The sequence below is a fragment of the Dreissena polymorpha genome, chromosome 3 (genome assembly GCF_020536995.1).
Source record: "Dreissena polymorpha isolate Duluth1 chromosome 3, UMN_Dpol_1.0, whole genome shotgun sequence".
NCBI lineage: Eukaryota > Metazoa > Mollusca > Bivalvia > Myida > Dreissenidae > Dreissena > Dreissena polymorpha.
Genome location: NC_068357.1, coordinates 22,448,051 through 22,583,891, shown reverse-complemented (window position 1 = coordinate 22,583,891; position 135,841 = coordinate 22,448,051). Strand labels below are relative to the sequence as shown.

Genomic DNA, 135,841 nt, shown 5'->3' with positions numbered 1-135,841 from the left:
AATTGGTCTATTAATGATTTTGATTTATTTACTATTTCGAAGATACAGTCTTGCCAACGTGTTTAGTTAGTCTAAGTTACGTGTTTAGTGATTCTTACAAACAATAGACTGACATGAAAAGTGGCTCCTTTTGAAGCATAAACTGCAACCATGTATATTTACAGCTGGCCCGGTTCGATGGGGCCTGTTTTGATAATAATTAATTACCATTTTTCACTTCCGTGTTATTATGTTTACCAACGCCATGATGGAAAAAAGTCCGTTCCCACAATGCTTAGCGCGCATTCACACAGGTCAGTAAGACCGGTGTGACACAATGGGAATATATGTGTCAGATGTGGTTTTATGATGGTGTATGAAGCTTGATTATTTCAGCTGGTATCTGATCCGGCCCGCTTGATTTTCCGTTGTGTTGTGTTGATAATGCTTGTTGTATTTCATTCTCTGTTATCGGGGAGTCAAGAAAATCATTTGTTTCGCTGTTGCTAGTGTTGTCATGAATATTGTCAATGTTTTCATTGGACAAGTCGTTTATATCATTACTATATAAATTATTGAAATGTTCATACATGTTTTCTATATTGATGTTGTCGGGAATACTCGCGTGTTGTTTATGACATTTTTAATATTTTTCCAAAAAAAATTAGGCTATGTTTTAGCTATATTAGTTAACCGTGCCCCTTCTACGACTCTATAGCGGTGTGTTTGCTTTTCGTCTTACATCGTTATATTTTGTTCTGTGCTGAATAAATTGTGTCTGTTTGCATCAGTTTTACTTTTCTTGAAAGCATTTTTGCGTGTTTGAAATTGTCTTTTACATTTTTACAGGTTGAATCGAACCATTGTGGTTTTTTATGTTGCCTGTTGTGCGAATTTATTTTTATTACTTTGCCGAATATGCATGCACTGTTTTCTTGAAGATATTTAGTCAAAATACTAGTTTTCTCATCTACCGTTTATTTTCATCAAACAATGTATTTAAGTTTGAATTGTAATTTTTTATTAACGTATTTAATTCATTAATTTTAGATTCGTCAAACACTATTTTTTAGTTTCTGTTGTATTAGATTCATTAATATTAATGGTGTCTTTTTGGTGTGATTTTTCATATTTAAACTAAAATATAGAGCTGCATGGTCAGAAAATTCTGTCCAGTCTAGAACTTCAAATTCTTTAACAAAAATTCCGATCGAGCGTAGCCTTTTGCATTAATAAATAATCCGTTTACACTGAGGCCACATGATGAACTGAAAGTGTAATTCCCATGTTTATCTTGCGCTAATCGACCGTTGGCAATAATGTGACTGGTGATTTTGCACATGGAAGATCAAAGCGCGACCTTGAATGTCAATCACGTGATCTTGATTCATGCGTTTAGGAAAACTCGTGGGCGTAAAGTAAGAGTTGTTTGTATTTAAAGTGGTATCGCCATCTAAATGTTTGTCATATTCTAATATGTCTGATAAATTCCCAGTTCTTGAGTTTAAATCTCCAACAATGTATGTAAGGCCTAAATTACAATATTTTTCGATGCCTTTTTCTAATTCCTCAAAAAAAAATCAAAATCTTTGTCTTTTAATACTTTTGAAGTGATAGGTGGAATGTATGTACAACATAAGTATACATTTTTATCAAAATCAAACAGTGATTGATCTAATTTCAACCATACTTTTCCATAATTATCTTTTTCTGCAACAGTTATTTTATTTTTAAATGTTGTTTTATAATAAATTGAAATACCTCCGGCTTGACGACCTTTTTTAATCCCTTATGATTTATGTCCATAAATGTGTTCACTAAGATAGTTTTGAATTTCGATGTTTGTTGATTGCGTTTTGCTTGTCCAAGTTTCACTTAATACCACAAGGTCGTAGTCGCTGATTAATTGTAGAAAGTCACAGTCATTTATTTTTCTATTGAGTCCGTTCACATTCCTCGAGATGATTTTGAACTTCTCAGTGTCCTACATATTAACTTCCCGGAAGTTCCCGTCCGCTCCTCTGGATAGTAGTTTCTGTTTCGCCCATTTTGTTGTTCTAACCGGCTGCTCGTTCCCGGTCTACAAGTGCTGCTTGTTGCGTCTTTCTCCAGGGTCCCCCTCGTTTGTTGGATACCGATGCCTTGATTGAGTGCTTTCAGGTCTTGGCTCCGCTCAATTGCTGTTTTTCGCACGAGCTCTCGATCTTCGTAAAGATGGAATTTTGCTACAATAGGTCTCGTTTTAGATGGTTTACTCTGACCTATTCTGTGTACTCTGTCAAGGATGATATTTTTGCTGATGTGGAGAACTTCTTTAATGAGCGTTTTAATAATTTCGTCACAGTTTCTTGGCTTGACGTTTCCGCAATACCATGAAACAGAAGATTTTCACGTAAGCTATGAAATTCAAGTTGTCGGTAGCTTCATCAATCTGGGTGATTTTTTTGTCATATGTGTGTAGTGTATCTTCGATTTTCGTCACCTTTTCATGAAATCTTTGATTTGGTTTTTTCGACTCCGTTAACGTTTTCTTTGTCATTTCAAATTGTTCGTTAAAGAAATTTAGACTTGTTTCAATGGAATTTACTTTTTCTTCGAGAAATTAAACTCTTTTGATCATTTTGTTCATGCACTCTTCAATTTTATCGATTTTTGATACTTCCGTTTTGATCTTTTCCACGTCCTCGATCATTTCGGATGCCCACATCGGAGGTACCTGACTGCCTTGACTGAAAGTCCCGAATTGATTGCAGGGAGGGGATGCGATTCCAAACTGCGTTCCGTATTGTGGTGCTCCCGGAAAATTCATATTCCAATTATATTCAGGGATATGATATTGCGAACTGTTAATTGTGCTACCAAATGTAAAATGCGTTGGCCGTAGTTGACCTGTTTACACGTTTCGCTTCGTCGTCGTTGTTTACACTCGAGTTTGAACCTGTTTGACATAACAGGTTTTAATGTGCGGGAATCCCGTGCTCGCTTGTTCAGTTTCAATAGGTGATATTGTTTTTCGTTTAGAACTTAAATTTTCCTTTTTACCTTCTTTTGAGTTTTTACTTTTCTTTGGAGACATTTAGCATGGATGTTGCGCTTCATATTAGTCCAAATTTTACTCACTTTATTGCATTAAATCCATTTAAATTTTAACATTTTGTCACAGCTACAAATTTCACGTCTACACACACGCGCATGCGCATAATTGGCATAACACATGTATACAAATAACAAATTGTGTGTCTATTAACAACCAAAAAGCGTTAAACGCTACACAAAACATTTACAGAAGTTATCAAAGTAGATTATTGAGAAGAAAACCGTGAAAATGGATAGACTAGTATGTGTGATATATGTCCGTTCATTGGCAAGTATTACGTCCGAAAAAGCAAAACTCCCAATTCGCTCTATAACCTTACAGTTTGACCAGAACCTATGAACTACATACAATGTTCGTGATAACTGTCGTTCTGGAAATATTTTAGCAAATTAACTTAAAATAATTCCAATCTAAGACCCCTCCATCCAAAAAGACTGGCGGACATGATGAACAACGAAGCGTCAACATAAAACCCCAATACCGCCTCCCTTTCGAATGGTAAATGATATATGTACCAAAAAGCTCCGTGCTTTTATCTGTCAAATATCAACAACGTGAAACAGCATCTTCACGTCCCATCTGGGTCTACGCTGTTTGCCAAGGCCTTTTTTAGACGCTAGGCATAAATGGGTTAATATATCCTCAACCGGCGTTCAAAACGAACGGTAGTAACTCATTGGTTCATGAAATACTTAATTGACTTGTATACCTCACGGAGATCTCTAAAGGAAATTTTAGATATTTAGGGAAGACATGTCTGAACCTTTAATTTGCGTTATCACTAGTTTACAATTAACATATTTCGCAGTAATCTCTTGTTTACAATTAACATATTTCGAAGGCAGTAGTTTATTTAAATATAGCCTGCTTATGAGTGGAACTAATAACGTCTAAAACACTTCATTTAGTATGTTATATGTGGAAATAGCCTATACATTCTAAAATGGAATATCCTGATCAGTCGATGGACCGTTTATCAGTCTGCGTAAAAATAAACTGATATCGATATTTTAATATATAATGAATCAAATTAACGTATCGGAGTTAAATAAACTTGTTTTTAAAAAATATTAAAAAGTAAGAAAAAACATATTTGTTTAAAAAGATGTAAGGTGTCGAAATTGATTTATATAATCAGTTATATCGATGAGATAACAACATATCGCGGTTGTTTTTGTATTTTATCAGTTCTTGGGTACACCACACCCAGAGCAATTACGTTTTTTGCAATGTTTTGTTAATTTCTTACGGTCAGATACTGTTGATAATGTATCTAATACACAGACAAAAACAGGAATACATTTTTTGGGAAATTACGAAAAGGTAATCGGCCAAACGCGTATCAGTCATGCCTATTTTTAATATTTATCCGCACGTTCATCGAACAGATAAGCTTAAGTGCTCGGCTATGTAAATTGTTATTTATAGTATCGTTAATCTCCGCGATCATGCTTAATTTATGGGACAAGTTGGCGGAATTATTCTTTTTAATTCGTATTCCATATTAACACTGCTGTAAACAACTACATACCTACATAAAAAACTTTATTTATTTTCATAAAAAGGTGAATTAAAAGTTCAATATTATAGTTTATTTTAATTATACTGACCAAATCAACATAATTGTGTAGTTAATCGTTTTTAACATATTCTAATATATTCACCAGTAATATCCAGCATTAAAAAAATAGTATTCAATTTAAATATCATTTGAACTAATAAACTATATGTAAGTTCGACGAAACCACCACTACTTTCATAAACAAAAAATAAGCATGACGAACTTGAGTGGGACAAAACCTCTATAACCCGTAAAATTAAAGGTATTTCTTAGCCAGATACGCTAGCATTATTTTGATTAAAACGCAAATGAAGTGGTTCGTTCCTTCGTGCTAATCAAAATTGATACAATATATATTTAACATGTTAATGTATACCCTTATTGAACACATTTGTTGCTGGCGACGTATTTTCGAAGATTGCGTCAACAAACTTACCATCCATCTACTTAAAAAAATAAGCTCGAATAGAAACGAATTCATTTGAATTTAATTACAGTTTAGCTATCTTTGAAGATTCATTACCACCTCATCGTCTCCTGTGGTTCTGTCAGGGGCATAGGCCGCAAATCATCGTTCTCCATGCGTGTTGGTTCTAGGCGTGTCTCTCTAGCTGTCCCAACGTCTTGCCAATCTGCTTGGCATTTGCATCCAGATCTCGGCATAAGGTGATTCTTGGCCGCCTTCTCGTCCTCTTCCCTTTTGGTCTCCATGAGAGAGATTGCCTTGTCGCATGGGATGCAGGCTTGATTAGGGTATATAGAATCCACCGCCACCGCCTTTGGAGGATGTCTTCTTCAACGGACTGCTGCTTTGTTATGTTTCTCCATAAGTCTTTGAGGGTGAATTTGTCTGTACAAAGGAGGTTTTTTTCTGAGTAATCAAGACAACACATGTCCATGTGGTTCTATGGCCAGCAGGAAAAGCAAAGGTGGGAGTAATTACCTTGTCTCACTATGGTTCATAATTCTTAGGCGTCGGTGAGCCGTGAACTACTATTAAGGACATTCATAAAACTTCCTGATTTTGATGGTTATCTTTCCGGGAACAACATAGAGTCTCAGAAGTCTTCAGAGGGTCTGCTGGTCAACGACTTCGAACATCTTCTCATACTTGATGAAGATCTGTACTTTCGGAAGCCGGTTTCTTGGTCACGGAGATGATATTCATTCTCTTTAGCGGGATGCGATTTAACATCTTTACATGAACCCTTTACTGTTAATGTACAGTAGCGTTATCCCGTGATGGTTGGAGCAGAAACTGAGGTCGTCTTTCTAGGGGAGCTTCCACTAGGTTCGTATTTCTTCTTCATATAGCTTTGTGAAGAGCAGGTAGGGTAGCTTCACACTGGTATCTACATCAACATTCAGCACTTCTGTCGGTATGCTGTCTGGTCCTATAGATTTGCCGTTCTACAATAGTTTGATGCCGCTTCGGATCTCTTTCTTCGTGGGTGCACAGCACTTGATTGGCACATCGCTTCTAGCTTACGGAATCCCCAGTTGGTTAGAAGGAGCTGGCTTGTCGAGTAGCTCCTTTTTCTCTCTGTCCACTGCAATCACTCGTGCATTTTATTCCCTTACTGGACTCAGTGGCTTGGCAAATGTGTGATGCTGATGCTCTTTCTTTTACTGTTGGTGCCCCTAGGTAGTTCCACTTGTCGGTTCTTATACTTTGCTTGACGTTCCTTTTTGCTTTTGTGTACTTCTCTTGTTTTTCTGCTTTTTCTGATCTTGTTATGTCTTTGTTGGAGGAGACGACTTCCAATTGACTCTTGATTTCACCGTCCGACGTCGTACGTTCTCTAGCTGGAGGTCCATCTTGCCACAGGTCTGCTATGTCCGTTGTTAGGCAGTTCGGGGTTTCAGTCGCTAGCAGGCTTTTTACAGTGTATGGTAGCTTGCTCTACGTCAACCCCCATTCCTTTTTCAATCGGGCTTCGGACCGTCCTTGGTGTAGTTATTATTGCATTAAGGGCTTGAAAAATCTAGATGATACAGCAAATAATTTCTCATACTGTCTGATGCGTTTATATAAATGTAGAACCCAACGCACAGTGTGACAGTTTATTATAATATTGTAAATTGCCATAGATGGAACAATCCTTTCACAGCAAAATTTATAAAGAGCATACAAATAGAACATAAGGGAAATGATGGCCTAATGCGCTCACCCAAGACATCATTTGTTGAAGATTTGACCTTATAAAATGCACCAACTTAAAGAATGATATGATTAACCTAATTCAACAATAAATGTGTCCACGGAGTACTGACACCCAATCATTCAACTTAAGTCTCATAACTCTGCTTATGTCAAATACAAGCTGTTTATGGCCAAATTAGACTTTTAACCTTTAAGTATGTCCTTTACCTTTGAGATGATGGGACAGGTGATACATGACACACACAGTCTCTTCATGGTAGTCAGTTGTGCTTGGTTGTGTGAATGAAACATAACAGCTTAGACAAGCTATTTTATTGCCAAATTTGACTGTTGACCTCTATGTTTTACCCTGATCTCTGATGTAGGGAGACAAGTTTTACACAAATCCGGCATCCTCATGGTTGTCATCATGAATGACACTCCCATTAGCTTTTTCACAGCCAATGTTGATCTTTGAAGTGGGACCTTGACTTTTAAGGTACAAAAAGGGTTGTTTCACATTATATGCCGCCTCATCATGGTTGTCTTTGTGGCAAGTTATCTTAAAATAGCATAATAAATGACAAAATTACAGTCCCAACAAATGTTATAGCCTAATGTTTTCTTTGAAACCTTAAGCAGAACCTTGACATGTGAGGTAGTTTTACCTGACTTAAGTTATTAAGTTGCCAAGTTATTTAAAAATCCATCAGTATATGGCAAAGTTATGGTGGAGAAAGGAATGTTTTATCTGTATATATAATGTCCAAATTTTACTTTGACCAGTACATGTGACCCAAGGTAGGGAGGAAGTTTTAAACGGGACATGTCACCTAATGATGTTTTACATTTTTGCCCGGTAATTTCAAAATCCCTAAATATTTTGCAGACAGCCACTAAGGTTTACTTTCACCTTTGTTGTAGAAAGATGGGTGCTGCAGCGCCACATTGTCTCATGATGGAGGACACTTGCAAAAATTCCATCAATAAAATGCAGCATTATGGCTGAGACTGGAAATTTAGCACAGTTGTACAGTGCAACTGCAATATGCAGCCTTCTTCAAAAGGGGGGCATGCAAAGAAATTGAACTTCAAATAACAATCACACATAAATGATACACACAAGTTAACTGCACAATTCCGATAACACTGTCACAAAGGGGAGTAAGTAAGTCAAATATATATATTCAACATCAATAAGAGTTATCTCTTAATAAGTTATAAATGCTTAATTAATGACTAAAGTGGTGACAGGGTTTTTCTAATATTTGATTCAGTTACCTAGTTTTGAGCTAACACAACCCAGATTCAATCTTGGCCAAGACTAAAAATGGCACGGCCGCAGCCGACGCATATCCCCATGCCGCAGCTTTTGACACAGGGGTCAGATAAAAATTCCAAATAGTGCAATGTCGCACATATGCTCATAGCTACAATGTGTTTAAGTTTCAGGTTCTAGTGCTTATAGTGTAGGAGGAGATAGTGGCCAGGACAGACGGACGGACAGACGGCGGAGATAACCACATAATAATAAACTTTCTGACTTTATTTCTTGAATATTGAGTTGTAATTATGACCTCTAGAGTGGTATCGAATTTATAAGATTTGGCCAGGTGACCCTTTTTTCAATACAGAAAATGTCAAAATAATAATTCAGAGCATGTTTAATCAAGATTGAATCATAAATGTGGCCTCTAGAGGGGTACCTAGGTTTGCCCATTATTAAACCTCGTGATTTTTGGACTCATGTGACTCAGATTCTTTCTCTGCCTAGCAATTATCAAGCTTAAACATTGAGCCCAGGTTTCAGCAAGATGGATGAAAAAGTGGCCTCAAATGGTAACAAGCTTTAACTTTACAACCCACACCACACACAGCACAAAGACAGATGCTTCGACCTAGGAATTTCTCACTAGCACCTTGAGCACTTTGTGTAAGAGTTAAAAACAAGGCATATGTGTAGTAAATTTCAGTGTTTTATTGTTACATAATAAAACATGACTTGTAAAAGTCTAAAGCACAATTAAGCTGACTGTTCAACATGTTAACCAAAAAAAAAATAAACTAACAACCAAAACATGTTCAGACAAAATATCAGAATAAAACATGGCTCAAATAAAAAGAAAGAATAATGGCATATTCTAACAAATAAATGTAACAAGTATTATGAACAAGTAATATAATGAAGTAATCGTATATATCCTAACATAATGAACAGAATCAGTGTAAGAGAATTATGTATATAATGAAGGCCAACTACTTAAAATAATCAAGTGCAAGTATGCAACAGACATTTTCTTAAGAACCGATATAGCACTTAACACAGCTTTACAAATTCATAAAATTTCTGATATCTTCGGTTTGGGGGTACATTTTGTTTGCTTGGAGTTTCATATCAGGTATATAATCAACAATGTTACAGTTACATGCAAGAACTGGTAAAAAATTGTCCCATACAATGCATAATGTACTAGATTGTGATATGAAGACTACATGCTGAGCAAGAAATAAACATATAGAAAGCAACAAGAGATCAGACATCAGCTGTTGTACATTATGCTTAATGCAAAATAAATAGACAAGAGCACCGCATAACGGGTGCCACGCTCGGCTGCGAAAGCTTGTCAGAATTTGTTTTTTGTTTTTTGTTCTTTTATAGGTCACAGTGACCTTGACCTTTGACCTAGTGACCCAAAAATGGGTGTGGCGTGTAGAACTCATCAAGGTGCATCTACATATGAAGTTTCAAAGTTGTAGGTGGAAGGACTTTGATTTTAGAGCCAGTGTTCAAAACCTTTACAAACCTTGACACGGACGGCGGACACGGCGAGCTGGCTATGACAATACCTCGGATTTTCTCCGAAAACAGCCGAGCTAAAAATTGGTTCTGCACGATAATTACTTAGTATGTACATTCAATGGGGTGGGAAAAATGCTGACGATGCAAACACGATATTGTTAATATGAAATATGTTATTATTATTATTTAACAATAAATGTTTGAGAAGTATGGATGTATATTGAGTATTTAATGCTATTTACTATGATGCAGTTATTTATTATGTTATTTTTACTATAGATAAGACTGGCAACAGAATTCCTAACTGATACATGATCATGAATGCCTCTGCTCTTGTTCAGTGTTTGAACAAAGTTGACTGATACTATTTTCAGTGTTTATAGATGACATTTTCTTGTTACCCATGAAAATAAATAGTAAAATCAAATGGATATGGTACCTTCTGCACACTAATGTGAACAATGTAACTGATGTATGAAGTATTGAACACTGCAGTATTCATGTTTGCTAACTGATCAAGACGATGACAAGACAACAACAATCTCAAAACTATCAAGTAGAAGACTTGTCAAGAATTTTAATATTTGAGCCATGCACTGGGAAAACAGGGCTTAATACATATGCATAAAGTATCGTCCCAGATTAGCCTGCAAAGTCTGCCTAGACTAAGTTTTTCATCAGGAAAGAAAGACCATGTATTCGTAATTATTTGCTCAATCTTCAAAAATTCCATTCAAGCGGACAGTGTTGTCCCTAATTAGCCTATTATGACTGCACACGCTGTGGACTGCACAGGCTTATCTGAGAGACTTTACCTCAAAGCATTAAGCCCAGTTTTCCACTGGCTTATTTAATATAATCAAAATCAAACAATAGTTTTATGTCAGATTAATAATTATTTTTGTTATGATGATACTTGCTACACATTTTAATAACTTTTTAAAGCGAGATTATACGATTTTTATATGTGTTCAATTGTAATATATTGATCAAAATATGTTACAATAACACAAAATAGGCAAGAAAAATTATACATTGAAGACGAATTTCATCAAATGCAGCAAAGACAAATTAGTGCCCCGAGCCGATTTAGACGAAGATATTTCGTACATATTTTCCTACAAAAACCGAAGCATTTGTCCTTTTATTAGGATCGGAGTTAGTGTTTGTGTGTCGTATGAATAGATATCGTTGCAGGAAACTAAAATGATCCGCAAAACTAAATTTAGATTCACATCGTGCATGCATGATAAACATGCTGGCGAATTCGACTGTACAGACATTTTCGATTTCAGAATTAAATATCTGGCTTATTTCGCAATTTTTCGACATCTGTTCTTCTTAACCCTTATTTTAATTTATATTGAAATGTATGTATAATAAGCTTTTTACACGTTCTATATAAATTTATAAATATTTGACAAAATCGTATAATCTCGCTTTAAGTAATGTCAACGCCCCTAAGATAAAAATTTTGGCAGAATAAATCATGACCAGATACAATATGCATATAATATTTTAATTTGTTGAACAATTCGTTTAATCCTTAACATTTTCCCTGTCATGTTTCCTGGCCAAATATGTTGATACCTCCTTAATTATTTTCGCAAAAATTGATCAAACAATATTTGGGAATATCTAAGTGAGCAATGCAGGTACTTGAATGTTGAAATACTTAATGATTTTAATTTAATAAATTATTCGAACATCCTAAAATAACATGCTAACATGTTAACGTATTGCTGTCAATCACTGGAACTGAACATTTTGAAATTTGACAAATGTGTAAGAAAAATTATTTTGTGACACCCTATAAACATGTTTAAATGCGTCTTTAACTGCCATATTCAACACTTATTTTTTTACCTCAAAAAGAGGTTGTCAAAAGCAAAAAATGGAACAATAATGACTGTGACATGAAAACAACCATAATTACTGACTTATAGAACATTACTGCATTCTCAATTTACATTTAGTAACGATTCAAACACATGAATACTGTTCTTTCATTTTACTTTTAATTTGCAGTGTCTTGCCTTCACAATCAGCTTCTCATGTGGTCTTACGTTGTATTTATATATATATTGTTTTTCTTATAATGCAAAGAAAATGTATGTGGCTCTTAAAAATTCGTTCATTTGTTTTTAAATGAAAGGTGAATATTACATCACGGCAAAATAAAAATAACTTATCGCAATGTAACAGCAATTTCTTTAAATGCAATGTAACAGCAATTTCTTTAAATAATCAAATGATTGAATAATTTAAAAGCCATGACACAAATTTTACATCGATTAATACATGCTTAACAAGACTGGTATAAGTTGCATGAACATGTATGTACGACAAATGTAAGACATACAAAAGATTTGCACAGTTCACCATAGTGTAACAATACACAGTGGCAGCAGAAGAATCACATTCTCTTTAGTAATGCGTAATGTGTAATACTTCCCAATGAAATTCAGTAACTCACACATGACCAGGCCTATTGTCAACAATAATCTCATCTGTATCGAACAGTGCAAGAAGCCCTATTAAAGTACTAAATGAGAGTGCATTTAAAAATACAAATGAAAAGGGGGTCTAATGTATGTGAGTAAAGTGAGGGGGTCTAATGTATGTGAGTAAAGTGTCGTCATAGATTAGCCTAAGGCTAATTAGGGATGACACTTTCCGCTTTTATGGTACATCTGTATTTTTTGTTTAAAGAAAGTCTCTTCTTAGCGAAAATCCAGTTTAGGCAGAAACTGTTCCCTGATTAGCCAATGAAGACTGCAAAGGCTAATCTGGGACGACATTTTACACACAGTGAACCCTTTTTTCAGAGCACTGCCCAAAAAGTTATGTAATTTTAATTCATAATTTTTCAAACCTGATTGGTCCCTCTTTTACAAAATGTATTACTTAACGATGTTTACATTCGATAATTTCAAAAACATTGCACATATCACATGAGCTATCAATTACAAATAAAATTCAGTACTAAAAGTGTAAATATGATGTAGGAGTACCTTGACAAACTCTTGCTAGGTCCAACAACTGTTAACGTTCATTTCATGTATTTGTCATCTTTAATATAAGACCATCATCATACTAAAATAGTGAGATACTTGACTACATTTTGGAATAATTATGCAAGGTTTTATGTTGCTTTTTTATATTGTAGCTATAAATAATTTCCTACATATATCGTTTGCATGATTCATAATTATTTGCTCAATCTTCTCTCTAAAATAAACTTATGAAATGGTTTATACATTTTTGTTTAAATAATAAATATACTGGTGCGTACAGTGTACCTACTGTATTCATTATATATGAGCCGCGCTCTGTGAAAAGGGGGTTTAATGCATATGCGTAAAGTGTCCCAGTATAGCCTGTGCAGTAAGCACCGGCTAATCAGGGACGACATTTTCCGCCTTAACCGGATTTTTGCTCATTAGAGACTTTCTTAAAATAAAAAATATTATAAGCGTAGTGTCTTCTCTGATTAGCCTGTGCAGACTGCACAGGCTAATCTGGGATGACACCATACGCTCATGCATAATCCCCATTTTCACAGAGCACAGCCCAAATGCACAACCACCAACGCTGGTCAGAGATATTGCTCCAATAAGGAGTCATATATTCTAAATAAAAAAGGCATTAATTTAATTAAAAATAAGGTCAAGTTTGTTTGTAACACCTCTTAAATCTATGTTAAATTATGTTAATGCCATAATTGACACAAAGTTACTTTAAAACACATTAATTAACTTTGCATATATAATTTTCCACAGGCACAAAAGATGACCCGAATAATTTTAAGTGCATAAATGCCAGAAGTTGCTCACTACCCCATGTTTGGTTTATTTTGACCTATTCTTTATTTTGAATACCTTCAATACAGTTAAGAATAAATATGAGCATTACTATATATTTACCTGAAAGGGTCCTTCAGCTAAGACAAATTGACCTGTCACAGAATTTTTTACATAAATAATTTTAGAAATTGATTATGAAAAATAAACCACGCTCTGGCAAAAACCAGACCTAGTGACCTGAAAATCAATAGGGTTCATTTGCCAGTCATGATCAATGTACCTATGAAGTTTCATGATCCTAGGCCTCATTATTCTTAAGTTTTCATCCTGAAACCATTTTACTGTTTTGAGTCACTGTGACCTTGACCTTTGACTTAGTGACCTAAAAATCGATAGGGGACATCATTTGGTCCATGTTCATTTATTATGTTGGGTACAATTGTGTGGGTATTTGCGAAATTAGGTCACATGCTGAATTTTAAAATGATTTTTAAATGATTCTTCCAACATAACATATGAATGTTATGTCTTTTTTCATATTATGCAGATTGATAAAGACATATATCAGTGTTCTCCAGAAAAAAATTGAGAAGCCAGTTACATTTTCAAAGTAGCCGGCAACTAAGCAATGAAACTGGCAAATTTCAATTGATAACTTGGAGAAAAGTAGCCGACATCTAGCTTGAATTTAACCGATGAAATCGCCGGCTGCTGGTGCTGCCGGAGAACACTGCACACATGTTAAGCAGTTTGTCTCAAGTATTGAGTGATAAGCATGGAAAACTTGTTATAGTGATAATGGAAAAAGATGGAGGATACAATTTTTTTTTCTTGTTTAACCCTTAAAACGATAATTATCAATCTATCAATAGCTGAATTTTTTAAGAGCTCAGCTAAAATGACCACAGGTAAAGTATGAACGACAGCTTTCAAACGTTAAATTTTAAGACTGATTGGCATTGTTTGAAATTAGAACTTAGTTTTTCAACTTGTATTTATATTTTTTTCTGATAAATATATATATATATATATATATATATATATATATATATATATATATATATATATATATCAAATACTTGTCTACATGCTACAAAATGTATATTCAAAATGATAAACATCCTGTTAAAAAAATACATTGATGAATTTCAAAACAGCCAAAACCCAAACAAAAAAATCTTTAGCAAATTGTACCAAAATTGTCAATAAATTGGTAATAAATCTGAGAAATACAATTCATTAGCCCTCTTTATTGACAATTCATTTAACGAATAAGCAATAAATTGGTGTCTTCAGTGAAAGACCTAACCCTATTTGTTGTCAACTCATTATTAAGGCCCGATTTCTATACAATTTATTTGAGAAAGAAAATACATAGAGTACTCTTTATTGCCAATCCATTGTAACAGAAAAATGTTTAGAACTATTTATTGCCAATTCACTATAGATAGAAATAAGACGAGCACTATTTATTGCCAATTCATTATAGATAATAAGAAATAGAGCATTATTTATTGCCAATTCATTATAAATAGAAATAAATCAAACACTATTTATTGCCTATTCATTATAGATAGAAAAAATGAGCAATATTTATTGCCTATTCTTTATACTTAAATATATGTCATGTACATATTTAATTCATGATCATTATATTTGCGCAATGAAAATCGTTTCCTGCTAATTTCAAACATTATTTGTAAGTAGCGATAAATTGGTAGATTTTATTTAAAATTAAAAAGCCATAAAAAGCTGGTTTCTGTCAATTTTAACATGATTAATTTATACAATAAGCCTGATTACAATTCTTGTTTATCAGAAGACCAGCCATCTTTATAAATACTGAATTCAATACTAATTTAACTATATAATTTTTGGCAAAAAAACTGATGAATATCAAAGATATTTGCAGCTATGTCTTCCATAAATTAAGGTCATGGACGCTATACCTTGCTCAGTGCAGACGACCCTGCGAACACGAAAGCAAAATTTGTTTTTCTATGTAAATGAACATTTCTTTGTTTGTTTTTTATCCTTTTAAAAATGTTTTGTCAAACAACAAAACACAGTCAATGAGAAACAAACACATTATTCTAGCAATTTGTATACATTTTTAACAAAACCTGTGCGCTGGCTATATCGATTATATGTAACCGTATAATATTGCGCTGCTTACTTCCCTTGGGTATATCAGTGTTTGTTCACCTACGAATGTTTGAAGAGTTTGCCACCATTGCTATTTCGGCATTTTCTTAAGACGTTTATAACGGTTTATAGCCCCGAATGGTGTAAGTTTCCACATGTTATCAATACTATATAACTTGTATTTTGTTAAGGCAGTAATTATTTTTGAGGTATATTCATTCATTCAGGGTTTTCCAGTAAATGCTATTCGTACCCAAATTACGTCGTACCTACCATTTCGACCCAGTTGAGGCTATATGTCCTAAATGTTAGGGTAACTTCCAAAGCTTTTCTTTCGTAACTGTGTCATTGTTTATTAATTAGGTAAAGGCTATATGTTTTACCTTTTTTCAGTCATTTTAAGTATTTTTTTTATTACAATACACCATTTTCTTTGTATCACTGATACTTAATTTACTGCAGAACTGAACGTCTTATATTTTGTTTTGCAGCAATTAACCACATACGTCGAGTTGAATCTAAGAATAAAAACTGAATACCACCACATACAGTATTCTTTTTCGACACGATTGGTTCACTATCTGTTTCCAGAACAGAAAAGTAAATTGACCTACACTTTGCTAGTAACAGATGGAGATGACGGGTACTGGACATCAAACTAAATACACGTTCAAAATGGTCACACTCAAGTCTCATCTGTATTTAAACCGGCTTTAGAAAGTTTATTGTATGTCAACACAGCCTGAACGTCTGTTATCTGTATAAGGAATGGCTCTTTATGAAGAGAGAATTGATGACTTTAGGAAGCGCTGTTCTGCTTCATGGCGCAAAGTGGCTGAAAGTTTGGACAAATTAAGTAAAAAGTTTAACTTATGAGAGTTATGTTGGTGAAATTAACCTGATTGTACAGCAATTACAAGAAACCTATGCAGGGAATTATCTAGAATTTACTATCTATGGGTCCTGAACTCGCAGATTTTAGACCAATGAGTCCCAGGCCAAAATTAATGAGTCCACTTTGAAAACGAATGGGTCCCAAATTTTGAAAGATACCAAGTAGTGAAGAAAATATGTCTAAATCACACTAGCTCAATAACTATACTTGCAATAAACTTGTAATAATCTCACAAATTTGTTGAAACCAAAAAAAACAAATTCAGAGTTATCACTATCTTGTTTGCCTTCACATAGGCTATAACATTATCTGTTACATGAATGTAACCTGTTATAACATTTCAACTTGATTCAAATCGATGATAATATTATTGTTAACATCCGAATTGCGAGCTTGATAATATTATTGTTTACGTCCGAATTGCGAGCCGTTGACCTACCATTATTAAAGTTTAGATTTGTTTGTTTTGGATTAGCTTCAACACCTTATTTCGGAGGCATTTTTTCTGTATTATTTATGACTAAGTTACACAAAGTTAAAGCAGGTTTTCACCCGGGGACTCGAGAAAATATCATAGCACATTCTATTCAAAAGGTCGATTCTAATTGGTTCGTATTATACAGCAGCGGCTCGACTAGAGCCAATGAAAAGACTTGCTTGAGTCTTCAGGCCTCTTTCGGTTAAACTCATTGCTACACTTTTGACTCGTACACAAGATAGTTCGTACTTATCGTGATTAGCGTATGCGTTAACGGATACAGTTCCGCAATGCGTCCGAGGGGACGCACATATTTCAAAACGATGCGTCTATTTCGATATTTGTGCGTCATAGACGTGGAACGCACATGTAGATTATTCCCTGCCTATGAAAGTTACGTAAAAGTAAAAGACGCATTTGAAGTGTACTTAAAAAATGTGTAAAGTGAAGCAAGTCTTAAAGAATTATTGGCTCTCACTATACAGACCCGTTGCTACAGGAAAAAGCAAAGTTACACGCGCTGGAAAAGATTGACCAAATTAAACAATAAATACTAAGAAAAAAGTCATGTTAAGCATGAAGCAAAACTCTGTTTATGGTGGTGTGAATTAAGACACATAGTTCGAGATACTAGCCGTTGGAGTGAAGTTCAGTGAACTCATCGCATTGAAACAAGCAGAAGCCGAATCTGCAAAGATAAAACAGAAATATACTTAACAGGAAGCAGCTCTTTTGAAACAAAAGGCAGAATCAGAAGCGAATTTTCGAGTTCTTTCTAAGCAAAAAGCTTTTGAAGCCGCGGCTGCAGAAATAAAGGTACTACAAGAGCATGATGAGCATGAGGCTCTGATGGGTCGGTAAGTCATGTTGCACCAGACATTCAATTCAAATTGCAAACTTTGCCTGTTGTAAAACCTGACAATCTAGTTAAGATTACATCAAGAAATCCACAAAAAATCCAACAGTATCTGACACTAATATTGGAGAAAATCTGTGCAAATTCCTCCTTAAAAAAGACTTGGCTCTCTCGCGACTGACTATATTTAGTGACAAGGCGGAAAACGAATTTCAAGAACGTGATGTTCGAGATGGATACAAGCGCTTCTGAGGAAATGGATTTGGCTGTGAAGTGGCCAAGTTCTCGCCAGCACGCAGTTCAGGGCTCGATTTTAACTTTTTTTTCTACTTGCAAAACATTGCGAGCAGCTTTAATACCAACTCGCAGAATCAAAAACATTCTCGAAAATTTTGCTGGAAACATATTTTAACTTCGGTTTTTTTACTCAACGGTTAACTTTGCTTTATCTTTCGTATTGTTATTTACGCCTGTGGGCAAAAAGAAACTAGTTATTTTTCGCTTTGACGCCATGTCTGTTCAAGTTCAATGAACACGTGTGAATTAGTAGACTGTTTAACAATTCTCTGTACCAATACAATCCTCGTTTCTGTACTATAAGTATACCAGTCTACATACAAGGTGTGGGCTTCCGCATACGGGTATATGGACGTTCTATGACCTACGGTTTAGCGTTCAGAACGTCGAGCACATTACATGTAGCAATATTACTTTTTTTTCACTATTTCTTTACTCGCTAAAAATTAGAGAATATAAGGCTCTAAAGTATTCACTTCAGTCCAGATATCACAAAATGATGACTAAATACGATACCAAGTATCTAAGAACCGACATTGGAAGCCTTTAGGAGCCTGATGGTCAATCATTTAAAGTCCAAGGGAGATAAATCTGATTTGCTCTAAGCCCAGTCATGTGACCTCAAAACAGCAACAACAACAACAACAATAATCTACACCAAAATGGGAACCAAATTTTACACTTTTACAATATGAAGGACAATATATAAACAATGCCAGATATATAAGTGCTCTTTTGAAAAACAAGTATTAGAACAAGAGTGCCAAGATGGCCCAAGATCGCTCTTTAAAAAAAGTTATTTACTAAAAAGTCCATGTTATAAATCAGGTTACCGATGGGGCGTGGCAAGTTTTTAACCCAGGCATGTGATTTGAACAAACCTAGTAGATGACCCACATACAATATTACCCACAAAATATTTTAATCCAGATCCTTGCAGTCTCAGAGAATTATTTTTTATTTTATAACTAAAAAAGTCTATATAAATCTTGTGTCAACATAGGCCTGGCCAGTTTTGACACCAGGAGAATGATTATGACAATATTTGTACAACACCTGTATCTACTGTTTTATTCAAACTGCTGTGAAATGTAGTATCAGACATGAAGACTTACTTAAAGTCTATATAAATCATCTGGCCATTTTTACCCCAGAGGCATGATTATAACAAACTAATTAGAGGAACACAAGACAATGTCACAAATCAAACGATTAAACCCCTGATCCTTGCAGTTTCAGAGAAGATGATTAAAGAAATATTTACTAAATAAGTCTAAATAAATCTTGTGACCTCTGGGGTGTGAACAGTTTTGACCATACATGTAGGGGCATGATTTTTAATCATCTTTGTAAGAGGATCACTACATGATGTTCCACACCAAATAATAAACCTCTGAGCGTAGTGGTTTCAGAATTTTTTTTTAAATTATGTATTTATGAGTCTATATAATCATGTGACCCCTGAGGCGTGGCCAGTTTTGACACCAGGGGCATGGTATGAACAAACTTAGTCAAGTACCAATAGAGGATGTTACACACCAAATATGAAACCCTGATCCTTGCGGTTTCATACAAAATAGAGCTTTGTCACAGACGTTAGGAATACCCCCACATGCCGCATTGACCCAGAATATTTTGCATGTTTTCTACACACAAAAACAGCGGACACCATGCTCAATGTTTAAAACACACTTAGTGACCCCGTGACCTAGTGTTTGACCCGTCATGGCCCATGTTCGAACTTGAACTACACATCATCTAGATACAACCTCTGACCAAGTGTGGTGAAGATAGAATGAAAACTACTTGAATTAGAGAGCGGACACCATGCTGAATGTGTAAAAAAGTGTACCCGTGACTTAGTTTTGGGTCCGGCATGGCCCATGTTCAAACTTAAAGTAGAGATCATCTAGATAAAACTTCTGACCGAGTTTGATGAAGATCGGATAAAATCTACTTGAGCGGACAGCATGCTCAATCTTTAAAACGCACTTAGTGACTCCGTGACCTAGTTTTTGACCTGCCATTCCCCATGTTCAAACTTGGCCTAGACATCAACTAGATACAACTTCTGACCAAGTTTGGTGAATCTCGGATTAAAAATGCTTGAATTAGAGAGCGGACACCATGCTCAATGTTTAAAACGCACTAAGTGACCCCGTGACCTAGTTTTTGACCAGGTATAATCCCATATTCGAACTTGACCCAGACATCATCTAGATACAACATCTGACCAAGTTTGGTGAAGATCGGATGAAAACAACTTTAATAAGAGAGCGGACACTTAATACGGACCGACAGACAGACAGACAAATTCACTCCTATATACCCCTCTAAACTTCGTTTGTGAGGGTATAAAGATTATGAAAATTATTTGCAAGCAGCAATACAAGTTTTTGTAAATCATGAGAGCAGTGTGGGGTGGCTAGTTTTGACCTAAAGTGAATGATTTAAACAATCTTTGTTTGTTTTTTTCGTTAACAGAGTCTCTTCTTAGCAAAAATCCAGTTTAGGCGGAAAGTGTCGTCCCTGATTAGCCTGTGTGGACTGCACAGGCTAATCTGGGACGACACTTTACACACATGCATTAAGCCATCTTTTCACAGAGCATGGCTCAAATCTATTTTAAGCTCTAGATGATCTACATATTCAGCGGACGTACAACACAGTACCCCGATGGTCACCAATCATAATAGGTTACCATGACAATGTCTTGTTCAAGTGATCTAAAATTTCCAAATATGTAATTAAAGGGCACAAATTACAATAATGCCTCTGCAGAAATTTTCTTATTTTCAACTCTGAACCATTGACTACTTATGTCCATGAATATGTCTTAAGCCTACTTCCTGCTTTTTCATAGTGTTTTTTCCCTTTTTAAACTGTTGCATTTAACATAATTACTTACATTTAATATCACCATAATAATTTTCTGTCAATCTTTCATGAAATAACACAAGTGCATTGAGGAAATATCAGAAAAATACATGCTTATTTAAATGCTAGAAAATCCTTCCAAATTCATGCAAAATATTGTTTAGCTCCTAAACAATGACTAATAACACTTTAATAAACTTGTCACACTTCGTTTTTCTATTTTGTAAACAGTCTAGACATAGTCTAGATATGTGACATCGATCTTTACTAACTTGGCTCCAAAGTTAATCAAAAGCTAGGTTTAAATGTAATTAACAAACACACAAGAAATGTCATTACAGTTATTCCATCCAAATTCAAGTTCCTACGCAGACTTTTTTTCCTATTTTTTGAAACAGTGACCTTGACCTTAACCCAACTGGCCTCAAAAGAACTCCCATGCTAGGTCTGCATATAAGTACCATACAAACACAATTCCAATACATCCATCCAAACTAAAGTTAATCCCCCAAAACCAATGTTCTATTTAAGAGACAAGTGACCTTGACCTTTTCCATACAATCCAAAGCTAGGTCTAAAAACGCTTGCTATGTCCAAAGTTTCATCAAGATTGCCCGAGACAAACTAAACAAGAGCTTTGTCACAGACGTGACATATACATCCACATGCTGCATCGACATAGAATATTTTACATACTGTCTTCACAAAACAAGAGAAGCTTATTTATGGCGATTTTTAAGAATTATTATGTCATTATCATTTATGGTCATTTTAACCTTTGAACTCTTTAATTATTTCGCATAACAGGCCGTCCAATGACTGTGAACAAACTTAATGTACAGTCATTTTAATTCACTCAATGAATGACATAGTTATGGTCCGGACAAGCTCATTTATGGCCATTTTTGACTTTTGAACTCCAAGTGTGACCTTGACCTTTGAGATATAGACGTAATTCTTTCGCATGACACACAGTCCAATGATTGTGAACAAGTGTACCGCGTAATTTTAAATATCGCAATGAATGGCATAGTTGTGGTCCGGACAAGCTCATGTATGGCCATGTTTGACCTTTGAACTTGAATTAACCCTTTTAAAGGAAGCATAATTATTCCTTTGAGGGTTTGTGGACTCGTGGTAATGGTATCCTGACGTTACCCTTGTCTCAATCAGCATGAACTTGAATTTACCCTTTTAAAGGAAGCATAATTATTCCTTGGGGGTTTGTGGACTCGTGGTAATGGTATCCTGACGTTACCCTTGTCTCTGTCTCTTTTTTGTCTCTGTTTTGTCTTGCCGATCTTTCAAATCTATGGTTACTGTGCATGTTTTTTGTTGTTTGACGTAGTACTTATTATTAAAGTTTTAGATTTTATCGTTTCATTAATTGTCTTATAGCTATACACATAGGATAGTTTTATAGTGCCTTGTTGATCTTTCTAATCTAGGGTTATTGTGCATGTTTTTACGTAGTACTAAGAGTATAATAGAGTAGTTTTATAGTATAATTGAGTAGTTTTGATCGATTTCTTTTGAAACAGTGTTGCAAAATGTATTCGTATCTGCGATACGTCAAATGATCTTATGTAAAGCGCCTTTGAACGTGCACTCTTGCATGAAAAGGGCGCTATATAAGTCCGGTATAATAATAATAATAATAATAATAACTCAAGTGTGACCTTGAGATATTGACAATTCTTTTGCATGACACACAGTCCAATGATTGTGAACAAATGTACGGAGTAATTTTAAAATCTCACAATGAATGACTTAGCTATGGTCGGACAAGATCATTTATGGCCATTTTTAGCCTTTGAACTCAAAGTGTGACCTTGACGTTGCAGATATCGAAGTTATTCTTTCGCATGACACACCATTCAATGACGGTGAACAAATTTGCCAAATTATTGAAAAATCTCGCAATGAACGACATATTTATGGCCCGGACAATCTCATTAATGACCATTTTTGACCTTTGAACTCAAAGTGTGATCTTGACCTCTATATATCTATGTAATTCTTTTGCATGACACACCATCCAATGAGGGTGAACAAATGTGCCAAATGATTTTAAAGTCTCACAAAAAATGACAAAGTTATGGCCCGGACAAGCTCATTTATGGGCAACTCCAAGTGTGACCTTGACCTTGGAGATACGGACGTACTTCTTTTGCATGACACACCGTCCCATGATGGTGAACAAATGTACCAAGTCATTTTAAAATCCACCAATAAATGACATAGTTATGGTCCGGACAAACTTTCGGTTTAAAAGACACTAAGTGACCCCGTGACCTAGTTTTTGACCCGGCATGTCCCATATTCAAACTTGACCTAGACATCATCTAGATACAACTTCTGACCAAGTTTGGTGAAGATCGGACGAAATTTTCGGGACAGACAAACCAACTGACAGACCGACAAAGTGACTCCTATATAGCCCCCATTACCAATGGTAATGGGGGTATATTTAGTGATTGACATTGACCAATCTCTATCCACGTCACCAACCTATTATTCTCTATATATCACACCATAAATAACCCGCATAGTGAACATTAGAAGATCCAACCGACCATAAGCGAATATTCCTTATGAAATACTCGGTAGGTGATATATTTTAATTGGTGAAATACATGTAGTGGCAACACTTAATATATCTTTTAGTGTATGCATTGAAGATACATTTGTATTAATAGCTACAATATTTTACGTTTAGAACACCTAATTTCAATAAAGTGTACGATAATATATACGTAGATCTACTCGTTTGCTTTACTTCGTCGAGTTCCGGGGCACATGCGGCCCCTACATTTGCTGGGTAGCGAAGAATCTTTCGTTCTCTCGACATCTGGCCGAAACCAAACGGTCCACTCCATTGCGTCCATTCTGATACCAAACAGGTCTTTTTAAACAGGAAACCGTTTGTCCCTACGAAACAACAAATCACAACCGCAAGTGCTGAAAATATCGTAAACAATGCCGCCATTTTCAGTGTTTGTCCTCGAAAAAAATGCTCAAGGTATCACTTTCAAATTAAACAGACAATTTAAATGCTGTATTAATGGTCAATTTTGCCTTTATATTTTGATTTTCAAAAGTATTGTTGTTCAGATCAATGCAAGTGGTGTGTATGAATTGATAATGTTAATAGGATTGTTATATAATGAAACTATACCGGACGTTGATAGAAACGAACAGTCATTTGTTGCCCACATCCGCGTAGGAATGCAATTCTTAGCCAATAAAAATTGAAAGTGGTAAATGCATGCGTGAATATAAGGGGAAAATATTTAAAAAAAACAACAGAATACAAGGTAGCCATAAGCGGATCGAAGGGGAGGGGGGCGGACGCGGCGTACGCTCCCCCCCCCCACCCTAAAATCGCCAAAGTAAAGTCAATTCATTTGATGGTTCACACTTAACTAGATCTTAATCACCTATTTAAACTCATTTGTCTTCTTTTTCGTATACAACATTTCCCACTGATCACAGACAATCACTAAATGTTTTAACTTTAGACTCTCTGTCGCCCGGTTTTTCAAGTCGAACTTTGCGATTCTGATGTATCCCTCTTTTTGCACATTGATTCTCTTTTCTCTGCATTTAATGTCAACAAAAATGGATGCGTCAACGCCAAAACGAGCGAAAATACAGAAGACTTTGACAAGCTTTTATTCCAAAGCTGTGGGAAGACGGTAAAACTTGCCATATTGTATTCTTTTTTATTAATGCTCCCACTTACCTGAAGAAATCACCATTATCTCTTGTTATCATGAATTGCCTGTCAAAAGTTTTAACACATAATGCGTGACATGCTCGAGAAGTGGTTGTCAAAGCCTTCAAAATCACTAAAATCGTGGAGCTTCTGGGGTCTTCGCCCCCCTGAACCCCCTAGCAGAGCTTTGCTGGACCCCAGCAAATCTTTCAATATCCTCCCCTAACCAGAAATCCTGGATCCGCCCTCGGAAGCTGTTTACAACGTATTTACATTTTAATTGATGTGCATCAATCAATTCTGATGTCCGATCAATACTGAGAAAATGACGTGATCGCGGTTACTGAGGCAGAATAAGTATTTTCCTTATTGACGAGCTATATCTCGAAATTAACCATTTAAATGTTTTAACACTCTGTCAAATACTACACGCAGACCGTTTCGAGAATAAACAGCGTTTCAATGGCTCGATGGTTAAGTATTGGGGAGTGTTGTTTTTGGTACAATAATAGTTGTTGGCGTCGCACTGGAGTGCGGCGACTATATATGTAATGCCAATCTCTTGCACGACGGTCACATTACATTCACCTCTGTGTTGGGCTCAGAACGGACTATTGTTATGAAAGCGTCTCATTCATGTCATGATCATTCCAAGCGTTCATCAGTGAGGTTACAGTATACTAAACAATCTCTTGCACGACGGTTACATTGCATTAACTGCATTAAAGAAACCCATCTCATACCATGATATCTTATATCAGTCTTAATTCATTATTACAAAATTGATATGTTTTTTTATGTTTAGAAACCGACATACATAAATACGTCGAAGCAATGCCTAACGTCACTCAATAAAAAATATGTACAATTGTTTACATTTGTGAAGTGCGTGGAATGATTACATCTGTGTAAATGGGCAATAAAATAGTTCCAAAGAGTTGCATTAAAACTCACAAGTTTTTGCACGATTTATCGTACATTTAAAAGTCATATTTCTTAATTAAATGCATGCAATCTTAAATATCCACTCAAATATACATTGTATGCGTTTGTTCGGTTTTAGCTATTTGGTAGACAAAATGGCGTGCTGAGCCTTATGCAGAGTTGTATGTGAGAGCAAGGAACGACAACTCTGCGTGGAGATTGATGTAATGCATTTTTGTTTCGCTTATGGGAGGGGAGTTATTTTACGGATCAATGTTTATATTTTTGTTTTAAGAATATTTTGCATACTGGTGATTTTTTGTGTAAATTAGTGTAAATAAGTACTGCATTTGTGCCTAATACATTTATTACAACATTTATTGCCAATAATGCAAAGCTAATTGTTTTAATTAATAACTGATCCACAACTGATCACAGGGGAAAGATCACAGGGACTGGGCAAATACGCGAAACTTTCTGGTTTTGTATAAAAACAAATGATGTTTTATATAAAAACAGAACATAATCAAAATATATTTATTTTGTGTTTTTTTCTAATTTGCTTATTTAGTGGAGAATCAATGTAGTACGATATTTGACGACCTATCGCGCAAACAAGTTTATTGGAAGGCGTAGTGGTACGAAAACGTACAATGTATTAGTTTATTAATAGACATATAACAAGAAATATCTTTAAAAAAGATATACGGCGTTGATTGTGGTTGCAGTTAATGAAAGGTAAAGACTTCAATAAATGAGATCAAAGATAGCGAATGTCTTTTTCTGTGCAGTTCTTAGCTGCAGCAAACGCAGTACGGGATGATACGCGGAGTTTTCGCGGCTTATTTTACATTATTACATATTGCTGGTCATAAACGTATAGATACAAAACAGAAAACCAAAAGAAGAATGGAAGTGAAATTTAAACATATGAGTCAACCGGCCACACGCGAAGTATCCGTATATATTTTAAATATTTATACGCGCGTTCTTCGAACAAACCTGTTTTAGTGGTTTTTCTGGCGTTGCTATTTGATTCGATTTTTAACAGTATCGAGAATCATTGCGCTCATGCTTAATTCATTACTGACATTAGTCAATATGATGGCATAATTCTTGTTAAATTAATTAAAAAAAATATTGATCATGGTATTGTTGTAAAACACATTAAGAATCTATTATTGACATACCAAATGATATCGCTGGATATCTTCATTTAACATCTGTCTGGTCTAAAGAAAATTCCAGTTCACCTAGTTCACGCTATAGCGTCTTTATTATGTAACGATTATTTTCCTGGCCGCGAACTCCGATCAGCACATAGGGAAGAGACGCAGCGATGACCTGTATGTAAACTCTGACATTCACACACAGTGGCCGCAAATTGACCCGATATACCTCGCGAGTTGAAATGCATTGCATTAAAGTGAGTCTTCGCTTCCACTGCTCTCTATACTTTAACATGTTAATATGTTGACAGGAATATGGAAAGTTGGTACTAAATATGAGAAAATAGCCTTTAAGTGCAAACGTTCTCGCGCTGAAAATCTTCTGAAAATAAAAGGTGGACGCACAAACTGTATTGATGTCGAGATTGAGTGTAAAACTGTTCTATCTATTAAGTCTTTTCAATAGATATAAAATTGTTTCATGCTGAACACGCAGTAAAACAGTGTTACAAAGACGCGGACATGTTTCCAATGTTTTGGTCGTATTCTCAAATCAGCCAATGCAGTCAATGAAGTGTATTCATCTGTACTTGGCCGCGGGAAGTTTTATTTGATTTCTATTAGACGTTAACAAAGGTCAGGCTAAGGTGAAAAGCTGGCTTAATGCAGCTTACGCCGAATAACGATCGCTATACACAACTTCACCAAATAGCAGTACATTAATAAATGTCAGCCGGAATAGCTCAGTTGGGAGAGCGTTAGAATGAAGTTGTTTACGCAACAGTCATCTGAAGGCCCCCGGTTCAATCCCGGGTTCCGGCACGAAAGGAACAGTTCGGCGGCTGACAATTTTTTCAGTCAGGTTAATAAATATAATAAAGCTTTATTTTATGTAGACATTTTAAAATCCATTTTACTACAATTGGACATTTTTACTAGTATTAATGGATGCAACGTGGTGACAACGTTAATTAAAATTTCTTACATCACTTAAATAAAAAATACACGTGTTGTTATATTAACAAATAAATGCAAACAACACATCTAATATCCATGTATTTTTATGGTTGTCTAAGTACAATCCCTACCACATATAGAGCGCGAAGCGCGACACGTATTATTGATTGTAACAATGAGTTGCGATAAAGGAAGCAGCCTCTTATCAAGAAGGAGCTGTGTCCCAGCAACCCGTTTCCCTAGAGTCAAGCACTCCTCGGAGGTTTTTTTAAGAACCACATATAGAGCGCGAAGCGCGACACGTATTACTATCCAGGTTGTATGGGCCCTTTAGCATTATCCGACCATTACGTCCATAGTTATCTTCCTTAGAATTTGAGAAAAATTGAAATCCTTGTTCGAAGTCAAAAATTTTCATCCGATCGTTCCCAAACTTGCACAGGTTTTTTTTATCAATGAGGACCCAACCCAAACTCTTTATGAGCAATATCGGACCATAAGTCCAGAATTATGTCTCTTTGAATTTAAAAATAAAAGTGAAAAACTGCTTGGTTAGGTGATTATGTCAACATTTGTCATCAGATTCTTTCCAAACTTACAGTGTCTTCATATCAATGCGCATTTTTACCTCATTTAAAATGAGAAACATCGGGAAAATAAGTCCAGAATTTTTTTCTATTAAATTTGACAAACAATTTTCACTTGTTTAAAAGATTTCACAACTTTCGTCTGAATCTTTCCAAACTTGTTAAGTGTTTTAAGTGTATTACTCGAACCCAATTGAAAATGATGAATATCGGAGCAATAAATCTATTATGATCTTTTACTGCATTTCAAAGTATTGTGAAATGCAGCTTCTTTATGCAATTTACAGTTTTCATTCATTTTTTTTTCAAACGTTTACAGTGTTTTCATATCAATGAGTACTCAACCCCTATCGTAAATGAGCAACGTAAAAATAAGTTCAGAATCATCTCCCCTTGAAGTTGAGAAAAATATGAAATAACGCTTACAAGATGAAGCAGATTATTTAAAACCTACACAGTTCTGTTCCATTAATGAAAACTGCACACGGATGCCAGTAAAAATAGGAAACCAATGTAAATAAAATGAACTATGAACAATTTGGGGATTACAACACAAAATCATAGATAATGGTTATTTGGGGTTTATAACACAACATCATAAAGAATGGTTATTTGGGGGTTTAACACAAAATCATAGATAATGGTTATACCAGTATCTTTTTCTATTTTGTGTAAAATAATCGGCCAATATATTAATATTTACAGTAGAAAAAAAAAGTTCCATGTAACTTGAGTGCCTTTTACACTGAATTCCCCGACGCCCTTTGATGCTTTGCATCAATACTTATCTTGTTAAATATTGCTTCACGTGTACGTGTTGTAATGTGTTGATGCTGTTTAAGAGTATTGACAAGTGTTATATGTTAGTGCATGCGTAATTGTTGTTTAGCTCTATGGGCGCGGATTTTGACTTCAAGTATTAAATCGAATGGAAAGGCGCAACAAGTTTTATTTTTTGTTCCGTTTGTAAACGCGATATTTAATTCCCTTGACAGCATTATCATGTATTGTCCGTATTCAAATTGTTTGTTTGCTCAACCAGATTATCACAGCATAGAAAGTTAATACTTACAACCAGTTGCGAATATAAGACAACGATTCTACAAGCATTTACATTTGATACTTCTGCATACATTCAAACAACACCTATCATTGCATAAACGCATATACTTGTCTATATTAAGAAACAACTCGTAGACATGAGTCAATATTTAACAATTATTCTTGCACCAAGAAAAATTCTGCCATACATGACATCTAGAAATCATCCATACAACAAACATTTATGTAAACAACTTTTTATACATTGACATGCTACACATATCATTCACCAAAACATTATATAACATTGGATTAACATACAATGTATATAACATTTTCATACATCTTAACAGTTCTTAGCCATGCATTGACGTATAAATAACTTCCGTTCAACAAAACAATACTTAGCCATTAATTAAGTTATATTCTAACACGACTTGCGACTTGTTTTTATAGACAAAAAAGGAAATAAAGAGTGGGTTATTCTTCAATAATTATGGGCGGAGCTTAATGTTTCGAAAATAGTTCCGAACAATTCAATGACATATTGCAATTAAATGCACGTGCTAAAACCCGCTATAACCGAAATTTAATAAATGTGGCATGTTTATAAATGTAACGAAACTACAAATTGTATATATTTTGGTGATAAGTGGCATAACCACACCTACAAAGAATGTTATTTGTTAGAAAACGTTATTAAGAAACCATTCATAGCATATCAGCTTTTCAGCTGCATCAATAAGCATGACGCCATATAGTTTCTTAGATTTTTGTTATCAATGAAAGTGACGTCATTTGCAAAATATTTATGAATGAAAACGATGCCATATGTTTGTAACGATTCAATGACGTCACTAAATAGTGAACTTTGCAGTAAGAAGGGTGGAGTATGGCAAGCGGTTCGACGCATTATCCCAAGAAACTAGGTTTCTCATGAGAACCTAGGTTCTCAGAATGAGAACCTATGTTCTTATGAGAACCTAGGTTTTCAAATGAGAATCTAGGTTCTCATGAGAACCTAGGTTTTCAAATGAGAACCTAGGTTCTTGTGAAAACCTAGGATACCAAACGAGAAATTAAGTTCTCAGAATGAGAACCTAGGTTCTCATGAGAACCTAGGTTCTCATGAGAACCTAAGTTCTATGTGTATATGAGAACCTAGGTTCTCATGTAAAACCTAGTTTGTCATGAGAACCTAGGTTCTCAAGCGTAAACCAAGGTTTTCAAATGAGAACCTAGGTTCTCATGAGAACCTAGGTTCTCATGAGAAACCTGGTTTCTTGGGATTTCATAAACCTTGGTTCCCGTGAGAACCTAGGTTCTCGTGAGAAACCTGGTTTCTTGGGATTTCATAAACCTAGGTTCTCATGAGAACCTAGGTTCTCATGAGAAACCTAGTTTCTTGGGATTATGCGTCGAACCGCTTGCCATAATTAACCTCCAGTTGTCTCCCATTGCTTGGTACACGCTGGCGGCATATGTGTAAAATGAATAGAAATAGGCGTGAAACCGTGAATGTTTCTCCCCAAGAGCATTTTCTGAACAAAGTTCAGACAATGCTCAGTAATATTCTACGAAACGTGGATAGCGGAATGGGCGAGGACGACAAAGTTTTGAGACTAAAAATTCAGATCAATCGTTACATAATACATTGTTACAGCATTAAATGAGTTTCAAATATTCAGTTCCCTTGTTCGGGCCTCAAACGACTGTACGGTACAGTTTCTATTTTAAGAATGTCTGTGACCTACATGTAGGAAGCAATCATTATGGTATAAAATACATGTTTTATCTCTATTGATTATGTGTAATAATGTATTATTCAATCGTAAGATATCGGCAACACTGCAAGAAAAACTTATGCGCTAAAGACTTTGCAAACATATTTCAATAACTTGAGATATCTGGAAAAAAAAAGTTTTTAACGGCGTGTTTTCATTCTGTCCAGCCCGTGTGTAATCATATGTGAACCCCATTGATCCTGCGCCCTGAATGATATGTGTCCCGTATTCCAAACAAGCAAGTTTACGCCGTCCGACGCGTAATTCTGAAAACCTAGGTTCTCTGAAAACCTAGGTTCTCAGAGAACCTAGGTTCTCATGGAACCTAGGTTCTCATGGAACCTAGCTTTTCAGAGAACCTAGGTTTTCAGAGAACCTATGGTTCCCAAATGAAAACCACGGATATGGCAAGCAGTTCGACGCATAATCCCAAGAAACTAGGTTTTTCATGAGAACCTAGGTTCTCATTCTGAGAACCTAGTTTCTCATGAAAACCAAGGTTTTCAAATGAGAACCTAGGTTCTCATGAAAACCTAGGTTTTCAAATGAGAACATAGGTTCTCATGAAAACCTAGGTTCTCATTTGAAAACTTGGGTTCTTGAAGCCATGTGCAATCTACAAGCGAGAACCTAGGTTCTCATTCTGAGAACCTAGGTTCTCATGAGAAACCTAGTTTCTTGGGATTATGCGTCGAACCGCTTGCCATAGTGGAGTATTGAAAAATATAGTTCACGTCGAGCTTCGAGCAAATCAATCAGAATCGTGTTAGAATCGAAATTATATTTTTCTATGATGTTTTGTTGTCGAAAAACCCACGATGAGGAGTATAGATACGTGTTATCAAATCACTCGTGCTTCGCACTCGTGATTTAATTCCTTCGCATCTATACTCCTTACTGTGGGTTATTTGACCGCAAACCATGATAGAAAAATATTATTTCTTAAGCACAATACCATACACCAAAACATTACATAGCCATGAATTAACATAATTATAACACCTTTCCATAAACCAAAACAATGCTAAGCCACGCATTAACATATGACATATAATCGTGGACGAAAACAATGCTTAGATACTATACTTGTATATGCATTGACAAATGGCATACTATCATACATCAAAACAATACTTATCCTTTCATGGACATATTTTCATTCAACAGAATAATACGTATTACATACCCACTCATCGGCAGTTATTCATTCACCAAAACAGTAGGCCTACGTAGCTGTGCACTGTAAAGGAAAAAGGCGGATAAGAAAACTACATTTATTACTAGACGTGTCTATACAAATGTTAAGCATGTATTATATGTGGTTAATTAAAAAGACATATACTCATGTTATGAGTCGGGCGTTAAAATGCATCTTAAGTAATTACCAGAATTGCGTATTGCACACCAGTTACATTACATTCACATTGTATGGTGAGGGACGCACGACAACTCTGCCATTTCGCCTGTTACGGATGACAATCGGCGTAAAAGTAAAGTGTTTAGACGTTGACCATCAACTTCTGTATGTAAAATGACCCCGTTCTACGGTGGCCTAAAGGTGACATGCACGCCTCTTTTTTTTAATTGCACTCCTCTTTTTTTCAAATGCACTCCTTTTTTCTATCTCGTTCCCACGACATACTTACTCGAGGGAACGACTTACGGACGGGTGGGAACGAGTTAGCTAAGACGAGGGAACGAGATAGAAAAATATCTCCTCTTTTACTTAATGCGACCCTTCTTTATTTACAGCACCGCTCACTTTTTTCATTACACTCCTCTTTATTTATTTTTGCACTTCTCTCTTTTCAATCTCAATCCTCGAGGTTATATACCACCAATTCCAATTTCCATAGGGTCCCATTATAAAACAGCAAAGGCTTTTTTCAAGCATTTTTGTTATTTTGGATTATGCAAATATGTATCGGTTTAAAGATCATTCTCTCCACTGTCGACAATTGCAATAAAAATGATATGTTATCTTACTTCTAAGAACATGCATCTCCCTTCAATACGGGCACCAGTGAAAGACTGACGTTCGACATTCATATTTCGACAAAAGCCCCCATTCTCAGAAAACACACACTTAAAAGAAACATTTCAAGTTTGTCGCTCAGAATATGCACCAAAAATTGCATATAGACGTAGGATCTGAGAAAAAACCCATCAAAACTATATCTAACGCTAATTAATGGTCTAAATACCGGCAGAGAAAGGGCACTCTTTGGTAAATATGGACTACTTTCGAATGGACCACGGGGGGATACACATCGAGATAGTGGTATCTAAACTCGACTTAGCTTACTCGTTCCCACGCGTTAGTAAGTCGTTTCCTCGCGTTAGTATGTGGAGGTGTGCATTTAAAAAAAGAGGCGTGCAATTTAAAAAAAGAGGAGTGCATTTCACCTCTATGCCGTCGTACCGTTCACTTAAGTGTGGAAGGAGCTCATGAACACTGATATACACGTATTGTAGCATGACCGAGTTAAAAAAAATAACTTATGATTTAGACATGCAGGAAGTCAGGTAAAGCGATCAACAAGGAGACAGAAATATATTGCTCGAATGTTTGTTAATCTATGTTTGTATGACAAAGAGAACTGTTTGAGAGTTTGCAACCATTCGATTCTGTTTACCACTCAACTAAATATCTTATTGGTTAACTTAATTCTCGATTGAAATCCTCAATTGGTCATTTGTTAAGTATTCACTTTATCATAAATAGAACAAACACTGCAAAGATCTTTCATAGAACAACACTCCCCAACGCATTATGTGCCTAGCATTAATAATATAAAGAGAAATCGAAGAAAAAAGTCTGAAAATCCATGTTTAAACACACACACAAACCAGGAAAATACTTTTTTTTTAGAACAAATAGTTATAAAAATGACAAAGACTTATGTGGAAGGGAAAACCAACGGAGAATTCAAAACGTGACAATCCGATTTCAACCAAATACACACATTGTAAAAACAGTTATCACCGATTTGAAATCAGTTTCATGGAAAGTTGGATAATGAAAGGGGCATATCGACGGCTATAACGGTATTTTATTTTCTGAAATCAATGCATGCATTAAAAACTTATTACAAATATTGTTGTTTAAATTATTCTGCAAAATATGTATTTTAAAACTTGAAACATGATAAAAAGTTGTCCCCAAGACACTTTTCGCAGGCTTCGGAATGAAATGTTAAGAAGCATCTCGTTATTCGCGTGCTCATTGACGATAAAATAATTGTAACGATGATGAAGGTGAAAATATTTATTGAGGCTGGTGAGTTTTTAAGGGCGCGGCTTCGAACCGTAATGGGACCGTGTTGGAAATGATATATTATGGCGGTTTAACTTTTTTCGGCGTAGCTCTCTTACATCACATTTTACCTTTCTTAACCTTCTGACAATTTGAATGTTGAGGACATCACGCCAGTAGATCCGAATGAATAAAATCAAATATTGCATTGGCTAATTCACAATTAAACATCGAGCATATATCTTTGCAAAATAAACAGGATTCGTGGAACGTACTCACAATTTCCAACAGCTCTGTTTGCAAAGACATGTTGCTCGGCCTTGTAAGATCAATAATTAGGTAATCACCTGCTACAGATCTATAAATAGGAAAGCATAATCTAGTCATTGTGAGTATGAAAACGTTATAATTACATTAGTAAATCAAAATGAAACATTATCATATTTGATCAATAAACATGCGTAAATATTCTTAAAATACCAACGGGGAAAATAATTTGTTCATGCTTAAGGGCACGTATAATCACATGCGTATACATTATATTAAGAACGTTGAACTATAAAATATAATGTATAGTATGGTATTATATATGACCCCGTCATGTTTTGCATATCATTTTCTGGAACGTAAAATAACCCTCACAATGTTATTTATAACAGAAAGTGTTTACGATAAGTGGTACATAAAGTTACACGCCGGTTATCTTTTTAAAGATTGTTTTTGTTTTTTAATGATTTCACCATTATTTTTACTAAAGATTTTACGTCCATAACATGGATTTTGTTCTATTTATGAATATTTGCCTTGATATAGAAAAATACCGTCGATATACCCTTTTAATGTTAAGGGCAATTGAAATGGAAAATGAAAATGAGTGCCCGTCTTGACACTTTATTTCGTTGTCGTATGCTTAAACTGTTATTCGTTTAAACATATCGTATTCATTGAAAGTTACCATTAATACATTGTTGTATCTTGACTCAATTGATTCATTTGATCGAATAGTTTAATATTCGATTAAGTTACCATAAATTAAGTGTATCATGGCGCGATTGATACGTTTGACGAATTTTTTTTCAGATTTATCACAAAAACGGCATATGTGATATTCAAAATAGAATGCATTTTATTTCGCATATAGTTGATAATTCGAAGTTCAAAACAGCCTTTCATGCAACGTTACTTTGCATGCTAAGAAAACTTTATAATATATATGGCCAAATAATGCACATACAGTGGACGCGTTACTCGAAAACAATGAGTCACTTGCGTAAACAAATAACATCTACACGCTTAATACGGAGGTAACATGAATAACAGTAGATCATCATCCGCATAAAGATAATAAGTATTAGAAATGTACGAACCTTGAACACCGGTTAGTATTTGTCTCGCTTACGCCGTACCAGGGTGCCATTTTACTAAGCTACTTACGCAATACCTAGAATAACATTATATTTACATAAAATAAATAAATAAAAATAATAATGATACTACTACTACTGCTACTACTGCTACCGCTGCTGCTGCTACTGCATACATAACATCGTCGTTCTTTACACCTGTCGTTGCCATCACGCCGTCCATATCTACGTTCATCATCACCATTACCGTCCATTACTACAGTACTGTCGTCATCATAATCATTCTTCACCATCACTCGCCTTAACTACTGTCTTCCTTAACATTATTCCCCGTAACTACTATCAAGCGTTTTTTTTCTTCGTTTTTTGGGGGGAAAGTACAAGCTGCCGAACAAATTGGGGATTTTTGCGCGTAAATTCTGTCAGTTGGGAATATTCGTGTGTTGATCTAGAAATTTGAAAAAAAAAAAATATATAAAATAAATTCCTTAGTATTCTTTAAAAGTAATTAATATAAGCTCTTGTGTAACATGAATAATTGCAATTCTTGAGAAAGCAGACACAATGTTCACACTTGCCTATGTTCCACATCATATTTAAGACCATTTTGTAGCTAGCATACATCAAGAAATGTTCGAATTGAGGGCTATTAACGGCGCAAGTTTCCTCATTTCTGGAATTTGTCAGTTAGGAATCGGGGGCAATTTGTCGCTTTTTGTGATTTGGGAGGTGCCTTATATAGGTACTTAATTAATATGGAAAAACAATCGCTAGTGCTGTCGTCACCAAGCAAGGCCGTCAATTACATTTACCAACATCACCCTCAATTTTATTTGCCGTCGCCATAATCACCCTCAATGTCACCTGCCGTCGTCAACATCACCCTCAATTTCATTTGCAGTCGTCAACATCACCCTCAATTTCATTTGCCGTCGTCAACATCACCCTCAATTTCATTTGCCGTCGTCAACCTTGTCCTCTATTATATTTACCATCGCTTGCATCACCCTCAATTACATTAAAAACCAGCATCATCAAACATACTATCGTCACAACACCACCTTCAATAACTACTGTCGTCTCCAAAATCACCCTAAATAACTACCATCATACTCATCACATCATCACTTTCAATAACTAATATCGTCACCAACACTACTCTTAATTATTATATCAGTCTGTCACCATCACTTACAATTACAATTAAATTTACGATTCCCTACATCACCTTACATTACATTAAACATCACCAGCATCACTCATCAAAATCACCTCCGTCACCATCACCCTCAATAACTTTTATCGTCACCAACATCCCCTCAGTAATTAAGTCTGTCACCAGCATTACACTCTGTAAATACTATCATCACAAACACCACTCGTAAAACATCAGCCATAATATCTGCTATCGCCATCAACATAACCAAAATTATTATCGTCACAAACATCACTCTCAATAAATTATATTATTGTTTTATGTAGAACCGTTGTAAGTTGCTGACAAAAGATAATGATTTTGAACTAGTTATCCAATTAGACCTAACATTCAGTACTAAGTTATCGACCACGGTAACTGTGACTGAAAATATTAATAATGTTGGTAACAACATGAATAAAACAACATACACGCATAGTTTTATTTTACTAATAAAACAGAAAAAATACAGTTTAAACATATGTGTTTGTATAAAACATGCAAGAGGATCAGAACTTAAGTTTTTACAACATTATCTTGTTCCTCTCCCAATTAACATTTTATATGATCTATGTCTATATCTGAAACCGGTAAATTGCTCTATGTCCCAAAAATGCAGGTCGGCATTAACGAAACTGCTCTATCCCCTAACGCAAAATTGTATATAAAAATGTACATTTATTAATTTAAGCAAGATATTTGAGTATAATTATTCATATACTTCGTTCTCTGGTGAAAACTGTGGTATAATTTTGTTGACATATATTCATAAATAAGTGAGAAAATATATTAAAAAGCGTTTTCCCCCAAAAGTAAAAATGGTAGTAAAAGTACTATAGCAACCAATCGACGAAATTTGTTTTTAGTTAGACGAAAAACAGAACATAGCTCCAACTCAAATTAATGCTATGCTATACTGTTATATGTTATGTATATTGTACTGACGTCATATCATATGACTTTATTTCGGGCATTGAATCCTTCATCATAATGTATATATTTTGATATGTTTCTACTTATAGTAGTAGAAACATGTAACGCTAACCATATGCAATTTAAGTTATTAATTTCACAATCTAAACCACAATCAAAGCAGTTGTTTGGGCGTCAATATGTAAACATATGTGCATGAATATCATTTTCTCGAACAGTGAGAAAATCGTTCTGGATTATTAGATGTCAAACGGCACACACGGAACGGCCGCTGACTGCGCTTCGAGTTCTTCCACCAACCCGGAAAGCGTGTTGAAGCCATCAATGCCGAATATGTGACGGTTTGTAGGCATGTTTCCAATTTGGTTAAGCTGTAGGACATCAGACGGTCTCAGAGCACCCACTCCAAGGACATAAACATTGGCCATCTGGTACAGGCGTCTTGTGGCGGCATAGAGGCTGGAACCACAGTTTGATGGGCCAGAGGTTAACAGAAGAACTTCATGTATGACGTTGGGATCAGACCTCATTCCTATACGACATTGAAATATATCTGGATTAGACATCTTTCCTATAAAACATTGAATTAAATATTTCATAAAATCTGCACATGCTATCAAATCCTCAAAACAATAGTTGTTACATAAATTTGCTGTTCGGCAGATTTTTATTAAAAAGTGAATATATTCACGAAATCCTATAATAACCTTATTAAAATACACCGATGTACCCTTTATTTCATGCAAGTTCAGGTAAACCGTGCATACGATCATGACGCCACATAATGATCATACATTTGAACATGTCAGCGACTCAGTCTTTTCTTTCAAGTTTAGGGGCCCGTTTCATTACACATCTTACGATAAACTCAGAATACGACGCATATTTAAAAAAAAACTAAAAAAAACATTAAGACATTGCACAACAGCATCTTTAACATATGTTCCGTATATTCATGCAGGTCATTGTTTTCTCACATACGTATCATAACTTGAGTGCATATTGCTCAACAGCTTTTTTTCAGTTTTCAAAATTCCGCAAAAACAAGTAAACCTTTGGCTGCTGTGAACATGCCACGTGCATACTCTAAGGCGTTGCCTATACATCTGTCTCCACCCATGTGCGACATCGATTGTATGCCCTGGCGCACGAGATCTGTGCTGGGTTTGTCATTAAAATCGAAGACCACTCTCACTGTGTTAGAAAACTGTAGAAGGGCCATTCGATGATATCTCTAAATATGGAAACATTAATAGAGTAGTTTAGAGCCGTAAAATTTATATACATCTACGTAAAATCAAAGGTCACAAAGGTAGTAGCAAGTAAATTTATGTTCAAATTATTTTTACATTTAAATGTTAACATGCATGAAAGACAACAAATAAATTTCTAAATTTGGAATAAGTTTAATTGACCGTAAAAAGTGTTCAAAAATAAATTTGATAAGAACTTTTTACACTAGACTTGTATAATGTCTACAAAACAAAAGGCAATATTGAGTCAATGTAATAGTTCATTGTAAATAAATAGGCAATAAAAGGACCACTTCCGAGGCCTTGTGTGTCAAAGGTTTACTTTAAGCAAAACAACGATACAGATAACCACATAACTTAAAACAACCGACAACATTCGGTTTCAAATCGTCTCTTTGTCCGACCGATAATTGCCGAATATATTTTATTTTCTTTGTCATTACATCAAACTGCTATAGTCCATGTAATTGTAACATCAAACACACAAACTCACATCAAATGGGTTTGGAATAAGGCAGAGCATTTTGACCAATCTCGACAGCTGTGTCTTCATGATGCTAAACATACCAGGATGAATGCCGCTAGAGGAGTCCACAACAACCAGGAGGTCACGGACCGTTGCCATGGAGACTCTTCTATTAGTCGCACTGACCGGTTCTGGAAGCGGACCTTGATCACATAAAGAACCATTTTTATTTAGCAGTGTTGTTCACAAACGAAATATTTTCGATATGATTGACTATGTCTTGGTACTTGTTGATAAGACAACTAGATTCCCATGTATAATTGAGATAAATGATCTCCTATATAAAATTTTATTGGCATACAATACAAAAGGACGTACGTCTTGCTAGACAGATAAATAGGCAGACATATCAGAGAGACCGTTACCATTATGACTGTTTCATTTGTAACATAAAAACAATTAATTAATATATTGATATAAAAAATAACGCTCAAGGTGACATATAAACATATAATAAATACGCGTGAAAATATTGTGTTATGTTGAATATAATGCTTAATTTATTTAGACGCCAAAACGCCCCTCTACTCTAAACGTACAATAAAAATACATCACCATTGCAAAAAAACTCACCTGCATCAACGCGTGTATCATTTGGCCCAGGAAAGGAGACTGCCCTTGACAGAAAACTTATGTATAACACAAAAACAAATATTAAAACTGATTTGATCTGCAACGGCATTGTCGACTGTTCACAATTATATGTCCACAATGATGTATTTTAACGTGTCATTCAAACAATTTTGCAATATATGATACGGACACGTCGTTTATATATATGCACACGGACAGTTAAGTATATATAGCAGTATGGATTGGTAAACTGCATTGTCCAATCGCAACGTGTGGAAGTGGTGTGTTCACAAATGCGTGAAAAAATGCGCGTAGGCAACCACAGGTGGTTAGCCTGTGGCTACACAACGTTCAATCGACTAACGCAAAATCGGCTGAGCTAGTAGATACATGTCGGTTAAAAGCAGAGTGTAAGTATTTCCTTATTCTTTATATTTTACGTATTGAATTGAGCAGGTTTGAGTGTGTTCTTTTAGAGCCTAAGTAAGAAGAACTTTGTGAACGTAATCCTCCGAACACCACTCTCTCAGTCAAACTCTAATTACACAGGATTTAGACCAAAGATAAATATGAACAACATTTTATTGAAATCTTTAATCATTTGTCTTCGGTTATTCCAAATTACAGCATCCCACATGAACACATAACATTTTATCAACGTTTAAATTCGAGTGGCGTTTGAAAAGCGGCTCAAGACAACGGTCGTGGCTACTTATTAGATGGTCATGCCAACGGCTACGAAAATAAAATTGTGCTCATGCCATCGGCTGAGGCAATTGAAAATGGCATGATGAGATGTGGACGTTACTCCTTGACCATATTCGATAGAACTATCAGATATATTGATCACAAAAACAGTTTTAAGATTTTCATTCGTATTTTGAAATAAAATGGGATGGGTGAGTGGATTTCTTTTTAAATAATTCATACTTTGACATTATTGAAACAAGTCATTTACACGGTGAGTGCAACTACTGATGGAAAGAATTTGTAACATTTTGTACATGGATGCTGCGAAGAATCGTGGACTTTCACATGTCGGTTCAGTGTATCTGTCCTGGAATATGAACGGTCACAAATTCCACATGTGAAAGGTTCGTCGCCCGGAATTTCGACTTCAACAAAAGAGCCACTCAGAGGTTCTTCCGCTATTGCCGTATCAATAACAGCTTGCTCTTCAGCGTCCATAGCAGCTAGTGAATCTGAAAATATAATCGTATAGCTTGTTGTGAACGCAAATATAATCATATCGTTTGTTGTAAACGGTAATATAATCATACAGCTTGTTGTGAACGGAAAACCCCACTCCAATTTAAACGTTAATAAAAATGTTGTGTGTTCATGTGGGATGCTGTAATTTGGAATAACCGAAGACAAATGAGTAAAGATTTCAATAAAATGTTGTTCATATGTATCTTTGGTCTAAATACTGTGTAAATAGAGTTTGACTGAGAGAGTGGTGAATTTTGTTTGATTTTTGACCACATTCTAACTGATTTCTTTAAAAGTAAGCAGCTAGGAAGGTAGGGATTCAATTCCCAAAGTCCTTCTTACTTACGCTCTCAAAGAACACACTCAAACCTGCTCAATTCGATACGTAAAATATAAAAAATAGGGAAATACTTACACTCCGCTTTTAACCGACATGTATCTACTAGCTCAGCCGATGGATGAACCACAGACGTTGCGTTAGTCGATTGAACGGTGTGGGCTACATTCTATACATAGATGGTGACGCCACTACGTTATTGTCACATATTGTCAGTAAGACCGGTGTGACACAATGGTGTGGGCTATGATATTAATTAGTAAAAATTGACCCAGTATCTGTAGAAATATTTTAAGATATGTACATTTCCAGAAAGGAAATTCATTTCTGCGTTAAATAAGACCGGGTTCATGAAAATCGCTGCACAATTGATGAAGTTATGGCTGTTCAAAGCGATGCACCATGTTTTCGGGTGATTTTTAGTTGGATACCTTGTTATATATATATTTGATAGTGAAAAATTTGTTTTTCAGAAAAGTTGATATTTCGTTATAATTTGATTTTTTGTCATTCAAAATGATGTTTTCACTAATTTATATCATAGCCACACGCTAACCACCTGTGTAGGCAACTAGAGAGGTAATTACGGTCACTACATTGTATTGAAAGTAAGCGAATGAATACATAGTCTGACGTGAGCAACGCAAGAAAACGTGTATGATCACAAAATGATATGAAAATAAATAAGCATTGTAACAAGTTACTTTTTATTCTTTCTATCGTTTAGTTCTACAGAAAACAAGTGCACCTTCTTTCTTTCTATCGTCGATTTTTATAGGAAACCAACACACTGTCTTTCTTTCGATCATTGATTCATATAGAAAAAACAACAACTGCACCATCCTTTTTTCTATTATTGATTTCTATAGAAAAAAACGATGCACCATCTTTCTTTCTATCACTAATTTCTATTGAAAACTTATGCATCATATTTCTTTCTACCATTGATTTCTATATAAGAGCACCCTCTTTCTTTCTATCACTGATTTCTATAGAAAACCAGAGCGCTGTATTTCTTTCTATCATTGATTTATATAAAAAAGAATTATTTCTATTGAAACCTTATGCATCATATTTCTTTCTACCATTGAGTTCTATATAAGAGCACCCTCTTTCTTTCTATCACTGATTTCTATAGAAAACCAGAGCGCTGTATTTCTTTCTATCATTGATTTATATAGAAAAGAATTGCACCATCTTTCTTTCTATCACTTATTTCTATTGAAACCTTATGCACCATATTTCTTTCTATCATTGATTTATATAGAAAACCAGTACACCCTATTTCTTTCTATCGATGATATCTATCGAAAACTAGTGCACCACCTTTCTTCTATTATTGATTTATATAGAAAACAAGTGAACCATCTTTCTTTCTATCATTGATTTCTATCGAAAACCAGAGCACCGTATTTCAATCTATCATTTATTTCTATAGAAAACCAGATCACCATCTTCTTTTCTATCATTGATTTCTATAGAAAACCAGTGCACCATCTCTCTTTCTACTACTGATTTCTATAGAAAACCAGAGCACCATCTTTCTTTCTATCATTGATTTCTATAGAAAACCAGATCACCATCTTTCTTTCTATCATTGATTTCTATAGAAAACCAGAGCACCGTCATTTTTCTATCTTCGATTTCTATAAAAAAAAAAAAGCAGCACACCATCGTTCTTTTCTCATGCTTCCATTAGAAAACCAGCGAACCGTCTATCTTTCTATCATTGATTTCTGTAGAAAAACAGCGCACCGTCATTTCGCTCGGCTATTAGTAGTTATAGAGGATATTTGTTCATGTCAGTGTAAGATCGTTTGTTATTTCACGAGTGATCATAGAAATTATATTTTCACGAGTGGCGCAGCCATGAGTGAAAATATTATTTTTCTATGATCACGAGTAAAATAACAAATGATCTTACACTGACATGAACAAATTTTCTGTTTTTTTTATGCCCGCTTTTCAAAAAAATAATTAACAGCTATTTCCCTTTCGCTGAAAGGTTACCCTTTCTCCCGTGGCGTGCCTCAATACATTTCAATACAAAAAATGACGTCATTTTTTCGACGAAATGACGTCACTATTCTAGCGAAATTCTCCAGTTAAACTCTTTTACAATTTAAATAAACGGTGAAACAAAAGCATAAAAAATGTTGGATTCGGTGGAATACCGATTTTAATTCACTCGTGATCATAAAAATCTTGATATGATAATCTAAAAATATAAAAAGTAGTTTCGAAAATTTGTTATTTTCACCGGTGAAAATAACAATTTGTTTATTTTCACTGCTGTTATTTCACTGCAGAAATGTCATATTTTATCATTAGGTATACAAGAAACAGAGTTCATTTTGTCAATACCATTTATCTACAATGTTTTGACACATTATCATATAGAGAATACGTGATTGGTGCCGGGATGGAGAAAGGTTATCCGGTGAGGCTTAGACAATGAAAAATGGGGGACTTTAGGGGGCCCCATTTGATTTTCGTGCCGAACCGGATTAACTTTCTCCTTCCCGGCACATACAATGCATTCTATTTTTCATTTTTCCCCCAAATTAAATTTGAAAGAACTATTATTTAAATATCGACATAAAATTATTTGTTTCGTGAGGAACATCGGACCAAATTACTTAAATTTAAAATGCATACTACCCGAAAAACAGTCCGTTTCGTTTATTCAAATTAATGAAAGGGCGTATACGATAAACTGAAAATAAATAGAGTATATTTGTTCATGTCAGTGTTAGATCGTTTGTTATTTCACGAGTGATTATAGAAAATATATTTATCATACAGCTAAATGATTTAATAGAACATAATAGGACCCATACAGATAAGGTTTATCCCACACCTATGTTTATCCCACACCTAGTCTTGTGTGGAGGAAGGTCATATTACTCGGAATCAACTATAAAGTATTCATTTTTAGTAAAATCGAATCAGATTCAACAAAACTAACAATTTGATACGAAGATGTAATTTATTTTAAACACAAAATGCAACACAAAAAGCAAAAAACATTTTTTTACAAATATTAAGCGCGCGTGCTCATGACGTCATTATTAACACGTCAAACGACAAAAGTTGTATTATTTCCCGGTAAAACTGCAGCATTTTAGCGATTTTTTCATTATTTCTTTAAAATATGGGCGTCTTCTGTATCCCTTGTAGGATAAATAGAATACTATGTAAGTTTGAGTGTGTACTTAAATTTACCCCACTCGTCTAAGAAAGGCTTACAAGACTCGGCAAGCCTCGCCATGTCTTTCTTCACTAGTGGGATAAACTTAAGTACACAATCACACTAACATAGTATTCTATTTCCTTATGGATATATTTGGCTATAGTAAAACCTTGTTAACATTCTAGAGGCCACATTTATTGTCCGATCTTCATGAAAATTGGTCAAAAGATTCATCTTAATAATATCTTGGACGAGTTCGAAAATGATTTTGGTTGCTTTAAAAACATAGAAATTGTAAACTGCCATATATGCAAAAATCCGTTCACAACAAAATTTATAAGAAGTATACATATAGAACAATAGAGCTTTCAACTTTAGTCTCATAACTCTTCTTATGTCAAATACAAGCTGTTTATAGCCAAATTAGACTTTTGACCTTAAAGTATGTCCTTTACCTTTGAGATGATGGGACAGATGATACAAGCCACACACAGTCTCTTCATGGTATTCATGTGTGGTTGGTTGTGTTAAAATTTAATTATGAATGAAAACATAACAGCTTAGACAAGCTATTATATGGCCAAATTTGACCTTTGACCTCTATGTGTGACCCTGATCTCTGAGGTAGGGTGACAAGTTTAACACAAATGCGGCACCCTCATGGTTGCCATTATGAATGTCACTCCCAATTAGCTGTTTTATAGCCAAAGTTGATCTTTGAAGTGAGACATTGACTTTTGAGGTAGGAAAAGGTTTGTTACACGTGATATGGTTGTCATTTGTGGCAAATCATCTTAAAATAGCTAAATAAACGCCAAAATTACGGTTTTATCTTTATAAAATTTTATCTTTGAAACCTGAAGTGTGACCTTGACATTTGAGGAAGTCATGTTGAACACCTGACTTGTCATTAGTAGGATGGCATTTTTGCTGTTGCTGAGTTATTTCAAAATCCATCAGTATATGGCAAGGTTATGGTGGAGAAAGGAATTTTTTATCAGTATTATATCCAAATTTGACTTTGACCCATACATGTGACCCGAGGTAGGGAGACAGTTTTAAACGGGACATGTAACCTATTATGGCTTACATTTTTGCCGTTATTTCAAAATTCCTCAATATATTGCAGACATGTATTTTCAGCTGTTTTTGGCTTAATTTTACATTAAACCACTAAGTATTACTTTCACCTTTGTGGTAGTAAGATAGGTGCTGCAGCGCCACATTGTCTCATGATGGAGGACACTTGCAAAAAATCCATCAATAAAATGCAGCATTATGGCCGAGACTGGAAATTTAGCGCAGTTGAATAGTGCAACTGCAATATGCAGCCTTCTTCAAAAGGGGGCATGCAAATAATTGAACTTCAAATAACAATCACACATGAATGATACACACAAGTAAACTCCATATCATGAATAATACTCTCACAAAAGGGAGTAACTAAGTCAATCATTTATATTCAATATCAATAAGAGTTGTCCACATGTTATAAATGCTTAATAAACATCTCGAGTGACAGGGTTTTTCTAATATTTTACCTAGTTTTGAGCTCACATGACCCAGATTCAATCTTGGCCAAGATATTGTCAAGACTAAAATTCAGACTTAATTTCTTCAAGATTGAATTGTAATTATGGCGTCTAAATCGGTAACAAATTTATATGATTGGCCAGGTGACCTTTTTGTTCAATACAGAAAATGTCAAAATAAACATTCAGAGCACGTTTCATCACGATTGAGTCATAAATGTGGCCCCTAGACAGGTAACTAAGTTTTCCTATTATTTAACCTGGTGATTTTTGGACTCAGACTTAGATTATAACTCGGCCTAGTTATTTTCAAGCTTAACATTGAGCCCAAGTTTCAGCAAGATGGATGAAAAAGTGGCCTCTAAAGTGGTAACGAGCTTTAAGTTGACAACCCTCACCACACACAGCACAAAGACAGACACTTGACCTAGGAATTTCTCACTAGCACCTTGAGCACTTTGTGAAAGAGTTAAAAACAAGGCATATGTGTAGTAAATTTCAGTGTTTTATTGTTACATAATAAAACATGACTTGTAAAAGTCTAAAGCACAATTAAGCTGACTGTTCAACATGTTAACCAAAAAAAACATAAACTAACAACCAAAACATGATCAGAAAAAATATCAGAATAAAACATGGCTCAAATAAAAAAAGAAAGAATAATGGCATATTCTAACAAATAAATGTAACAAGTATTATAAACAAGTAATATAATGAAGTAATTGTATATATCCTAACATAATCAACTGAATCAGTGTAAGAGAATGATGTATATAATGAAGGCCAACTACTTAAAAGAATCAAGTGCAAGTATGCAACATACATTTTCTTTAGAACCGATATAGCACTAAAGACAGCTTTACAAATTCATAAAATTTCTGATATCTTCGGTATGGGGGTACATTTTGTTTGCTTGGAGTTTCATATCAGGTATATAATCAACAATGCTACAGTTACATGCAAGAACTGGTAAAAACTTGTCCCATACAATGCATAATGTACTAGATTATGATATGAAGACTACATGCTGAGCAAGAAATAAACATATAGAAAGCAACAAGAGATCAGACATCAGCTGTGGTACATTATGCTTAATGCAAAATAAATAGAAAAATGGTTCTCCACGATAATAACTTAGTATGTACATTTTATGCGCTGGGAAAATGCTGACGATGCAAACACAATATTGTTAATATGAAATCTGTTATTATTATTATTTGACAATAAATGTATGAGAAATATGAATGTGTATTGAGTATTAAGTGCTATTTACTATGATGCAATTATTATGGTGTCATTTTCTCTATAGATAAGACTGACAGCATTCTTAACTAATACATGATCATGAATGCCTCTGCTTTTGTTCAGTGTTTGAACATAGTTGACTGTTTTCAGTGTTTATAGATGACCTTTTATTGATACCCATGAAAATAAAAAGTAAAATCAAATGGATATGGTATCTTCTGCACACTAATGTGTAAAATGTAACTGATGTATGAAGTATTGAACACTGCTGTATTCGTGTTTGCTAACTGATCAAGACGATGACAAGACAACAACAATCTCAGCACTATCGAGCAGAATACTTGTCATGAGGAACAAGAATTTTAATATTTGAGCATGCACTGGGAAAACCGGGCTTAAAACATGTGCATAAAGTATCGTCCCAGATTAGCCTGCGTAGTCTGCCTAGACTAAGTTTTTGATAAAAAAATACTTGCTTTCAAACATTCCATTAAAGCGGACAGTGTTGTCCCTAATTAACCTATTATGACTGCACAAGCTGTGGACTGCACAGGCTTATCTGGGATACTTTACCAGAAAATCCCTAAGCCTAGTTTTTCTAAATGACTGGCTCATTTAATATACCCGGTAATCAAAATCAAACAAGGTTTAATTTGTCAGATTAAATCATTGTTTTTGTTATGATGATATTTGTTTAGGAGTGCTACACATTTAAATAATTTTTAAAGTAATTTCAACGCCCCTAAGCTTAAAATTTTGGCAGAATAAATCATGACCAGTCACACTATGCATATAATATTTTATTTTGTTGTACAATTTGTTTAATCCTTAGCATTTTCCCTGTAATGTTTCCTGGCCAAATAGGTTGATACCTCCTTAAATTTTTTCGCAAATATTGATCAAACAATATTTGGGAATATCTAAGTGATCAATGCAGGTACCGGTACTTGAATGTTCAAATACTTAACGATTTTAATATAATAAATTATTCAAACATCCTAAAAATAGCATGCTAACATGTTAACTTATTGCTGTCAATCACTGGAACTGAACATTTTGAAATTTGAAAAATTTGTAAGAAAATTTATTTTGTGACACCCTATAAACATGTTTAAATGTGTCTTTGACTGCTATCTATTCAACACTGGCTTTTACCTCAAAAAGAGGTTGTCAAAAGCACAAAATGGAACAATGATGACTGTGACATGAAAACAACCATAATTACTAACTTAAAGAACATTACTGCATTCTCCATTTACATTTAGTAATGATTCAAACACATGAATACTGTTATTTCATTTTTACTTTTAATTTGCAGTGTCTTACCTTCACAATCAGCTTCTCATGTGGTCTTAGATATATATATATTTTTTTTTTTTTTTTTTTGTATTTTTTTTTTCTTATAATGCAAAGAAAATGTATGTGGCTCTTAAAAATTCTTTCATTTGTTTTTAAATGAAAGGTGAATATTAAAACACTGCAAAATAAACATAACTTATGGAAATGTAATAGCAATTTCTTTAAATAATCAAATGATTGAATAATTGAAAAGCCATGACACAAATTTTACATTGATTAATACATTCTTAACAAGACTGGTATAAGTTGCATGAACATGTATGTACGACAAATGTAAGACATACAAAAGATTTGCACAGTTCACCATAGTGTTACAATACACAGTGGCAGCAGAAGAATCACAGTCTCTTTAGTAATGCGTAATGTGTAATACTTGCCAATGAAATTCAGTAACTCACACATGACCAGGCCCATTGTCAACAATAATCTCATCTGTATCGAACAGTGCAAGTACTAAATGAGAGTGCATGTAAAAATACAAATGAAAAGGGGGTCTAATGTATGTGAGTAAAGTGAGGGGGTCTAATGTATGTGAGTAAAGTGAGGGGGTCTAATGTATGTGAGTAAAGTGAGGGGGTCTAATGTATGTGAGTAAAGTGAGGGGGTCTAATGTATGTGAGTAAAGTGAGGGGGTCTAATGTATGTGAGTAAAGTGAGGGGGTCTAATGTATGTGAGTAAAGTGAGGGGGTCTAATGTATGTGAGTAAAGTGTCGTCATAGATTAGCCTATGCAGTTTGCACAAGCTAATTAGGGATGACACTTTCCACTTTTATGGTATTTTTTATTTAAAGCAAGTCTCTTATCCAAAATCAAGTTTAGGCAGAAACAGTTCCCTATTAAGCCAATGCAGACTGCACAGGCTAATCTGGGACAACATTTTACGCACAGTTAACCCTTTTTTCAGAGCACTGCCAATAAAGTTAATGTAATTTTAATTCATTATTTTTCTACAGCTAATATACCAATAAACTCTTTAACAAACCAAAAGTAAAGCCTTGAACCATAACAGGGTAACAGCCCCTAATTGGTCCCTCTTTTACAAAATGTATTACTTAACTATAATGTTTACATGTATGTGTGTTGAAATTCAATGATTTCAAAAACATTGCACATATCACATGAGCTATCAATTACAAATAAAATTCAGTACTAAAAGTGTAAATATGATGCAGGAGTACCTCGGACAAACTCTTGCTAGGTCCAACAATTGTTAACGTTCATTTCATGTATTTGTCATCTTTAATATAAGACCATCATCATACTATAATAGTGAGGTACTTGAACATATTTTGGAATAATTATGCAAGGTTTTATGTAGCTTTTTTTGAATTTGTAGCTTTTAGTAATTTCCTACATATATCCTTTGCCATGTATTCATAATTATTTGCTCAATCTTCTCTCTAAAAAAAACTGCACAGGCTTATCTGGGATGACACTTAACGCTCATGCATTAAACCCCTTTTTCACAGAGCGCGGCTCATATATAACAAATACACAACCACCAACGCTGGTAAGAGATATTGCTCCAATAAGGAGCCATATATTATAAATAAACAAGGGACAAAATTGTCACAAAACCAGGTTTTCATTGTGAAAAAAAAATCTGATAAAGGGAGAAAACTCAAACTGAACTTTTGAAATGAACAAACAAAATTAACCCCCTTTGTAAGTTTGTTTTTGAAAAAAATCTATTTTTAGTTGTGGCGACCTTGACATTGGAGATATTGACGTGATTCTTTCGTGCGACACACCGTCCCATGATGTTGAACAAATGTGCCAAATGATTTTAAAATCTCACATTGAATGACATAGTTATGGCCAGGAAAAGCTCATTTATGGCCATTTTTGACCTTTGAACTCAAAGTGTGACCTTGACCTTGGAGATATCGACGTAATTATTTCGCGCGACACACCGTCCAATGATGGTGAACAAATGTGCCAAATGATTTTAAAATCTGACAATGAACGACATAGTTATGGCCCGGACAAGCTTGTTCCGCCCGCCCGCCAGCCCGCCAGCCAGCCAGCCAGCCAGCCCGCCCGCATTCGCCAATCTAATAACCAGTTTTTTCCTTCGGAAAACCTGGTTAAAAATGCATTCATTTTACAAAAAATAAGGTAATGTTTGTTTGTAACACCTCTTAAATCTAAATTAATATCTGTTAATGCCATAATTTACACAAAGTTACTTTAATACACATTAGTTTACTTTGCATATATAATTTTCCACAGGCACAAAAGATGACCCAAATAATTTTAAGTGCATAAAGGACAGAACTTGCTCACTACCCCATGTTTTGGTTTATTTTGACCTATTCTTTATTTTGAATACCTCAATACAGTTAACAATAAACAAGAGTATTACTATATATTAACCAGAAAGTGTCCTTCAGCTGAGACAAATTCACCTGACACAGAGCTTTTTACATAACTAATTTTAGAAATTGATTATGAAAAATAAACCACGCTCTGGCAAATACCGGGCTTCATGCATTGATTGTCATCAGTGTGCAATAAGTAAACAGGGACCATACTATTCGCTTTTATAAAACTTTTTGTTAAAGAAAAGTCTCTTTAAAAAAATCCATTCAAGGCAGAAAGTGTGTCCCTAATCTAGAAGGACACTTTAAGCAAACGCATGAAGCCCAATATTCCCAGAGAGTAACTCAAATAAACAAGTTCCTCTGCTAGGAAAATCTGTTCTGAAAGTATTACTGTAACAGTATCATTTGTAAGAATACAAAAAAAAATAAGCATTTAGTTAATATCAAAGAATCAGGCACATTTTATTTGCTAAGTCACCTTCTCAAATACACTTTTGACCCTATGTTTTTTCATTTATAAATGAATCTGTTGATGGCAAACTATTACAAATGTGAATTACAACTTTTGCATCATGAACTAACATGAGAGTGTCAAAAAATGTCTGTCAACAGTAATGAAACAATATCAAACAGGCAGAGATACAATCAAGTGACTGGCAATGTGTTTTGTGAGTATTTCAAAGGGGATCCTCGTCAGAATAGTTGTCCTCTTGCTTCTTAGTTGGACTGTCAATGTCGTCGATATCGTCGCAGTGGAAAACATCCAGTTTGGCACTGCGAAGGAATTCACCGGAGAACACATTCAACTGTGGCAGATGCAACCTGTAATACATCATTTGGTCCTTGTTCATTTATTTCGTAGGGTTCATATTGTGTGGGTATTTGTGAAATTAATTCACATGCTGAATTTTAAAATGATTTTGAAATGATTCTTCCAACATACTATCAGAATGTTATGTCTTTGTTCATATTATTGATACAAAGACATACATGTTAAGCAGTTTGGCTCAAGTATTCAGTGATAAGCATGTAAAACTTGTTATAGTGAAAATGGAAAAAGTTGGAGGATACAATTATTTTTTTGTTCAACCCTTAAAATGGTAATTATCAATCTATGGCTGAATTTATTTTAAAAGCTCAGACCACAGGTAAAGAATGAAAGGCAGCTTTCAAACATTAATCTTTAAAACTGATCGGCATTGTTTGATATATATATCAAATACATGTCAACATGCCACAGAATGTACATGTATATTGAAAATGATAATCATTCTGTTAAAAAAATTACATGGAATTTCAAAACATCCAAAAATATCAAAAGCAATACTTAAAGAGAAAAACAAGACAATAATAAAAACTAATATAAGCAAAACAAAATAACACACAAAACACATTACCTTTCAAGCAAAAAAAGAGACAACTCTGGCTGTGGGCGCATGTACATTACAGTTGAAACTTAGAATTGCACTCTACAGATAGGGCTATAAATAGAATGTTTATGGAGGTCATGTGACAATGGACTGATCATGTGACTCATTACTGGCCCTGCGGTGAGGACGGAGAGCGGGGGCTTGAGTTTGCCGACGCCATTTTGTATCGTCGACGCCTGTAAAGAGACAAACAACACCGCTTAGTGAGAATTCTGTCTGCACGGTCAGAAGCGGTACCTTAACATGCCATTTAACTTTTAAGTTGTATGTCAAAATTAGTTAGAAGTACCATTCTATCACTGTTAGTGGGAATTAGTAAGGTATTGTGGACATGTTTTAAAAACATCCCTAAGCTTCAGCTTGTTCACATGTTCATATAGTTTTTATAATAAATAAATTACATACTTTTTTAAGGAACATGAAACCTTTAATGCTATCTTTGGACAAATTAATTCAATTCATTCTTTCTCTAGCGATTGATCTGTTTTTACTTTTTTATTTTTACATGAAAAGGTCTAAAAAAATTAGACTAACAGCCTATAAAACTTAACACTGATTATTAATTCCCAAGAGCAATGATTTAAGTACAGGTAATTTTATGGAAACAAAAGACACTGGTCTGGTCTCCAAGTTATCAAAGCCAGAGGACATTATACTTCAATATTCTTGTGGAAATAAAAGAGAATATAAGGCTCTAAAATATTCACTTTAGTCCAGATATCACAAAATCATGACCTGAATTGATAACAAATATCTTATAACCTACATTGGGAGCCTTAAAGAGCCTAATGGTCAACCATTGAAAGTCACAGGGAGATAAATCTGATTTGCTCTAAGCCCAGTCATGTGACCTCAAAACAGCAACAACAACAATAATAATCTACACCAAAATGGAAACCAAACTTTACACTTTACAATATAAAGGACAATATATAAACAATGCCAGATATATAAGTGCTCTTTTAAAAAATGTGTTGACTATAAAGTCCATATTATAAATCAGGTCACCCATGGGGCGTGGCCAGTTTTAAACCCAGACGTGTGACTTGAACAAACTTTGTAGATACCCATATGAAATATTACCACAAAATATTTAATCACAGATCTTTGCAGCTTCAGAGAATAATTTGTTAGTGGTTTTTTTTACAAAAAAAGTCTATATAAATCCTGTGTCAACATAGGCCCAGCCAATTTTGACCCCCGGAGAATGATTTGGACAATATTTGTATGAGACCTGTATCTAGTGTTTAATTCAAAATGCTGTTAAAATATAGTTTCAGACAAGAAGACTTACTAGAAGTCTAAATAAATCATCTGGCCAGTAATATCCCAGAGGCATGATTATAACAAACTAAGTAGAGGAACACAAGGCAATGCCACAAATCAAATAATTAAACCCCTGATCCTTGCAGTTTCAGAGATTATTAAAGAAATATTTACTTATTAAGTCTAAATAAATCTTGTGACCTCTTGGGGAGTGAACAGTTTTGACCCTAGGGACCTGATTTTAACCATCTTTGCAGTGGATCACTAGATGATGTTACACACCATTTAATAAACGTCAGAACATAGCAGTTTCAGAGAATATTTTTTTTAATTATTTATTCATGAGTCTATATAATCATGTTAACCCTTAGGCATGGCCAGTTTTGACACCAGGGACATTGTTTGAACAAACTTAGTAAAGAACCAATAGATGATGTTACACACCAAATATGAAACCCCTGATCCTTGATGTTTCAGAAAAGAAGATTATGAAAATTATTTGCAATATCAGTTTTTGTAAATAATTAGAACAGTGTGTGGTGGCTAGTTTTGACCCAAAGGGCATGATTAAGACAGTCTTCGTAGAGAAACACTAGATGATGTTACACACCACATATTAAACCTTCAAGTCTTGCGTTTTCAGAGTTTTTTTTTAATTTATGTACTTTATAAGTCTATATAGATCTTGTAACCCTTGGGGCATTGCAAGTTTTGACCCTATGGGCATAATTTGTACAATCTTTGTAAAGGACCAGAAGTAGATGTCACAAATAAAATATTAAACCCCTGATATTTGCAGTTCAAGAGAAAAAATCTTTAAAGTTATTTACTAGTCAATATAAAGTCAATATAAACTAGAAATGGCGCAGCAGAGGCCGACGCGTATCCCACGCTGCATGTTTGACCCAGGGGTGCCCCAGGGTTGGTAATGGGGCCATGCATAGTTGAGATTGACAGTATTGTCAAAAGAAATGTTCAGTATCAATTTGAAGTGAATCTGTGTAGAAATGAAGAAGTTAATGTAAAATAACATAAAAAAGAGATGTGTTTGTCAGAAACACAATGCCCCCTCCTGCGCTGCTTTGATTTATTTAAAAAAAAATCATTTGGCAGGCTCATTACTTACCTCCCTTTAAAGCTTATTTCTTCCCTTGGATTTGTTTTTTGACATTTGACCTTTAAGGATGACCTTGACATTTCACCACTCAAAATGTGCAGCTCCATAAGATACACATACATGCCAAATATCAAGTTGCTATCTTCAATATTTCAAAAGTTATGGCCAATGCACCATACCAGGGGCATAAAAATATGTGAAAATCTCTGACCCAGCCCCACCCCAACAACTTTTGACCCAGGGGTCAGATCAAAATTCCAAATAGTGCAGGATTGCACATATGCTCATAGCTACCATGTGTGTAAGTTTCAAGTTTCTAGTGCTTATAGTGTAGGAGGAGATAGTGGCCAGGACGGACGGAAAAACGTACAGATGGACAGAGGGACGGACTGACGGCAGAGATAACCACAAAAAGCGTGGCGATAATAATGTGACCGAGACATGGCCAGTTTTGACCCCAGGGTCATGATTTGAACAATATTTGTCGAGGACCACTAGACGATGTAACATACCCAATATTGAACCTGTGAACCTTGCTTTGTGAAAAGGGGGCTTAATACATGTGCATACAGTGTCATCCCAGTTAAGCCTGTGAAGTCTGCACAGGCTAATCAGGGATGACACTTTCTGCTTTGATGATATTTTTTGTTTAAAGAAAGTATTTTCTAATAAAAAATCCAGTTTAGGCGGAAAGTGTCTCTCCGGCACAGGCTAATCTAGGAGGACACTTTACGCACATGCATTAAACCCCTTTTCAAATAGCACGGCTAAAATTTATTTTAAGCTCTAGACGATCTACATATTCAGTGGACCAGATTGATTTGAATAACTTTGTAAGAGAGCCACGGTAGGATCATACATGTGAAGTTTTATGAAAATCTGCCTAACGTTTTAGAAGTAGATGATGTTTGAATCAAATTTTTTACCACACAACGTACAACACAGTACGCTGATGGTCACCGATCACAATAGGTTACCATGACAATGTCTTGTTCAAGTGAGCTAAAAATTTACAACTATGTCATTAAAGGGCATAAATTACAACAATGCCTCTGCAGAAATCTTCTTATTTTCAACTCTGAACCATTGACTACTAATGTCCATGAATATGTCTTAACCCTTTGCATGCTGGGTAATTTGTCGTCTGCTAAAATGTCGTCTGCTGAATTTCTAAAATTAGCATTTTCTTAGATTTTTTTTCAAAGAATACTATCAGAATAGCAAACAGTTTGGATCCAGATGAGACGCCACGTTCTGTGGCGTCTCATCTGGATCCAAACTGTTTGCAAAGGCCTTCACAACTCGGTTCCCGCACTGTAAGGGTTAAGCACAGTTCCTGCTTTTTCTTTTTTTTCCCTTTTAAACTGTTGCATTGAACACAATTACTTATATTTAATATCACCATAATTACTTTCTGTCAATCTTGAAGGAAATAACAAATGTGCATTAAGGAAATATCTGCAAACTACATGCTTATTTAAACGCTAGAAAAAATCCTTCGAATTCCATGCAAAAACATTGTTTAGCTCCTAAGCAATGACTAATAGCACTTTATTAAACTTGTCACACTTTTTTAAAATTATAGAATTCTATAAGAATTTCTTTTGTTTAAAATATCAAGAAACATGGCAACACTATAATAGACCAGGTTTTCAAATTTTAAGTAATTAATTTGAATATTTGTGTGATCCCAAGCACAAACTTTTACAACTACATCCTCATGAATCTTCAGCTATAGAACGGAAATGTTTTTATATTTTTAAAACAGTCTAGACATAGTCTAGAAATGTGACCTTGATCTTTACTAAATTGGTCCACATGTGAATCAAAACCTAGGTTTAAATGTAATAAACAAACACACAAAAATTGTCATTACAATTATTCCATACAAATTTAAGTTACTAAGCAGACATTTTTATCCCCACGCTTTTTGAAAAAAAGGTGGGGATATTGTGGTTATCTCCGCCGTCCGTCCGTCCGTCCGTCTGTCTGTCTGTCTGTCTGTCTGTCCGTCCGTCCTGGCCACTATCTCCTCCTACACTAAAAGCACTAGAACCTTGAAACTTACACACATGGTAGCTATGAGCATATGTGCGACCCTGCACTATTTGGAATTTTGATCTAACCCCTGGGTCAAAAGTTATAGCGGTTGGGGTGGGGCCGCGTCAGAAATTATCACTCATTTTTTTAGGTTATTTTACATTTACTTCTTTTTTTCTACACCGATTCACTTCAAATTGATACTGGACCTCTCTTATGACAATACGGTCAATCTCAACCATGCATGGCCCCATTCCCAACCCTGGGGCGCCCCGCCCACATAGACCACACCCACCAAAAATTTCCATTTACTATAATTTTTTCATTTCTACACGGATTCACTTCAAATTGATACTGAACTTTTGTTATGACATTAGGGTCAATCTCAACTATGCATGGCCCCAATCCCAACCCTGGAGCGCCCGCCCACATAGGCCACACCCACCAAAAAATTCCATTTACTATAATTTTTCATTTCTACACGGATTCACTTCAAATTGATACTGAACTTCTCTTATGACATTAGGGTCAATCTCAACTATGCATGGCCCCATTACCAACCCTGGGGCCCCGCCCACATAGACCACACCCACCCAAAATTGCCTTTTACTATAATTTCTTCTTTTCTACACCGATTCACTTCAAATTGATACTGAACTTCTCTTATGACAATATGGTCAATCTCAGCTATGCATGGCCCCATTACCAACCCTGGGGCACACCTAGGTCAAACATTCGGCGTGGGGATACGCGTCGGCCTCTGCCGCGCCATTTCTAGTTTCCTATTATTAGTAACAGTGACCTTGACCTTAACTCAACTGGCCCCAAATGAACTTCCATGCTAGGTGCATATAAGTAACCTACATATACAATTTCAATACATCCATCCACTCTCGAGTTTATCCCCAAAACCAATTTTCTATTTAAAGGACAAGTGACCTTGACCTTTTCCCAACACACAATCCATACAATCCCAAGCTAGGTCTTAAAACAAGCTTGCTATGTCCAAAGTTTCATCAACTGCTCCACACTAACTAAATTATTGATAGGACCACCTGTTTGATGCTGCCTGGCCATCTGCGATACTTCAATCCAGAGCTCCAGATAAGGGCCGTACAGCCGTAAAAACGCCTTTTTCATGAAGATTTACACATTTATTTTTATAAACTGGACGTACAATTACGACATTAATATCCATTTTACGCATTTACGAAAAAAAATCTGGCCGTACCGATACGTCTGCGTCAGCGCGGCGTGATTTGTTGGTCTCTAACCTAACGGCGCTTTTCGTTAATTTAAATTACCAAAAAGTTGTAGACTGGAATCATATATTATTTTCTATTCTGTCGCGTGATTTCCTGTAACTTGTAAATCCGTCAAAAACGATATGTCTGCGCGCAATTGAATGCCGGCTTAACCGGAAACGGCTCAAAACAACACTTTGTTGTCATATAATGACTACATACGGTGTCTTCTAACCATCCTGACATTAAATCTGTTAACCAAGAAAAAGACATTGTCGCCCCGATATTAAACGATTTGATTGCATCGGTGGCGTAAAACGTTAGAAAACACGATGGGAAACGGATGAGACAGTGAAATAAGTGTTCATTTACTTAGCTTAATAGTTGGCTTGTGTTTTCTTGTCAAGAAAAATGAAGAAATAGCATTAGTCATGAGTTTTAATGTGTAGTTGTATTAGCATCATAATTCAGAATGGAAAACCTAATACAGTAACTGTTTAAGAAGCTACATATATTTATTATAATTGCTGCAAATGTTTCTGTAAAGTCAGTTATACACCCTTCAATATCCAAGACCACGGGTAGTACAGTACTACCTGTATTTTTAGATATGGTAGTACAAGTACTAATTGATTTTAAGCGTTACTCCTTTTCTTTCTGTCAGTGGCAGTACCGTTACTAATTTCACAAATCCTTATCTGGAGCTCTGTTCAATCTAATCTAAAACTAACATTTTTAACTTTATCTAAAACCTGGTTAAAAATATATTGTAACCACATGGGTACAGGTATACAGTAGTATTATTATCATGGCTTTAAAACTAACAATATCAAAATAAGTATAATGAATAGTTTAAAATACTATAATGTATATTTTAAAGTACTAACACAGTCAATACAAAAAAACAATCACATTTGATACAACTATAAACAACACAAATATCCGTAAACTGATGAATGCCCTCTGATGATGCCCTTTGTAAACAAATAGTGTGCAAACTTATTTCAGACCCACACAAATTCAATTCCATCAAAGTTTGACTGTGTACAGACAGACAAAACCTCGTTTATGATCCCCATTTTCATGGAGCATAACATCAAAGAAACATAAAACAACAAATCCATGCACATGCAGTGATGAGGACACAACAGAATCTTGAAAGAACACACACACAAAACATCAATATTAAGTCTTTATTGATTTCCCATCAGATGTTAACATTTTAAAAGGGTTAAATTGGAAAATTATGTGGGATTAAAAGTATCATTTTAAAATGAAACAGTGAATTATGTTTTATATGATCGATTTCCTCATTAAACCATTAGAAAGCATTTTTTCCATAAGCACATACCACCTTCTATCATTAAAATTGATTTCCCCAAATGTCTAACATGTGCATTTCACAATAACTTTAACACATACATGAACACCACAACAACATGAAAAAGATTGTTCTTAAAGATCCGCTTACCTTGCAGAGTAGACAAGGCTCTTCTTTGGCGCTGATCCCATTCCTGGGGGCTTTGGGACTTTCTGGTTTAAATCTAGTGGAGGTACAGGGGCATCAAATACTGGCTCAGAATTCTTGTGGTTATCAGTTCTTGGGGCAGAGTTGGAGCGTTTCCTCCGTTTTTCCCGTTTATCTCTTTCTTCAGGTGATTTATCATCCTTAGCTTTTGAAATAATATTCTCTTTGCTTGTATCTTTACTGCTCTGATGAATGCCACTGTCATTGGATAGTGTACCATTCACTTCCACTTTAGGACTTAAAACTGCCTGATTGCCATTATTCTCATTACTTTGTATGGATTTTTCTTCTAAAGGAGAAAATGCAGGAGATGCTTTAGAACGTATGTGTTCATCAATTGTTGTCAATGATTGCCTTCGACGTGACTTGTCCTCTGACCTGGATGAACTTCTACCTCGATCTTTTCCATCGCGACTTCGACTCCTAGACCGCCTGTCTGCACCAGCGATATCACCATCAGATTTTGTCTTCTCCTTTAGAAGCAAGTCAATAGGCTTGAGTAAATGTCTGGATTTGGATGGGGAGGCTCCAGGACTATTTGAATCCGATGTTTTCTTTTCTTTCAGAATCTTATCTAAACTATCCGAGCTACGCTCTTTTTTTAATGAACTAGATATTTTGCCAAATTGTGTTAATTTAAGATTGTTGAGCACAGCTAACTTTTTAACGTCTGATAAACTCTCTTTATCTTTTAATGATGACTTTGAAGGACTAGATGGTATCTTTGATGGAACATTGACTCTATTGCCTAAATCTTTTGCTCGCTTTTCACTAAAATGGTCCCCTAGTCTATCTGAAAGGTTGTTTGGTACACTAAATGCATGAGGTATACTATAATGGGCTGCACTGTAACTGGCGCTTGAATGATCTACTTTATTAGTCCGTGATCTATCGGTACCTACGAATGAAAATGACACATCTTTGCTCTCAAGGCCTTGACTTTTTTCTTCAACCTTTTCCTTAATAAATAAGCCTAACTGCTCTTGCGGACTGTCTTCAATATCATCATCAATGAAAATCAAAGAATTTCGCATGGCTTTGCTTGCATCCTTATCATCAAAATACAAGGAATTTCTTGCTAAACTATCTAGTTTCAAGTCGTCTTCATCAGCAAGCGTGTGCATGAGATTTATCTTAGTCTTTGACTTAGATGAACCTTTATGAACTTTTCCATCTGTATTCATCATCTCATCTGCCTCTTCATCGTTTTCACTATTGTCTGTACTAGAGGCAAACCCAGACACCCCTTGCCATTGACTAGCTTGAGTAAAGGGTGCGGCACGAGTGGCATTCTCATCGACATTGTCATCTGCCATTGTATGAGTTTTATCGTCCGTCTGCATGATTGCAAACGTGAGTTGGGCTCTACTTATTAAATGCTCTGGGTAAGAGTTTTCTACAATATTGCACGAGGGTTCAGACTGCCGACGAGGGACGCCACTTAAAGAAGCATTGCGATCTTGGTCACTCATATTTTCTGGCACACTAATTGCTTTTGGAAGATCTAATATGTGCTCCTTTCCAACTCTCTCAAAGTTCCTTACCAACTGTTTAACACTGTGTGTTTTTGGCTGAGCAATTTCATTTGAAGTAGCTGAAGCTAATATTCCACCAGTAACACCAGAAGCTCTGATTGCTGCTACCTTAGGTTCCACACTGACTTTGTTACTAGCACTTTCTACCAACTCAATCTGTGGCAATGTTCGAGTTGGCTTCGATATAGCACCATTAGGTTTATCGGCACAAGGTTTATCACTAACAGCGACCTTTGGCTCTGGTTTAGCAGGTTCACTGGTCACTACTTGCACAACACTTCCAATATCTGTGTCTTTCAAATTCTGCTTACTTTCACTTGTTTTCAGAATACCTTTCAACTGAGAATCAAGTTTACCCAATTCCTTAGAAACTTCAACTGTTTTCTCCTCCCTGTGAACCACTTTCACTTCAGTTTCCTTTTCCTCATATTTCTCTTTGATTTTCAGCTCAGCTAAATGCTTCTCTTCACCATCATGATGGACTAGTTCTATGTGAGCCTCTTTTTCTTCTCGCAATTTGTTATCCATGTTCTTGTATTTCTCTTCAATGATCTGATCAGCTTCTTTGAGTTTCTTCAAGTTTTCCTCACCATCATTCTCACTGAGATTTTCATCAATGACCTCAGTGGCTCCATGATACTGATTCAAACTGTAATATAATCATGGTATATACACTGTACCATCAATACAAACAAGAGTAGATGTTTCAAACACATAAATAACATATTATCTATAATTCTTTGAATACTGTTGTTCAACATAATACTATTATAATTCTTAAGGAACCTAATCTTGCATAGCCTGTATTGAAACATAAATAATTGAAAGGCAAGACACGAGTATATACCAATTGTGTTATTTGTCTTTTTTGCCCATCCTCATTAGTAATGATAAAATTCTTTTAGTTTGAGGAATGCCCTTAATTTCATGATTTTGAAACATTTGATGAGTTTGAATCATGTAAGCTGTATCCTAGTTATTCCATACCCTATTCCTGGTGACTGTTTCATTCCCAGGGGCGGTGATGTAGTTGTTGTCGTGGTGATGGAGCCATCAGCGTAACCCTTCTCCCAGTCATAGGGGTCGCTATCCCGGACATTCTTACGCCTCATGCACTGCTCAAAAAGGTTCTGAAGAAGAGCGTAATCAGGCTTCTCAAAATAGTCCAGACCATTCAAGTGGTTTAAAAACTCTCGAAACTCAGTCGGCATGTTTTTCAATAGCAGGGCGTGATCGTATTTTTCTTTCATGATCCCAACTTGTTCCTTGTCCTTGATTTTTCTCCATGGCAACTGTCCAGCTAAAAACTCCACCAGCATGTAGAATAGGGACCATAGGTCATCATGACGACCCATCTCCTGCAAAACAGGCCAACAAATATGTGTAGTAGACAACTAGATACCACATTGGTTGAAATTAACATGGTTATGAGCCAAGCTGTGGGAAAATGGGGCTTAATACATGTGCGTAAAGGGTCATCCCAGATTAGCATGTGCAGTCTGCACAGGCTAATCAGACACTTTCCGCTTTAATGGTATTGTAGTTTACAGAAAGACTCTTCTTAGCAAAAATCCAGTTTTGGCGGAAAGTGTTGTCCCTGATTAGTCTATGCAGACTGCACAGGCTAATCTGGGATGACACTTTACGCACATGCATTGAACCCCCTTTTTACAGAGCGCAGCTCATTTCCTTTAAAAAAAATACTTCCCACATGTGCATTAATACTTCCCACATGTGCATTAATACTTCCCACATGTGCATTAATACTTCCCACATGTGCATTAGTACTTCCCACATGTGCATTAATACTTCCCACATGTGCATTTATACTTCCCACATGTGCATTAATACTTTCCACATGTGCATTTATACTTCCCACATGTGCATTAAATACTTCCCACATGTGCATTAAATACTTCCCACATGTGCATTAAATACTTTCCACATGTGCATTAATACTTCCCACATGTGCATTAAATACTTCCCACATGTGCATTAAATACTTCCTACATGTGCATTAAATACTTCCCACATGTGCATTTAATACTTCCCACATGTGCAGTAAATACTTCCCACATGTGCATTAAACCAAGTTTATGCAGAGCTAGGCTCATTATTATGAATAAGTTGGGAAAAAATGGTACGAATATTATCACATGACAATTTGAACATGTCTTCTTCAGTTGGGAAAAAAAACTGCAACTAAATTATGTTCATGAGCTTTTATATTTAGTATAATATAGAAGCATTAGCATTTAAATTATTCCCATTTTGGTAACCATCGATTTATATTATTCACTTCAAAATACTCCTTTGAACTAATCCTTTGCATGGGAATTAACAAAAAAAAGCATTTGATTATCAATAAACAACAATATGGAGTTCCAATGCATACAGACTAATTGACAAAGTGATCTCCAAAGTTTTTTTTATAGCCACACATCAATCTGACAGAAGAGTTGTTTATTGACCAATATATAATAATATAAGAAAATAAGTTCAATTTGTGTAGTATATGTACAAATGAGAATTTTAATAATGCTGATTTCAGGTTGTTGACTTTTTGAATGATTAATAAGACAACATGATATTCAAAGTTGTCTTCAACTCGTGTCGGTATTATAATACATGACAAGGTTTTATTGTCTGACTTCATATAACAAAGCTCTGGGATCTATATCCTATTCAAATTACAGCTACATTCTATATCTGACTTTGTTGCCACGACAACCACATACATTCTCTAATTATTGTAGAACAATAAAAACGCTAACAAGAAATAGCAATGCCACAGGAGCTGCAGACCTCTTATGTCTGTTGTTTGTTGAAGAGTAATTACTTCATTGCTATAAAGATACCATCTATTAATATTGCAGCAAGAGAATTGATTAGAAGGCAGCATCAAAGAAGTGCTGATCTAGACAGACTTAGTCTGCACAATAACCTTTTATCACTTAGATACGTACTTTGACGCATGTGTAGTCCCTTAGAAAGTTATATTTAAGACTTTTCTTTCTAGATTCAAGTTTTTCATGCTTCATTTCCAACCCTTAGATACTGATGAGCAGCAAAAAGCATAAAACCTGAACAGCACATACTGTCCATATCACACACCATTCATATCACACAGTGACCATAGCACACACTGCCCATATCACAAACCATTCATATAACACAGTGACCATAGCACACACTGCCCATATCACACACCATTCATTTCACACAGTGACCATAGCACACACTGCCCATATCACACACCATTCATATCACACAGTGACCATAGCACACACTGCAATATCACACTCTGTCCATTTAACAAAATGCCCATATCACACACTGCCTATATTACATGTTGCCCATTGCACACACTGCCCATATCACACACTGCACATAGCACACACTGCCCATATCACACACCATTCATATCACACAGTGACCATAGCACACACTGCAATATCACACTCAGTCCATTTAAAAAAATGCCCATATCACACACTGCCTATATCACATGTTGCCCATTGCACACACAGTATCCATATCACACACTGCCCAAATCACACTCTGCCCATGTCACACTCTGCCTATATCACACAGTGTCCTTATCACACACAGTTCATATCACACACTGTCCATATCACACACTGCCCACATCACACACTGTCCATATCACACACTGCCCACAGCACACTACCCCTATCACACACTGTCCATTACTCCCTGCCTATATCACACACTGTCCATATCACACACTGCCCATATCACACACTGTTCATAACACAAACTGTCTATATAACACACTGTCCATATCACATACTGTCCACAGCAAACAGTCCATAGCAGCACTTATTAATCATGTGAACACACAAAAATTGACCTATAATAATTTAAAAGATCCCACAATACCTTATTTTTATGTGCGTTCACCGAGGCATATCTGACAGTGCCCCTAAATCCTGCCGCAGTCCTCGGGGGTCGAACCTCTCCCGTGGGTGTGGTGTACTGGCGGGCCAGTCCGTAGTCAAGCATGTACACCTTCTTAGTCTGGTTCTGCAGTCTGCCCATTGCAAAATTGGACTGAAAGCAAACAGAAACTGGATGTTCACACTGTATTATATGATTAAGGACATAATCCGTTTGCTTTGTTGTGTGGGCAGCCAATCAAAACTTGGACTGAAAAGGATGACATAGTTTTAGTATTACATCATCATGGAATGTAGCCCATCTTGGTTTCATTATATAGGCGGTCAATCGCAAAGTTTGAACATATTGCAAATTAATTGAAATAATGCTGTGTTAAGGCACTTATAAATAAACAAACACCTACATAGGATATGAACTTTCAGCTTTTGTGAACCTTTACATGTAAGTCTTTAAAATCATAATTGCCATTTATTAAATCCAATTTTATTCATATTTGGATAACTATCAGAGAGAGTGCAAATTAAATGAAAGCAAACACATATCTGTTTTTAATTTACATTTGCAAGAATTATGTACTCAACCTAACAACAAAATAAATCACTAAACCAGAGCTACATATATATATATATATATATATATATATATATATGCTTAAATAGGATAAATATCGAAGCAAACAAGCATGTAAAGGAGGGCTTCTTTATTCTAGAGCTTTAGTTGAATAGAGGCTTCATTCCTCTAAAAAATTCATTAAATTAATGGATACTCCAAAATGAAACTTAACCCTTTCAGCTACCTATCAACGAAAAATTATCTCCAAATAAGGTTTTAACAATATTGTGCGTTCTCAAAACCCATTTCAATTATTTCACAAACTGTCTGGATTCACATACTGGTTTGATGTCACGGTGCAGAAAGCCCACATCATGGATGGCCTCGATTCCCCGCAGGATCTGTGCTCCAAGCCTCAGCGTTGTGCCAAGCGTGAAACAGCCCTTCGGCTGGCTGCGTCTCAACTCTGCCAGGTTCTTCCCCTGCAGGGTCATCACTACGTAGTTGTAATGCTCATTGCGACCACACCCTATGAACCGACACACGTGGTCACGACCTTAAATAATAGAACTGTTGTTGTTATTTCTTTATGAATTTAAGTTAGAAATTTCACAAAAATTAAATATTCTTATCATGAAAATTCTGTATGTTTAAGCTAGGCATACAATCAAATAATAATAATTTTTACCTTTTGGTTTCATTATTTATGACTTACTTGGGGAGTTGGAGGGGAGTTGGAGGGGAAAGTGTTTTTTTTACAGTTCATGGTGAGGTATTCTTAAAACACGTGTTCTAATACCAACATGCTCCTAATGCTACAATCTTTACTAAAATGACTTTAACGCTGACCCTTCAAGCTTTGAATGTGAAAATACCTGCATTTTAATGTTAAGATGATATAGCAGTCACCAGTCTTCGAAATTAGCTTTGAAAAGTTACATGCCAGTCGGGCCAGTTACTTTAGAATGTTTACATGCCCAACATATTTTTTACATGCCTAAACTTTTTTAACCAAAATTATAACAAATCACAACATTTTAACACTTACATGCTACACATAGTAAAGCAGAACATTTGTTTCAATAGTAGTGAATACAATTACATCTAATCAGTCACAAGAATTAAGACGGTCGATCGTTAAACCAGTGCTCTTGAAAAGAGCGTTCTCTGGTGTCCTCGTACCATTTCTTGGCCTCCTTTTTCTCTCAATCATTGTCAATTTTCTATTTTGGAAGTGCTTTATCGGGCTTAGCCCCATCAACATACCTAAGATACTGCATAGCCTCTATGTTGACAATGACATTTGTTTACATTGACAAAAACGGAAGCGTATTACTTGATTGAAATGATCGATTCAAAAAGCATCTTCTCGATTAATGTCTAGAGAAACCGTCGATAAGAACCGAATGTGACCGAACTGCATCGGTCAAAAACAATAACGATGACGTGTGCAAGCAGGTGCGTGTTGTTAAACCAATCGAATTTCATTGTTTTACAACTTACGGCAAGGTGTTTGTTCGCAAAATTGAAAAACAGATCTGCAAATATCAAGAACCGCTTACGATTTTTTAATAAACTGTCAATTGGCTTCAATAATTTACATGCCCGGCGGGCCACAAACGTGAATTTTTGTATGTGCCCGGCAGTAATTTTACTCGCCACGGGCGATCGGGCGTGTGCTAATTTCGAAGACTGAGTCACTGTTGTTTGTACATATATCATTTAGCAAAATTTACCTTGGAGTTTCTTCAGTACAGCTACCTCCATCTTGAGCACCTGCTTTGGCTGCTTGGCAGACTCGAGCTTGAGAGCAACAGGTTCCTTGGTTACAGTATCCAGGCCCTCATAGATCTCGCCAAAACCTCCCCCACCCACCTTGCGCACCTAGAGCAACACAATGAACATACAGACTGACATAGATCTCAACACTTACTTGTTAGACTCATCATGCTTGTTTACTGATTTAAAGAAAATCAGTTGTATAGGTTATAATGTATTGTTGTTTCTTTGCTTTTTTTTATCTTTACAATAGTATATCAATAATTTAACAGCAGTCAATGAATCTCAATCTTCTGTCCTAATTAGGCTGGTTTACCAGTACATAGTACAGGTTTGTGTAAATATATTAAAAATATGATGACGATAGGTCCTTAATGTTAAGATCATTATCAAGTTACTATGATAAATTCTGACTGGTTATAATAAACATACCACTTTCCATCTGTCTTTCACTACTTGACCGGCCTGCAAAAGATCTTCTGTCGTCATGGTTACTCTTGCAGGTCACGGCCTTCTCAATCAATCAAATCCTCACATAATGTCATGTGAGTCTGTCCTCATCCAATGAAAAAGCTTGTTACAGCAGTATATGTCTCTTTAGTCCACCATTTTGAGTCTAAAAAAGGAAAAAAGGCAAATGTCTTACTTTAGTAGCAAATTAAATAATATATAATTACTTTACTTTAAAACTACCTTAATTGCCAATTTCAAAACAACAGGGTGTCCAGAAGATTGATTTGCAAAAGAACTTGCCTGAAGTAACCATATTTACATGTAGTACAAAGTAGATTGAATGAAGAATATGCAAAATATTCAAAGTTGATGGATGAAAAACTCTGTTTCATGATCTGCCAAAACGTGTGCATCTCACTATGCATAACCAAACATTAATACAACTGCAACTGAAATTATTCAATTGACTAATGAACCTTTCGCATGATTAATTATTAATACCCTGATTATTACCATTCAAAAAAACAGATAAAAAATTAAAAAATCGTGCAAGCCCATCTTCTGATGATTTGCACTTTCGAAGAATAACAACAAGGACATAATGATGACAAGCTGGGTATCAGAATAATAACAAGGATATAATGATGACAAGCTGGGTATCAGAATAACAAGCAAATTCGTTGAATTGATATCCCCCGCCAATATGCTTCTGGACACAAAAGTGTTATATCTGACACTCAAAAAAGCATTTTTTCAAGATACAAAGGGCCATAACTCCTTTATTATCCTATGGTGTACAATGCTATTTGGCGTGCATCATCCTCATTCATATATATACTCATACCAAGTCTCAATGAAATCCGCCAAAGCACTTCCAAGATATGGCTCCGGACACAAAAAAGCATTTTTCCAAGATACAAAGGGCCATAACTCTGATAACTCACAGATGGTGTACAATGCCATTAGGCGTGCATCATCCTCTTATCCCAGAGCTACAGATAAGGATTTGTGAAATCAGTAACAGTACTGCCACTGACAGAAAGAAAAGGAGTAACGCTGAAAATCAATTAGTACATGTACTACCATATCCAAAAATACAGGTAGTACTGTACTACCCGTGTTCTTGGATATTTAAGGATGTATAACTGACTTTAAAGAAACATTTTCAGCAATTATAATAAATATATTTAGCTTCTTAAACAGTCACTTTATTAGGGTTTCCATTCTGAAGTACATGTATGATGCAAATACAACCACACATTATAACTCATGACTAAATACTATTTCTTTATTTTTCTTGACAAAAAAACACAAGCCAACTAGTAAGCTAAGCCTAAGTAAATGAACACTAATGTCACTGTCTCATCTGTTTCCCATCGTGTTTTCTAACGTATTTGGCCACCGATGCAATCAAATCGTTTAATATCTGGGCGACAATGTATTTGTGGGTTACAGATTGAATGTCAGGATGGTTTGACGACCTTATGTGGTCATTATATGACAACAAAGTGTGTTTGTTTTAACCGCTTTCGGTTTACCTGGCCTTCCCTTCGCGCAGACATATTGCTTTTGACGGGTTAACGAGTTACCGGAAATCACATAACAGAATAGACAATAATACCTGAACCAAGTCTACACTTTTTGGTAAATTTAAATTGATGAAAAGCGCCGTAAGGTTAGAGACCAACAAATCACGACGCGCCGACGCGGACGTATTGGTACAGCATGACTTTTTTCGTAAATGCGTAAAAGGGATATTAAAGTCTTAATTGTACGTCCAGTTTATAAAAATAAATGCGTAAACCTTCATGAAAAAGCCGTTTTTACAGCTGTACGGCCCTTATCTGGAGCTCTGTATCCATATATATACTCATATCAAGTTTCATTGAAATCCGCCAAAGCACTTCCAAGATATGGCTCCGGACACAAAAGTGCTGGAAGGACGGACGGATGGACGGACGGCGGACGGACAACGCCAAAACAATATTCCTCCGCCTATGGCAGGGGAAAACAACAAGGACATAATGATGACAAGCTGGGTATCAGAATAATAACAAGGTCATAATGATGACAAGCTGGGTACCAGAATAACAACAAGGACATAATGTTGACAAGATGGGTACCAGAATAACAACAAGGACATAATGATGACAAGCTGGGTATCAGAATAACAAGGACATAATGATGATAAGTTGGGTACCAGAATAACAACAAGGACATAACTAGAAATGGCGCGGCAGAGGCCGACGCGTATCCCCACACTGCATGTTTGACCCAGGGGCGCCCCAGGGTTGGTAATGGGGCCATGCATAGCTGAGATTAACCGTATTGTCATAAGAGAAGTTCAGTATCAATTAGAAGTGAATCGGTGTAGAAATGAAGAAATTATAGTTAAAGGCAATTCTGGGTGGGCGTGGCCTATGTGGGCGGGGCCCCCCAGGGTTGGTAATTGGGCCATGCATAGTTGAGATTGACTGTATTGTAATAAGAGAGGTTCAGTATCAATTTGAAGTGAATCGGTGTAGAAATAAGGAAATTATAGTGATTGGGCAATTTTGGGTGAGCGTGGCCTATGTGGGCGGGGCGCCCCAGGGTTGGTAATGGGGTCATGCATAGTTGAGATTGACCCTATTGTCATAAGAGAGGTTCGGTATCAATTTGAAGATAATCGGTGTAGAAATGAAGAAATTATAGTAAAATAACCTTAAAAAATGAGTAAAAATCTCTGACCCGGCCCACCCCAACCCCCATAACTTTTGACCAAGGGGTCAGATCAAAATTCCAAATAGTGCAGAGTCGCTCATATGCTCATAGCTACCATGTGTGTAAGTTTCAAGGTTCTAGTGCTAATAGTGTAGGAGAAGATAATGGCCAGGACGGACGGATGGACAGACGGACGGCGGAGATAACCACAATATCCCCAAGCTTTTCAAAAAGCGTGGGGATAAAGACAATTTTGGGTGGGTGTGGCCTATTATGGGCTGGGCGCCCCAGGGTTGGTAATGGGGCCATACATAGTTGAGATTGACCATATTGTCATAAGAGATGTTCAGTATCAATTTGAAGTAAATCGGTGTAGAAATGAAGAAATTATAGTAAAAGGCAATTTTGGGTGGGCGTGGCCTATGTGGGCATTGCCTATGTCGGCAGGGTGCCCTAGGGTTGGTAATGGGGCCATGCATAGCTGAGATTGACCGTATTGTCATAAGAGAGGTTCAGCATCAATTTGAAGTGAATCGAGTACAAATGAAGAAATTATAGTAAAAGGCAATTTTAGGTGGGCGTAGCCTATGTGGCCGGGGCGCCCCAGGGTTGGTAATAGGGCCATGCATAGTTGAGATTGACCGTATTGTCATAAGAGAGGCTCAGAATCAATTTGAAGTAAATCGGTGCAGAAATGAAGAAGTTTATGTAAAATAACACAGGTACCAGAATAACAAAAAGGACACAATGATGACAAGCTGAGTATAAGAATAACAAGGACATAATGATGACAAGCTAGGTACCAGGTTAACAACAAGGACATAAAGTTGACAAGCTGGGTACAAGTAATATTATGAATTGATTATCTGAAGACATGCTAAAGCTAAGGCATTATACACAAATACTGCATAAATAAGACAAAGCTGTAATGGTTTCTTGGACAAAGGAATGATTATCAATTACTTTCTGAAAGATGATTGTGTCATTATAATGTTGTTGAAACAGAAATTTTTTACAAATTAACTTTCTTATTAAAATTATACAATTTTCACACAAAAGGTTGAATTGCAAATCTTTAACTATTTTCAAATAGGCAACAATTTTAACGTTCAACAGGCCCATCACAACGGTGGTTTATAGGTAAAGATTGTAATCTGCAAATCACCAAAGACATACAATACCCAAGTTTTAGTCAGTGTCTGTTATTTTACATTATATAGTTTGAAATAGATAAAGAGTTGTAAGATATTTCTTACTCTCTTATAAGCCAAATTCATGAGATATTCCCTAGAAAATTTAAGTTAAGATTCTCTTAATGAGCCATATTACTAGTGGTGCTGTTCCTTATTTTCATTTGTAATTATAGTTTCTGAAGAAACGTTCAGAATGAGTATGTGATGTGAATCATAACATGCAAACTTTGTCATATAAATCATTCATACTGAAGCAGATGTTGATCTGATTTCTTGACAAAGATCAAGCTTATTTTAATATTTACTGGTCTTATGTTGTGAACAGTTTAAATTTTAGAAGAATTGTTCATACCTTTAAGCAAATAAATACAAATCCATTCGATACAGAACAGACCACAACCTAAAACTTTTTAGTTAAGCAAATCACCTTCATACACAAGATAGTAAAAAAAACACCTTTTATGTAGGAAACTTCAAGGAAAAAGAACTTCTCCAATATAGAGCTAAGACATGAAAATAACTGATGATGGATCAATAAAGCACTCGTTCAGTGCCAAACGGATGGTATTGAAAACAAAATATGGCCCAATCAGCCAGTGTATGCATCAGTCACCAATAATCAATGAAGACAAACGAGGGTGATGCCTGGAAAACATGTTGATTTTGTAAATAAGAAAGATTAAAAATGATACAAGTTTGCCTTAACACTACTTGTCAGTCTAAGTATTGGGGTACTAGAAAACTAAAAATGATTCTGACATACTACTCATGACGTATACATGACAATAGCCCCACAGTCCGCTTTTGTTTGAAAGCTCCACTTATGTATAACAAGAGGGACTGAAAGGCCCAAAGTCGCTCACCTGAGATTCAAAGGAACTGACCTGTTCTGTGCAGCCCAAGATGTCATTATAACAAAATGTTCTTACCAACTTTCATGACTAGTGAACACCCTGGCAGCCACGTTTTTCAATATCATTTAAACAAATATACTGACAAAGTTTCATGAAGATTCATAAGTCATATAACGAAAAATGCCCCGCCCACTGGTGGCCATGTTTTTCAAGCAACTGGAACCATTTTCGAACTTGTCCAAAATATCATTGGGACAAATCTTCTGACAAAGTTTCATGATGATCGTACAATAATATGGCTTCTAGACTGTTAACAAGGTTTAACTATAGTTATATAAGGAAAAATGCCACGCCCTCTTGGCGGCCATGTTTTTGCACCAACCGGAACCATTTTCAAACTCATCCAAGATATCATTGGGACAAATCATCTGACCAAGTTTCATGATGATCAGACAATAAATGTGGCTTCTAGAGTGTTAACAAGATTGTACTAAAGCATGATATTTAGCCATATTAGGAAAAATGCCCCACCCCCTGGTGGCCATGTTTTTTAAGCAACCGAAACCATTTTCGAACTCATCCAAGATATCATAAGAACAAATTTTCTGACGAAGTTTCAAGAAGATCAGAAAATAAATGCTGGCCTCTAGAGTGTTAACAAGGTTTTACTATAGCCATATAAGGAAAAATGCCCCACCCCCTGCGGCCATGTTTTTCAACCAACCGACATCATTTTCGAACTCGTCCAAGATATTATTGGGATAAATCTTCTGACCAAGTTTTATGAGGATCGGACAATAAATGTGGCCTCTAGAGTGTTAACAAGATTTTACTATAGCCATATATAGCCATATAAGGAATAATGCCCCGCCCCTTGGCAGCCATGTTTTTCAAGCAAATGTAACCATTGAAACCAATCTTCTGACCAAATTTCATGAAGATTGGACAATAAATGTGGCCTCTAGAGAGTGAACAAGGCAAATGTTGACGTCGCACAACAGACAACGCACGACGGACAAAAGGCGATCACAAAAGCTCACCATGAGCACGTTGTGCTCAGGTGAGCTAAAAAGTTTGACTTTAAGAATAAAAGGGGTCACAACTCTGGTTCTGTTGATAATATCCAAACCAAATGGAGGCACCCCATTTCACAGGCTGGTTTTAATATATTTGAAAAGTTTTAGCCCTTTTGCTGCCATCATTATAATGTGTATATTAACAAGAGCACCTCATAACGGGTGCCACGCTCGGCTATGGGTGCAGATAAATAAAAGCTTGTCAGAATATTTTTTTTAAAGGTCACAGTGACCTTGACCTTTGACCTAGTGACTCAAAAAATGGGTGTAGCATGTAGAACTCATCAAGGTGCATCCACATATGAAGTTTCAAAGTTGTAGGTGGAAGCAATTTGATTTTAGAGCCAATGTTCAAAACCTTAACAAAATGTTAAGGTTTTAGCACGACATGGACGGCGGATGTCGGACGATGAGCTGGCTATGACAATACCTCGGGTTTTCTCCGAAAACGCCGAGCTTAAAACAGTGATTTTGATATAAAACAGGGGCCATTACTCTGATGGGTGAATTTTTTTGCCCAAAATTACCGCCGATATTTGGCTGCTTCCCAATTGCAAAAATCAACTTTTTTTCCAAAAATCTGACCAAAATTTCCCCAAAAATGACTAAATTTTCCCAATAAAGTCAATAAGATTACAATGTCATTTAGCGATAATTTCGTACAACGAGTGCCGATCGAGCTTGTGAGAGTCGTCGCCGAACGATAACTGACCTATGTATTGTTCGCGAATGTAGCCGAATACGATTTCTTGTTGCTTTCCACACAATCCCTCTCTATATTGCGGAGGATACCGACGATAGTCGATGTATCCCGATTGAGCTTGCCTGTTTTTACACACGTCCAAGATGGTGTCAAGCAGACGAGAAATTTGCGATGAGCGGCGAAAATGATAAAAAAGATTCAAATTAACAGCGGATATCATATGGTTATTATGGAATAATGTGTGTCAATTAACGCAAAATACTACGTTTGAGATAAAAAACAACAAATATTTATTAGAAATCTGCACAGTAAATGTGCGTCACAGAAACCAGTGTGGGAAAATTGAAGTTTAGTCTACTCACAAAGTTAAAGAATTTAAGATGAGTATCGTTCGAAAATGGAAAGAGACAAACATGATCTGATTTATATGTTAGTGGATCTGTGTATAATCAGATTCATATGCATATTCTGCTTTATTATCCCCACATTTTTCGGAGAAAAAGTGGGGATATTGTGGTGATGTGCGTCTGTCCGTCCGTCCTGGCCACCTGCTCCTCCTACACTATTAGCACTAGAACCTTGAAACTTACATACATGGTAGCTATGAGCATATGTGCGACGGTGACAGTGACTGAATTTTGATCTGACCCCTGGGTCAAAAGTTAAGGGGGTTGGGGCGGGGCCGGGTCAGAGATTTTCACTCATTTTTTTATATTATTTTACATTAACTTCTTCATTTCTGCACCGATTTACTTCAAATTGATACTGAGCCTCTCTTATGACAATACGGTCAATCTCAACTATGCATGGCCCCATTACCAACCCTGGGGCACCCCGGCCACATAGGCCACACCCACCCAAAATTGCCTTTTACTATAATTTCTTCATTTCTACACCGATTCACTTCAAATTGATACTGAACCCCTCTTATGACAATACAGTCAATCTCAGCTATGCATGGCCCCATTACCAACCCTAGGGAACCACGCCTACATAGGCCACACCCACAAAGGCCACGCCCACCCAAAATTGCCTTTTACTATAATTTCTTCATTTCTAGACGGATTCACTTCAAATTGATACTGAACCTCTCTTATGACAATACGGTCAATCTCAGCTATGCATGGCCCCATTATACCAACCCTGGGGCGCCCATCTTAAATTGCCTTTTACTATAATTTCTTAATTTCTACACCGATTCACTCCAAATTGATACTGAACCTTTCTTATGACAATACAGTTAATCTCAACTATGCATGGCCCCATTACCAACCCTGGGGCGCCCCGGCCACATAGGCCACGCCCACCCAAAATTGCCTTTTACTATAATTTCTTCATTTCTACACCGATTCACTTCAAATTGATACTGAACCTCTTTTATGACAATACAGTCAATCTCAACTATGCATGGCCCCATTACCAACCCTGGGGCGCCCCGGCCACATAGGCCACGCCCACCCAAAATTGCCTTTTACTATAATTTCTTCATTTCTACACCGATTTACTTCAAATTGATACTGAACATCTCTTATGACAATACGGTCAATCTCAGCTATGTATGGCCCCATTACCAACCCTGAGGCGCCCCGCCCACATAGGCCATGCCCACCCAAAATTGCCTTTTACTATAACTTCTTAATTTCTACACCGATTCACTTCAAATTGATACTGAACCTCTCTTATGACAATACCGTTAATCTCAACTATGCATGGCCCCATTACCAACCCTGGGGCGCCCTGCCCACATAGGCCACGCCCACCCAAAATTGCCTTTTACTATAATTTCCTTATTTCTACGCCGATTCACTTCAAACTGATACTGAACCTCTCTTATTTCAATTCAGTCAATCTCAACTATGCATGGCCCCATTACCAACCGTGGGGCGCCCCGCCCACATAGGCCACGCCCACCCAAAATTGCCTTTTACTATAATTTCTTCATATCTACACTGATTCACTTCTAATTGATACTGAACTTCTCCTATGACAATACGGTCAATCTCAACTATGCATGGCCCCATTAAAAACCCTGGGGCGCCCCTGGGTCAAACATGCGGCGTGGGGATACGCGTCGGCCTCTGCTGCGCCATTTCTAGTTATGTTTGTCACGCAGTACAGTTTACTGAAATAGCATTGAACTGAGGATGTAAAATGCAAGATATTGAAAGGTAAACAAATTAAATATATTAGTTTAACTCCATTTAAAAAATCATTCATAACACAGCAGGAACACTAAAGCGTGTTTGTTAATATTTGTTAATGTTTTCACCATATGATATTTAATTTAAAAAAAAATCTGAATTAAATTAATATTCTTGAAGAGGTTATGATTAAATAGTGTATTTAAGAATCTATAGATTATTGCAAGTTTAATATGCATGTGGAAGGATATTTACTATACATGTATGCTGTCTTCATTGTAAGAATACATTAAAGCAGCACTTAATGATATAAAAATGCTGTCAAACATGCACTTAACACTTTTAATTCTTATAATCATATCTATAATGCTTAATGTTTCCCAATTTCATGGTTTATTGCACTATTTTTCCCAACTTCATGGTTTATCATGCTAATTTTCCCAATCAGAATGGCACAGGCTGTAACAAAAAAAAGCAAAAAAAAATCACTGCTGATTTATGTTGAACATATCACAGCCCAAATATTGAGGGGTGCAAGTTTATATGCCCAGTAATATGTTTTAAAGTTTTAGCCCTGTGGCAGCTATACATGTATTTTTATCTAAGCTCAAACATATTGGAAAAAAAATGTTTATATGTAAGATAAGTTTCAGTCCTCTAGCAGCAATACGTTTTGAGCTACACGCAACATAAATTCAAAAATGTCCCTTTAAAAAAAAAGGGGCCATATTTCTTTTACATTTACTTTTATGTCATATGGAAGTAAGCTCAGTTCTCATTTGTGGTTCATATATTTGCATAATTTCAATTCCTAGCATCAAAAGTTTTTAGTTATGCGGGACACAAAATAAGTGGGACAGATGGAAGGATATATGGACAAGGGTGAATCTAAATGCCGCCCCCCCCCTCATAAAGTGGGGGACTAAACAGATTTAAAGACCTTATTCCTCTTTGTCAGTACCAGTTTAAAGACGGCATGTGGAAACTTAAACTTAGAAAATGTTAGTTCAGCAACAATCAAGTACTTCCAAAAATTCCAATAATCAACAACAAACAAAAGTTAAATTTGCACTACCTTACAATTTGAATATTATCCCAGTCTGAAATATAACAATTTTACTTGTTCTGAGTTATGTACAGTACTACTTTTATGACAATTAAAAAATATTGTTAACTTTCGTAAACAAGAACACAAAATCAGCGGTGAAACAAAAAACAACAGATCTCACACTCAGGGCTTACTCTGCCATCCGCCAAATTAGCCAATTGCTACAAATAAAGAAATTTTGCAACAAAAAAAATCCATTTGGCTACTAGGTTTTCTGCATTATCACCCATAAAATATCCAAAATAATAAGAATTAAGACATAAAAAGGTAACTTTGGCTACAAAAACTTTTGAGCCAGAGGGAGCCCTGACACTGTTGCCATAAAAAGGTTTCAAGTCATCATCGGGAGTTAAAAGGCGGATTAATTAAATATCATTTGATAACTACCGAGAGATATTTGACACAGCGTAATGATGCAATTTTCCAAAAGTAGGGAAAAAACGGAGTATGACGTAAATACGTTTGAATCAATATGCATTTCCTAGAAAACAAGCCATTGATTTACTATAAAAGCAGCTTCTGCGGGGACTTGAAGACTGATTCAATTCTCAATGGAAGAAACTTGAAATCTAAAAAGAAACATTGTTATCAAAAAGTAATTACCCTTACATGTTGCCACTGGGAATACCATGAACAATTATATAAATGAGAATTACTGGAACAATGACATGCTTCACTGCACTGAAAATACAGTTTTGCAGGTACATGTACATGTAAGTATGAATTCAGATTCAGTGACATGAGAATTTGTGCATAGGCAAATACACAGCAGCACAGGAATAGCATAATTAATAATAAATATAAACTGCAGAATATATCTATATTTAGCATGAACTGTAGTGGACTGAACAAACAACAGAAATGTTATCAGATTTGATGTTTGTGGATTTACATTTAAGAATGAATGTTCAAATTCAGAATTACATGTAATACTGTAAAACTAACTAGTGTTGACTTGTACCCGTTATAAATGCTATCATAAATGTTCCAAAATAAAAAGCAACTAACCCAAAGTGCAACATACATGTATGATAGTTTTATTAAAGTGAACTAACTTGCAAGAAGGAAAGTTGTAGTACATCAATATCCCATATCTTATGTCACTAGCAAATTTATAACACTAAGTCTTGGTGGAAATAAACAAAATTAAATATAATTATTTATGCAACAACAAATGACATATTAAGTGTGGTCTTTAGGATCTAATCAGAGGGTGTCATTTCAACACCATTGCGCATTTATACAGTAGAACAAGGTATAAATGAAATTTGTCATATGTGTAAATCTATTAATAAAAGACTGTATCAAACCACGTAAACGTATTTTTTTAATTAGGTGTAAAAAATCATTCAGTCATATACCCACTGATATAATGAAATGTTCCTTAGTAAAAGGAAACAGAGACGTAATTATTTTAACACCAGAATTGCACCTACTTTCACATTGTGTTAAATAGGGCATGTAACCTGTTATGACATTTTCAATAACCACTGATTCATAATTAATCATGGGAAGGTATTATGCAGTGCAAACGCCTTTCATTCCTCTTTAATATGCTAGAACCCTCCCTGCCATCATGACCAATAACGTTCCTCAATATTGATTGGAATCTGTCTGGTTAGCCCTTTGCATGCTGGGAAATGTGTCGTTTGCTAAAATGTTGTCTGCTGTATTTCTAAAATTAGCATTTTCTTTGTGTTTTTTTTCAAAGAATACTATCAGAAAAGCAAACAGTTTGGATCCTGATGAGACGCCACGTTCTGTGGCATCTCATCTGGATCCAAACTGTTTGCAAAGGCCTTCAAAATTCGGTTCCATCACTGAAAGAGTTAGTTGTAGGTCTATGCACACATCACTGAATGCCAGAAGAGTTACAGATAGCATGTTAACCCTTTCCAGCTCAGATATTTATTTTCATGCATAAGAAGTCACTTAGAAAGTTGAATTTAATTCAAGACCTTTCTTACTAAATTTAAGTTTTAAAGGCTTCATTTCCAGCCCTTTTACTGGTGAGCAGCAAACAGCATAAAACCTGAACAGACTGTATGTTACTCGCAGGCTGTTCTGGTTTTATGCTGGTTGCACATAGCCATTTTCACTTCGCTTCTTATGGGGGAAAGGGTGAACCCTTTGCAGCTCATATGCGTGTTGAGGCAATTGTAGTCCCTTAGGAAATCAACTTGCTTCAACTTTCTCCTTTGACAGGCATGCCTAGTCTGTGTGAGGATGTACTGGTCAAAGAGTTTGATCATAAGACAACAATTGGCAGTGGGGAACATGAAAACACTTTGCAACCACCAATATCAAAACATGTACAATACTAGAAATGGCGCAGCAGAGGCCGACGTGTATCCCCACGCCGCATGTTTAACCCAGGGGTACCCCAGGGTTGGTAATGGGGCCAAACATAGTTGAGATTGACCGTATTGTCATAAGAGATGTTCAGTATAAATTTGAAGTAATTCGGTGTAGAAATGAAGAAGTTAATGTAAAATAACCTAAACAAGAGTGCCAAACTGTCACAAGATACGCCCGTTTGAAGGTTTTGGACAACTTGATAACTTTACCATGACCCATATTTGAACTTGACCTACATATCATCTAGACACAACTTCTGACCAAATTTGGTGTATATTAGATGAAAACTACTTAAATTAGAGAGCGGACACCATGCTAAATGCTTGAAATGCACTAAGTGACCTCGTGATCTAGTTTTTGACCCGGCATGACCCATATTTGAACTTGACCTAGATACTGTCTAGACACAACTTCTGACCAAATTTGGTGAAGATTGAATGAAAACTACTCCAATTAGAGAGTGAACATCATGCTAAATGCTTGAAATGCACTAAGTGACCCTGTGACCTAGTTTTTGACCCGGCATGACCCATATTCGAACTTGACCTAGATATTGTCTAGATACAACTTCTGACAAAGTATGGTGATTATCGGATGAAAACTACTTCTATTACAGAGTGGACACCATGCTAAATGCTTGAAATGCACTAAGAGACCCTGTGACTTAGATTTTGACCCGGCATAACCCATATTTGAACTTGACCTAGATATTGTCTAGATAAAACTTCTGACCAAGTTTGGTGAAGATCCGATGAAAACTTTTTGAATTAGAGAGCGGAAACTGCTGTGGATGCTGCCCGCCCGCCCGCCTGCCCACCCGCCCGCCGCCAAGGTGAAACTATAATACTTCCCTTTTTTTTTAAACGGGCGAATAAAAATGAGTGAAAATCTATACCCTAATTTCTCCTCCTCATCCTGCTCTCCTAACAAATCTTATACTGAATCAACTTCACTGACGTCCATTATGTACATGTCATCCTCATTAGAATGACTTATGATATGGCTGAACATGCTCTCCTATAGCCAATCTTCTTGCTTCTGGTTTGGAAAAGATATGTTTTGAGGTTAAATGGTTGACTAAATAGTAGCGTCTCAGAAATTTTCTGTCGCAATCTTGTACACAACAATGAAAATGTTGAATTTCATGTCTGTCTTTGATGTGCCTGTTCAAAGTCCATCTTGCTTTAAATTGTTTCTCACATTTTTCCCACTTGAAAATTTTGACAGATTTTCAGTAACGAGTCTAAAAGTTTAATTGAACAAATTGAAAGTTTCAGCCCTTTTACAGATTCTTGAGGCTCTATTCCATGGGTTTCTCATGCTTTTTATGCTTGACTGCATTCTATCTCTTCTCTCATATACAGGTGTCCCTTTGCGCCAATATTTTATAATCCCTTGTATAAACATTAGATGGATGAGCTAAACCATTTCACAGATGAGTTAACACAAACAATTGACTACTAAATACATCTCTGCGCCACTACTGTGTAACTCTATATGTGTTTTCAATACACAAGATTCATTGTTACAAAATTCCTTTGTCCGATGAAAATGCTTGCACTTCTTCTGATTGGGTAGATAACCACATAATAGATTTCGAAATCTAAACGCGGACCCTAAGTTCAAGGTCAAGGTCACAGTGGTAAAAAATTTCATGTGCATGGAAAGGTCTTGTTCAGATACACATGCCTACCAAATATGAAAGCAATATCTGAAGGGACACATCAGGTATGAGGATTTTTCGAATCGCAGTCGCAAATTTCGAAACCTGAACGCTGACCTTAAGTTCAAGGTCAAGGTCACAGAGGTCAAAAATTTATGTGCATGGAAAGGTGTTGTCCAGATACACATGCATACCAAATATGAAAGCAATATCTGAAAGGACACCGAAGTTATGAGCCTTTTTCGAATCGCGGTCGCAGATTTCAAAACCTGAAAACTGGCCCCAAGTTCAAGGTCACAGAGGTAAAAATGTGTATGCCCATAGTGTTGTCCAGATATACATGCATACCAAATATGAAAGCAATATCTGAAGGGACACAGTAGATATGAGCCTTTTTCAAATCGCGGTTGCAGATGTAAAAACCTGAAAACTGACCACAAGTTCAAGGTCAAGGTCATAAGGGTAAAAAATTGTGTGCGCATGGATAGGTGTTGTATGGATACACATGCATACCAAATATGAAAGCAATATCTGAAGGGACACAGTAGTTATGAGCCTTTTTCGAATCGCAGTCGCAGATTTTGAAATCTGAAAACTGACCCAAAGTTCAAGGTCAAGGTCACAGGGGTAAAATATTGTATGCGCATGGAAAGGTGTTGTCCAGATACACATGCATACCAAATATGAAAGCAATATCTGAAGGGACACAGCAGGTATGAGCCTTTTTCGAATCGCGGTCGCAGATTTCGGAACCTGAACGCTGAGCTCAAGTTCAAGGTGATTATGCGCATGGAAAAGTCTTGTCCAGATACACATGCATACCAAATATGAAAGCAATATCTGAAGGGACATAGTAGTTATGAGCCTTTTTTCGAATCGCGGTCGCCGATTTCGAAACCTAAAACTGACCCAACATTCAAGGTTAAGGTCACAGGGGTCAAAAATTGTATGCACATGGATAGGTGTTGTCTAAATACACATGCATACCAAATATGAAAGCAATATCTGAAGGGACACAGTAGTTATGAGCCTTTTTCGAATCGCAGTCGCAGAAACCTGAAAACTGACCCCAAGTTAAAGGTCAAGGTCACAGGGGTCAAAATTTTTGTGCGCATGGAAAGGTGTTGTCCAGATACACATGCATACTAAATATGAAAGCAATATCTGAAGGGACACAGTAGTTCTGAGTCTTTTTCGAATCGCGGTCGCAGATTTCGAAACCTAAAAACTGACCCAAAGTTCAAGGTCAAGGTCACAGTGGTCAAAAATTTTATGCGCATGGATAGATGTTGTCTAGATACACATGCATACAAATATGAAAGCAATATCTGAAGGGACACAGTAGTTATGAGCCTTTTTCGAATCTGGTCGCAGGAAAATCTCTGACCGGGCCCCGCCCCAACCCCCATCACTTTTGACCCAGGGGTCAGATCAAAATTCCGTCACTGTCACCGTCGCATATATGCTCATAGCTACCATGTATGTAAGTTTCAAGGTTTTAGTGCTAATTGTGTAGGAGGAGCAGGTAACCAGGACGGACGGATGGACAGACAGACGGACATCACCACAATATCCCCACTTTTTCTCCGAAAAGCGTGGGGATAATTATGCAGTCACAAAGAGTCTTAAAGAATTATATTTTACAGTAAGATTCAAGAGTGTCTGAATATGATTCAAGAGTGCATGAATATGCTAAATAAATCACACATTTACAAATTAAATGAGTTACCAAAGCAGTATTATTTAATTCCATTATTGTGTGCACTTTACTTGCTGTATAGACATCTTCTAATGTACTGAGCATAGTGATTCATGATGGCAAATGGGAGTGATCAGACAAAAGGCATGGGCTCTATCCAGGACAGGACAAATGCCTCTGAGAGACAAGATCATCACATTAAAATTCTTGTTGAGGACACACAATACACCAATATTTGCATAGTTATGACAGCCAAATGAATAGTCAGGTTATAACAACAGCTTTGTCACAGACAAAAACAGCAGTCCTCTTCTAAGTTAATGTTGTCAGAGTAAGAATAAATCACCAAAAGTTTAATTAAACAGCTTCAGTACCTTTTGAGTTATTGCAAAGTCCACAATTTTATGTTTTATCATGTCTAAAAAAATCTGCAAACATAGCTGCTTTACCAACTACAATTTTTGATGAAGAGCCTGAAATAACATGCATGTTTCCCATACATGTATCGTGGACCTCTATTAACATACAGCCATGTAATAAGTTTTATCAATCTAGCTTGAGAACATTTTGAATTATTGCAGAATCAAGATTTTAGTTTCCTATTATTTTTGTAACTATTCTGTAGCAACCACAATTCATGTCCAATAAACCAACACTCAATAAATATTCTCAATATGGCCCTCTATCCACATACCAAATTTCATCAACCACAGCTTAAGTTCTAGTTCTTTTAATGCAGGATCCAGATTGGAACGGAAACAAGGAAACACCAACACACATACAGACACGGAGATAAACCTGTAGTGCCCTCTGGTTTCATGAGTAGGGAACTAAGGAGGCAAGTAGAAAACAGTAATATAGCAGCCAGAGGGCCAGAAAAGGTTACACTTGATATCTTACCTTCAGAAGGTATTAAGCCCTGATCATCATTTAGCAACAAAGGGTATTGGAGAAACATATTTAAAATGTATTTTAAATAAACTTATAGAGTTATCATGTATTTTACCCCATGATATTTAGTGTACTTGATATAAATATGCATTTAAATATTGTTACAAACTTGTTTTCTTAACAATTTACCACCACTTAAATTTTGCTTTAAGGGTACATGTATTTGCTTTTATTTTATAAAAAATTCCTCTTCTAATCTGGAACTCTCATAAACGCAACATATCAGAAAATACTTACATGTATGTCTTATAAAAGAGAAACAGTATTACTTTCAGAACATGCAAATCTATACTTCTGTTACAATAATTCTCCAGATAAACATAGAAGTGACAGAGTAATAATTATTTCCGAATGCAAAACCAGAGTTATTCAATGAGTATCATGACCCATTTCCATCCAGTGGAATCAAGAATATTCTTCTTCTTATCTATTAATCAACAAAACTTAATGTAGACATCTATTTAAATACACAGAAGTTTCCTTGAACAATGCTCTTACTCTTTGAATAATGCAGGCACAGTTACTACTAAAATGTCAACAATAATGGACATGTTCTTCAGTCTCTCTAATGGAAGTATCTTGTTTTCAGTTCATTTTATTAGAACTGTCAGCCATGAATGATGGCATTCATGCATTCATAAAACTGCCTTATTAGTGTTATTACAATAGTCTTTAAGTGGGTATATATTGTGAGATTTAAAAGTCAACTTTTTTGTGCCTCAAACTTAATTAAAATTATTTAAATTAAACCCTTTGTGCCATAATTCAAATGTTGTTTTTAGTTTACATCATCGCTTCAATTTTATTCCAACGTACACTTTGATTTCTTTTGCGCAGCTTTTCACCTTAACTGATCTTTGTAAGCGTCCAAAAAAAAGAAATTTCCCACCAGTAGGCCAGAAACTTTTCGAATGAGAAAACATGCAATCTACAGTTATCACATTTACATTAATAGGTAATTCAATTCACTTTCTATTTTGTGAAGTATATGGAACAAAAAGGGATACTACAGTGCATTTTGCAATGATGTTAACTACGTGTTCAGCATAAAACAATTTTATCTGTAACTAAAAGGCTGAAAGGATAGAACAGTTTCCCACTCAACTCTCGACAGCAAAACACAGGGGTTCCGCTGTCGATCGCCATTGGCGCCAAATGGCTCTAAATTTTTTAATGTGGCTCCAATTTTTTAAAAGTGGCGAATTTCAAAAAATCGGTAAAATTATATCCGAAAATGTACTGCGAGTCGAAAGCACGCGACCGAGCATTAGCAGCCAGCGTCTGTCAGTTGTAAATATTGATTTACGACGATGTAAGCGACCTACAGTGCAGAGTGCATTAGAAATCACCGAAGCGTGTAAGTGTTGCAAACGGTGTTTTTACTGCTATTGTCAAGTTTTATGGGGGTTATTATCGGATTAACGACTCCTTTATGATATTGAGCAATAAGTTAAGTAACACGGGGACAAACTGTCACGACGATCAATAATTATAATGATTATTAGGGCCGCTATTTCTTTGTTAAAATCAAAACCATGGGGCTGGCAAAAGCATTTAATTTCTCCACATCAACAAATAAAAACTTGTTTCAACAGGTATTTGTGAGCATTTCTGTTTAGTAGATTCATTATTGTAATGTTCTGGGAAGGATATAAATTGATTAAGATAACAACAATTTCTGAATTAAATATAAAACATTCACTCGATGTACTATATTTCGGATATGTTTAATTCGGACATTTAAAGATCGGGTCATTTATGTGTTGGTTTGATGTTGATAGTTTGTAAAAATATGTTTTATGTTATTTCAGGCAACTAGAATGGATTGTGGCAATTATCTGGGCCTTTCTGTCAGGAAAAAGGCGTGAACAACAGTCATTTAATTGAACCTGGAAATCATCCACCACTAACAGAAAACTTGCCAACAACAGAAGCTGATGTATATCATGTCCAAATGACCAAATATAACTGTTAAACAATTTGAAGTGAGATGCTTTATTTTCTGATTCCCTTTCAAATGATGAACATTGGTGTGATTTTATGTTTAAATAATTAATTTCGAAACATTTATGCAGCATACTGTTTAATAGTCATTGATGTTAACATTATTATATTATTTTGGTTATCTGTGTTGTTTATCAAGTTGAAAAAAATGTTATTTATATACAAATAAAGCTTATTAATACTTATGAAGGTATGACTTGTGAAGGTACTTATTGATTTTTTTATGAAATAACATACTTTTTAAAGTGATAATATAGTCAATGACATTAATGTAATAAGGTTTCTTAAAATGATTGTTCTTATTAATAAGGTGGAATAACCGACAGTATTCACGCCGCGAAAAAGTGGCGACAACTTTTTTTGGGCCAGTGGAACCCCTGAAACAGTTTGTGTGAGCCCCTTTATATTTGTCAGAGCATTTGTCAGTATGTGTTTTTTTTTCGTTAACATTCAAGGCCGGTATTCGGCCACAATTTGCAAATGAAAAAAAGTATTTCTTTTTCCCTGATGGGACCTTTAAACATCCAATTAAAGTTTTCCAAACAATCCATGTACACTTTTTCGTTTAGATCTCAACATTTAGTTCAGCTGACATCCCACTTTATAAGTTGAGCCTTAGTTAATATAATATTGAAAACACTTTTATTATCAATTTTGAAGCATTTTTTAGCAAAAAAACAACAAAACGACCACACTTATGTCCCAATTTTGGTCAAAACGCCATGATTTTTTCCAATCCAAAGGAACCCAGCCCATTGCCAAAATGGTGAAACAAGAGGGCCATGATGGCCCTGAATCGCTCACCTGACTAACCAAATACCATCCCAACCCAGATTTCATCAAGATAAACATTGTGACCAAATTTCATAAAGATTGGATGAAAACTGTGACCTCTATTGTCTACACAAGGTTTTTCTATTATTTGACCTAGTGACCTAGTTTTTGACCCCAGGTGACCCAAATACAATCCCAACCCAGATTTCATCAAGATAAACATTCTGATCAAATTTTATTAAGATTGGAGGAAAACTGTGACCTCTATTGTCTATACAAGGTTTTTCTATTATTTGACCTAGTGACCTAGTTTTTGACCCCAGATGACCCAAATACAATCCCAACCCAGATTTCATCAAGATAAACATTCGGACCAAATTTCATAAAGCTTGGATGAAAACTGTGACCTCTATTGTCTATACAAGGTTTTTCTATTAGTTGACCTAGTGACCTAGTTTTTGACCTAGTGACCTAGTTTTTGACCCCAGATGACCCAAATACAATCTCAACCCAGATTTCATCAAGATAAACATTCTGACCAAATTTCATAAAGATTGGATGAAAACTGTGACCTTGACTGTCTACACAAACAAATTGTTGACGGTTTTTCTATTATTTGACCTAGTGACCTAGTTTTTGACCTCAGATGACCCAAATACAATCCCAACCCAGATTTCATCAAGATAAACATTCTGACCAAATTTTATACAAATTGGATGAAATCTGCGACCTCTATTGTCTACACAAGGTTTTTCTATTATTTGACCTAGTTTTTGACTTAGTGACCTAGTTTTTGACCCCAGATGACCCAAATACAATCCCAACTCAGATTTTATCAAGATAAACATTCTGACCAAATTTCATAAAGATTGGATGAAAACTATGACCTCTACTGTCTACACAAGGTTTTTCTACTTTTTGACCTAGTTTTTGACCTAGTGACCTAGTTTTTGACCCCAGATGACCCAAATACAATCCCAGCCCAGATTTCATCAAAATTAACATTCTGACCAAATTTCATAGAGATTGGATGAAAACTGTGACCTCTTCTGTCTACACACTGTTTTTCGATTATTTGACCTCGTTTTTGACCTAGTGACCTAGTTTTTGATCCCAGATGACCCAAATACAATCACAACCCAGATACATCAAGATAAACATTCTGACCAAATTTCATAAAGATTGGATGAAAACTGCGACCTCTATTGTCTACACAAGGTTTTTTTATTATTTGACCTATTATGTGACCTAGTTTTTGACCTAGTGACCTAGTTTTTGACCCCAGATAACCCAAATACATTCCCAACCCAGATTTCATTAAGATAAACATTCTGACCAAATTTCATAAAGATTGGATGAAAACTGTGACCTCTACTGTCTACACAAACAAATTGTTGACGGACACACGCACACACATACGGACGCCGGACATCACACGGTCACATAAGCTCACCATGTCACTTCGTGACAGGTGAGCTAAAAAACAAACTGTTTGTACTTAAAGGCTATGTTCTAATATTTAGTAATTAGGCCAAAACAAAATAATGTTGTGGTTACGGTTCCCCGACTGAGCCTATAATTTTGCAGCCATTTTTACGCGCCCACCATTAGCCTCATCGGCGACGCGCTTTACGTATTAAATGCATAGAGCGTCTGCGACGCAAAGGAGAAATCATCTTCTTTGTCAATTTTATTGTATGTTGAACATATAAAGTGCGACCATGCTCCGGAATTCAGGGCTTTTAAAGCCTTTAGTTTAGGTATAATGACTTTAAAACAGATGTTAGCCTTAGTAATTAAGCCATGTTCTTCAAAGTATTTTCAGGCTTTTATCCATCAAAATTTACAGTATTTTCTGAAGTTTGTTTTTGATAAGGATAAAAAGTAAATGCATGGCTACAGCCAAGTTGAAGCCATGAATTGACCATTCATCCTAATCAGCAGTTTAAATGGTTTTTGTGCTAGACCTACGTATGTATTGGAAAAAAGCCGTTCAACATAATAAAAAATAAACAAGGGACAAAATTGTCACAAAACCAGGTTTTCAATTTGAAAAAAAGTCTGATAAAGGGAGACAACTCAAACTGAACTGATTGTTTATAATTAACCCCCTTTGTTTCAAAATAAATCTATTTTTAGTCATGGTGTAGTGTTTTATACAGGAAGGAAAAAGGGCGTGGTGCAAAATTTCAAAAAAGGGCACTTTAGCGCGTGACATCCATAAAAAGGGCACAAATATATCTGTATAGTGACTTAATAACAAGCTTTTTTACACACAAACATTGTATGTATAGTTTTGAGATTTATTGTTAAATAATTAAACCAACAAAATCCAGAATGTATATTTTATTATGTGTTTTATATTTTCATGTAGTAACAAAAAACAAGATTAAACACCATAGGATATATATCTTATACAAACTATAGCTTTTCAAAGAAGTCTTAGAATACTGTTAAATGAGTTACCCTCTTAAACAATTATTTATATTTAAAACGTTACACACATTGCACAAACAAGTCCTTTATATGCATCTTAAATGGAGATTCACAAACACTAACACTTTGTTGAATAGTCAGAAAGTTCTGCGTAATGACATTGTTTTCATGACCACGTGTTGTATTGTGTACATTTTATTTCGCAAAAAGTGTAACAAGGAACAGCGCCGTACTGTCTTATGTTCATTGTCAATTAATTCAATACACGTTAATTGGTCTCCGATATAATTGTTTTGCTTACAACGCAATTTGCATAAATTTCTAATTTACGTTTCGTCGAAAGTGGAATGCCAAAATCGGAAAGCGTACGTTGCGACATTCTAAACACGAATGATAAGTGGTACAAGTTCAATATTTTTGTAAAATTCATATCTGTGTTTGCCAATTAACATATTTTGAAAAGTTACAAACGGGTCATAATGTTCTTAATTGAACCAATGGTGCAGGCCTACTACTGTTACAACAATTAACAACTTTTGGCCAAACAGGGTCCAAGACGGGGTATCAACTTCTTTGCCGACATTCACACGTTATTGTAATCAAAACATCGTGACAATAAACAAGCACGTGCTCCAATTAAGCGCGGTCTGCCTAACCGTGAACAGCAAACGTGTTAAGATTGTCGTCTGCTACAAGTCATCAACACACATCTACTGTGAGCCTGCGCCAATTGTATTGGATAGGAGGCAGAGCGTTATTTTAATCAACAGCTTTAATATGAGCCTGTGCCAATTGTATTGGATAGGAGGCGGAGCGTTATTTAAATCGACAGCTTTAATATGTCACGGGGTGCTATTTTCGGCGTATGGCCAATTTTCAGGAAGTACAGTGGACGTCATGGGGTTTTGTAATCGGCGTATGGAAACAATTATCGGGCATAATATACGGCCGTACGCCGCTTAGTGCAAGCCCTGTATAAAATTAATTTTTATTAACTTAAAACTGATTTGCATTAAATTGAAATCAAATCAATATTTTACAGATACAACTGGTGTTTTTTTATTAATTTAATTACGCGTAAAAATAAATGTTTTGATATAACTGAATTATGCATGAAATGCACAATTTCCACGTGATAACATCGAGGTTTTCATCAAGTCTCCTAAGTAACTGTTCACGATTGTATACGGACCGATTAGTGTTACAAAGCCACTGAAATTATCGATTGACATTGGCACATGGTTATTCACGCATGACGTATTCACAACCGCGCGAATCTTCTCTGATAATAGTCGGCTTAGAAGCTTGGTTAAGAGGCAATTAAGATGTTATCAATAAGGTCGCACACGGCGGAAAACAGGGCGGCGGCCTTTGAAAAGGGCAGCGTGGCGCTAATTTGCTTTGAAAGGGGCAGCGAGGCGCTTCAAAAAAGCGGCGTGGCGCCGCGCCACGCTAAAACGGCCTGGATAAAACACTTTGGTGACCTTGATCTTGGTGATATTGACATAATTCTTTAGTGCGACACACCGTCCAATGATGGTGAACAAATGTACCAAATGATTTTAAAATCTCACAATGAATGACATAGTTATGGCCCGGACAAGCTCATTTATGGCCATTTTTGACCTTTGAACTCAAAGTGTGAACTTGACCTTGGAGATATCGACGTAATTCTTTCGCGCGACACACCGTCTAATGATGGTGAACAAATGTGCCAAATGATTTTAAAATCTCACAATGAACCACAAAGTTATGGCCCAGACAAGCTTGTTCCGCCCGCCCGCCAGCCCACAAGCCGACATTCACCAATCTAATTACCAGTTTTTTCCTTCAGAAAACCTGGTTAAAAAATAAAATGATTTTCCTACCTACCTACCCTAATTTTTTTGGGCCAGTAGCCTGAACCACAACATTATTTTGTCTTGGCCTTACTACCATAATGCATTCTGTGTACTAGTATATTTAAGATCATAAAAGTATTGTTGTTCCCTATCCTGATATTGATTTGACCACAATAGTTTAAAGTGTTTATGAATTGACCATAAACATGTAAAAGTAATAAGTTTTAAACAAGCCGTTGTTCCAGCAGTGGAATCATGACCTCACTTTAATGCATCGCATTCCAACTGGCAGGGTAGACGGGTCAGTTCACAGTTAGTGAAAGAATCATTTCATATATGCTAGCGCGTTCACTAAGTGATGTTGAAATTTATTTTGACCAGAAATATCTTAAATGAAGATATTCGATGATATAATTATGGTATGTCAATAATAGATCCTTATATAATTAATAAGATTTATTCCACCACATTAATCACTTTATTAAACATGAGGGCGATGATTATTTTTTTCCCATACTTTTAAAATTCAAATCAAATACCAATGTCAGACAATCCACTAAAACAGGTCTGTTCAAAGAACATGCGCATAAATATTTCATGTGTGGCCAGTTAACTTGTATGTTTTCATTTCACGTTCATTCTCCTTTTGTAGTTCGGTTCTGTATTATAAGCCACAAAATATGGCGCAACATCCCGTAATCAATTTACATGTGATGCGGCTAAGAACTGCACAGACAAAGGCATTCGCTTTCTTTCAACTCATTTTTTACTTCTTTATCTTTCACAAACACCAACCGCAATAAATGCCGTTTATCTTTTAAAAGATATTCCTTGTTATTTTATATTGGTAATTGAAGGTGTTGTATATCTATACTCCACACATCCTTCTAAAAAACGTATTGACACAAATGTCTGATCAGTGACATCAATGAGAACAGTAAGACCTCATGTGCATGTTCATGAATAATATTTGAGGGAATCACATCATAGTATTAGAAACTATCAATATTACCAGGGTAGAGGACAAAATTTACACCATTTTTATTAATGCTTATTGTGTCTAAAGTAAAATGCTATCTAAAATCCAATTCAATTGATTTTTTAAATAACGTTTATAACAATAGTGTTCCCATATACCCCCTTAACTAAAGCTTACCAAAATCGATCATTGATAATTGTCACTTTTAAATAATAAGTAAAGCACCATGTTCTTGACAGTAATTCAGAACCTGTTTCCCCCTTATTAAAGTGAAGCCATCTTATTTCTATATGGGAACTGGTTTGATTTGTTTTTGGTACAACATATGTTGAAATATTTTAATCTGATTGCTGAATTAAATTTCATTTTGATACAAAGCTGAATGCAGAAAACTTCGGCTGCTCATTTCCGAGAAGTTAAATGTTAAACTATGCTAAGTTTTACATCAATACAATTACATGCTTATGTATTAACAAATTAACTCATACAAGTCAACCAACCAAACTTCATTTTCGGCAAATTTACTACCCCTCATAATACTACTTAAATACTGTAGCCAATATCGTTGTCTTTTTAACAGAAAAGGGCTTTTGTTAATTCTCATCTTATGCCTTCATTATTTTTATGTTTGCGTGGGTATGTGCACAACATTTTTTATTTGTGCATTTTTTTTTGTATGTGTGATTTACGCACATTTAAGCAAGAATCAAACACATAAAAAAATATAAAAAAATAATTTACTGTGCAATTCCTCACAAATTTCTTCAGAACAGAACTTTTGCAAAATACATGTATAAAGGCTTTGTCTAAAATTAATGCTAAAAAACATACTTTCTATCATTATTTCTGTATCAAAAAAAGCTGTGTGTAAATTTTACAGTAATAATGTAATTTGAATATTCAGGGTTGTCATTATTAACCGATTGCCGATCGAATTCATCGGTTAAAATCGCCAGAAAATCGGTTGTTTTTCCTGAATCTTTAAAATTGCTATCGGAAGTTGTGATCACGCAAACCGACAATAAATGACGAGGAATAACCGTGGTATGGTAGAGCGACGCCCATTCAGTCAGTACATTAACTCCGCCTAAGAACTACTGTTTTCAATGAATTTCTCAGCGAGTGCCAAATATTAATTTTTCCAGCTGTCAATCAAATTCTTCTTGGTAAGCACGTCAACCAATCAGCGCTCAGGCAGCCGAATACACGCCGACCCCACGCGAAATTGTATCAAATAGCTGTACATTTCACAGATTACTAGTATTACTGACCGTATCTCAACGAATGTAGCAATGTAGAGCGTAATTAATTAGTTTTTTTGGTTAGAGAAAAAGTTTCCACATATTAAAAAATGCTCTTCGATTTTCTACCAAAATAAAATATATTAGCGACCTCTGCGTAACGAAGTTGTTATTTAGCATCTAAATATTAAAGGGATCTTTTCACGCTTTGGTAAATTGACAAAATTGAAAAAAGTTGTTTCAGATTCGCAAATTTTCGTTTTAGTTATGATATTTGTGAGGAAACAGTAATACTGAACATTTACGATGGTCTAATATAGCCATTATATGCATCTTTTGACGATTTTAAAACCTAAAAATTATAAAGCGTTGCAACGCGAAACGATTGAATAATTTGGAGAGTTCTGTTTTTGTCGTTAAATTTTGTGAAACTACGAAGATTGCTTATATAAGGTAAAAAATACATCAACTAGTGTAATCGGCGGAATAGCTCAGTAGGCTAAAGCGTTTTTACTTCAGGACTCTGGCAGAACTCCAGGGGTCACTGGTTCGAAACCTGGTCCGTGCAATGTTCTTTTCCTTTTTTTAATTTTATTCTTGATTTTTTACTGGAGCTTTTACGATCCAATGTTTACATTTATCGATATAAAGCATTTAATGAATTAGTTAAAAAATGCCAAAATCTGTGAAAAGGCCCCTTTAAAGTCCATGCTTTCCCCGATGAAGAATGACGTGATGTTATACATGAAGTCTCATTTTGGCATGATTTTCATCTGTGCATGAAAAACACGAGAAATGTGTCTCTGTTGCTAGAATTTTCTTAATTTTCCGTGAATAATGAAATCTGGAAATGATTTCGGATAACACATTTAACTATACGCATTTGAAAATACTTCAATTAAATAATGTATTTTGTTATACAAATGGGCATAACACATAATGTAATAAGTAGGTAAATAACGTGTTTTGAGATTGCCAAACTATGCATATTTATAGGTATACATGCATGAATGACCTGACAAGTTATATCACAATCCGGAATGAAAAGTACTTGGTAAAATTTAAAAGAAGGAGCATCTTTATTCTCAGAATTTCACTTTCGCAAACTTTTCTGAAAGGAGGTACATGTAACAGTTTAGTCGTCGATTTGTCGTAATTACTAAACATAAACGATTTTCAATGCTCTCAAATCGCGTCACGTGATTCACGCATGTTAAATGGGGATTCCCCAATCCCACAATTCAATTTGTATATGCACTTGCGTTAAATGGTGGACGACATTCATCGTCAATATTTGCCGTTATTTGGTTTTGAAAAAAAGAAATCGTAATTATACCGGATTATCGAGTAATGGATAGAATTGGAACATGCAAAGATCTATCAATATAATATGTTTTTACATTGTACAGTTTACTTAACATGTGAAAATCTTAAAATTTTCTATTCTTTTTAGACCTCATTTTAACTTTTTATGCTCTGAGAATAGCAGTATTTTGTCCCTAAAATGTGTCTAGAATTCGTTTTCGGTCGGGGGGCTTTGCCCCCCTGACCCCCTTACCAGGGCCTTACCCTGGACCTACAAGGGGGCCTAGGCCTTGACCCCCAGCCGAATCGGTTACTTTTCCAAAATAATCCTTTGTTTACGATCATAATGACAACCCTGAATATTTATAAACTGTAGGCAGCAATTTATATTATTTAATAAATAATTAATATATTTTATACAAATTTAAAAAAGACAATTTGTAAAAATATATGCAACAGATACAAAAATTGGTATGAAACTACAAATTAGAACCTAAGAGACCACTTCTTGTTCTAAACAATTGACTAAGCAGGCTGTTTTTTTAATCCAGATACTATTCCATGTTTTTATTAATTTGTTCAGCTCATTAATGTTTAATTCCAATAGGACATTATTCTTTACGATACGCAGACTCTTCAATTGTTAATACCATTCCTGTTAAACACATTTGTGGCATTTATGTTGTACTTGTTCTTGGCCTCAACACTCATATAATCAACAAGTATTCAATAGCAGCATTCTTATCATTCTATATCTATTAAATCATTCCATGGTATCTTCAAAACAACGGGTGGCAGACGTTTCCCCCCCAAGACGTTTCCTCCCTAGACGTTTCACCCCCATTTATGTAAATGTATATTAGCAGTAGTTATTTGTAATAAAGTGAAAAAAAATCACTTTATCGATTAGTATTAAAATTGAGTGCATTTTATGTGTCAAAAAAATTGATGTAAGTGCATTCCATTCACAGTTAAACCAAAAAAATGATTTATAAAACCAAAAAAAAATTAAACAAGCTGCTTCATAGATAAAAGACTTCATAAACAAAATAATCATTTTGATAGTAAATCAAGAATATACTTCAACCAAACAATGATAAATTTATTGGGGGGGAAACGTCTGCACTACAACTAAAATGGGGGGGGAAACGTCTGGGGAGGAAACGATGTGGGGGGGAAACGTCTGGGGGAGGAAATGACCTAGGGGGGAAACGTCCGGAAACCAAAACAACGCCACCTGTTCATAATGATAAGAAAAAAACTTTCAAAATGTTATCTTGTTGGTATAAATGAATTGTACCGGTACTTGCACTGCATGTAAATCAGGTGTGTTAAAGCCCCATTAACACTCAAAATTAAAGAATTAGTTTTTCTCAAATCAGTGGACTTTTTTGTGCAAAAGAAATCCCAATCCCAAAAATGCATTTTTTTCCCAAAATGGTCAGAAAAAGGACTGATGTGGGCAAGAACAGTTGGTATCGAGAGTGCTGTGCTAGTGTTAATGCTATTTTGAGTTAGAGCCCAACCCCTCTTCCAAAATTTTCCTCCGTGGTAACTTAATTGTTTTCAGAAGCAAAAAGCATGATTTCCTGAACGTCAGCCGTAATGTCATAAGGTGACTGTTATAAGGTGACTTGCAGTGAGAATTGGCTAGAACCAGTCACCAGTTTAGCTTGTTTGGTAGAAAACCATGCTAGATCTAGTGTTCAGGCTGTTGAGGATTTGTCATCATTTGTGACCTTTACCAAGCACACTTTCCCTCCACGGTTACTTTGAGATGTTAAATTTTAACCAAAAGAGTGCTTATGTTGTGACTCTAAACTCCCACGATATAATCGCCAGCTGTATCCAAAAAAATATGTATGTTGGAAATTTGGTTGCCAATGTAATAAATATTGTAAACATAATAAATTCAATGCAAATTGTCATACATTACCTCATGTAAAACTTATTCAGCTGTTATTTTGGCACAAATTAAGTTGGTTGTAATTGACCGCGTAACGCGAGAATTAAGGAATTCAAAGAAGTTTACAAAACAACACTTTTTCTTAAAATCTTTCTTTTTACTTCGGTATGCGATTAGAACTTCCGCTGCATAGATTATTGACTGGTTGTCAACATATCAGTTTGTTTCACATAACCATCTTCCACTTCAGAAAAACCAATCAACAATTACTCACGTACAAAACTGAGAGTATCCAATTCACAACCGGAACCAGATAATTGAGTAATCGCGGGTAACGTTGTATAATGGGGTTTGACTTTAAAAATGGACGAAGATTACGCGTTGGCACTGCGGCTTCAATCAGAGATATTCTCAGGAGACACAGACAGTCAAATTACAAATTCCGACGGACAATATAGCAAAGAACCCAAGTCGTTGGTGGATCCATTCTGGGAAATGACCGATCCGAATCCGGACATTCGGGCACTGTTCCTTCAGTTTAATGACAGGTTTTTCTGGGGACGGTTGTCGGGAATCGAAGTAAAATGGAGCCCAAGAATGACTTTGTAGGTTTAATGTGATGAAATTGTCATTTGTGATACAACATACAAAAGCATCTAAATTACATATAGTTAAAGTACTTCTTCTCGAACCTCAGCTCTTTTCGAACCCTTCATTTGTTTACATTTCATACGCATGCACGCACAAGCAGTTCATCACCGTTTTTTGTGTAAAAGTAATTTGTTTACGCCAACTTGCAGGTATCAGCAAATCGACGAAAATGTGTCAAAAACCTGTAGAATAAGTAGATTAATCATATAACACGTAAAAATCATAGTATTTCTTAATGCTTTTTACATATGCAATGATTTTCATTAAAAAAAAACTTATAAAAACATGGTCTTATTTTCGTTTGCAACTTTGCATGACAATTTACACAAATCAGCTGCTGTAATAAGTCACGTGACCATGGTCAAATCATGGGGCGAATTAATTTTTAATGGTGTACACTGAAGGGTTAGAAAGCAGATACTCGTTGTTTGGGCGGCATTGAAAGTTTTACATGATATGGTGGTGCTGGAAACTTGAAAAAAATCTGTTATCAAAAGAGGATTAACATAACAATTAAAGTTGCCAGCCATTTAGAAACAAGTTATTTCAAGAGTTCCTATTAATATGTTTCACTATTTTCAATCTTAATCATCACTATATTTGACATGTCAAAAATTAAGAGGTTCGAAAGATGGTTCGTCCATGATACAAGTAAAAGGGTCTCTTTTACTTCTTAAGGTTTTAAACATAATGTCTGAACTGTTCTGCATGTTTTAAGATCCATTAAAATTTGAATATAAATATAGACGCATATTTAACAATGAATGTTCCTACTCTTTATACATTTGTGAGGTAGTATTAATGGGATGATATTAGAAATGACGAAAAATTTCCTTGCACATTTTTTGTGCTATTTGAACAAATTGCACACTTCATTGAGCTTTTAACATTATCGCAGACATCAATGTCCACTGCTCATACTGATATTTGATGTACATTTCATCCCTTAAGATTTTACCTATACTAAGCAATACAACGGATTTTCTCACACCTGTGACCTTCTTAATTATTGACATAATAAATGTTTAAGTAAGTGTATTAAAAAAAAGACTTGAAATTTTTTTCTTAAATAAATACTTCTTAAAAATTAATCTTAAGTGTACTAAAGATTGTATTCAGTATTTAATATAAGCAAAAGCCATACAATTATATAGGTGGGCTTTTGACATATACTTGGTTTTCAGTAACAATGAATAATAGGCCAATTTCAATTACTGGACTCGATATGCCTTACACATGTACATGAATTACGTAGAAATTATACCAATAATAAACCTGTCATCAATTTTGTGCTACTTTTTTCAGATGTGCTGGTCTGTGTTGTTATGAGGGAAGAGGTGGATTGTGTTCGGTGCGACTTAGTGTGCCATTGTTGAAACTGCGACCCAGAAAAGATCTTGTTGAAACACTTCTTGTAAATATTTAATTTGTTTGGTTTTAATAATGCTATATATAAAACATTCAACTGTATTCAGCAATATTCAGCCTCTAGTTATATTTCTTAAGTTTGTGCAAAATCCATGGTAATTATTTTTTATGCCAAAACTAAGTCTGAGGTAGAGCTATTAAGAAATACTCTGGTCTGCATATACGTATGCTTTTACTTTCACAGTTGAATGAGCCTAATTTGTAGCTGATTGTTAAGACAGGAAAATCAGCTGCATCAAGTGTTAACATTATTATGGCCCTTTGTCTGTTTTTTCCATTATAGAATATTAAATTTTTAGCTCGACTATTATATATAAAATATATATAGTGGAGCGATCCTACTCACCCCGGCGTTAGCGTTTGCGTCTGCGTTAGCGTGCAAATGTTAAAGTTTTCATACTACACTAAATATTTTCATTGTGCCTTGACATATTGCTTTCATATTTTGCATACTTGTTTACCAACATGACCCCAACCTATAAACAAGAGCAGACAACTCTATCAAGCATTTTTTGATAATTATGGCCCCTTTTCCACTTAGAATATGCAGCAAATGTTAAAGTTTGCGTACTACCCCAAATATTTTCAATGTCCCTTTACGTATTGCTTTCATATTTTGCATACTTGTTTACCATCATGACCCCAACCTATAAACAAGAGCAGACAACTGTATCAAGTATTTTGACAGAATTATTGCCCCTTTTATACTTAGAACATGCACATTATTGATATATCAATGTTATAGTTTGCGTACTACCCCAAATATTTCCTATATCCTTTGACATATTGCTTTTATATTTTGCATACTTGTTTACCAACATGACCCCAACCTATAAACAAGAGCAGACCACTGTATCAAGCATTTTGACATAGTTATGGCCCCTTTTACGCTTAGATAATTGAACATTTTGCTTAAATTGCCATAACTTCATTTATGATCACATTTTATTATAACTTTGACAAAACAACACTTACCTGAATACCACAATGGATGCCACCCAAACAATACCCCACGCCCCTAACCAGAATCCCCCCCACCCCCCACCCCCCAATTTTTTTATTTAAACATCATCTAATAAATTACCCCACCCCACATTATACCCCTCTCTCACCCCCCCCCCCCCACCCCCCCTACCCTTCCCCTTTTTTTTTTAAACATCATCTAATAAATTACCACACCCCACATTATACCCCCTTCTCACCCCCCCCCCCACCCCCCTACCCCCTCCCCCCCAATTATTTTTTTTTCCTTTTTTTATTTTTGAAAGATCGTCTAATAAATGACCCCATCCCACATTATACCCCCTCACAACCCCCCCCCCCCCAAAAAAAATTTTTTTTTTTCCTTTTTTTATTTTTGAAAGATCGTCTAATAAATTATTGTATATGAATAATTATTTCCCCATGATGGCTTACGTTATACTGTCAAGCACTCGAATAGTCGAGGACGTTGTCCTCTGACAGCTCTTGTTTAAATTCAAATCCTTCTAACTACTGGGTGGATATTGCTTAAACTTTCACAGCTTTATAATGACCGTAATTTGAAGATTACAGTTTAGAAAGGAATTCTTACAGTGACAAGTCAGTAATTAATTAGAGATTTTGTTATCAAATTAATAACTTCTAATAGCTATGGAACCTGCTAAAATAGCTGGCATCACTCGATAAACTTTGATAAGTTTGTAACAATCATTAACATGTTGAACAAAGTGCAGTACTTATGCTTTGCAAACATTAAATAACCAATGTATGATATTTTCCTTTCAGCATGAAATGATCCATGCATACCTGTTTATTACTGATAATAATAAGGTAAGTCAATATGACTTTCTTCTTTTTGTTGTAGGCCAAATATTTGACAAGTTTATCAACTTCAATAAAAATTGTCTCCTAATAATGTGTGTATTGTTTTGCATTAAGTATTGATATTAAAACATTTACTTTATTATAGTATGAGGTAATATAATATGTTTTAAATCAGAAGGGAAAATGCCATAGATATGTGACATTTAATCTAACAGAAAACAACTTGGGAATTTTAAGTGCAAGTATTTTACGGAATTATCTTCCATTCATTAAATTTGATTAAAAAAGGCCCGCTTAAAAAATATTTATATGATCAACCCGCCTACCTGTTTTTCTTATTGCGGGTATTGTAACCTTTTGGCTAGTGCTAAAGTTTATATTCTTAAATATTAGTTCTTGTCTGGTTTTGTAGGATCATGATGGTCATGGGCCCGAGTTCCACAAGCACATGTACCGCATCAATGGAGAGTCAGGAACCAAAATATCAGTGAGTCCGCTTGAAAACATAAGCAGAGAGAAAGCTTACTATCTTTCATGGTGTTAAATAGCCTTGTTGTTGAGCCTCTTATTCTTATATCACCCTTACCTCAAAAATATATTTCATCTCTTTAATATTTGAATTAAAAGCCCATAAACACTCAAAATCAAAGACTATTTCATACAATATTTCAAAAAAATAAAGTCAACACCTGAACAACCAAAGTTTTTTATAGCAATAGCCTAAATTTTAATGTTGGATGTGGTCTGGAACTATATATTTTACGCCATACAATCTGCTAGTTTTTTTGTTTGTTTTTTGTCACAATAAATTTTATGTGAAATTCTGGATACGATGTACAAACATTTACAAGCGAGCGTGAGATTGTCTTCGAGCAGCTTCAGAAGCACAACGTAGTTGTCACGAATACAATGTCCTCCGATGCTGCCAGAAGCCAGTCTTGTGTTTGCTCGTAAATGTTCGGGTATTGTGGCGTGAAATTAATACATATTGTAGCATACAAAATAAAAATGAGCATTTTGTATCTCCTTAAATCAATGTTACCAGACCACATCTAGCGTTAAAATTTCGGCTATTGTTAAAGAGAACACTGTTTTTTTATGTGTGAGCTTTATTTTACTAAATATTTTGCGTAAATGTTTCCTTGATTCTGAGTTAAAATGTTATTTTAAACATTTTCTATATGCAGGTCATTAAGACATTGTTTTGTCTATTCCTACATATCTGCAACCGCCATTACCACTTTTTAAAATCCTTTATGTCTTGTGACCTTTTATCTGTCTGACCTGATCAATATCAGGTTCTAATATGTGTTGGCAATGGAGTATGCCCTCACTTTTTATTTGGGACACTTACTAAAGTGGCTAATCAGGGACAACACTTTCTCATTTTTATGTATTTTTTTAGCTCACCTGCTTGCTCAGGTGAGCTCTTGTGACCGGTCTTTGTCCGTCGTCTGTCCATCTGTCCGTCCGTCCATCCACATTTGTTCGTAAACACTCTAGAGGCCACATTTATTGTCTGATCTTCATGAAACTCGGTCAGAAGCTTTGTCATAATGAAATCTCGGTCGAGTTCGTAACTGGGTCGTGCCGGGTCAAAAACTAGGTCACTAGGTCAAAAAAAAAGAAAAAACTTGTAAACACTGTAGAAGTCACATTTTATGCCCAATCTTCATGTCACTTTGTCAAAATATTTGTCTTAATAATATGTTGGTTGAGTTCAAAATTGGTTCCGGTCCGTTGAAAAACATGACCGCCAGTGGGCGGGGCAGTTTTCCTTATTTGGCTATAGAGAAACCTTGTAAACACTCTAGAAGTCACAATTTTTGCCCAATCATCATGAAAGTTGGTCAAAACATTGGTTTTATTGATATCTGGGATGAGTTAGAAAATGGTCCAGATCTGTGAAAAAACATGGCCGTCAGTGGGTGGGGCATTTTTCTCTATATGTATATAGTGAAAACATGTGAACACTCTAGAAGTCACATTTTTGGCCCAATTTTCATGAAGTTTGGTCAGAACATTTGGTTCCTTGATATGAGAGTTGAGTTTGAAAATGGTTCCGGTCAGTTGAATAACATGGGGGGGGGCTATTTTCTTATATTTATATTGTAAAAATAGCTTGTGAACACCCTAGAAGTCACATTTTTTGCCCAATGATCATGAAACTTGGTGTAAAGATTGGTTTTATATATATCTAAGATGAGTTCGCAAATGGTCCCGATCGGTCAAAAAACATGGCTGCCAGGGAGGGGGCAGTTTTCCTTATGTGACTAGAGAGAAACCGTGTGATCGAACACTATAGAAGTCACATTTTTGGCCCAATCATCGTGAAACTTATAGTCTAGTAGGAACGGAGGTCCATGGTGCATGATTGGAACCTTTTTATGTCCCCCACTATAGTAGTGGGGGACATATTGTTTTTGCCCTGTCTGTTGGTCTGTTGGTTGGTCTGTTGGTTTGCGCCAACTTTAACATTTGCAATAACTTTTGCAATATTGAAGATAGTAACATGATATTTGGCATGCATATGTATCTCATGGAGCTGCACATTTTGAGTGGTGAAAGGTCAAGGTCATCCTTCAAGGTCAAAGGTCAAATATATGGGTCAAAATCGCTCATTTAATGTACACTTTTGCAATATTTCAATATTCAAGATAGCAACTTGATATTTGGCATGCATGTGTATCTCATGGAGCTGCACATTTTGAGTGGTGAAAGGTCAAGGTCATCCTTCAAGGTCAGAGGTCAAATATATGTGGCCAAAATCGCTCATTTTATGAGTACTTTTGCAATATTGAAGATAGCAACTTGATACACTATTTGGCATGCATGTGTATCTCATGGAGCTGCTCATTTTGAGTGGTGAAAGGTCAAGGTCATCCTTCAAGGTCAAATATATGGGTCAAAATTGCTCATGTAATGTCACTTCTGCAATATTGAAGCTAGCAATTTTTATTTGACATGCATGTGTATCTCATGGAGCTGCACATTTTGAGTGGTGAAGGGTCAAGGTCATCCTTCAAGGTCAAACGTCACATACGGGGACATAGTGTTTCACAAACACATCTTGTTTTTTAAATATGCTGATGATGTTCTAAATTGTCTTGGGTAAAAGAAAATTTTTGTTCCCAAGAAAAATTTCATGCCCACGGGGTCTAAATCCAAGATGGCCGCCAAGATGGCCGACCAAAAACATAGGAAATGCCGTTTTTTCGCAAATGACACAAACAACATATATTTTCCATGATTTTGGTAAGCTTTTTAATTTAAGCCATTGAGAACATATTATTCTTATTAAACAAATAAGTTTTTTGGTGAAAAATTAAACATTGTATGAAAAAAATGACTATATCAATGAAAAAAAGGTAAAAAACATGTGTTTTTGTCGTTATAACATGTTTCAATTTGTATCTGAAAAACAGTTTAGATACAATTATTATCCTAAGTACATTTATACACACCTATGGGACTAAGAAATATAAATATATAATATTTCATGTGACTATTATAATATAAATGTGATTTGTAAGACAAGAAAAGTGGGTGGGGTAAATGACAAATATAAAGAAAAATTGCCTTATGTGCATATTGATATATTTTGAGATATATGAGGCTTGTAAACTTGTTATGTTTATGTATTTTGATATTTATGCACATTGTTATGCGCCCGGTAGGGTGGCATATAGCAGTTGAACTGTCCCTCCTTTCGTCTGTCCGTCCGTCCGTCCGAAAACTTTAACATTGGCCATAACTTTTGCAATATTGAAGATAGCAACTTGATATGTGGCATGCATGCGTATCTCAAGGAGCTGCACATTTTGAGTGGTGAAAGGTCAAGGTCATCCTTCAAGGTTAAAGGTAAAAAAAAAAACCAAGGGAAGTAACAAGCTTTAAAGGGAGATAATTTTTATTTATCATTTGGCAGGTACAGATTATTTTCACTCGGGGAAGTAATATTTTTAAAGGGATATAATAATTATTTAAAAAAAGCGGCGATAGAGTGGGGCATTGTGTTTCTGACAAACACATTTCTTGTTTTTAAACATAAATTTCATGTTCTCTTTATTATAATTGTAAAAATAAAGATAAAAATTATTTATAAAAAATGGGTATAAAATCTCTCACAATGAGCTCTAGTAGTATCAGGGGCTCACGCTGCATGATTCTAAGATTTTATTTGAAAATGCTGATGATACTTTACATTTTTTGGGGTAAAACATTATTTTTAGTACCCACGAAACTTATTGATCACATGGTTTTTAAAGCCAAGATGGCTTCCAAGATGGCTGCCCATAAACATATAAAATACTGAGTGTGCACGAATTTCACAAACAACGTCTAATTTTGACCATTTTGGTAAGCTTTTTTATTTAAGGAGTGTATAACATATTATTTAAAAAAAGCTACATCAATTAACTGTTTTTTATGAAATATATCACATGAATATTTTATATGAAAACATGATTAAATACATGTTAAATTGGTACACAAATACCTGTTCAAGTATTACCTAAAAAGCTTTTTGGATGAAATTAACATGTCAACTGCATATATAAACCATAAAGAGACTTAGGAATAAAATGATATATTATTTTATGTCAATATAATCCATGATTATTATATACAAGAAAATAAACATGGATGGGGCAAATGACAATCTGAAGAAAAAATGCCTAATGTGCATGTAGATATATTTTAAGATAATATATAATTATTAAACTTGTTATGTTCACGGATATATGGGTTTATTTTCGTACTGATTAGTGCATGTACATCGCATGTAATTAGAAGCTAATTCCACTTACTCATACAGTATTGTTAATAAAAATAGGATACAAGATCATATAATTGTATGCACATAGCTTACGCATTAAAATCCCTCTAATGAAAAACACTGTTGTAAGATGTCATTTAAATTATCCAATAAAACAAATTGTTTTGAAAAAAAAGATTGTTATTTTTAAACACAAAAAATCTGCTTAAGATGTGTATTTTTTGGGGGGGAGGGGATGAGGGTAAAGTGTCAATGCTGTTTACTTAAACTGAAACACTGCATAATACACAATGGCGAGACAAACTCTTAGTCTTTATTAAATTATGAAGTTGTGCGTATGTGTTTTTTTAATTGTATGAAGTCCTTCCGCGCCTGAGGCTGAATAATGTGTGGACCCGGAGTTGGTTCCATTACTTCTACTAATTTAACTCACTAGACTGTTCATTAAAAATCAAATTGGAAACTAATAATAAATTGCAAATATCCATCAAGAGCTAGATTTATATGTGAAGTTATTGTGTATCTCTCATCTAGAAAATACACAAGTTTTACATTCAAATCCGAAGGAGCATTATAATAATGTTCAGCAAGCGGTTAACACTGTATCTTTTAATGAAGAAAAACACTAAGCGAGAATATATTTAAAGTTTAATTAAAGTTGTGAGACATAAAAATTGCGTTCATTAAAGCGGGTATATACAATCTTGTCAAATATTGATTAATTAATATAAAATGTGTAAAAAACTTATTATACATACATTTCAATATAAACTAAAATAAAAGTTAAGAAGAACATGTGTCGAAAAATGCTAAATAAGCCTGATATTTAATTCTGAAATCCAAAAAGGCTGTACAGTCGAATTCGCCAGCATGTAAATCATGCATGTACGATGTGAATCTAAATTTAGTTTAACGGTTTCATTTGAAATTCCTGCAGCGATATCGATTCATACGACTCACGAACACTTACTAAAAAGAGGAATGCATGGGTTATTGTAGGAAAATATGTACGAATTATCCTTGTCACAATCGGCTCGGGCGCTAATTTGTATTTGCTGCATTTTATGAAATTAGTCTTAAATGTATCAATTTTCTTGCATATTGTGTGTTATTATAACATATTTGTATCAATATATGACAATTCAACACATATAAAAATCGTATAATCTCGCTTTAATCAGTCAGACCTTAAATGTCAATGCGTCGTGAGTGAAAAGCAGTCATTGTGCCAAAATGTTGAAAACATGCTTTTTGCGTCATGCATGCACGGTTCATCGCCCACATTTAAACGTTCCCTTCTTACACAGATGCGACTCTACCACAGGGTCGATTATAGGTCTAAATGGTCGGTCAAAGGCTTCAATCATATTTAAAAAAAACACATGGATATTTTGAAATATTTCTTTAATTTCTGTCTGCAAGACCCATGTTGCATGGTATGGAAGTTGTTGAAAATGTTGCAACCTCTTGAAAGTGATTATGTTGTTTTTATTTTTATAAGATCGTGTGTAAAATTTAAAATTAGGCAATTGAATGCAATTCTACAAATATTTCTGTATACATTAATGTACAAAACCATACAATCACCTTCAATATGGAAATGTGAGCAGTTTTATTTAAGTTATGACCTGGTGTAGTTTTGAACCAAAAAAAATCGCAACCCAGTTGAAAACATGCGGACCTTGATATGTTATGATGAACATCGAAGCAGGGGATCACTTGTTTGCCTATGTGAAGAAAAAAATCCAGCCAATTATATCTGAGAAATGAAATCAAGCAGTTGCTTTCAAGACATTCAAATCGTAAAAGCAACTTAGATATTGGTTTATTACCGACCTAAAAGATATGTTTGCATTTTCCAAAAGAGCGGGAGCCTATTCCAAGGAGGTGACACTAAGAACAGAAAACAAAATAAGTTATTCCATCATTATACAGAACATACATACTTTCCATTAGAATAAGCGAGTTTTAATAAACAATGTCCCCTCTCAGTCAAACCAAGTCAGCATCCTGAATAAAAAAGACTGTTCAATATACAATCAATAACTGAATCACAAATATTTTGAAAATAAGTTATGCATCTGTTCTTTAATAAGACTGTTTATGACAAAAACATGCTACTTCTCTCTGATACGAATAGTTTCATACCTTATTTAAACGGTTATTTTACGAAATGGCACGATTAAGCAAATCATAATTGAGTAATAAGTACAAAACAACATTGCGGAAATAGTTTTACCATAGAGTGCAAACGTCATTCTTCCAATTTAGAACAATATTAAAGCACATTTACCATATATTTCGTGTGTTTTTTTAGTGTGGGGGGATTAGGAGCAGATTTGCCCTATAATTACGTTTAAATTCATGCACAAACCTTGTGATATATATAGTCTATTGTTATAAAGTTGTTGATGATAATGAAAGGTAACACAAAACTAACAATTTACTCGGCCAATGAAATACGCGTTTTCTGGATCATCTTGTACACCGGCATAGATGTGACATAAGCATGTTTTTTGTATTATTAACGTTATAAGAATGTATCAATATATCGTTCTTACGGCTTTTTAACTTGTGAGATCAAGATTTCTTGCTCATGAAAATGAGTTAGTAAGTTGCAGGAACAACAGAGCTAACTCTTGGTAACAGCATTACAATTTGTGAAAAAGAAATAAATTGTTTTATTAAGATATTAATGTGAGACAGCTAGACAATCACAACACTAGTAATTTGTTTAACGTATGTATAAAACGACTTGTACAAGGAAAACTGTCATGACTCTGTTACTGTATGATATGCATGTCTTGTTTATGCATACAATTAAATAAACACCCGTTCGAACGAAGACGCCAGACAGTGTGTAATGTTGTCATTTCTTACCTATTATATAGAATAATGGTATTATCATTCTAGGCATTGTTGGCAAAACACTTTGTTCAGAATACATGTATGCCAAAATCAGCTCAAACATAACAAGTAGAATAAGTAGGATGATGTTAAACATGCAAATGTACCTCAGTTAAATTGGACATGTGTGCCTCCTCAGGTTATAAGGGCCACATCCGTAACACGGGCTAGTCTTTTGGACAAAAAATGCAAACATATCTAGTGGATCGACCAAAAACCACATTATTTTGTTGACGTTACAATTGTATATGCTGATGTAATAAGTGGGTTGCAATTTCATATTTCTGTGCACTTAAAAGATAAATGAATCTTTGCTGAATCGCAAAACATTAACGGATTTACAAATAAGGTGCCATATGTTTAAAAATAAACAAGAACACTCTACTCATCTCATTGATTTCTGAATTATATAAAATTCCCAAACTTAGCGACCCTTGGAAGTATACTTGGCTTGTGTATTTAAACATCAGAAAAGAGAGGCGGCGCCTGTGATCAAAGACTTTCATAGTAATCCGAATTAGTTAATGCACACCATTGTTGTGTGTGATCAGCTGGACAGGCTGGGGTTGTTCAAAACATCTGTTAAGATAAACTTCAGTCCCAACACATAATTATTTTTAAAGCAATGTTTTTAACCAGGTTTTCCGAAGGAAAAAACTGGTTATTAGATTGGCGAATGTGGGCGGGCTGGCTGGCTGGCTGGCTGGCGGGCTGGCGGGCGGGCGGAACAAGCTTGTCCGGGCAGTTTATCTATTTACTCGGCCAATGAAATACGCGTTTTCTGGATCATCTTGTACACCGGCATAGATGTGACATTAGCATGTTTTTTGTATTATTTACGTTATAAGAATGTATCAATATATCATTCTTACGGCTTTTTAACTTGTGAGATTTTAAAATCATTTGGCACATTTGTTAACAATCATTAGACGGTGTGTCGCGCGAAAAAATTACGTCAATATCTCCAAGGTCAAGGTCACACTTTGAGTTCAAAGGTAAAAAATAGCCATAAATGAGCTTGTCTGGGCTATAACTATGTCATTCATTATGAGATTTTAAAATCATTTGGCACATGTGTTCACCATCATGGGACGGTGTGTCGCACGAAAGAATCAGGTCAATATCTCCAATGTCAAGGTCGCCACGACTAAAAATAGATTTATTTTAAAACAAACTTACAAAGGGGGTTAATTTTGTTTGTTCATTTCAAAAGTTCAGTTTGAGTTGTCTCCCTTTATCAGATTTTTTTCACAATGAAAACCTGGTTTTGTGACAATTTTGTCCCTTGTTTTCAAATATTTTCAAATAATTCCAGAAAACAAATTTGCTACAAATTAATATATATATTGAAGGTTAACAAGTTAGTCACATTAATACTTTCATGGAACAATCCATTGCAGTTAATTTGCTTTTTGAGCAACTAGTCCCTGTATAGGAAGCAGAGAAATACGAGATATGGCGACACAAACTACAAGGGAATGGTACCGGTTAATTTGGGTGAAGACAACAGTTTGTTTAAATTTATGGTTGTTTACAATTTATGATTAGTTTCCTATTTGATTTTTAAAGAACAGTCTAGTGAGTTAATTTAGTAGAAGTTATGGCACCAACTCCGGGTCAACACATTATTCAGCCTCAGGCGCGGAAGGACTTCATAAATTAAAAAAAACAACACACGCACAACTGGTTTGGTTGCTCAACTTAATTAGATATAATCTACTTACTTGATTGAATGCAATATGTTTCCTATAATCACATACAAATGTAGAAAGGAAAGTATATGTTACAAGAACAATATAGAAACTTCATAATTTAGTAAAGACTAAGAGTTTGTCTCGAATTTGTGTATTATGCAGTGTTTCAGTGTTAGTAAACTGCATTGACACTTTACCCTCATCCTCTCCCCAAAAATACACATCTTAAGCAGATTTTTTGTGTGTAAAAAATTTCCCTTGTGAAAATAATCTGTACCTGTCAAATGATAAATATAAATTATCTCCCTTTAAAGCTTGTTACTTCCCTTGGTTTTGTTACTTTTAACCTTGAAGGATGACCTTGACCTTTCACCACTCAAAATGTGCAGCTCAATAAGATACACATGCATGCCAAATACCAAGTTGCTATCTTCAATATTGCAAAAGTTATGGCCAATGATAAAGTTTTCGGACAGACGGACAGACGAACGAACGGACTGACGGACAGTTCAACTGCTATATGCCACCCTACCGGGCGCATAACATTGTGCATACTATTAAAAGTATCAAAAAGATCAAAATACATAAACATAACAAGTTAACAAGCCTCATATATCTCAAAATATATCAATATGCACATTAGGCATTTTATCTTTATATTTGTCATTTACCCCACCCACTTTTCTTGTCTTACAAATCACATTTATATTATAATATTCACATGAAATATTATATATTTATATTCCTTAGTCTCATAGGTTTGTATAAATGTACTTAGTATAATAATTGTATCAAAACTGTTTTTCATATACAAATTGAAACATGTTATAACGACAAAAACACATGTTTTTTTTACCTTTTTTCATCAATATAGTCTTTTTTTTCATACAATGTTTAATTTTTCACCAAAAAACTCATTTGTTTAATAACAATAATATGTTCTCAATGGCTTAAATTTAAAAGCTTACCAAAATCATGGAAAATATATGTTGTTTGTGTCATTTGCGAAAACACGGCATTTCCTATGTTTTTGGTTGGCCATCTTGGTGGCCATCTTGGATTTAGACCCTGTGGGCATGAAATTTTTCTTGGGAACAAAATTTTTCTTTTACCCAAGACAATGTAAAACATCATCAGCATATTTAAAAAAAAAGGTTCCAATCATGCACCATGGACCTCCGTTCCTACTAGACTATTAGTCAATACATTGGTTTTATTGATTTCTCGGACAAGTTGGAAAATGGCTCAGATCTGTGAAGCACACTTTTTAGCTCACCTGATTGCTCAGGTGAGGTTTTAGGATTGGTCTTTGTTCGCCGTCGGCCCGTCCACATTTGGTTTTTAAACACTAGCATTCACATTTCTCACGCATTCTTTATCAAAGTTGCTCAAAGATCTCAGTCAAGTTTGATAATGAGCAAAATCACATAATTAAATATTGCCCTTAGATTGTCCAAATTTTCATTATATTATACAAAATCCTTGTAAACACTCTATAGAGGTCACACTTTTGTTTCAGATTTTATGAATCTTGGTCATAATGTTTATTTGTGTAAGCAAAGTTTGATGTTTGGTAACTCAACTCAAAATATAGGTCACCAGGTAAAATCTCACAAAAGCAAAAACACTCCATATGCCAGAGTTTTGGTTCAATAATGATGAAACTTGACCACTAGGATGTTTGTCTGGACAATATCTAGGTCAAATTTGAAGTTTGGTAAAGATTGAATGAACCGACTCCTCTCAGGTGAGCGAACTAGGGCTATCTTGGCCCTCTTGTTTTAAGGAAGTCTCTACTTAGCAGAAATCCAGTTAAGTTTGAAAGTTTTCTCCCAGATTGGCCCATGCAGACTGCTTATCGCACATGCATCAATCCCAGTTTTCCCAGAATTAGGCTCATTTGTACATATTTTCAGGTTTACCACAACTTTCATGACGAGGTAGATGCCTACAGGCAGCACTGGTGGCGCTGCAACGGGCCATGTCAAGCACGCAAACCATACTTTGGATATGTGAAGCGTTCCATGAACCGCCCACCATCAAAGAACGACACTTGGTGGGCAGAGCATCAACGGACATGTGGTGGAACTTACACCAAGGTCAAGGAACCTGAAAGTTATGCGAAAAAGAAAAACAAGGATAGTAAAGGTGGTGGGGAAAAGAAGGAAAAAGAAGAGAAAGGTTTGCTATCTTCTAGTAAATACTCTCATTAAAGGGACCTTTTTATAGATTTTGGCATGTTTAGAAGTTTGTCATTAAATGTTTTAAATTGTGAAATGAAAACATTGTAACTAAAAATCTCCAGTATAAAACAAGAATAAAATTAAAGAAAGAAAAAAAAAATCCAAAACTGGACTCGAACCAATGACCCTTGGAGTAAAAGTCTAGCGCCATCGGTGCTGGTGAAGATTGCAATGTATTTTTTATCCTATTACCAGATGAAAATCGATAGTTTACAACGATCGTATAAACATTAGCTTTATACTATAGCTATTTTTATATCGGATTTGGGTTTTTCCGAAAATTGGAAAATCTGTTTTTGTCAACAACAGAAAAACAAAATCGTCAAAAAATGCGATATTTTATAATTATTAATCGAAAATAGGGAGGAAATAATAGGATAAATAGAATACTATGTGAGTTTGGGATAAAGATCAAGTTTATCATGCTCGGCACGAACCATGATAACGCTCAGCAAGCCTCGCGCTACATGGGTTCTAAGCCTGGCATGATAAACTTGATCTTTATCCCAAACTCACATAACATTCTATATATACCTTATAAAGCAATCCTTGTAATGTCATAAAATATAACAATAACAACAGAACTCATAAAATTATTCAATTGATTCCGTTTGTCACCCTTAATAACTTTTCAGGGTGTTTTTCCATCAAAAGATGCATATAATGGATATTTTAGAACTGGTAAATGTTCAGTATTAATTTACTGTTTACTGTTTAAATTGTGTTTTTAAACTGCTCTTGTAATGAACTGAAAATTTGTTCAGATGGAATTTCTTAAATTGTTTGAATTGTGTCTTTGATATTTCAAGATTAAAACACTAAATTAAGCATAGTTATATTAATTAACCCCCTCCCCTCAGAAGCAAAGTAAAAATGGCTATGTGCAAACAGCATAAAACCAGAACAGCCTGCAAGTAACTCACGGTCTGTTCAGGGTTTATGCAGTTTGCTGCTCATCAGTATCTAAGGGTTGATAAGAAGCCTTTAAAACTTGATTCTAGTAAGAAAGGCCTATATTTATAAATGATTTTCTAAGGGACTTTTAATGCGTCAAAATACGTATCTAAGTGGTAAAGAGTTAACTTAAAAAATAGAAATCAAACAAATCTCGCAACATCAAAACAGTCCTGATTGTGGCATATATCTTATACTTTTGCAGAAAAGCCCAAATCCAAGAATGTAGACATTCGAATATTTGGAGGTACAGGAAAAGTACTTGGCGCTCCAAAGGTGTCCATTCCTGAACCAGCAAATGACGGTTCTACGAGGAACAGTGCCACAATCACAGCAAAAGAACCAAGCACTTCTTCTTTCCATAAAAGTGAAAGTCCAAGTACAAATTACGGCAAAAATTATTTTAGTGACAGTGATGATGGTGATGTGAGTGTTCTGCCTGGTGGGAAAACACCTGTTAAAAAAATAGTGCCAAAAAATAAACCAGTCAGTCAAGGAGGAGATGCTAAATTTATGGGTGGAGCTAAGAAAAAGAAAAAGGTTGTTGAATTTGATTGGTCAGATTCTGAGGAAGATGAGATTTTGTTGAATTATTCAAAATCAATGGACACCAATGTGATCCATGAACCCACTGTACCATCTAAAGTGTTTGATTCAAGTGATGAAGACATTATTGATTCAAACATTTTAGACTGTGATAAGTCAACACAGTCATTAAAAAGTTCAGATGCAACAAATACAAAATTTCATGATAGTAAACACAGCTTATCAAGTACCAGTACTCAATCAGATAGTTTCACATCTGAATCAACTAGTGATATCAGAGCCATGTTACGAAAGGTGTGGGGTGAAAAACGATTTCCTGACAACAGAGGTGGTATTGGTGCAAAAAATAAAATATTCAAAGTTGGCAACCAGTCTGTGCCCATGAAAAGACTATCCAGTGACTCGGATCAGCAAGCTCCTAAGAAACCTCGGACTAATGAGGCAACAGCACAGTCTGCTGGTAAAAAAGCAGAAAAACCCAGTGGAGTGAGTTTAACAGATGCAGTGCGAAATTATTTTGCTGACAATAAATTGAATAAAATGAACTCTAGCAAAGGGGATCATACATCTGATAAACCGCATTTGACATCACCTATTGAAAAGATGTTTAACAAAATTCAGGAAAAACAAACACAGGATTCCAAAGAACATGGACTTAAAGCTAAACCATTACCAGAATCAGGGGAGAAAGTGAGAGAAAGTCAAAGTCAATTGTTGATGGGAGGTGCTTCTAGTGGTAGTGGAAATGAGAGGCTTACAATGTTGACTTGTCCTGTGTGTTGCAAGATAGTGGAAATGTCATTGATAAATGAACATTTAGACATGTGCCTTACTATGCAGGCAATAACGTAATAACTTGTTATAGCAACTGTGTCTGTGATACATTTTAATTGAATCACATATCTATTATTTCGTATACAAGCAGTATAGTTTACAGTTTTCAACTTTTGTATAACTGAATGAAAAAAAACACAGGAAAAAAGATAAATTTTTATTTAAACGCATGTCGTTTTAGTAGTAAATACCTGTTCTATGCTTCCATCCAGAAAAAGGGGGCATTTAGTGGCTGCTTTGTCGATTCATCTGAATTATAATTTTGATGAAATCTACCATAATTTGAAACAAATTTCCTTGATAATTTTATCTTTCATACTAACTTTTGATCCTTTGATCTTTAAATTACTTCTTTTTGTTGTGAATTACAGAACTTATGATCACACTTGATGAAAATGTATTGCCATTTCGCTATAATAAGGATACTTTGTGTCAAGTTCCAACAAATGATCCCCTACCTCCTGTCTGTAAAAGGGATGGCAAAACTGAAGTTCTATAAAATGATCCCCTTCACCCTGTCTGTAAAAGGGGTGCTGAAAATAAAGTTCTGTTAAATGATCCTGTAAACGTTGTCTGTAAAAGGGTTGGCGAAAATAAAGTTCTATAAAATGATCCTCTACACAGTGTCTGTATAAGGGTTGGCGAAAATAAAGTTCTATAAAATGATCTTCTACACGTTTTCTGTAAGGGGGGGGGGCAAAAATAAAGTGCTTTAAAATGATCCTCTTCATCCTGCCTGTAAAAGTGGTGGCGAAAATAAAGTTCTATAAAATGATACTCTACACGTTGTCTGTAATAGGGGTGTTGAAAATAAAGTTCTATAAAATGATCTTCTACACAATATCTGTAAACGGGGTGTTGAAAATAAAGTTCTATAATATCATCGTGTACACGTTGTCTGTAAAAGGGGTGGCGAAAATAAAGTTCTATAAAATGATCCTTTACACCCTTGCTGTAAAAGTGGTGAGAAAATAAATTTCTATAAAATAATCGTCTACACGTCTCTAAAAGGGGTGGCAAAAATAAAGTTCTATAAAATTATTCTCTACACCCTATCTGTAAAAAGGGTGGCGAAAATAAAGTTTTTTAAAGATGGTCCTCTACACGTTGTCTGTAAAAGGGGTGGCGAAAATAAAGTTCTATAAAATGATTCTCTACACCCTATCTGTAAAAGGGTTGGCGAAAATAAAGTGCTTTAAAATGATCCTCTACACGTCTGTAAAAGGGGTGGCGAAAATAAAGTTCTTTAAAATGATCCTCTACACCCTATCTGTAAAAGGGGTGGTGAAAATAAAGTTCTTTAAAATGATCCTCTACATGTTGTTTGTAAAAAAGGTCGTGAAAATAAACTTGTATAAAATTATATTTTACACCCTATCTGTAAAAGGGGTGGTGAAACTTTAGTTTTATCAAATGATCCTCTACACACTATCTGTAAAAGGGATGGCGAAAATAAAGTTCTATAAAATAAAGTTCTATAAAATAATCCTCTCCACATGATCTGTAAAAGGGGTGGTGAAAATAAAGTTCTATCAAATGATCCTCTACACTTTGTAAAAGGGATGGCGAAAATAAAGTTCTATAAAATAAAGTTCTATAAAATAATCCTCTCCACATGATCTGTAAAAGGGGTGGTGAAAATAAATTTCTATCAAATGATCCTCTACACTCTGTAAAAGGGATGGCGAAAATAAAGTTCTATAAAATAATCCTTTACACGTTGTCTGTAAAAGGGTTAGTGAAAATAAAGTTCTATAAAAACGACCCTCTACATTCTATCTGTAAAATGGGTGGTGAAATTTAAGTTCCATCAAATGATCCTCTACACTCTGTAAGAGGGATGGCGAAAATAAAGTTCTATATAATAATCCTTTACACGTTGTCTGTAAAAGGGTTAGTGAAAATAAAGTTCTATAAAAACGACCCTCTACATTCTATCCGTAAAATGGGTGGTGAAAATAAAGTTCCATCAAATGATCCTCTACACTCTTTAAGAGGGATGGCGAAAATAAAGTTCTATAAAATAATCCTTTACACGTTGTGTGTAAAAGGGGTTGTGAAGATAAAGTTCTATAAAAACGACCCTCTTCACCTTATCTGTAAAAGGGGTTGCAAAAATAAAGTTCTAAGAAAATTATCCTCTACACACTGTCTGTAAAAGGGGTGGTGAAAATTAAGTTATATATAATGATCCTCTACAAGTTGTCTGTAAAAGGGATGGTGTAAATAATGTTCTTTAAAATGATCCTCTACACCCTGGATGTAAAAGGGTTGGCAAAAATAAAGTTCTATAAAATGATTCTCTACACGTCTGTAAAAGGGGTGGCTAAAATTAAGTTCTATAAAATGATCCTCTTCACCCTATCTGTAAAAGAGGCGAAAATAAAGTTTTATAAAATGATCCTCTTCACCCTATCTGTAAAAGAGGAGACGAAAATAAAGTTCTATAAAATGATCCTCTTCACCCTGCCTGTAAAAGGGGTGGCGAAAAAAAGCTCTATAAAATGATCCTCTACACATTGTCTGTAAAAGGGGTGGCGAAAAAAAAGTTCTATAAAATGATCATCTTCACCCTGCCTCTAAAAGGGGTGGCGAAAATAAAGTTCTATAAATTGATCTTCTACACCCTGTCTGTAAAAGGGGTGGCGAAAATGAAGTTCTGTAAATGATCCTCTACACGTCTTTTAAAGGGATGGCGAAAATAAAGTTTTATAAAATGATCCTCACCATCGTATACGTAACAGGGGTGGCGAAAATAAAGTTCTATTAAATTATCCTCTTTACCCTATCTGTAAAAGGGTGGTTAAAATAAAGTTCTTTTAAATGATCAGCTACGAACTGTCTGTAATAGGGGTGGCGAAAATAAAAATCTATGAAATGATCCTGTACACCGTATCTGTAAAAGGGTTGGTTTAAGTAAAGTGTCATCAAATTACCCTTTATCTTCTATGAGTGGTAGTGGTGGCGGAAGTAAAGTTCTATCAAATTATCTCTTATTTCCTATCTGTAAATGGGAAATTGTTTATAAAGTTTGTTTCAATAATCAAATATCTCCTATCTCACGTAAAAGTCAAGACGGCGACGCCCATGCTAAGACATGTATATTTCACAGTTTTATACGCTTCATTACTTTTGTCTTAGTTTTATATGCTACTCACTCAAGAAAGTGAGAAGCGTTTATTTCGTATTAATGTTTGCTTAATATCTCGACTTTACTAGCTACGAATTTTATTAGCAAGAGCAGTAATTTTGTGATCTGGCTAAGAAATTTCGTAGCGAGTAAAGTCGAGATATAGAGCGTATATTTATACGAAAAAAAACAGTACTTACTTTCTTGCTGATATGGCTGGAAAGTGAGCAGTATTTTTTAAAAAAGAAATAAAGGGCATAAAAAAACTGCGATAATTCCTGTCTCTGCGTGGAAGTTGCCATCTTGACTATCACGTGATAACCCCAAAATGAATCTGTAATTGGGACGGTGAAAATAAAGTTTCATTAAATTATCATTAGGGATGTGAGCAGTGGACCACAACATAATGTTTCTAAACAAATATAAAACAAACATGGCTTTCCAATTAAAAATGTCAATATTGTAGCTCACCTGAACACAAAATTGTTAAGTCAACCCTATAAGGCAAATGTCATCATGTGGCATCAACTTCTACCTTGTTAAAACACAAGAAGCCATACTTTTCATCCAAACTTTAAGAAACTTGATCAGACTGTATATTTAGATATGATCTATGCCCAATTCCTATCTTGATCATGTTCGCCCAAAAACTAGATCATAAGGTCAAATCTTATAAGTGCCTTGTTACCACTGTTTAGGCCACATTTGTAACTCAATCTTTTTTAAACTATGTTGGAATGTTTATCTTGACTTAATCTGGGTGAATTTCGAATCTGGTTCGTGTGCGTCCAAAAACTGTGACCTGGTAAAATTGAAAAAACAAGAGCTGTCACCATAGAATGACATAATTATGCCCCCTATACACGCTTTGATAGAAGTTATGAGCATTTTTCGAAATCTAAACGCAGATTTCGAAACCTTAACGCGGACCCTAAGGTCAAGGTCACAGGGGTCAATATTTGTGTGAGCATGGAATGCCTTGTCCAAATACACATGCATACCAAATATGAATGTTACATCTGAAGCGACATAGAAGTTATGAGCATTTTTCGAAACCTAAACGCAAAGCGTGACGGACAGACAGACAGACAGTGCGATCACTATATACCCTCCTTCGGGGGCATAAAAACCAATCTTTAAACACTCTAGACGCCACATAAATGACCCAATATTGATGAAATTTGGTCATAATATTTATGTTGACCTTCTTTTAGGATGTGATTTAATCTGAGTCAAATGCTTCAAAAACTAGGTTACCAGGTCAAATCTTAGAAGCTGCTTGTAACAACCTGGAGGCCACATTTAGTATTCAATCTTGATGAAACTTTGTCGGAATGTTTTATTTCTAGGCTGTAATTGAATACGGGTCAAAACCAAGAAAAAGTATGTCGCCAGTTAACTCCGGTGAGAGCGTAAGGGCCAGCATAGCCCTTTTGTTGTAAATAAAAGAACCAATTGCTTCCTATGCTCAAGTGGCACTTATAGTTTTTGACAAATACTCGCCCTCTGAAAATGTATTGCGTGCTCCATTTCCATGATTTCAGAAAGGGCAGAGACATACGGTGTTTTCAATCTGCAAGCAAACATCGAGTTAAAGGGTTCTGTTCACAGTTTTGCAAAATGTCAATGATTTAAAAAAAAATCAAACTTGAAATTTATGCTTAACATTTAAATCATGGGGTCGTTACTTGAGGATCATTAATCGAACTCGGTAAAAATAATAGAGGGGTTTGAAAAATTTTCATTAATACATAACGAATTTTAAATCATTATTTTTTTTAAGCGTAAACGGTCTAATGGAAACATTTTGGATTTTACAACCTGTGGACCAGGGTTCGAATCCTATTCAATGTAAACATCGGTATTCTGTTTATTTTCTCTCCGCTAAGTTGTTGAACTTTTTCCAAATATGTTAGTTCTGTTGGACAGCAGCCGGTGTTTCATTTGACCAGCAATAGTGGTTGCATAATATGGTATTGATGAAACTTCACTTAAGTGAAATTATAGGAAGGGAGGACAATTTCTGGGATCGCGACTGTTTCTGTTAACTGGGGTTTTGAGTTTAAACAGTTTATTGTCCCCTACCGGTTTCACCGGAGGGGACTTATGGTTTGCGCTCTGTCTGTTTTGTCTGTCAGTCACACTTTTCTAGATCCTGCGATAACTTTAAAAGTTCTTAATATTTTTTTCATGAAACTTGAAACATGGATAGGCGGCAATATGGGCATTATGCACGTCATTTCATTGTGTTCCTACATCAAAAATTATGGTTGCTATGGCAACAAATAGAATAGAAATACTTCTGAAAACGGTGGTTTTCTGGATCCTGCGATAACTATAAAAGTTCTTAATATTTTTTCATGAAACTTGAAACATGGATAGATGGCAATATGGACATTATGCACGTCATTTCATTTTGTTCCTACGTCAAAAAATCTGGTTGCTATGGCAACAAATAAAATAAAAAATCTCAATGGTGTAATTTCTGACAATGGTGGAGCCGGTAGGGGACATATATTGTTTGGCAATAGTCTTGTTGTTTTTACAATAGACAATTGTTCATGTGTATACAGCACATAAATGTTATGTATATACATTTGTAACAAACAAGTGGTCAGGTGACCAGCAAAATTACAAAAAAAATATAAATACAAACAAAAAATAATCGATAGTGTTCTAATGTTATTTTATTGTAGTGTAGAGGTTTGTAATACACGTGTATATAAGTCAGATGACAAAATAACAACAAAAGTGTGAGGTTTTATATTTAATAGCATTCTAATGAAGCTTCACTCTACAACTACTAATAATGATGTTACCCCAAGCAATACATAAAAGAGACTGAATGTGCGGGCTGTATTCATCCATGTTATGAGTAACCATTGGGTATGTTTATTAGCTATAGCCTGTATCTATGTATCTGGATCATGGAACAACTCCCTCTTTTTATAAGAAACACATTTTGAAGATGCAAACAACTCTTGAACACATTATGTAAAACATTCGAATAACATATATGTAATAAACAAATACACATATTGATTCCATTAATGATAACACAAATCTACATAGGCTAAACAACATAAACTATCATCAACACACAAGAGCATTCATTCACAACGAAATATAACCAAACATTCTCATAGTAAATTCATTCATCAGCTACAACATCGCATACTGAACAATCAAGTTAATCAGCACTGCCACTTTTCATGTAGATACTGTTCATGGGAAACTCAGGAAAGCTCATTCAAGGTACAACTGTTAGTGTTTCACACAAATAAATCTCAAGTTAATACATTTTTATCTTCACACAATTAATTTCAAGACACAACTTGTATTTTCTTTTTATACCAATTAATGTCTAATAACACATTGTTATCTACATTCAATTAGTTGACCCATTAATCTCCAGAATATAATGTATTAGGCTTGACAAGCCTTCCAGATTTTGTTGTTCTGAATTCACGAATTTTTTGTTCCCATCTGTATTGCTCGTATTAGGTGAATTTAATTGCTGATTATCTGGTGCTTTGCTAGTCTGTGTTGAGTTCCCTTGTTCGAAAGTGACATTTGGGGCGAATTCCTGAATGTCAAATTTCTCATTTGTTTTCATGAGTAAAATGTCGATTTCTGCGGTATATACCTCCATCAGGTGTTTGAATGTTGTATGATCTGTCATTGTGCCTTTGCTGGTAACCATGTTTTACCAATTTGATGCCTAACACACTGATTATGTGCAAGCGGTGTCTGATGTTTTGATGACCTATCATAATATTGTTTGCTTAGATTTCGGCATGTTCATTTTGTGTGTAACAACTGATGTGTTTACTGCCTTTGGCATCAGTTTCTCTCTTTTCACAGGAATAACAGATTGTGTGCGTCGACCTTGCAACAATTGTGCAGGGGAGAATCCTATATCTTGCAATGGAGTATTTATGTATTCAAGAATTGCAATGTATGGATCACTCAGACTTTGTCTCGTTTGCCTTAATTAGCTGTTTTGACCATGACCTCAGCCAAACCATTTAATTGTGCTCTTGTGGATGAACTAGTTTTGCATGTGAAATTCCATTTTTTAGCAAAGTCATGAAATTCTTGTGAAGTATATTGACTTCCGTTGTCAATATAGAAAATATCTGGCACACCAAATCTACTGAAATGACCACGAAGTTTCAGAATGAGAGTTTGCGAGTTTGCGGTAGGTAGCCAGTCTGTCTCAAAATGTCTACAATAGGAGTCAGTTATCAAAAGATAATCTTTCCCATACCATCCCAGGCCGCATCTTTGGCCCTGCTGACTTTTTGTCTACACCCATGTGACCAATATGAACTTTTTCTATTAATTATGCACGTGACTGTTTGGGAATCAAAATTATTTGTCCCCGAAATATCAAACCATCACTTGTTGACAGCTCGTCTCTGTGGTTGAAAAATTCAATTATGGAGTTGTCACAGCCCTGCCTAGTTTCCGGCCAACCTGTTTCTATAGTCTGTTTTAGTGTTTGCATTTGTGATTCACGACTTGTGTCAACTCTCAACTGTTCCAGTCTGCTGTCTTTAAATGTCAAACATTTTAGAACTGTGTGAACATGCAAGTCAAGCCTTTAATATTCATCAAGCGTTTGACTCATTGCCTGTCTAGACAGTAGGTCGCTTATGGGAACGTGTTTCCCAGGCAAATATTTGACCTCAATTTCGTATTTTTGAATCATGAGTAACATTCTCTGCAAACGAGGCGGTGCTGCAGACAGACGTTTTTTCATGATTGGCCTATGGTTAGAAAGATTTATGACCTTACGTCCATACACGTACTGATGAAATCTTTGACAACCTAACACAATTGCCAACATCTCTTGTTCAATGTTTGCATACGAGCTCTGTGTAGGGGTCAATGTCTTGCTTGAAAAAGCAATTGGTTTGCCGTCTTGCAAAATGGTGGCGCCAACACCATGTTTGCTTGCATTGCATTCAAGCGTAACCTGTTTCTTATTGTCGAAGTACGCAAGTACTGGGCTTTGCGTCACTACGTCCTTCATTTTATTGAAAGCGTCAACTTGTGGCTGAATTCCACGTCTTTCTTGAGTAAAGCACGTAAACTGCTTGTAATGTCAGCCAAATGTGGTGAAAACTTGTGCAGGTTATTCACCATGCCAAGAACTGTTTCTAGTTCTGCCTTTGATTTTGGGTACTGCACAGACGTAATTGCTTTAACCTTTTCGCTGTCAACTTTAAGACCAGTGTCTGTTATGACAAGACTAAAGAATGGCAATTCTTTTACGCCAATCAGGGGTTTCTCTGGATTGAAACGTACCCCTTTCTCGCGTGCCCTGTCAAGCAAAGCGAGTAGATTGCCGTCATGTTCCGATTTAGTTCTTCCCCAAATTAAAATGTCGTCAACTACACATGCTACCTCTTTAAGACCTTCAAATGTCTCGTCAATTGTCCTTTGCCAAATGTCTTGACTGCAATTTAGACCAAAGGGCATACGTAAGTACCTATACCGTCCAAACGGTGTACTAAACGTTGTAAGGTAAGAGGACTTCGTGTCCAACTTAATTAACCAATGTGCATGTGTTACGTCTAATACGCTAAAGGCTTTGCGCCATTTAATTTGCTCGTGACGTCATCAGTGGTACGCATTGGATAATGTGGACGTCTTATAGCCTCATTCAGATGTTTAGGGTCAAGACATACCCTCAACTCCCTGTCTTAGGTTTTTCCAACACTACTAAGGAATTTACCCAGTCTCTGTTCATGGACCTTGGTAATGATTTGTTCCTTTTCCATTTTGTCAAGTTTAGTCTGGAGTCGTGTTTTGAGTGCCTCATGGACTCTCCTAGGCGGATTTACCACAGGAACAGCGTCTGGTTTCAAGTACAACTTACATGTTCCAGACATAACCCAAATGCCTTTAAATAGGTCTCCATACTCAGTCAAAACTGTGTCACGGTCAATGTCGTTTTTCTCACCTGAGAATGTCAACTAGTCAAGTCCAAGATCTATGCAAGATTGCATACCTAGCAATGGACGTGGTTTGCTATTCACAATGTAGAAATCAGTTTTAATCACTTTTGATTTATAACTGCATGTGAGGTTAATTTGACCTAATATTGGAAGAGTATTGCCTGTATAGCTTGTGAGAGTGTGAACAGCTGGCTGCAATGGATGAGCTATTTTCATGGTTTTGTATTGTGCAATAGGTAGTATATTCACTACAGATCCTGTGTCAATTTTGAAATTGATTGCTGTTTTAGAAGGACCCACCAAACATACAACTAAAGCTCGATCTGGAGAACTTGTACTCACCATTCCAATTTCATCATTGTAGTCCGTGTCTTCACATTTGGAGGTGCACTTACTGTCACAAACATAGTTTACTGATTTACACTGTGAAGCAAAGTGATTGGGTTTTTTGCACACATGGCATGTTTTCCCATATGCGGGACAGTTCCGTTTCGCGTGAAATCGTCCGCAGTTGTTGTACGATTTGTTTCTTTTATGTGGAATGCCACGGTCATTCTTCTGTAACGGTCGCCTGGCCACCCCAGCATCTTTGACCTGCGTTCTACCAATAGCCCCTTTACTGCCTCCGGTAGCCCCTTTGATGTACTGTTTCCGCCGCCCTGGTTTTGAGACAAATGCGACGTCATTTGATGCCGTCGATTGCATTGATTTTAGTTGATCTCTGCTGTATTCGTACGGTTGCGCAATTTGCAATGTCATATCTAAAGTAAGGGTTTCGCCTTCGTTAATCAGTTTTTCTCTGATTTTTGAAGAATTCGTACCGAAAACAATACGGCCTCTGATCATCTCGTCAGTGTCCTTAAAATTGCATTTCTTTGCGATCAGACGAAGTCAAGTGACGAACTGATCGATGGTGTCGGATTCCTGCTTTTGACTGTAGAATTTGTAACGGCTGAATATTGAGTTTATTTTCGGCTGTAAATGTGAAGTGAACTTTGAAAAATAAGTGTCCAATTTCTTACTGTCTTCTTAACTAAATTGCCAAGTGCTGTGCATGTCCCTGCCTTTTTCTCCAATCCATAACAGCAAATAACTCACTCTTCCTCCGACTTCCCCTTTAACGGACCGGTAAATACGAAATTGACATGACGTTGGAACTTCTTCAAGGCTTCTGAAGGATTTGGATCATCCCATTCATAGTAGGCGGTGAAGTTCCAGCAAGCTCCATGCTTTAATATGTCCGGCAATAATTGACACAAAAAGAATAAATGCCATTAAATCCAGTTAAATCACTTTTATTTTGGCACCATGTTCTAATGTTATCTTATTGTAGTGTAGAGGATTGTAATACAAATGTATATTAGTCAGATGACATAATAACAACAAAAGTGTGAGGTTATATATTTAATAGCATTCTAATGAAGCTTCACTCTACAACTATTAATAATGATGTTACCCCAAGCAATACATACAAGAGACTGAATGTGCGGGCTGTCTGCATCTATGTTATGATCAACCCTTGGGTATGTTAATTAGCTATAGCCTGTATCTATGTATCTGGATCATGGAACAGATTCCCTGCTGTTTTTCACGCGCGGTCTATAACAACAGCTTCGTATCAGGAAAGAAAGCATAATATTATCATTTTTGTGTTTTCATCTGAATACATGTACTTGATTTAACTTGAACTTAGCAAAATATCCGAACAGGAAAAATAAGGCAAAGTAGTGTTATTCTGAGTAGATCTGCCTGATGGGGTTGAAGGCGAAGGCACATAGCAGTTTCGGTCCAAAATTGGCGGGCATTTTTTACAGTAAAAGGCTCAAAAAGTAAACAATAGTTATAAATACAGATGAAATACAGACATGCATAAGGTTAATTATTGAGATTGATGCAAATTAATGTCCAAATGTCGCTGACAAAACAATACCGAGTGTTTGCGTAGTCTTAGAATATGTCGCCGGAACAGGTTTATGTATGATTTTCCAGCATTTACCCCCATTATGACCTCAAGTGCAACAGAACAATTGCAAACAGCCCAAAATTGGGTCAACATGACATATGGCAGTTATGTTTTGCTATACAGAGAGTTTTTGATGGTCAATTGTCAAAATTCTGGCAGACGACTAGCTTGGTCGGCAGTTCTTAAAGGTTACGCATCCCCAATTAATTTCCTTCTTTGTTATATATAGAATTCGCAATCTTTTATCTCAAATTTCAACATGACCGAGCGTATAGACAATACACCACTATACATGACTGGAAATGTGGTTTCATAAGCTTACAAAAAACTGCATTAGAAAAAATCTAGGTGTTGTAACTCAAAATAATTACCTTAGAACATATGCATCGGTTTTGGAATTTGGGGGGGGGGTTTACATGCAGTCAGTTTGCTTATAAGCACATATGATGCAGGTGTTGGTGCATACGTTTTAAACATGCATTTCAAAAGATAATTTTTTGTATCATTTTAAAGGTACATGTGTAAGTCACAGGGCAAAAGGCCTGATTTGTGCAGTTCTTTGTACGTTGGTAGTTACCAGCCTCAATAGTAGGGCATGGTGTTTGCATAAAGATTGCCGTGACGGTGTCTGTCAAAACCGGTGCATATGTTCTAAGGTAATTATTTTGAGTTACAACACCTAGATTTTTTCTAAATTTCAGATCAAAGATTGCAAATTCTATATAAAACAAAGAAGGAAATTAATTGAGGATGCGAAACCATCAGTCCATTACTCCCTGGGATATGTTATGCTTCATCTATCGATGGTTAATGTAACATGTATTTGATTGGCCAAGGAAAGAGAAGCAGCGAATGGAAGCAAATGATACAGAAAGTTGAAGATCTGAAAATTGCTAACGTAAATAATTTGTGAAAAAAACAAGTTATGTTGGAAGCAATTAGACAGGTGATATGAATTATTGGCATTAATATGAACTGGTAAGTTTCTTTTTCTAAATCAAAGGCCCATAATTTCGCAAAAAATCAATGGACCGGAACGAAAGTCAAACTTCAGCCGTAAGTCATGTAGGTAGACTCACACACCAAATATAAGGTCATTATATCTTAAATCGTTTCGAAAAAAAGTTTGGAAAATGAAATGCCGGCCGGACGGACGGTGCTATATGCCACTCTACCGGGGGAATAATAATCAGCTAAATTTTAGAAAGAGTTCGAAAACAAACAAGTCAGGAGAACGGTTTAAATAGAGTTTTTCTCTTTTTTATGCACCCGGGAGGGTGGCATATAGCAGTTGAACTGTCCGTCAGTGTGTCAGTCAGTCTGTCCATCCGTCCGAAAACTTTAAAATTGGCCAAACTTTTGCAATATTGAAGATAGCAACTTGATATTTGGCATGCATGTGTATCTCATGAAGCTGCACATTTTGAGTGTTTAAAGGTCAAGGTCAAAGGTCAAAAAACAAAATCCAATGGAAGTAACAAGCTTTTCATTTGGCAGGTACAGATCATTTTCACAATGGAAGGAATATTTTTTTAAAGGATATAATCTGAAACACATTTTAAGGTCAATGTCATCCTTCACGGTCAAAAGTCAAAAAACAAAATCCAAGGGAAGTAAAAAGCTATAAAAGAGAGATAATTTCTAAACCTGCCAAATGATATATTGAAAGTTTATTTCAAAGCAGCGCAAAAGGAGGCATTGTGTTTCCGACAAACACATCTCTTGTTTTAAATACATTTTTTTGTAAGTCCAATGCCCATAACTTCGCCAAATATCCATGGTCCGGAACGAATTTCATACTTCATCTGAAGGTCATGAAGGTAGACTCACATACCAAAAATCAGCTCAATATCTTAAATATTTCCGTCAAAAATTTACGGAAAACGGTTATAATAAAATACATTTCAAGGACCAATCTAATGTCGCAGTTGTAGACGATTTTGATGGTTTATCCGTGTTGATGATTGGGAAAGTAAAACTGTGTAATAGATTAAAAACATTTTATGAGGAATTTACTTTAAAATTTTAGAGGAGGTTTGAATTCAACGAGAAAATAGTATACTGGTTATATGTCAGTCATACTTTATGATACATTTCTTAATAAAGGTTTTTTATTTTAAAAGTTTGCTTTCTTTCTTCATCAAACATCTTGCATTTCTGAAATTTTGAGCTTTAAACATTGGTGTGAATTTCACACTAATGTTTAAAGCTTTTTACTTCAGAAAGGTGCTGATTTACTTGTTAGATTCCATTAATTTATATTTCAAAATTAGTTTTTAAGCATTATATTCACCATGAATAGTGCCAAATTAAAAAAATGACCCCTCCCGCACCCTCCCCGGTTGAGCCCCCCGCCCAACCCCAGTCAAACATTCCTGCGTACGGCCCTGTTATACTCGTTGCCGTGAAGTGACGATCCGAAATCATGGTAAGATTTGTTAAGACGAAGTTACCAAAGACCTGGGCGAATTGCCTTCGCTGTCCGTGAGCGAACAAATCACTGTGGAAAACCAACTTACTGTCGTTTTGCTTCACTGTGAACACGTATTGCCACGTAATATTCCTTTTTACCGCGTATATCTAAAGTTCAATAGAAAACATACAAGGCATAGGTAAACCACGAGGAGAAAGGTCAAGCTCTATCATCTATCGTGTATTACCCGGACAAGGAGAGAGTTCGAAAGGAGTCAAAGCAGCTTAAAGGTACCCCTTTCGGAATATCCGAACAATATCCAAAGGAGGTAATGGATATTCGTTAAAGGCTGATACCAATTATGAGAAAGGCACGAGCGGAAGGCAAGGAGACGTTCCTTAAAATTGACCAACTATGCATTAAAAAACAATTGTATGACATGCGCCTTTTCCTTATATTTAAGTACGAAATTGGATTTTCCATTTTATTCAATTATAATTTCATCGTATTGTGAATACCGGGATCTTCATGAATAGTCGTATGACAAATTAATTAAATTCTTACTAATTAATAGCTCTGTCCATCCTTCGAATGACTGTCTTAATATCATATTCCTTAAATTACAAATACTATTTCTATAATTTTTCTAGTTCAATGAGCGTTAAGAGCTAATACTCTCTGGTGCATGAGGGACGTAAATAACTAAGTCGTTGTAAAACAGCCTACTTTTTTCTCTGAAACAATATCAGAACACGCGCTGTATATCAAAACAATTAAACATATATATTTGCATGCACAAATATTATTTGTGGAATAAAAGTATATATTTGCGACGATGTTGATAATAAATTAATAAATCATACCAAATAATATTCTTATTTTTCAAGCATTAACATTTTTCAAACATAAACATTGTTCTATCAAATCATAAACGAAGAAATTATTAATTCATGAGAAAACTGTACTTTTATTTTTGCTGGTATAATACTCATAAACTAGCGACAGTTATAAATACAGAATCCCTATATTTATCCGGACATTGTGCAGTTAAATAATTTTCCTAAATATCATATATTGAACTTATTAAAAATGAATGAAAGTAGCGAACAATAGTATGAAAATATTCATTTGCAGCAAACAATAATTTAAGTGTGAAAGTAAGTAAAATAGTAACTAACAAATCTTACCTGAAACAATATCAGAACACGCACTGGCCGGTCTGCCCGCGTGCGGTTCTTAAATATCATTTCAGGGTCGATTTCTAGGAATTGCAATCAGGCATTTCCAAATTCATATATTACGTGATCCCACGTGATTGTTTACGTGATACGTTTACTCACTAACTTATTCATATTTATTCGGGTCAATACCGTTGACCCTAAGTCACGGAATTTTCCGATTCTCCGGACTACCTTCGGACGTTCTCAATATGGGAATACAATTTGGACAGGAATGTGCTACTCATTTCTGGTTCCTTTGTACCCGGCTTATGTTTTTTCCTTTGATTCATTCATAGTTTAAGTGCACAAGGTGAAACTCCGGGTCGAAGTGTTATTTATCTACCTGGATAGTCCACGCGGGCGATAAAGTCCGAAAGAGAAATATTTGTTCGCTGTTTTTTTTCATTCATCTATTAGTCCATTTGTGTATTGATTCTATTTTCTATTTATTCCCTGTTTATTCATTTACCTTGTCATAACCTTGTCGTCGCTGGCCGTTGGTGAGATAACTCATGGTTGGCCCAATTTAAATCTATTGACAATTGAAATTTGTTTACAATGACTTAGAATCCGACTTAATATGTCCAGCAAGTTCTTTTTCAAGAATGAGCTTCGCATCTCTACATAACTTTGTAGCTGCATTACGCTTTTCAGCATACTGTTGAAAATTACTCTTTGTTTTGCACATAAGATATTTTTTCCAAGCTTTCTTTTCATTTTCAATAGCTATAAAAGCTTGTTTGTTCAGCCATGGCTTTTTCTTTGCTTTATTTGATAGTTTTATCGTTAGGTACATGTTTTTCTATCGAAGAGTTTATAACATTAAGAAAACTATCCCAAAATTCCTGTATGTTTTCACTTTCAATTTCACACCAGTCAGTTGACTGTAAAGAGTCTCTTATAGTAGTATAGTTTCCTTTATAACAGTTTGGACGTGGAACATCACATAGCTTGATATCCGTATAACACATACAACGAAAAGAAAGACATGAATGGTCACTCGCACCTAAAGGCGGTAGTATATCTAGATCGTTCAACATACCATCCTCGGTAGTAAAAAGTAAATCTAACCGCGAATGTGATTGTCCAATACGATGTCTTGTCTCTCCACCCACATGCTGATACAGAAATAAGTCTTTAATGGTTTCCATGAAAATTTATGAGCAATGATCTAAACTGTCATGTGATTAATATAATTCCCAGTTCAAACTCCCGTAATCGAAATCGCCTGCAACCAGTATATGTGTATCTTTCATCTCAACAGCCTTTCTTAGAAGTAAGTTCAAGTTAAAGTTATTTTCTTTAGATGACTGCGGACTTCGATAAACGTTGCCTATCAGTAAACTGTCTGATCCTTGAAGTTTCACGCGGATCCAGATAGATTCTACAAAATTACATTTGTTCAAAATATCTACAGGCTGAACAGATAAAAATGGTTTAAAATATATAATCACTCCTCGTCCTTCTATCAATGAACGTACTATATAATCATAGCCTTCAATGTTAAAGTCCTAATTAGAAAGTTTCTTTTTCTTTCCTTTTTTGGGGGAAGGATTTCATTTAACAATATAATATCAGGGTTTCTTCATTAATCAAAACCGACAGTTCATCCCGCTTGTTTATTAAGCCACTATCCACATTTGCATAAACAATATTTAAAAAAGAGGAATTCTCTTCTCTATTTACATGTCTAAAACATTTTGCTTAGTCTTTTTATTCATGAAATGAATGGTTCGGTGAGCTAGAAGTGATCACCTCGCCAAAACGTTTTTCAACATCCTCGCCATCTTCCTCGAGCTTCTTTTTCTCCATGTAGGTATTCTTGTTTGCTTTACGCTGTTCGCTGGTTAGATCACGTAAAACAATAACTTCTTTAGAATCATCATTAAGATTCTTGGTTTCTTTGGAATTTAATAGGAGTTGTCTACGTTGTTCCTTGGAGCGGGGGCAATGCAAACTTCCAGAGGGGGTGCTTCTCCTCGAGGTTGACCCTTCTTCACAAGTCTAAAACAAGCTTTTACATTTCAGTTTCCCTTGCCCGGACAGAGCGACGTGTACAGCTTTTGTACGAGATCCATATCATGAGTTTTGCGCACTTCCACATCCAGTGAGTCAGAGGCTTTCAGTTTGAAGATCAATAGAATGTTCGACCTGTTCCTACGATCATCAACTTCTCGAATTCGTATTCCAACGACAGATTCAATAGATTCTGCTAGATCTCTTTTTAACGACTTAACAAGGTCCTTTTTCAGTGTTTCAGAGATGCTAGATTTCACATGTTCAACCTCTTAACGGACAGTGACCTTCACTGAGCTTTCAAGTTTGAAAAGTCTATCTTCAACATTGGTCAAACGTGCATAACTAGACTTTTTTAAATCGTTTAAGGTAGTTCTAATTAAATTCAAATTACTCTTAAAAGATTTACATACCCTGCATTTCCAATCAATTTCATTTTGATCATCTTCCAGTTTCACAAGTTCCTGGTAAAAAGATAGGGGTAATTTGGCACAATCAAGGCATACCCAATTTTTGCAAACATCGCAACGTTAATCCGGGGAATCCTCATCAATTTGGGTGATACTACATAGAATACATAAAGCTTTATCTGTCCTACCAGCCACTTTAAATTTACTTCCTGCTCGAGTTTTTCCTCGGTCGGCCATGACAGTTCCTGTTGTCGTGAAATCCCGCGTTCACAGAAATGACGACACGATGATATATTTTCACAAAAATATTCCAAATTGTTAATTCTGCTCAGTACTGGCAGAAATCATAATCCAAATTAGTCTACAAGAGCTCACTTGTCGAATATAACTGAAGCGCTCAATTGGTGGTATTGCTATTTATATTAAAGATTCTGTTCGTAACGGTGTCATATTAGTAAAAAATGATATTGATTGCATTGGATGGCTTAAATTAGATAAGCTGTTTTTTGTACTGAATATGATATATATCTATATGTTGTATATATTGAACTTGAAAATTCCACTTTTCATTCTTTGTATACCTATGATATTTTTCAAACTACTAAATGTGATATTAATTTTTATCAAACTAAAGGGAAAGTAATTTTAACGGAAGATACAAACTCGCGAACGGGACACAAAGCAGATTAAATCGAAAATGATAGGTATATAAGCGATATTGATTTTGTTTCTGGCCCAGATATTGAAACCCTAATCCCACGTTCAAATTGTTACCCAGTTACGAATCGCTTTGGCGACTACTTGTTAGATATATGAAAAGCAACCAATATTCGTATCGTGAATGGACGGTTACATAACAACTACAATTTAGGTAATATAACGTGCTGTACACATAATGGTGATAAGCGCAGTAGATTATTTTTTAACTGTGCGTACCAATTTCAGTGATATTTTAGATTTTACCGTTAACAAGTTCACGGAAGTCTCCAATCATGCGCCTCTAACATGTATTCTCCGCACGAATAACGCGGTTTAAACAAGTAATATTAATCCGATTGTTTATTTTAAATGGAAACCAGAGAACAAATGAGACATTGCACGTGATGTATCGTGCGATGTACAGAATCTGGAACAAACGCTATTATCGCTATTATATGTATCCCGGAAAAGCAACTTTTTGGAAAAACCCACTAATCTGCTGGTACAAATAAACATGACCCATTTATAATCCTTTCAAAATCAAACACCGTATCAACCGTTATTATTTAAAGGAAGCTATCATTGGTTGATATAATGGACCAGCGTTGTTTGTACCGGGTGATTAGTGGGTTTTTCTAAACTCGTGCTTTTTCCGGATCAGTCTATTGATTCAAACTCTGACCCTGATATTTTCGTAGGAAAATTCTCAAGAACTTTATACGTGTACAATCTAAATAAAAACGGACCTACGCGAGAACAACTGATTTCTATGAAGAAGGATTACAAAAATAAAGTAGGAAAACGAAATGTAAGTAGAACAATGACCAACTCAAACGATTGAATAATATGAGACGGAAATCACCTCGTGACTTTTGGAAACTATTCAAACGGAAGCTTCATCACAAATCTCAGACACGATGACATTAAACGAATTTCATGATTATTTCAGTAGTTTAGCCGACGAAGGCAGTGTAAATTTTATTTTGTTTGACGCCAAAACTTTCTTAAAGCCACACACTTTGCCTCTGACCTTGCAATGAAATACATGTTAATCAATACATAAAGATGCAATTTGAAAGTGTGCAAAATTGTCATAAAATCTATAGCCTAGTTTGCAAGTGATTTATTATTTTTCAAACGGGTCCGCATTTAAAACCGAAAGTAGGATTTCTAGACGTATTTGTCCATTTCTACAAACGCGATTATTTTTAAGTTTTAAAGCACAAAAAGACGGATTTCTACCTTGTAACCACCATATATACTCTAATTGGCATTGATAACATTAAATCTATAGCCGAGTTAGCATTAATTTATTATTTTTCAAACGGTAACGCTGTTAAAACCGAAAGTAGAAATTCTAGACGTATACGTCCATTTCGACAAACGCGATTTTTTTTAAGTTTTAAAGCGCAAAAAAGACGGATTCCTTCCTTGTAACCACTAGATATATTTTAAGTGGCATAGATAAAATATGTTTCTTATTTATACTTAAATTTACTATGCCAATTAAGGTGTGTGGCTTTAAATATCGCTGCCAACATCGACAGGTTTTCTCGATGCAAAAGTCATCCTTTTCATACATCAAGTGCTAAACAAAGATTGTGTTATAACAACGTTGCGCAAACATGTTTTAGACCGTTGCGGCCTTCAGCAGAGGTCCATATCTTCACAATCGCTTGTAGCGCAGCTGCCTCGGTCAAATTTTTCATCGAATCCTACAATTTTGAGTGGAAGCATGAAATTTGGCACACTTATGCTCCAATCTATCCTGAACAATTTTGGATATGGATCCAGGTCGGCATGTATCTGTGGCGCTTGTGGCGGCCATTTTAACCTGAATGTATAAAACCTGAAATCAAAATTGACCTTATTTGGCAATTAAACCAAACCAGATAGGAATTAACTATGTGTGGACCATTATCCCCACTCCTTTTTGGTCTTTCAAATGGGTATACATTGAAATAATAGTACTAGCATTTGGAAACATCACGAAAAAAGCAACATTGCGCACACCAAATGAGACTGTCATTTTCCTACATTTTTTATTTTCCCTCAAAAATGATATCATGTTCTTGTGTATTTAAAAGCACACACACCATCCCAAAATATTTATCAGCAAGAGAGGTTATGACGATGACGTACATCTGACGTAAATGAAGATCAATATTAGCGGAATATACTATAAATAGTGTGCACTCATTGAAAAGTAGCAATATAGGTCAATTCTGAATTGCTTTATACGAACGAATTATTCAACCTATGTTGAAAGGTTCACTTCAAATTTCCAAGGGTTATTGTAATATTAAAAATATTAAACTAATATTATATGTAAAGTAGGAACAGATCGAAAAAGACTTACTTTTAGAATGGCAAGCAACTCACAGAATAAACACGATCGTATGGAAGCCAGTGCTTCACATCAATATTTTAACTGGAAATTGTGTATTTTATGTCAAGAACATAACAACCAGCCTCTTCAATGCCCCGCCAACTCATTTAGAAAAGACGTCGGGGCTGGGTATAGTTATGTGTCTGAAAACCTAAAGCACTTCAATGATTTTAATTGTTTGCCATTTAATATAGACATTCAGCTATTAGATAATGGGGCTGGAATAGGAAACACTATGCTGAAAAATCTACATCATGGCATAAGTCTTGTAGAGATAAAATAACTAATGAGAAATTAGAAAGACTTCGTAAAAGGAAGATTGAAGATTCAACAGAATTTATATCTTCAAAGTACAGAAGAGCGAGTCTTCTGAAATCAACTGTGAGCAATTGCATTTTCTGTAATGAGCCAGCAGGACTTGATGGCATCCATAGAGCCTCTACCTTTGAACTTGACTTCAAAGTGAGAAACTATGCTATAGAGCTTCAAGATACATAACTTTTAGCTAAACTTTCAGTTGGTGACATGGTTGCTATTGAAGCCCAATACCACAAAAAATGTCTTTCTGCACTTTACAG

At 35.5% G+C, this 135,841-nt stretch overlaps 3 protein-coding genes across 4 annotated transcripts; 1 reads left to right on the top strand and 2 right to left on the bottom strand.

Moving 5' to 3' along the window:
* Window positions 1-37,357: 37,357 nt before the first annotated feature.
* LOC127872079 (collagen alpha-3(VI) chain-like) lies at window positions 37,358-39,805 on the bottom strand. Its single transcript, XM_052415410.1, has 3 exons — window positions 39,683-39,805; window positions 38,916-39,096; window positions 37,358-38,394 (listed from the first exon to the last, which is right to left on the bottom strand). Exons 1-3 carry the CDS (start codon window positions 39,803-39,805, stop codon window positions 38,102-38,104), a joined length of 597 nt encoding a protein of 198 aa, XP_052271370.1. The 3' UTR covers window positions 37,358-38,101.
* A 7,175-nt stretch (window positions 39,806-46,980) lies between these two features.
* Window positions 46,981-97,474, bottom strand: LOC127873265 (uncharacterized). Of its 2 annotated transcripts, XR_008046097.1 has the most exons (9): window positions 97,248-97,474; window positions 68,262-68,445; window positions 67,787-67,934; window positions 66,392-66,606; window positions 65,481-65,651; window positions 62,565-62,935; window positions 59,986-62,226; window positions 52,815-53,023; window positions 52,095-52,239 (listed from the first exon to the last, which is right to left on the bottom strand). XR_008046097.1 is itself a non-coding variant. In XM_052417040.1 (8 exons), the coding sequence occupies exons 2-8, from the start codon at window positions 68,316-68,318 to the stop codon at window positions 52,095-52,097; spliced, it is 3,348 nt and encodes a 1,115-aa protein (XP_052273000.1). In that variant the 5' UTR covers window positions 68,319-68,445; window positions 97,248-97,474; the 3' UTR covers window positions 46,981-52,094. The 2 variants fall into 2 exon arrangements, 1 of the variants encoding a protein (XP_052273000.1); XM_052417040.1 differs by lacking the exon at window positions 52,815-53,023 and having other exon boundaries at window positions 46,981-52,239.
* Window positions 97,475-97,495: 21 nt separating this feature from the next.
* LOC127873266 (DNA-dependent metalloprotease SPRTN-like) lies at window positions 97,496-115,669 on the top strand. Its single transcript, XM_052417041.1, has 6 exons — window positions 97,496-97,822; window positions 99,174-99,282; window positions 101,064-101,108; window positions 101,515-101,589; window positions 112,397-112,661; window positions 113,883-115,669. The coding sequence occupies exons 1-6, from the start codon at window positions 97,581-97,583 to the stop codon at window positions 115,073-115,075; spliced, it is 1,929 nt and encodes a 642-aa protein (XP_052273001.1). The 5' UTR covers window positions 97,496-97,580; the 3' UTR covers window positions 115,076-115,669.
* The last annotated feature ends 20,172 nt before the right edge of the window (window positions 115,670-135,841 follow it).

Excerpts from the sequence above, each read along its gene's own strand:
- LOC127873266 (XM_052417041.1), top strand. The coding sequence starts at position 97,581 with ATGGACGAAGATTACGCGTTGGCACTGCGGCTTCAATCAGAGATATTC. Across the intron at positions 97,823-99,173 it reads TGGAGCCCAAGAATGACTTT|ATGTGCTGGTCTGTGTTGTT; the intron begins GTAGGTTTAATG and ends TACTTTTTTCAG. Across the intron at positions 99,283-101,063 it reads ATCTTGTTGAAACACTTCTT|CATGAAATGATCCATGCATA; the intron begins GTAAATATTTAA and ends TTTTCCTTTCAG.
- LOC127873265 (XM_052417040.1), bottom strand. The coding sequence starts at position 68,318 with ATGACGACAGAAGATCTTTTGCAGGCCGGTCAAGTAGTGAAAGACAGA. Across the intron at positions 65,652-66,391 it reads TGCACCGTGACATCAAACCA|TCCAATTTTGCAATGGGCAG; the intron begins GTATGTGAATCC and ends GTTTGCTTTCAG. Across the intron at positions 52,240-59,985 it reads AGCCTTGTCTACTCTGCAAG|GTTGCATCTGCCACAGTTGA; the intron begins GTAAGCGGATCT and ends GATGTATTACAG.
- LOC127872079 (XM_052415410.1), bottom strand. The coding sequence starts at position 39,805 with ATGGTTCTTTATGTGATCAAGGTCCGCTTCCAGAACCGGTCAGTGCGA. Across the intron at positions 39,097-39,682 it reads CTCTAGCGGCATTCATCCTG|AGATATCATCGAATGGCCCT; the intron begins GTATGTTTAGCA and ends TTCCATATTTAG. Across the intron at positions 38,395-38,915 it reads CATGTTCACAGCAGCCAAAG|GAATGAGGTCTGATCCCAAC; the intron begins GTTTACTTGTTT and ends AATGTCGTATAG.